The 117,683-nt window shown below is 41.1% G+C and overlaps 2 protein-coding genes across 4 annotated transcripts; one reads left to right on the forward strand and one right to left on the reverse strand.

The window, feature by feature from the left end:
* Positions 1-1,637: 1,637 nt before the first annotated feature.
* Positions 1,638-53,234, forward strand: aars2 (alanyl-tRNA synthetase 2, mitochondrial (putative); the record flags this gene model as incomplete). Its single annotated transcript, XM_051919248.1, is given in 28 exon segments — positions 1,638-1,724; positions 1,726-1,800; positions 6,908-6,973; positions 6,975-7,097; positions 9,344-9,397; positions 9,399-9,487; positions 10,219-10,241; positions 10,244-10,407; positions 11,625-11,771; positions 13,794-13,866; positions 13,869-13,938; positions 14,910-15,018; positions 15,789-15,827; positions 17,127-17,151; positions 17,154-17,237; positions 19,197-19,324; positions 19,677-19,821; positions 21,070-21,239; positions 21,606-21,719; positions 24,764-24,904; positions 34,648-34,785; positions 37,563-37,666; positions 37,843-37,951; positions 42,667-42,789; positions 47,088-47,198; positions 49,451-49,534; positions 50,245-50,355; positions 52,925-53,234. Coding segments are annotated over 28 exon segments (2,877 nt in total), but the record flags the coding sequence as incomplete, so codon positions are not given.
* A 148-nt stretch (positions 53,235-53,382) lies between these two features.
* LOC114666248 (uncharacterized) lies at positions 53,383-112,612 on the reverse strand. 3 transcript variants are annotated; one of them, XM_051919211.1, is made up of 14 exons: positions 112,170-112,612; positions 98,652-98,740; positions 96,544-96,728; positions 95,744-95,994; positions 91,658-91,813; positions 90,716-90,809; positions 87,816-87,955; positions 84,464-84,624; positions 82,955-83,000; positions 80,100-80,236; positions 76,079-77,247; positions 72,193-72,332; positions 71,126-71,293; positions 65,496-65,560 (listed from the first exon to the last, which is right to left on the reverse strand). In XM_051919211.1, the coding sequence occupies exons 1-7, from the start codon at positions 112,186-112,188 to the stop codon at positions 87,868-87,870; spliced, it is 882 nt and encodes a 293-aa protein (XP_051775171.1). In that variant the 5' UTR covers positions 112,189-112,612; the 3' UTR covers positions 65,496-65,560; positions 71,126-71,293; positions 72,193-72,332; positions 76,079-77,247; positions 80,100-80,236; positions 82,955-83,000; positions 84,464-84,624; positions 87,816-87,867. The 3 variants fall into 3 exon arrangements, with proteins under 3 accessions (XP_051775170.1, XP_051775169.1, XP_051775171.1); XM_051919210.1 differs by lacking the exons at positions 87,816-87,955; positions 90,716-90,809; positions 91,658-91,813; ... (2 more) ...; positions 98,652-98,740; positions 112,170-112,612 and adding exons at positions 53,383-53,815; positions 53,992-54,134; positions 55,976-56,142; positions 59,653-59,842; positions 63,587-64,508 and having other exon boundaries at positions 65,501-65,560; positions 84,464-84,620; XM_051919209.1 differs by lacking the exons at positions 87,816-87,955; positions 90,716-90,809; positions 91,658-91,813; ... (2 more) ...; positions 98,652-98,740; positions 112,170-112,612 and adding exons at positions 53,882-54,134; positions 55,976-56,142; positions 59,653-59,842; positions 63,587-64,508 and having other exon boundaries at positions 65,501-65,560; positions 76,079-76,217; positions 77,124-77,247; positions 84,464-84,620.
* Between the last annotated feature and the right edge of the window lie 5,071 nt (positions 112,613-117,683).

Consider the following 117,683-nt stretch of genomic DNA (forward strand, 5'->3'; position numbering starts at 1 on the left):
TGCCTGCACTCTCTTTTTCACCTCTCTTCCACAATCCCCATTACTCTGTACTGTTGATCCCAAGTATTTAAACTCATCCACCTTCGCCAACTCTACTCCCTGCATCCTCACCATTCCACTGACCTCCCTATCATTTAGACATGTATTCTGTCTTGTTCCTACTGACCTTCATTCCTCTCCTCTCTAGAGCATATCTCCACCTCTCCTGGATCTCCTCAACCTGCTCCCTACTATCGCTACAGATCACAATGTCATCAGCAAACATCATAGTCCACAGGGACTCCTGTCTAATCTCATCTGTCAACCTGGTCCATCACCATTGCAAATAAGAAAGGGGCCGATCCCTGATGTAATCCCACCTCCACCTGAATGCATCCGTCACTTCCTACCGCAGACCTCACCACTGTCACACTTCCCTCGTACATATCCTGTACAACTCTTATGTACTTCTCTGCCACTCCCGACTTCCTAATACAATACCACAGCTGCTCTCGAGGCACCCTGTCATATGCTTCTCCAGGTCACCAAGACGCAATGCAACTCCTTCTGGCCTTCTCTAAACTTCTCCATCAACATCCTCAGAGCAAACATTGCATCTGTGGTGCTCTTTCTTGGCATGAAACCACACTGCTGCTCACTAATCATCACCTCACTTCTTAACCTAGCTTCCACTACTCTTTCCCATAACTTCATGCTGTGGCTCATCAATTTTATTCCCCTGTAGTTACTGCAGTCCTGCACATCCCCTTATTCTTAAATATCGATACCAGTAGCACTTCTTTCTCCACTCATTAAGCATCCTCTCACTTTCCAAGATTCCATTAAATAATCTGGTTAAAAACTCCAATGCCATCTCTCCTAAACATCTCCATGCTTCCATAGGTATGTCATCTGGACCAACGGCCTTTCCATTTTTTATCCTCTTCATAGCTGTCCTTACTCCTCCTTGCTAATCCGCTGCACTTCCTGATTCGCTATCTGCACATCATCCAACCTCTTCTCTCTCTCGTTCTCTTCATTCATCAGCCTCTCAAAGTACTCTTTCCATCTGCTCAACACACTCTCCTCGCTTGTGAGTACGTTTCCATCTTTATCCTTTATCACCCTAACATGCTGCACATCTTTCCCAGCTCGGTCCCTCTGTCTAGCCAATTGGTACAGGTCCTTTCTCCCTCCTTAGTCTCCAACTTTTCTTGTCCAGCCCTGTATGCATGTGACAATTTTGAATCGCCTGGCGATAATAACATTTATAGGCTGTTTTCTAGAATTTCATTCTGTTTTCGTCTAAAAACTTTTCTTGACCAGGTACATTTAAGAGCTGCGTCTTTAGTCAAGAAAATATTTCGGCAGAGAGGAGCAAACTGAGCGTGGGGTAAATGTCAATCGTTGTCGATTCAGCCAATTAGATATTACATTTTTGTTGTCTGCGTTTGATTGATAGTTATTCCGCCCCTAGATCCGCCCATAGCCCTTTTATCTCCAGTTCTGTCAACCATAAAAAGCCCTCTCTATTTCAGGCTGACGTCAGTGTCGCCAGTAAACATGGCGCAGTACATGAGACGAGGCACAAGTGCTGCACAAGCTTTTGAAACGGAGAAATGTGCACACTGTTTTTGAATTCGGGACAAATGTGATTTTTCTTCGGGAACAGGGATGCCGAGTTCACTTCGAAGAAAGTGCGCGATATGTTTACTGATTTTTTTAAAGACAAATACGGACATAACAGTTGTCCCATCCTCACCTGTGAAGCCAAGGGGAGACCCCCACTTTGCTTTGTTGTTAATGCGGGGCATGAACCAGGTAAGACTGGGGTATTATCTGACAATGCCTGTTTTTTTTTAATTGTAATTTTTACCGTGATTCCACGCACACAGGATATAGCGTGGAGTAAATGGTGACGTATTAGCTGTCCAGCTCAAGGTGGCCGGTGTCGGGATTCACTAGCTACACTGTTTAAACCTCAACAAGTCGCATGTCCTGCTAGGGCTGCAATCGAGAAAGTACGGCGACAGTCTTCAGACTAGATCTGCAATATTCTTTAAACGCATGCATGGTGTCACAATTATGCATACTGACAGTGACCAGGGCAAAATTCCCTTGCCCTGATATTTTGTGAAGGGGACTAATGATTACAATCTACCGCAAGTGTCATGGACTGGCTTTAGGTCAGCATTTATAACAACTGCTGTGTTAGGTGCAGGGGTAATGAGTAGTGTTTTACACAATGCATGCGAGCCTGCCGATTTATTAAAAGAAGGCACTAACGTCTGTATTGACGTAGTGATCGATCCACATCAGCTGAAAGAATAATAGTTTGGAATAATACATAAACTTTGCTAATTAACCTAGGGATCAGAATCAGTATAACTTTTACTCACCAGTACTTAATGTACATGAATCTAAGTTGAATTTAACTTGATAGCCCTGGGGCTGCTTATAACAGAAGAAAACATTACATAAATAACCCATGTTAAATTACATGCAGTTACAGTATAAACAGCTGCAGAATAGTGAAATTATAAAGGGGATGTGCAAATGATACACACACACACTTTCATGTGCGTGTGTGTGTGTGTAGTCTGGATTCACTACTTGCACACGTAAAGTTATGTGAATAAGCCTCATAGAAACTGTTGACATTTTTAAAGTATTTGAACAGGCAAACAGTAGATCTTCATGCACACAGTGCCTACAGATTTTGGAATAGATTTACAAGAAGAATTTGCATTTTCAATAATTTATTCAACAAAAAATTTCAATAGATGTATAATGGTCTGCTGTGAAAAAGGTTAAGTCCACCCTTGGCCTCAGAAGCTGGTTATTGCCCCCTTTAGCAGAAACGAATTGTATATGTTTTGCATTACTGAGTTGCCATCCTCTGACATTGAGGTGGTGAAATTTTTGGCCACTCCTCCATGCAAAAATTCTTTCAGTTTTAAGGTGTTTGTGGGTTCTCTTGAATGTGCTGCCCGCTTCAAATACCCCGACAACATTTCAATGGGATTCAAATAAGAGCTTTGACTAGGCCAGTCCATACCCCTCCATGTCTTCTTTTGAGCTGTTCCTGGATGATTTTGCTAGTTTGCTTTGGATCTTTATCAGGTGAAAAGGGCTGTTTCTAGTATCTTTTGGACAGATAGCCTCACATTCTCTTCAAGCACACTTTGATATGATGCAAAATTCATACTTGACCTGATAGCTGCCCAGACCCTGATGTAGAAGTTCAAACCCCATATCATAACATTTCCACCACCCTGTTTTACACAGTTGGTATGAGGTTCTTCTCCTGAAATGCTTTCTTCAGTTTGCACCAAGCATGTCTACTGTTACTGTCACCAAACAACTCAATCTTTGCTTCATCTGTCCAGATCACATTGTCCTGGTCTTTGCCCAGATGTTCAATGGCAAACTGAGAAAAGCGCTATATAAATGCAAAGAATTATTATTATTATTTGTTTAATGGTGTTTTTGGACAGCAAAGACGTTTTCCCTGGCACACCTGCCATGCAGGTCAAATGTATGTGATCTCTTTCTGATTGTAGATGCATGCATTTTGACACCTAGCTGTTGCAAGAATTACATGCAGAATCTTTAGTGCAGTTTGGGGATTCTTGGACACTTCTTTGAGTATCAAACAATCAGTTCTTGGCTGAATTTGCTGGAACATCTGGTTCTAATTTGATGGATTTAAAGTGGCAATAAATGTAGGGGTGGACTTTGTCCACATGACAAATTTGCATTTTTGTTAATTTAGATTATGAGAATGAATACACCATGTCATTTTCATGTGTCATTTGTTCACATATATCACTGTTACCTGTTTGCATGAAGATCTAATGTTTACTTCTTTAACTACATTGAAAAAGTTAACAGTTTCAATCGGGTGTAACCTACTTTTTCACAGGACCTTTACATGTGCATATGCATTGTATACACACACACGCTCACACCCTTCTATTTTAAGAACACTCACATAAGCAAAGAAGACAAGCTAAATTACTGGTTTGCACAAGCAATGGCTCTGGAAAAGAAACTGTTCGGTGTCTTATTAGTTTTGGTTTTAAGTGACCTAAAGAATTGAGATCTTTTTGGAACAACTGATGGTCAAGGTGGAGTCTGAGTCAGCGGTATTTCATTTGACATGCTTTATGACACTAGATGTGTAGAGGGTCTGCAACAGTTGGAAGTGCACAGCCAATGTTTTCTCAGCAGACCTCTTAAGCACGCTCACATTTATTTTTGGAGTGGACTGTTTGCTGAAGCAGACCAGGCAATAGAAGAAGATGTGATTACACTTTGAACTAATGACTAGGGTGAGGTGGGTTGTATTTTGCTTCTTTAGTTAGCATAGAAAATACATCTGCTGGTGAGCTTTCTTAGTGATTAAGTGGTATTAATTTTGCAGTTTAGTGTATTTGTGATAGGTGTGCCCAAAATTTTGAAGCATTCCTCCATATTCACTCTAGAATCATTCATTACTAGAGGGAGAGACTGTAGCTGCTGTTTGCGTACGTCAAAAGCAATTTCCACTGTTTTTCGGCATATTGAGTGCCATGTTATTTGTAACACACCAAGATAAATGAAGTTAATGGTGCATCCTATCATCTATTGATTTTCCTGTGCTCCTTCTGTCCAGGACCCTAGACATGATGTTTGTAGCAGCCATTGTTCACTTTCTTAACACTTTTTTCTTAGCCACTGAAACATTGTTATCTGCTTCTTACTCTAACCCTCAGCTTTATGAATTTAAAATTCTTATATTTTAATAAACTTAAATCTTTGCTGAAATTAATACATTTTTGCAAGCTAACAGAAGGTAAATGTAACATCAGATTTCCTTAAAAAAGTTTAGTTCCATGCCATATATTGGAGTGGCATTAGGGGAAAATGTTTAGTGCTGCTGCTTCAAAGCTGTACTGTGTCCTGTGTAACAATCCTGGTTCAGTTACTGAGTGGGGAGTTTTCATAGCATCCTAGCATTTACATATATATATAGTATATATATATATATATAGGGGATGCAAAAGTGCATACACTTGACTAGCCTCAATAAGGCAAAACATGTGTTGTGCACTGTTTATATTGTCTGGCAGATACTGTAATACATATGATCTGCTTCTTGCAACTGAGAGGACATGGCGGTATGTTTGCTGACTGGTTGACCATCCACAAGGGTTACCTGTAAGATAATCACCTAAATAATCAGATTGCAATTCAGAACTAAGAATGTAATTATATAAAATGTGTGTTGAATGTGCATAGCAAAGGACTGGTACCCTTTTCTGGTTGTATCCCTGTCTTTTACCTAATGCTGCTGAGAGAGGATATAACCCTTCAACTGAATTAAAAATATTTAATAATGGCTGGATACATACAATTGTATAAAATCTATATGGTTAACTGTCTATAATTTACTTATCTGTAATGGTTCATCAGATGTTTCCACAAGAAATACTCAATGATAAAGTTAAAAAAAAGAATCTTGTTAGCAATTACTCATTGAGCTATATAGCTTTCAAAAGCATGAATAGTTTACTATCATTACAGTACAGTAGAACTAATAAGTATCAGTTTTAACTGATGTGGAAGACACAAGAAAAAACTATAAACAGATATAAGCATGGACCCTGCCATTTTAATTAAAAATTAATGTGTTAAATTATGTAGTATAAAACAAAATGTTGTAAAATAAGTGCAAAGCTCTAATAATAGACGTTTCACTGTATATACCAAAAATCATTTGATGGATCACCTCCCATCCTTGAGGACCCTACTGTGTGCTAAGAGACTTTACAATTGGATGAACAGATGGATCAGAAGTCTGTTTATTTTAATGTTCTCTATGGGATGAATGTAGCAGCCTCCCTGCCACAGTTCTGTCCTCAACTGTTTTTAAAAAAATGGGAACATTTTATTTTGATGGCGGATGTATTATTGAGCCAATTGTGTCCATTTTATTATTGTATTTTGGTATTTTTGAGCAAAAACAGGGTTAATTTTTGGGGGTGAGGGAGATGGAATTGTTCTTGATTTTTGTGTGTGAGTGTTGTCGTCCCTGCGATGGACTAGCACCCTGTCCAGGTATTGTTCCTGCCTTGTACCTGCTGCATACTGGGAAGGGCTTCAGCTTCCCTTCGACCCTGCTCAGAGTAAGTCGGTTTGAAGATTCATGGATGGATGTTTTTACATTACAAAAATTCGCTTATGAAGGGGTTTTAAGTAGTAATCTTTCTAAAGCAGGGAGAAGCCTGTAATAGTAAAGCAAAAATATAATTAGAACCACTTTTCATTCTGTGAAAGTTGATGTATTCACAGTGACTGCAATGCTGTTTTTCTCTTTATAGTTGTCAAATTTAAAAAAAATGGGCTTAAGAAGTGTCACCTGAGTTTAAATTTGTGTGCAATATTAATTTTAAAATATGTCGAAGCATAGAAATTACTTGGATAATTTATGTTCATATAATACAATGCACTGACATTTTTATTTTTGAGTTTATCAAATTAAACAGAAATCAATAAATATTTTGCTTAAATGTCAACTGAGTTGCTTAAATTTGTATTCAAATATTAGTTTAAATTATATTGAAGTACAGAAATTACTTGGATAGTTTATGTTCATGTAATACAAATGAACCATATTTAGGCAATTTACATGACTCTTAGTAAAAGCTGCTGACCAGTATCTAGTTGTGGATTTGATCATGACGTCTTATTATTCCAGATTCTGTCAAGATTCTTTGGTTTGCTTAATCTATGGAGTCAATTGCAGCAATGTCCCTGCCTGGAATTTTATTGACAAACTATAGTAAAAGCAACCATAATAGTAATGCTAATAGTAAAGTGAAACACTGAACTATTGATAGATGTTAAATGACTGTTTTTTCTCCTTTTTTCTTTCTTTTGAAAGTTCAAGCCTGTTTTCTTGGGAACTGTTGACCCTAGGAGTGAAATGGCCCATTACAGACGAGTAGTCATTAGGTCAAAAGTGTGTCCGAGCAGGAGGGAAACACAATGACCTGGAAGATGTTGGGAAAGATGTCTACCATCATACATTCTTTGAAATGCTTGGAAACTGGTCCTTTGGAGATTACTTTAAGGTGAGCAGCTGGAGTATTTTTTAATGTACTGGACTAGCTAGATATTCTGTTCCTGCCACATTGTTACTTGAAGTATGCTGTATGTTTTAAATGTAAAATGTTTGAAAAATCCATTCCTTTGCTGGATCAAAATATATACTTCCAGTAGATCAGAAAAAAAAATGGTTATACTATATTCAGTATTTGGATAATGGTACAATTGTTATTAGTATGATTGTCTATGCAAGCATACTAGTATTGAAATTAAACAATTGATATAAGCTTTTAGGGTAGATTTATATAATTAAATTGACGGTATTTACAAAAAAAAACAAACAACTGTTTTAGGAATTGCAGCACTTGTTATATGTAGTTCCCCCTATTTTAAGGAAGCAAAAATGATTGGGCCAACTGGCCATTTAGCTGTTTGTTGGTTAGGTGTGTGTTATTGTATCATCAAGTCTGGTTAAAAGGCCTACTGGTGATTGTAAGTGTGGTATTTTCATTTGGAATTTGTGCTGTTGTCTCTTAACTTTAGATGTGTCAATGCCATTAAAGCAGGCTATTACGAGGCTGAAAATCAGAAAAAAACAATACATAACATAGGAAGAACTTTAGGGTTTGACAAAAATCAAGTATTTAGTACATTGTTAAAAAGAAAGATCATACTGATATGCTTAGGAATACAAATCACCTGGTAGACCAGGACTACTACAATGGGTGACAGAAAAATCATTTAAATTGTGAATTGCGTCAGCCAGATCAAAAACACTCTCTAGGATGTAGTCGTGGCTGTGTCTAAGATGACCATGAAGAGAAGATAACCATGTGCACAAATTCAGATTGTTTACCACAAGATACAAACTACTGGTAAGACTTAAGAACATAAATGCCAGGTACTAGTTGTAGAACAGAGTCAAATGGACAGGCGAGTTGTAGATTCACCCGTATCAGAGTGATGGAAAGAGAAAGATGTGGAGAAAGAAATGTACAGCACATGATTTTAGGAATACCACCTCCTCTGCAAAACATGATGGAGGTAGCGCTATGACTTAGACATGTACTGTATGGCTATCACTGGAACTTTTTCCCTTGTATGTATTAATGAAGTGACTTCTGATAAAAGAAACAGTATGAAAGTGTGAGGTGCACAGAAACATATTACTTACTCATATTCAACTGAATGTGTCAATACCCCGCTGGATAGCATTTACACTGCAGCAGGACTATGACCCAAAGTATACTGTTAAAGCAAGTAAAGAGTTATTTAAGGCCAAAAAGTAGAATGTTCTGAAATGGCCAAGTCAGCCACCTGACCTAAATGTTATTGTGCATGAATTTCTCTTGCTGAGGACAACAGTAAAGGCAATAAGCCCCCCCCCCCAAAAAAACAGGGGGAACAGGAAGAGTGGCTGTTAAATATTGTTAAATAGTTTACTTTGGATTTTTCAGTGTGCACATAAACAGGAAACCTAAAACCTCACAGGAGTGAATTATTGACTATGAAGATCCACCTCTCTCTGTCATTTGTTGGGTTATGAGTTCTGTCTTCTATTCAAAAAGTCCAATCCATTAGACTTTTAGTGTACTGTTTATGCCTGACACAAATTATTCAGCAAGTAACTGTTTAACAATATCTTTAGCAAAAAAGCATTCATTTTGAGCAAGCAAATGAATAACCCGGACAGTGTATATTTTACACTTGAGTAACGTTTTTTTTTCTTTTAAAATGGATGTTTTCACATCGTTTACTGTTGTACAGTGCTGGTCATGTATTGACTTCTGTTATGTAATAAACTTCATTTTCTCCATCCTGCATGAAGACATGAAATTAAAACTTTTTTTCTCTGCAATCACTGCAAAGTACATAGGATAAGGTAACATATATCATTTTTTGGGTGGAGTATTCCTTTAATTTATCTTGTTATGTTTTGATACCTTAAAATAAGGACTTGCATATAAGGAATTCCTATACCACTCACTCATATTATACCCCTGATTTAAAGCTGCAAGTCTACACTAAAAACTTCAATTCCTGTGTGTCATTTCAATACCAGTATTGCCAGGGTAAAGAGCCACACTAATAAGAATTGTGTCAATGCCCAAATGCATATGTCTGCATTGTACATGCATGAATCAATTTTCATGACGAAGTACTATTTTCTAAGCAGTTGGAAGTCTAAGGACAAATAACAAAATATGTAACAAGTCCCATGCAGTTGTGGTTTGGAATGAGAGTTTATGACTTTGTGGTTTAATATTTTAAGGAGAAATCCTGTCTGATGGCTTGGGAGTTGCTGACCAGTGTCTATGGAATCCCAGAAGGATCGTCTTTATATAACATACTTTGGTGGGGACTCTGTGTTAGGACTAAAGGTCGGATGACGAAACGCTCGGGAAATTTGGCTTCAGTTTTGGGGTAAATATTGCATTAAACTTTAGGGTTAAGTATTAATGCAGTTTAAAAGTTATTTGTAGGTACTGAATGTAAAAATGACTTTAGTTTGGTATGGGGAAAGTACTAGTACATAGATTATTTATACTTTGGTTTGTTTTTAAAATACTGCAGTACTTTAAATTAAATCAAATAAATGTGATTTTATTATTAATATAGTTTTGTAGTATCCAGTTATTTTCAAGTGTTAATATTTTTAATTGCATGCAAAAAAGAAGTTCACTACTATTCCTATTTATTATGGGGGTATATCCTACTTAAGGAAATTTGCAAATCAATAGGATCAACAAGTCTTTCCAAAGACCCTCAGTTACCACTTAAAAAAGCAGAGTTTGAATTTTTTTTAATTGGCGATTTTATATTTAAATATGGTAATATATTTACTACAAATTGTGTCTTGGTTTCATTGTTTTATGTGTTTAATTTTAATAGTTAACAGCTTTACTGTCTTGGTTCAAAATTTAGATTGCTTGTCTGTGTTGCCAGTTATTTTTAATTCATCTAGTTAGTAAACCTCAGACCAAGTTGGTCAGTGGATCATATTGATGGTGAGGGTTATTAGTATTGTTCTTTCTCGTGATTGTAGGATTAGACATTTTTCTTCATGCTTGAATCCCAAAGTAGCTGGATTCATAATGCATTTCTCGTTCTCTAACTAATAAAGTTTTTGTTTTTTTTTTGGTATAGGGTGAAGTCAGACCATATTCTTCCATTGGATCAAAAGATAATTTCTGGGAAATGGGGGAGGTCAGGTCCTTGTGGCCATGCACTGAAATCCACTATGACCATATGGAAGTCGGAATGCTGGAATGTTTTGTAAACAGAGACAATCCGGATGTAGTAGAAGATCTGGACATAGTCTTCATGCAGTATAAATAGGTACTCTAAGATTTCATGTAAATATTTTTTCTAGCTACTGCCTAACATTGCTCTTCAGTGGTGGCTGAAGACATGGAGGAATAAAAATGCTTGCATACACCAATTATGAATCATGCAAAATTAAGCTAACAAATGATGAAAAAAAATAAAACAATTGGAGAGTATAAACCATTTACAGTTTGAATAACTCTACCGTCTTATTCAAAGGTCAGTGTGAAGCAAGTGAGCAATGCCAGTTGTTATCCTTTTTTCATTTCTAAGGTTGTTTAAGACGTGTTTCTCAACCACTGAGTCGTGACCAACTTCTGGGTTGCGTACTGACAATAGTGGGGTCCCAATTAGACACCTAAGCAATCGACACAGTTGCACAATATTTTTAAATGCGGAAGTTTCATGAAAGAGGAACTTGCTCTTTCATGTCACGCTTGGTTTCACCAAGGTGAAGACCTCCACCCCCTCTGCCTCCCATTTTAAACATTCAGGCTCATTTTAACAAGGTGTAAAGCAATGCTAGAATGTGTCATCAATAAACTTAAAGAGATGAAACTGGGTTGTGAGTCAATAAATGTTGAGAAACACTGGTCTAAGACCTAACCGATGTTTATCTTCATGTAACCATCACTAATATGAACCTTGCCATTTTCCTTGACTAGATTGGCTGCTATTTGATATATCACCAAAGGCTCCCAGTATTTACTTTGTTAGTCTCAACTCCATTCACCACCCTCTAGTGTTCTAAAACCATGTTTTAGAAATTTAGTCTACAAATGGTAAAGCTATTGTCATTTAAATTTCTTTGTTCTTCATAAAATAAGTTTGGATTGCGTACTTGTTTTACTAAGCTATCTTCAGGCCATTATTAATTTCTGAGAATTTTTTTAAGAATATGGTTATTTGTAGAGTTGTTGCTAATTCTTTTTAAGTTGAAATGTATGATGTAAAGACACCTCATTTGTATTTCTTAAAAAGCAATGGTTATACTCCTGCTGTTTCAATAGTCCCATATATTATAAAGAGTGGTTATTTATATTTATCCTTACAAATAAAATCTGAACTGAGAAGTATGGTCATTGTATATACAGAAAGTATATTTCTAAGGATTTTCCAATAAAATGAAGTTATTTTTATTGTATTGATGTGACTAAACACTTTTGAATTGAAAATTAATTCTGTAAGTTTTAAGTGTATCATTTTTTTTTCTTCATTATTTTCACAGAGAACTGGATGGAAGTTTACGTGTTCTACCTCGGCACAATGTTGATACTGGAATGGGTTTGGAACGACTGGTGACAATTCTACAGGGGAAGCGCTCTAATTATGATACAGACCTCTTCACTCCCATTCTAAGTGCAATTCATGAGGTGAAGTCATCAGCCACCGATGTTAGCATTGTGTAAAATAATAGATAAAATTTATGAATTTTTAAAAAATATATTATATAAATCCTTATAATGCAGAATACTATGAGCTGCTAAACACTCACAGGTGGAATGTGCTAGGTGACCTAATAATATAATATATACTGTGATTACTTGAGTTATGATATGAGAATATTGTGATTTTTTTTTGTATGTGTTTTAAAATATGTAAGTATTGCGTAGTTAGTGCTTATAGTATATTACATATGTATGTGTATAAGTGTAAAGTTGAAATGCTTACATCCTATTACCCAAAAATATCAACAGTCTATTAGTATGTAATATGAAAAATCCTTCACTAAGAGTACTTTTTTGAAAAATCTTTATTAATTTGGTTGTTGTAGTTTAAGAGATTGTGTGAACATATACAAATATATGTTTAAAGGTCTTGGGGCCATATAAATGCTAATTGCTATCTGGTAGATGTAGACTATTAAAATGTTATTTTGGCAACATTTAGTAAACTTTCGTGCATTAGGAAAATATGTCAGTTAACCACACACAAAACTTGTGTGTTTTTTATTTTAAGAACATTAGTTTCCTTTTCTCTGCTTGTGGAGTTCTGTTGCAGGCCACACTGAGATGACATTTGGCCAGTCATGATGGGATAAACAAAGCTCCTGTGTGCCCCTCATGAACACTGTATCTAAAGGTGGCAAGCTATTTAATTAGCAGTTTCTTGCTTCTTCCTCTTTGATTACATCAAGTTATGCTTTCTAATTTACCGCAAACCAGCTTTCCAACTCTACTCTTGGGAGCTGTTGGAGAGACGGTCCTTAGTTTCAAGTTTGTCCAAGTACTCGATTTTAATATAACAGGGCTTGCAAATTATATGCTTTAAGTTCAGCTCTTTCTTTGCAGTAACATTTCATAATTAAACATTAACTGTTCCCTTTAAAATGTGGACAAAGCTTTTACAGTAGTAATTGCTGCAGTAATGCGAACATTTGTTGAATACTATCTGTTTGAATGTAAAATGAATGCGTTTTGTTAATCCGGTTCAGATAAATGCAATGCTTTTATTATTTCCATAGATACTGCACTCCAAATATTAGCATTGCTGCCTTGATTCTTTTACTAACACATGGCACAAAAAAATGTAAAAAAAAAATAATGTAAAAAACAAAGGTTCTTGTCCTCATTGTATTAACACCAGTACTGTATAACAATGAAAATATTACAATACTCTATCCATTCACACCGCCACTACCGCTACTTGCCCTTTTGTAATTTAGCTTTAATATTTATTTCTATAATTTTTTTTAAGCAGTCAATTTTCATTCTATGTTGGTTATCACAGATTCAATATACTATGTATACACACATATTTGTTGTGATTAGTACAATTTTAACTTTTTTATTATTTTTAAGTATAGGGGATAATTAAGGGTCTAAACATTTTTAATTATTTAAAAAGAAAAGCTACTGAATCTCCATATTGTGACACCTTTTGATGAAAATCTTTTATTTTCAGCAGGGGTTCTTTTGTTGCTAGAATGTATTTCTTTTAAACCCATAGATTTTAAGTTTATTGGCTTTTATTTTACAGATGGTACTAAAATTGAATGAAGACTATGAACAAATGCTATTCTTTTAGATACTACTTAAGGTGACAAAAATTGATCTTATGTAGGATGTCTTGTTTAGCCCATCTAATCACTTGAAAGCAGAAAAATGTACTTAATAAAATGTATTTGGTCATCAAGAAAGATGGTCAGTATTTCAGTGCTTATTATATGATTACATTTCAAACATTCAGCAATGATATTTTTTTTTAATCTGAGTTGTTATTCTTACCCTTTTTGAGTGTTAATGAACATTCTTTTTTGCGTGTCAAGTATTCTCTTTATACACGTTACCCAAAATGTTTAAGGTGTCTAACAGAATACCCAGTTCTAGGAATGTACATATTCTTTGTGATTGCATGTTTTCTGCTTCTTAAATATGTTATTGTGCTTGTTGTAGTTTAGTAAGGTCCAACCTTACAGAGGACTGGTTGGAGGAGCTGATTTGGAAAACGTGGATATGGCTTATCGAGTTCTGCTGATCATGTTCGTACTCTAGCAGTTTGTATTGCAGATGGAATCTATCCAGGAATGTCTGGCGCAGAGTGAGTAAAGTCATGTCATAACGGACTTACAACAAGTTGATTGAAATCAGTGTCATAAATTCAGAGAATATTGGTGAAAAATCACATCTCTTTTCACTCACTCTTGACAAATATTTTATGTAAACCACATATGCTTTTTAAAACCATCATACATTTTGACTACACTAAGCATATGCATGTATTACAATTAATATTGTTTTTTTTTTTTTCTCTTCTCTTTTGCTTGGCATATGCTATGGAAAAAAATAGTACTACAATTTTTCTAACCTTTAAAAAATTTTTTTTGAGGTTATTTGAAGCTATTTTAATTATTTTAGTTTCTTTGTCATCTTTAAGTAGTGGATCTTCTCGTTTCTAGCTGCTATCCTGAGATATCTTAACTTTTTTTTTGACTTGGATTGCCTTGATGGCATATGGGTGTGGGATCTGTAGATCTGTTGGAATAATGATAGCCTGAAGTCTGTTTTCTCTGGCTTAGGATTGATGTCCTTGCAACCTTCAATTAGACTGAAGAAGGTTACAAAATTTGATATGGAGAATGAAGTTTGTTTGTAGTTAAGATTAAGTGCTCATAAATGTAGTTAAAATACTTAATTTAAGGAGAGACTCTCCATTATTCTAATGTAGGGCTCTCCTTGGCAAGTGGATCAGTGAAACCTCATAATCATTCACCCTTTTTCCTGATACACCTTTATTTTTACTGGTTGGATTTAAACTATTTGGTGATAAAACTTTAAAAATAGAAATTTAAAAATACCACTGAAATTTATTCTTATGCTTTAATCAAAGTATAAACCTGGTGCTAATGAACATTTTACTGTGTAGTTAAGACTGTCACAGATCATCTCAGAAGAAAACACAGTAATGGTTAAATGTTACCCTTGTAAACAACCAACTGACAATTCAGTTATAGTGCATATGTAATTGGCTTAAAGGATTGTGTGAGACGCTAAGCTGTTCTTTCTTTACAGATTGGTTCTGCGCCGGATTCTTCGTAGAGCTGTACGCTTTTCAATGGAGGTACTTAAAGCTCCTCAGGGAACACTTGCTGCATTGATTCCAACTGTGGCAGAAGTATTGGTAAATCAGATGTTACTATTATTTTTTTATTTTATTTTTTAAAGTACTGCTCCAGATTGACTTTTGATGAATGTGTATTTTTTATATCTGTGTGCTAGATTTTAAGATACAGGAGAAAATGTTAAACTATTTATGTTCAAATTATTTAAAATCTTAGTTTAAGATTTGTTGTTATACACACTATGCTTTCTCTTAGCATTATTCTTTTGGTTAGTTATGAACTTGTCAAATGTTAGGCATCTATTAAGTTACGTGTTTGACCATATATAATGATGTATCATGTGTCAACTATATACTGCTAAGTAATATTTTGTTATTTCCTAAATTATGTTCATTGATATGCTGTTAACAGTAATATAAACTTAACACATAACCTTCTTAAACCAGCTAAATCCAAATCAGGGTCACAGGGAACACAGAGCTTATCCTGAAGCACTGGGCTCAAGGCAGGAAAAAAGAAGTGCACAAGGTGGCAGGGACACACTTACACACAAACCCACACAAACACACTCACACAGGGCCAATTTGGAATTGCCTTATTACCTGAAATTCATGACTTTTTGGATATGGGAGGAAAGCAGGCGTAGCAGGAGGAAATACTACACAAACATGGGGAGAACATGTAAACACCCCGTGAAAATGTCTGGGAACAGAAATCTGAACCCAGGATGCTGTGCCCTTATTCTGCCCTAATATAAACATATTATATTTATACATACATCTTCTGTTTTTCCCCATACTAATCTGTACATTTGTTTCTTATTTGTCAGGGAGATGCTTATCCAGAATTGACTCAGGAAACCAGTAGGGTAAAATTTCTTTCATAAAATTTTTCATTAGAATTAACTTGGCTTACAATGTGAAGTGTTTTAATATTGTTTATAGTTTAAAAATGATTACAATGAGCTTTTGAAATGAAAGTGGTATTGTAGTTTTTTTTAACACAGTTTATCAGTTATTAATTTTGTATTACAGATTATGTTATGCTGTTTGTTCAGATTTTTCTTGTAGTATTTGCATTTTTTGCATTTTATTCAGATTTATTTTATTCTGTTGCATAGCTTTGTAGATAAAGCATTTATTTTTTAGCGTTATGTGCAAATATTATTTACCAGTAACGGCGCACTGCACAATAACGTGCAGTGAATACACTTTCTTTGAGCATTCCTAGTTTTCATCCTCTTTCTCTTTACATTTAGCATTTGTTTGCTCAGAGGTTGATGCGCTTGCTGATTCCTGAGCAGCTCTAATTTTCTCCACCCTAGCGACCCGCTTCTTCTCTTCTTTCATCTGCATCTTTTCGCGTTAAAACTGATTGTCAGTGTTTGTGTTGCAATTAGTTGGTATGTTTTTTTACATTTTTCACTTAAGCTGGCACTTAAGTGTTCAATCTGCCTCAAAAATGATTTAAGATATGAAGAGGTAGGGAAAGTGATGGCGAAGGTGGTAGAGATAAGAACGGCGTCCATATACATGCGCCACACAGCCACCCTGCTGGCCGCTGCTGAGAGCTGATTCTACAATCAAATAAAATAAAAATAAAAGAGGGATAACCTTGGAGGTCAATCATCACCCTGAAAGCGGATAGTAGATGTCACGTGGTATATGTGTGCCAAATTTCAGGTCAATTGGTCAAACAGTTAGTGAGCTACAGGTGATTTAAAATCCTGGACAGAGAAATGAACAGCCACAGTAGCGTATTATATAAAAAGATATCCAATGTTGTATATGCCCTGTTGTTCATTGTGAATTTCTGTGAAGTGTTTTAAGCATGGGAAAGGTGCTATATAAATATGAATAAAATGCAGAGTTATTATTATTAAAATGAAATGAGATTGCATTTTTTGTCTTGGGATTTGCATGTACCGTAATTTAAATATATTTTGAAAGTCTTTTCTGTTTTCCTATATTCATTGGTTTCTTTCATTGTTGGTTTTGCTTTTGAAACACAAAAATGTTTGGCTATTGTAGATAATGAATGAATGTTGATGCTCTGTATGATTTGTCCATTCTCTCAGGCTACTTCATGCTCTTACTGTGTAACTACTATATTGGGGTTAATAGTATGTTGTTATTGCCATGCTTGAAGTATTATGTATGTCTTTCAGATTATGGATCTTATCAATGATAATGAAGAGCATTTGTATCATCTCTCCACCAAGGTCGGCGTATTATAGATAGAACACTACAAAGGATGGACAAGTCTTGTAAATTTCCAGGTATTGCAGTTTAGATTGATACTTAGAGACAACCTGATTTCTCTATCATTATTGCAATGTATTACCAATAGTTAGTATTATTAGGTTATATTAAACAAGTAGAATCACAAATAATATTCTTTGGATTGGCTTTTATTATGGAATAAGAGATTAAAAACAAAAACTTTTGATTTGATTTCTGTTTTTAATCACTGCTGCTCTCTAGATTCATATGGAGAAATTAATGAACTCTTTGGAATTGCACAGTTTACTGCACTAGTTTGTAATAAAAATGTGATGTGATCTTCAACTAAATCACATTAATAGGCCTATACAAGTATTTCACCAGACAATGTTAACTGTTAGTAAGTTGGAATGTGAAAGGCCTCAGTTATGAGCCTAAAATAAAAAAGTGCTCTCACATCACAGTTCCATGAGACTAGACATAGTACTTCTACAAGAGACACATCCAAGAAACAAGGATCATTTTCAGATAAAACAGACTCTATTGTACAAGTAATTATTTCAAGCTTTAACAATAAGATAAGAGAAGTGGTAATTATGAACTACTGAGCAAGCCCATTTCTATATACTGTGACAACAGATGATCCTGAAGGGTACTATGCTATGGTAATGGGAAATTAAATGAAAGTAGAATAAGTCTAGTCAACATTTATGCACCAAACTCAGATTGTAAAGAATTTATGATCAAAGTTCTAGCGGCAGTTGCGTCTCTGCGAAACACGTGTTATTTTAGTTAATATGAGATTGTATAACACAGTGGGATTCTTTTAATTACTAATCAGTTACATCTTTTGGGTGAGGCTGGGTGTTTTAGTGTGGTTTATGATAGCAGTTAATTGTTTCTGTCATATATGGGATTGATTATAATTCTGATTGAATAGACTTTCTTTTTTAAATTTTCTTCCAGTATGTTATGTTTGATTGCTATTTTATAACACTTTTGTTATAATACATATTTCTGGAACAAATTAAATTAAAATAAATATAGGGAAAAAAGGAAAATTTTGTGAAACTCTAGACCTAATGAGTCAGGTGTTATAATCATTGAGAGTAGATTGGAGATGCCCTGCCATATAAAAGGACACACAGTTTGGCTACTGACAGGATATGCTCTTTTCAAGAAAGATCTGTTTGAACCTGAAGGCCATCAAAATAAGTATCAGAGGAACTTTAAAAGAGGAATTGTAGAAATGCATAAAGTTAGAAAAGTAAACTAAGCATTTCTAAAAGCCCTGTTTTAAATTAATGGAAATTCAGTTGTGCTTCTACTCTCCACATGAGTTGGCATTAGGCAGAGATCACAGCAAGAGAACAGTGTGCTTGCTCAAGGAGATCAAAAAGAACCCTAGGACAAGTGCAAAAAAATGCTGAAATGTCTTGGACCTGCCAAAGCCTCTGTTCAGTTGTCCACAATAAAAAAAACACTGAACAAGAACGGTGCTCATGGAAGCACAGCATAGAAGAAACCACTGCAGAATGCTTTAACTTCGATATTGATTAACAATTACAATGTCAGAGGCTGGGTTGTTTGAGACTACGTGATTAACAGATTATCAGATGATTATATTGACACATCATCCCAGTTTACATTCAAAACTGGGTACTCTTACACCTGTGTCCAATGGATAAGAGAAGTCAAACAACCTTTTACAACATCAGTCATTAGTTTTATTAATTACTCTTTCATGCATTCATGTTGACTGAACACTAAGCATTTATAATTCAAAACGCAAGTATTAGCAGTATATTTTCAATTTAATTTGAAGATTAGGATTCACATGAAAGCACAGAACATAGAATTTTCCATCCTTGTTTTTCTTTCTAATTATAAGTTGATATAAAAGATTATTTATTGCGGTGAAATGTGAAAACAATTAACTACATGATTTAATCCAAACAGAACCAAATGTTAAAAACAAACAAATAAAATAAGCCAGCCTTACAATCTCTTTGCAGCTGATGTGGCCTGGTCCTTGCACAGGAATCTTGGCTTTCCTCTTGATCTAATTGGATTAATGTTATCAGAAAAATCCATTGCTTTAGATACTGATGCACTGGAAAAACTGTCTTCAGAAAGTGCCAAGGTATGATCACTTCACATTCCATTCATCTTAGTTTAAAATAGAGGTTTATAAAAAGTGTACAGAAAAGAAGCAGAGTTAAAAGTATAATTTTTAACAATCAAAAGCAGAAATATGCACAGATTTTTTTTTGTTTCCCAGTGTGTATATATATTATTGAACTTGCTTTTATCCTGAAGTGTGATATATTTATTCTTTGAAAGAAAATAACTCTCTGAAAGTTCAATGCCAGTATCTATATACCTATACAGATATTCTTACCATGGAAACTCAAGCCTGGCTAAAAATGAGATGTTATGAAGTGTTATAATGTTATAAGAGAGTCTTCACCTTTAGATTTTAATTTTGTTTGCAGCAAAATGCACAGTCTCATCTGTCAGAGACAGAAACTTGTTATCAGCTAGATCTACATACTCTGGCCGAGTTGAAAAGAAGAGGTGTTCCAGCTACTGATGATTCTCCAAAATACCAGTACAGTCTTGAAGGAGCAGATAAATATGGTAATTTAAGATTTCTTCCACTTTGATTGCATTTTTGAATCTCAAAAGAAAGATCTCAACAGCTTTTACTTCACAGTGCAGCAACAGGCTTAATTGCTATTATTTGGATTTACTTAGGTTGGCTGGTTGCTTCTCTAGTCCTCTTCCTGCACCATCTGTGATGCTGTGAACTCTATGTGGTGTGTAACTAATTCTTCCCAATGTCTTCAGCTACTTCCTTTCTTCTTTAGGCCAGTTCCGTTCCCCATCTACCTCTGTCACCAGTAACTTTTTCAGCCAGTCATCATCCACCTTTTTATGTTTTTAAAACCTGCCTCAATATACTAATCAACACCAGTCAATTGTCTCAACTGAGCATTCATTTTGTACTCAGTGAAAATTGTTCACAACCATTTAATTATTCTTACCGCATCCTGTTCTTGTTGTCCAAACTTCATCTGCTTTGTTTTACTATTATGCTCTTTACAGCTTCTCCCACTTCTTAAATTAACTTTCCTCTTAGTACTTTAAGGTCTTGTTTAGTAATCTGTATGAGGTAAAACTGCAAGTATTGCTTCCATTCTTATTTCCTCCTTACTGCTACCACTGAGTGTGCATCTCTCCTACACATTCAGCAAGTGACATGCACTTCACAAAGTTCCTACTTTATGCAAAGCTGCTACATTGATGATAACTGAGTTTGACATACATCAGCAATTAGTACCACTTTCATACACTTTTAAAAATAGATATCCTTGCTTCCTGTTCTAGCACATTCTTTATTAACCTGTTCCCAGAATCCAGGCAGAGATGAGGGCTCTTTGTACCATATTTTTATTCCATCCACCACCCAATCATATTTTTTCATTCTCATATATCAACATTGCTGCATGTATTAACCATTTTTTATATTTAACTTTCTCATTGCAGTTCTCTTTGCTTCTGGTGCAATACATCTCATTGCTTTACTCTCAATCTCTTCCACCATTTGCCTTGCACCAGAGATTCTATATGGTGTTCCTTTGCAGGGCAGGTCAAAATGTTGTATGTCATCAGAAGCTATTATCATCACTTTATTTTAATGAATTGTTTCTTGTATAAAAGTGCAATTAAACTTTTTCAGGGTGCTGTTAAACCTGTTGATGATAGTTGTAAGCATTTCTGGTCTAGCATACCTTGCTCCTAGCTGGTTTATGAGTTACTTCTGTATAGGCTAGTCTTTATGCTTTTTCAACACAACTGTTGCCAATACGATTTTTTTTTTGGTAGTGTTCCACTCCTGCCAAGGCCAAGTACTAGGTTTGTATGCAGAGAACTCTTTAGTGGAAAAAGTGAGTGAGGGTCAAAGATGTGGCATAATTTTGGATCGAACCTGTTTCTATGCAGAACAGGGAGGACAAACACATGACCGAGGCTATTTTCTTCGAGGAGAGCAGCAGGTATTGTATCTTTAATATATGCTTTATAAACTGAAATAGCCTTTAAGTACCATTTTAATGAATTTTATTTAAGCAGGTCGTTTTACTTTATGTCTAAGATAACATACAACAACAACAAATAATAGTAAATGTTTTATGATATGTGTTGTGCATGCGTGATGGAAAACACTGTTAGATTTTTCTTGGAAATTACATATGGGAATAGTGGTTAATCCCTATAGGTAATTTTCCAGAAGACAAATACATCTGCAGTATTGAATACCTGCTGAATTATTTTATCATCTTGTTTATTACTTGAGTTCTGCTGAGTCAAATCAGATAGTGTTGTTTCAAGTTGGCTCATCATTCCTCTATTTCTATTTGCAGGATGTCTTATTTCCAGTCGAAAATGTCCAGAGTTGTGGTGGGTATGTGGTTCATGAAGTAATAGTTCCAGAGACTTTATGCCTAGGTGACAGTGTTCATCTTTTTCTGGATGAGGTAAAAAGATCTGCACCATCATTTGAGTGTCTCTTGTTCCTGCTTATTTATTTAAAGTTTACATGGATGATCATAAGTTTTAAATTGTGTGCTGCCTTTAAAGCATGTTCTGTTGAATTAATCTGAAAACTGTACACGTTTTGAACTGGATGGGATGCATGTATTCATGAACATTTACCATAAGGCACTAGATGCACAACACATTAACACAGCAGCAACTGCATAAAGCATGCTCCAATGCGTTTTAGATCCCTTGCTTGGTCTTGCCCATGCTGGCTATTTGCTCCAAGATTTCCTTCTTAAACTTTGTCCTAGTCACTTTAGTGTGCAAGGTGCTGAACTGTAAATCGTAAAGTTGCCAGATAAAATCCCCATCACTAGTTCCATGCTTGACCCTAAGGTAATTGCTGATCCTTCCTGACATATAAATAATTATATTTTGCATTTGTAAAGAGCCTTGAGCTTTGTTCACTATAGAAGGATACCATGTGAAACATGTTTACCTGATTCTAATATCTGCCTATGTTAGTCTTCTTTTTAAACTTCATCTAAAACCTATTTAAATATACTTTCTTGATTTTAAAGTTTGTATTATAATAAGTAAATTACAAATGACTAAGGCATCGAGTATCACATTTTATTTAAAGCGGATTGGATTTCTATTAGAGTAGAGAAAGGAAACATTGAATATAAAAAAAAGAGTCCAAAAAGGTTAGCAGTGTGCTGAAAGAACTGTTAAGAATAATACATTTATTAAAGCCCATTTGCTCCTGAAGTGAATTTAATTAGTTATTTTTTTTATGCAGAGAGAAAGAGAGAAGGAGGTTTAAATAAAATAGGACACCCTTTACCCGTTGTGTTATAATGGATGTGTTAAGACTGTTCCGGTTGAGTCAGAAAAAATGTTATGATAGCTTACACTTTACTAGCACAATAGATTGTTTATTAAACAGTAATGTTCCAGAGCAATGGACGTTCCCAAAGCCACATGACTCAACAGAGCAGGTGCCTGATAACATCACTCTTGCATAAGATGGATGGATGGATGGATGGATGGATGGATGGATAGATAGATAGATAGATAGATAGATAGATAGATAGATAGATAGATAGATAGATAGATAGATAGATAGATACTTTATTAATCCCAAGGGGAAATTCACATACTCCAGAAGCACCTTACTGATACAAAAAACAATATTAAATGAAAGATTGATAATAATGCAGGTAAAAACAGACAATAACTTTATATATTGTTAACATTTACCCCCCAGGTGGAATTGAAGAGTCGCATAGTTTGGCGGAGGAACGATCTTCTCAGTCTGTCAGTGGAGCAGGACAGTGACAGCAGTCTGTCGCTGAAGCTGCTCCTCTGTCTAGAGATGACACTGTTTAGTGGATGCAGTGGATTCTCCATAATTGATAGGAGCTTGCTGAGCGCCCGTCGCTCTTCCACAGATGTCAAACTGTCTAGCTCCATGCCAACAATAGAGCCTGCCTTCCTCACCAGTTTGTCCAGCCGTGAGGTGTCTTTCTTCTTAATGCTTCCTCCCCAGCACACCACCGCGTGGAAGAGGGCGCTCGCCACAACTGTCTGATAGAACATCTGCAGCATCTTATTGCAGATGTTGAAGGACGCCAGCCTTCTAAGGAAGTATAACCGGCTCTGTCCTTTCTTACACAGAGCATCAGTATTGGCAGTCCAGTCTAATTTATCATCCAGCTGCACTCCCAGGTATTTATAGGTCTGCACCATCTGCACACAGTCACCTCTGATGATCACGGGGTCCATGAGGGGTCTGGGCCTCATAAAATCCACCACCAGCTCCTTGGTTTTGCTGGTGTTCAGGTGTAGGTGGTTTGAGTCGCACCATTTAACAAAGTCATTGATTAGGTCCCTATACTCCTCCTCCTGCCCACTCTGATGCAGCCCACGATAGCATAATACACTTTGAGAGAAATGTTCTCAAGGTATAATTTTTCACAAACGGCGGAAGAGCATTTTCTTATTGTGGGCAACCTTCCATTCATTACCTAATAATCTTATTAAAATAAGTAGTAAAGGATAAAGATTATATTTGAGGCATAGTTTTTCAAATCATGTAAGAAAAAGTGTATTCCATATGTTAAATATTTTGCACTTTAGGGCTGGCATAAATATCATTGTCTTGTAAGGTAGCAATCAGCAGTAAGATTAAATCTTTAAAGTGTCTCCTGCATTAGTGCCTTGTTCCGAGAATCTGCCAGATTGCCTTTATGGCAGTGCCACATTGAATGCAAAGGTATTCTTTAGTGATATAAACACTGTAGCATACTTTAGTGAGGACCTTTGGACATACTGTAGAACGCAAAGTAAGGTGTAAGCATAGTCAGGATTTGCCTGACTCAGTTGGCTGGAAAAAACTAGATGGGGCTGAGAATGTGTAAGTCAAAAGCAAAGGAAATGCCATTATAAATGCAAAAAATGACTACATGATCAGGTGTCTAAGTAAATACACCATTTGCTTAAATACTCGGATGTCATCAATGGAAACTTGAGCATATCTGTATTTAGGAAAATAATTTAAGGGTAAAGTCACAGACAGGCAAGTCAGTATCACAGTACTGTATTGCTATGCAATATGTCAATTCCCAAAGAAGGGTTTGAATAGTTCTTTGCAATTTAGTAAGTGCTGCTTTTACTTTATTATTTTACATATTCATATACTATTTAGCTGTTATTCAAAATATACCCACTGTCAAATCCTTTTGTTTTTTTTACAGCACTCTGTCCCTTAGCTTTTTCTATTTTAAAAGTCCTCTTTTGCTCATCCTCTATTCAGATTGAAATTTTTCAGTGGGGCTGGGGTTCAACCTAACTTATGTCATATTGGATTTAGCCCTCCATGCCACCCTACTGTTAATTTAAATATATTGTAGGTATCATTTTTAATAATTATTAAAAATATAAAGTGATAGGACTTTTTTTATTTTCTTCTCACTGACTTAGCAAGTTGGCTAGCTTCTCCACTCAGTAAATAATCATGTTTCACTTGTATTTACAGCCTCGGCGTTTAGGCTGTATGGTGAACCACACATCAACTCACGTACTGAATTTTGCTCTGCGCCGCGTTCTGGGAGATGACGTTGAGCAGAGGGGCTCCCATGTCACAGAAGAGCATCTGCGCTTTGACTTCAGCACCAAGGTAATTATATACCTCTGTTGCTGAGTGGCTGGTGTTATTGAATAATGGCAGGCAGTTCTTATAATCTGAATATGACAGTTTTTTTTATACCCATTTCAACTTACCAGTTAATTTCCTTTCTGTTGCTGTTAATGATTGCAGCTGCTAACATGATGGGAGTATAACTAGTGTTAAATAATAACTTACTGCACTATTGTTCCATAATTGATTAGTTACATAATAATACATTAGCATTTTTGTTTATTCATTTTACACATTTGTCTATGATACTCCATCCACTCATCCATTTTTATGTGCCACTAGGTTTTTTTTTTTAATGAATCTTAATTTTTTTAGCACCCTTCATAACATACACCCACATGGGACTATTTCAATGCCGAACATTTTTGAACATTATGAAGTTGTAAGAAACACTTTTAAGTGCACATAAGTAAAGGCTTATTGGTTAGGAAATTGGAGTAGGTGAGAATCTGCAGTTTTGTATACAAGACTAGATAAGAGAGGCATTACTAAAAAAGGATTTCAAATCAAAAGTGGAATAAGCTTTTAATTCAAAACTTTATTTGAAACCGAATTTAGCAAATTTGTATTTCCTTCCATTAATTGAGACTGACATTTTTACCCTGTATCATCTGAGGTTTCAACTGTCAGTAATGAGGTTTAACATGACCGTCGGTCATTTTCATGGTGCAGCCTTTTGAACTTAAAATGTCCTGTTTTAACGCTCATGTGTATCCAGGTTTTATTCTGTTTGCTCAATTAAGTGATGTGTACATAGAACATTGTCAATTCATGGTGAAAACTGTAATTTGAGATTAGCTGTTATAAAGTTTGATTATCTTAACATAATTAATGTGCTGTATTTTCACTTTGGATAGAAGGAATTGCAGAATAATTTCACTATGCACCTTCCCCATAAAAAGCTGTCATATAGTTTCTGTTGTGAGACTTGCCCAGACACCACCAGTCGGAAACCACATCTTTATAAAAAGCACACTTTTATTTTGCACAAATAAACTCGGGTTTTACAGTCCCGAACACCACACACAATGCACACAGCTAATATCACCACAATAAGGCTTCTCTTTCTCAGTCCTTGGCCGCCTATCTCCTCCTGGGAGTTTTGTCCTGCTCCCACTCCCGACTCAGGCTCCCCAACTGTATGAAGGCGGCCCCTTTTATTCCCGCCTGGATGTGTTCCAGGTGGCTGATTACATCCTTCCGGCAGCACTTGCTGGTCTGGCGGAAGTGCTGCCCTTTGTACCGGAAGCACTCCGGGCATCCCTGGCAGGTTCCTCCGCCATCTTGCCAGGTATGGCGGAAGTAACTACTGTATTTCCGGGTTCCTTGAGGTTTAAGGCGCCCCCTGGCGGTGGCCACGGGTCCCAACGGGTTAACCACTTTTCCCTCTTCTCCCGTGGTCCTCTCTTAATCCAGGGCGGTTGCCCTCACGTGGCCCAGAAGCTATACATACCATCTTCCGGTCCTTCCAGGCATCCCAGTCAGGTAAGGACCCCAGCAATCTGCCACACTGCCCCATCGCCAGTGAAGAACCGTCCTTCGTAACGGCCAGTCCCGCGAGGGAATACTTTAGCCAAAGCGGGCATAATTGGTTGCCTTCCAGGGCCTGGTCCTATAAAAAATAAAATAGACACGGGGCGGAGTCGTTGCCCTGACGCCACTGTCTGCCGTTTTTCTCTCTGTAATAGGGCCAACACTCCCCCCTTTGACCAGCACCCTGGTCGCCGAAACCTCGGCTCCTGCTCAAGCACTTTATCCTCCCGGCTGACTTTGGAGCTTCCCTCTGCCCCTGCAGAGGGCGGCCTGTCACTCTACATGAGCTCACGGGCTCACGTCTCATATTGTAGCAAGAACCGGCTTTCCTCATCTGATTCTTCCTTTTCCTCTGGGGCATTCTGATTGTTTGGGTTTCCCTATGGGAAAGGAAAAGACCCCTCGCCCTTTGTGCCCCTGTGGAACGATGCGAGACTGATGCTGGCTCTGGCAGTAGGGCGCTAGGACCCATGGCACTCGTCAGCCGGCATCTTGGCTCCACCCCATCCAGGCGATCAGCTCTTCGTGTTGCTACCACTGTCGGAGACGCGGCTACTCGTTCACCGGAACTGCACGATACCGGGAAACATTCGCACGCTTCTCCTTTTTGTCTTTACGGTACCGGTTTTACTCACCTGTACCGCTATGATCCTCTGGCCAAAGATTCCAGCGTCGCGCCTCTCTGCCTTGTGACATAACGTCTGATGTGGCGCGACCGCCTTCCCCTTCAGCTCGTCCACACCGACACGAAGGTCGTGTTCAACCTGCTTGACCATCTGCATTAATCGAAGCATCCTCCCCGATTGGTCTTGGTCTGCAGGCAGAAATACAGCATCAGCCAGTGGAGGACTTACCTTAAAATTGGTCCTACTGACTGGCTGTGCATTCTGGAGCTTCTTTCTGGGATTTGCCGGACCCTCCCCTTGCTCAAGATGGACGTTCGCCAGTCCCGTCGCCAACCAGTCACCGACGGGAACACGGCACACACCGTCCAATCCCTTGCCTGTCACGGGGAGTGACTTCCGGTCTTTCACCATCTCCTCCATGCTTCTGAGGAGTCTGTGAGATTTGCTGTCGCCATTCTGCCTCGGCTTCGGAAGACGTGGCGGATTCTCCCTCTCTTCAAGCGACGCCGTCCCAGCTTCGCGGTCAGGATAGGCATACTCCAACCAGTGACGCGGTTCCAGGTAGGCTCCTCCGGCCGCATCAGTGGTTGTGCCTACCACAGTCTTTCTGGCGATGACGAATGCTGGAGAACCCACTTCTCTTCTGCCTTGGCTGGCAATCCTCACCTCCCTCGGGTGGAAGACAGCATTCTAGAGAATCTCCAACGGCCTTATGGCGATCCGCGGAACATGCACGGTACGTGTGTGGACCGCCTCCCTGCGGTATGTGCGTGTGGCCGACTGAGGTCCCGGGCAGCTCACAAAAATTTTATTTGTAGGGTCTCCCGCTTTGTAACAGGCGAAAGGCCCCACGTTAGGCGCCATTGTGAGACTTGCCCGGACACCACCAGTCGGAAACCATATCTTTATAAAAAGCACACTTTTATTTTGCACAGATAAACTCAGGTTTTACAGTCCCGAACACCACACACAATGCACACAGCTAATATCACCACAATAAGGCTTCTCTTTCTCAGTCCTTGACCGCCTATCTCCTCCTGGGAGCTTTGTCCTGCTTCCACTCCCGACTCCGGCTCCCCGACCATATGAAGGCGGCCGCTTTTATTCCCGCCCGGATGTGCTCCAGGTGGCTGATTACATCCTTCTGGCAGCACTTCCTGGGCCCACACTGGGCGTCCCTGGCAGGTTCCTCCGCCATCTTGCCAGGTGTGGCGGGAGTAACTATTTCCGGGTTCCTTGAGGTTTAAGGTGGCCACGGGTCCCAACGGGTTAACCACTTTTCCCTCTTCTCCCGTGGTCCTCTCTTAATCCAGGGCAGTTACCCTCTCGTGGCCCGGAAGCTGTACATGCCCTCTTCTGGTCCTTCCAGGCATCCCGGCCAGGTAAGGACCCCAGTAATCTGCCACACTGTGTATTTGTTTAATTTCCTATTAAATGTGGGAACAATACATGCTTTACAAATGATAAGAAAAAGTATAAAGTAATTATCCTTTTGTACTGCCAAATCATGTAATTTGCAAGAAATATCTTGAGTGCTGTTTCCTTTTTAAGTATTTTGACATTTGCTTGCGTTTAAAGTCTCACTTTGATAAAGTCACATGGACAATAATTCTAAGCATTTACTCCGGTGAGATGAAACAGTCAATTGTTTGAACAGTCGCCCTCCATAAAGCTGTTTTGGCTATGTAAACAAATAATTCAGACATAAAGTAAAATAATAACAAAAGACAAATATACATAAAATCCATGTTTATTTTTGATGTTTGCTAATTTATATGATTTTAATGATTTGCATTTTACCACTTAATGTGATTGATTCTGCCATGTTAGATGAGCCTAAGTATTCAGGCAAATTAAATTAGTAAACTGAAGTAGTATGCAAGTTGTTTTTCTTCCCCAATTATTTGCATCTATTAACCGCATCAAGCCTCTTGATATCACCAACATTTTAGGTGTATTGCTAGGCATTTTGCAGCAGCTATTATCAGTTGCTGTTTGTTTTAGGCGATTTCATGGCTTAAAGCTTGCTTTTGGCATGTGAAATGCATGCTTGTTAAGATTTAAACTGAGAGAATTTCCTGGTCAGACGTTTCCAGTTTTTCAACTGGTGAACTGAATTTGGTTCTGGCAGTTTTTTTTTGGGGGGGGGGGGGGTTGGGGGTCATAGTCTTTCAGAATTATGAAGTGCCAGCCAGTGATAGATAGATAGATAGATACTTTATTAATCCAAGGGGAAATTCACAATCTGACATATCTGTGAATTGCTTCAGTGGTTGCACCTCCTATAATGATGAATAACTCAGTTTCAGATGTGGCCATCCATGCCCAAACATATAACCCTACAGCCAGCCTGTGTTTCCTAACAATTAATATGCTTTGGATTGTTTTCCATTACTTTTCCTTTTTCCACATTTTCACCTGCCGATTCACTTGAAAGATAATTTATCTCTTTCTTGTCTGTGAATCTCACTATTCCAGAAGTTTGTTCACCTCTGTGTGTGTTAGTGCTATTTTTAATGCTAGTAGTTGTAGTAGTGCTAGTAGTATAGCTGTCATAATTCCACTGTCAATTGTTGCAATGCTTATTCTGAAACAAAGACATAGAACACAGAATGTGGTAGTATTCAACATGTGTGTGCAGAAATCTTTTATAAAAAAATCTGTAGCTTAATGTGTACTTATATTGTGACCACACAGGGGTGCAATAGAGCCCCAGACACAGTAACTCACCAGATGTTGAATGAATAAAATACAGTAATCCCTCCTCCATCGCGGGGGTTGCGTTCCAGAGCCACCCGCGAAATAAGAAAATCCGCGAAGTAGAAACCATATGTTTATATGGTTATTTTTATATTGTCATGCTTGGGTCACAGATTTGCGCAGAAACACAGGAGGTTGTAGAGAGACAGGAACGTTATTCAAACACTGCAAACAAACATTTGTCTCTTTTTCAAAAGTTTAAACTGTGCTCCATGACAAGACAGAGATGACAGTTCTGTCTCACAATTAAAAGAATGCAAACATATCTTCCTCTTCAAAGGAGTGCGTGTCAGGAGCACAGAATGTCACATAGATAGAGAAAACAATCTCTAACAAACAAATCAATAGGGCTGTTTGGCTTTTAAGTATGCGAAGCACCGCGGCACAAAGCTGTTGAAGGCGGCAGCTCACACCCCCTCCGTCAGGAGCAGGGAGAGAGAGAGAGAGAGAGAGATAGAGAGAGAGAGACAGAGTTTGTTTTTCAGTCAAAAATCAATACGTGCCCTTCGAGCTTTTAAGTATGCGAAGCACCGTGAAGCATGTCGTTTCAGGAAGCAGCTGCACAAAAGATAGCAACGTGAAGATAATCTTTCAGCATTTTTAGACGAGCGTCCGTATCGTCTAGGTGTGCGAACAGCCCCCCTGCTCAATCCCCATACGTCAGGATCAAAGAAAGTCAGCGCAAGAGAGAGAGAAAAGTAAGCAATCTAGCTTCTCAGCCATCTGCCAATAGCGTCCCTTGTATGAAATCAACTGGGCAAACCAACTGAGGAAGCATGTACCAGAAATTAAAAGACCCATTGTCCGCAGAAACCCACGAACCAGCAAAAAATCCGCGATATATATTTAAATATGCTTACATATAAAATCCGCGATGGAGTGAAGCCGCGAAAGGCGAAGCGCGATATAGCGAGGGATCACTGTAAAGGATTTTTATTCCATCAAAGCAAGTTCCACAATCACCTCTCCAGTAATAAGGCACAAGTAAACAGTAAATCACAATTATTCTTCCTCCTTCTTTCCTCCACTGAGTGTCGCCTGCTGTCTTCGACTCAGGCTCGTCCATGTGTGGAAACAGTCTTCCTTTTTATGCCAGACCCAGGAATGTGTCTGGTGCCATGCCATGTCTTCTGGAGAGCATTTCCGTGCCATAACAAAAGTAGGGAGGTTCTCCCTCAACAACTCCGTCTCTCAATCCCCAGGGAGCCTGATAGGGCTGCCCTTCTGGACTACATCTCCCAAGCACCCCTGCGGGTGTCCCAACTGGGTTCCCATAGGAGGACCACTGCCACCTAGCATATGGGGGATGGAACCACTCCCAATTCTCAGCTTCTGCTGGTTCATCAAACATATTAGTCTGGCTGGCTGTAAATTATTTCCTCATCCAGTCGGCCATCCCATCTACCCTTCCGTTTTGGCCTCCCGCCTTGGTGATAACATATCCTTCTTCTCCTACAATATATTTTTCATGTAAGATTTTGAATTGCTTGGATACAAATGCAGCTATGTAATAAATACAAGATTTTTGAGTTCATTGTTTCACTGTATAGGACATTGATTATCAATAAAATATATTATTTTACCTTTTCAAAATGGTATTTCTCCTTTTTCAATAAATGATAGGAATGACTTTTAATTACTGTAATAAAACTTGGTCTAATAGATTCAACCTAGCTTAATAGCTTTTTGAATTTAAATATGGACAATTCAAAGACATATAGGCAAATGTATATAAAGCTTTGAAAAAGTATTTGGCCCTTCCTAATATCTTCTGTTTTTGCATATTTTACACAGTGAATGGCCTCGGTCTTTTAGATAAAATGCAATTTCACAGAAAGAGAAATGAATGAATACAGAATACAGTTTTTAAATGATTACTTTCTTTATTGAACACCCTTATCATTCTTATGAAAAAGTAATTGCTTCGAGTTTTATTATTTGATTGTAGCACCTTTAGCAGGAGTAATCCTAACCAAACTCTTCCTATAATTTGATATCAGTCTTTTACTTCAATATTGTGTTTTAACCCACTGTTGTTTTCAGAACTGTTTTAATTCAGACATGTTTGTAGGTTTGTGAGAGTGAACTGCTCCTTTATAGGTCCTGCCACAGCATATCTATTGGGTTCTTGTCAGGACATTGATATGGCCATTGCAAACTTTAGTTTTGTTTCTTCTAAGGCATTCAGTTGCAGACTTGAGATTTTTTGTCCAATTAAACTTCAACTTCAGGTCCGGACAGATGACTTTATTCTTCTACTTAAGAATAATCTGGTAAAGTGTAGAACTCATGGTTCCTTCAATAATGGCAAGTCCTTCCAGGTCCTGAGATGGAACAACATCCCCACAACATCACACTTCCATTCCTCAGGCTGTATTATCTTTACAGCATTCAGAGTGGGACTTGTGTCATCCACAGAGGAGTTCTTTTGATTTTTGTGTCCATAGAACATCAATCCAAAGGGCTTCAGGTTATCAGGTGTTTTTTTTTTTTTTTTTAAATGAGAGACAGATATTGATGTTATTCTTGGATATTGCAGCATTCTGCCTTACTACTCTCCCATGAATCCTATATTTACTCTGTCTCATTCTTGTTGTGAAGTCATGAACACTGACTCTAGCTGAGGCTAGAGAGGTCTACATTCTCGTGGATGTTCTTTTGGAACCAGCAAGCCCGCGATTCTTGAAAGAATCGCAAATCCAAGAATGGCAATCACTTTCTGTTCCCTCCGATACTTGGAGGGATGAAATATCATGGAGGGTGGGTGCGTCCTGGGAAAGTTCATTTAATTAAATAAACATATTTGTACTAAAGCGGTTTCTTTTTGGAGCTGTGACTCAGTTGTAGGCACCTTTGTTTATTGATTTTAGCCATGCAGTCTCGTTTTTGTTTTTGTATGGCTGTGTCGTCAGCGAGAAGTCATTTGCTGACGGCGGCAGATTCGCGTGCTGAAGTGGCCATGGCGGCGGATCCGGGCATGGAGGGCTACATTACTAAACGAACGTGGTATATGTGGTGGTGTGGGCGGTCGCGTTCGGGCGGCTGTACAACCTGCCGTGCACGCTTTACCTCAGGTTTAGTTTACAGGTCGTAGCCATGGTAAAGTTTTCATTTAATTAAATAAACATATTTGTACTAAAGCGGTGTCTTTGTGTGGGCACCTTTGTTCATTCGTTTTATCCATACAGGTTCGTTTACAGGTCGTAGCCATACGGGGTTGTGTTTGTATTTAGTTGAGCTCTTTCATTGTGGAGCCGTGACGTCTTTGCTTCTGGTGTGTCTGAAGCATGTCGTAGGAGCCTCCGTGTATTGTGTTTATCTATGCGGTCTCGTCTTTGTTGTTCTGTGGCTGTGTCGTTAGGTAGAAGTCGTTTACTGTTAGGAAGCATACTCCAACCTATACACACTGACTGGTGGCAAAGTGGATTATTCGTTTTGGATCTGTGCCTCTCTTGCATGTAGTGTTTCAGAAACGCGTTGTAGGTGCCTTTGAGCTCTGTGTTGTTGGAGCCGTGACTCCTTTGCGTCCGCTGTTTCAGAGGCGCGTTGTAGGCGCCTTTGTTCATTTTGTTTATCCATACGGGCTCGTTTTTGTATTTCCGTTACTTGAGGTGTTTCGTTTTGGAGCCATGATTTCTTCGCTTGTGGTGTTTGTGAAGCGCATGGTAGGTGCCTCCATATATTGTTTGTATCCATGCGGTCTCGTTTTTGTTTCTCTGTTACTGAATTACCGTTATGTGATTCAAACATGCCACACAGACTGCTGGCACATACATACTACTGACTCTGGGAGGCCGCTGCGTTTGACTGTGGGTTGTGGTGTTTGGGCGCCACCTACTGACTCTGGGAAGCCGTTGCGTTTGACTCTGGGGCGCCGCAGCGCACTGCACATGCGTATCAGTGCATCCGTGCATAAATTAAAACTTTGGTTTAGTAATATAGATCCTATGTCATGAATCATCACCGTGGCCTTGGGATAATGTTGGCAGGCCTTTTTACTACTGGGCCAAATAATCTCCATCTGGAAATAATGGTTTTCACTCTGGTATGGTTGGCGATCCTAAATTGTCCCTAGTGTGTGCTGTGTGTGTGGGTGTGTCCTGCAGTGGGCTGGCACCCTGCCCAGGATTTGTTCCTGCCTTGCGCCCTGTGCTGACTGGGAATCGGCTCCAGCAGACCCCCATGACCCTGTGTTAGGATATAGCGGGTTGGAAGATGACTGACTCTGGTATGGTGGAGTCCCCGAGCCTTAGAAGTGGCATTGTAATCCTTTTCACATTTCACTTTTTTTCCTCATCTGTTCTGGAATTTCTTTTGATCAAAGCATAGTGTTCTACAAGACACCTTGTGCTGACTACTTGACTGTCATGGTTAGGGTCAATATTTGGTGAGGTTTAGAATCAGTAGGTCTGGCTGTGTTTATTTTTGGTAGGCTACTTGAGGGAGTAGTTAAGGGGGGTAATTACCTCTCCATATAGGCAGTACAGGTGTTGGGAAAATAGTTTGTATCTAAGTTAGCACTTTGGGATTGCTAAAATATAAAGTGCAATATAAATAAAATTTATTATTATTATTATAAGTATGTATGTATGTATGTGCTGTATACGTGTGTGTGTGTGTGTGTATTGCCACCTTTTATTAATCTGAACTGTCAACCCTGTGTGTATCTCACAACTTGTTAGGAAACCAAACTTAAAACTTATATTATGCTTTTTACTTTGGTGAACAGTAACAACAATAATTCTGAACCAAACCTGAACAATACATTATATAAAATCTGAATCTCTTTTTATGTGTATTCAGGCCGTACTGACTATTGAAGAGTTGCAAAAAATAGAGCAAGAGGTGGAAGCCCTTCTTCTACAAAATGACCCTGTATATACTCTGGAAGTACCCTTGTCAAGAGCAAAAACAATACAGAGACTGAGAACTGTGGATGAGGTAATCTGTAAGTAATTAACGATGTGCTATAGTGGTGTGATTGGTAAACTGAAAAATATACTGCTTGTTCAGATAATAACCAGAGGTTTTTACTTTTGTATTGCCTTGTTTGATATAGAACAGAGGAATAGTCTGCAGCATCACCTTTCTGTCATGACAACAGACCTGAATGTCATTTTCTTTATCTTGTAGCGTTCATTTAGTCATTAAAATTAATAAAAACTGATCATAATCTTATTATGTGACTTTTTTACTCAGTTTTTCAATGTAGTTTATTCCAGAACAAGTTATTTCTGCACTGTTAATTTTGTTATTGCCTTGTTTTGTCTAACATGTATGGGAAAGCACAGCGTACTGACAGGGAATGATGTACAGTAACATTGTGGAAGGTGTAGTCTTAGCTGTGCTTTTTTCTGATTTTTATTTACTGAATATTTTAATTTATTTTGAGCAACAGGAAGATTGATGCCTGGAAATGTTTGCTTTTCACAAAAAATTAAAATGTGAATTATCTTCCTCACATAAAAATGCATGTTTCTAATAGAGGGTATTATGGGTATTAGTTTGAAAACAGCAGGCAGATGTAAATGCAGAGTCCATTTCACTTTCAGAACTTGAACGCTGGAGCCAGCACCCCTGATTCTCTGGGCAAATATTTTATTTTTTATTTCATGAGATTATCTTTTTTTCTGCCAGGATTTCTTGAAAGACCTAAAGAGTTAATGTATATTGCTCAAAAAAATTAAAGGAACACTTTTTAATCAGAGTGTAGCATCAAGTCAGTGAAACTTCTGGGCTATTGATCTGGTCAGTTAAGTAGCAGAGGGGCTTGTTAATCAGTTTCAGCTGCTTTGGTGTTAATGAAATTAACAACAGGTGCACTAGAGGGGCAACAATGAGATGACCCTCAAAACAGGAATGGTTTAACAGATGACGGCCACTGACATTTTTCCCTTCTCATCTTTTCTGACTGTTTTTTCACTAGTTTTGTATTTGGCTATGGTCAGTGTCACTGCTGGTAGCATGAGATGATACCTGGACCCTGCAGAGGTTGCACAGGTAGTCCAACTTCTCCAGGATGGCACATCAATACGTGCCATTGCCGGAAGGTTTGCTGTGTCTTCCAGCACAGTCTCAAGGGCATGTTACTCTAGGAGAGCTGGACAGGGCCGTAGAAGTTCCTTCACCCATCAGCAGGACCAGTATCTGCTCCTTTGGGCAAGGAGGAACAGGATTAGCACTGCCAGAGCCCTGCAAAATGACCTCCAGCAGGCCACTGGTGTGAATGTCTCTGACCAAACAATCAGAAACAGACTTCATGAGGGTGGCCTGAAGGCCCGACGTCCTTTAGTGGGCCCTGTGCTCACTGCCTAGCACCATGGAGCTTGATTGACATTTGTCGTTGAATACCAGAATTGGCAGGTCAATCACTGGCGCCCTGTGCTTTTCATAGATGAGAGCAGGTTCACCCTGAGGACGTGTGACAGATGTGAAAGGGTCTAGAGAGGCCATGGAGAACGTTAATGCTGCCTGTAACATTGTTCAGCATGACCGGTTTGGTGGGGGGATCAGTGATGGTCTGGGGAGGCATATCCATGGAGGGACGCACAGACCTCTACAGGCTAGACAATGGCACCTTGACTGCCATTAGGTATCGGGATGAAATCCTTGGGCCCATTGTCAGACCCTATGCTGGTGCAGTGGGTCCTGGGTTCCTCCTGGTGCACGACAATGCCCAGCCTCATGAGGCGAGAGTATGTAGGCAGATCCTGGAGGATGAAGGAATTGATACCATTGACTGGCCACCACTCTCACTCGCCTGACCTTAGTCCAGTAGAACACCGGGACATTATGTTTCAGTCCATCCAACACCACCAGGTTGCATCTCGGACTGTCCAGTAGCTCAGTGATGCCCTGGTCCAGATCTGGGAGGAGATCCCCCAGGACACCATCCGTCGTCTCATTATGAGTATGAACCAACGTTTGTCATACATGCATACAAGCATGTGGGGGCCATACAAACTACTGAATACGATTTGGAGTGAACAGTTTTGCCATGGCCCTCACAGCTTTCCAACCTAAACATCATTGACAGTCTGTGGATGGATCTCAGCAGAGCAGTGCATGCAGGACGGCCCAAGAATCTTGCAGAATTAGAAGCCTTTTGCAAAGACGAATGGGCAAAAATACCCCAAGTAAGAACTGAAAGACTCTTAGCTGGCTACAACAAGGGTTTAAAATCTGTGTTACTTGCTAAAGGGGGTCTAAGTACTGGCCATGTCGGGGGCCCAAACATTTGCTTCAGGCCTTTTTCATTTTTTGGAATTTTGTACCTGTGAATAATGGAAAAAAAATGTAACCTTGCATAAACAATTAAAGAAATGTGTCATCTTTAACTTTATGCTGTTTTGTGAGCAGAAGATGTGATCAGTTCATCTTCTGCTCACTTAACTATTCACAGTAACTGATGTTTTAAGCAAGGGGGCCCAAACCTTTGCATGCCACTGTACAACCTTTAAAAAAATCATAAAATATTATTAACCTAGTAAAAAATTTTTTTTAAACTTGGAATGTTAATGGTTATTTTTGGTGCAGATTATGTAGTTTATTAACGTGAAAGTGCAATGTTTTCCTTTTGTAATGACTTTGCCACATTTTATAGTACCTTTATTTGCAAAATTTCTTTGAAGTAGGTTGAAATTAAAAATGTAAAAACAAAAAAATTAAAAGGTATTAAAAAAAAATACTAAAAAAAACTACCTTTGTTTTACTTATAGGTTTATCCTGATCCAGTACAGGTGGTGTCAATTGGAATTCCAGTTGAAAATTTGTTAAGCTCCATGGCTGAAAATCCATCTTCTGTCGAACTTTGTTGTGGAACGTAAGATTACCATTTTGGTTTATCACTTTTAAACTTGAGCTTACCAGTCATGCTTGTTTTATCATGAATTTCAGTGGGAGTTTGAGGAATTCTCTTTTAGACAAATCATGCTGATAGTAGTGGCAAATATTTCATGTTGTAAAGGCAAAGTGTTTTTTTTTTCCTGTCTTTTCCAGCCATTTACTGCGGACTGGTGTCATTAAAGATTTTGTAATTGTTTCTGACCGTCAGCTTGTGAAAGGAATAAATAGGATTGTTGCAGTGACTGGCGACCAAGCCAAAGAGGTCAGAATGCAATTGTTTATACTGTCTTTATACAGAGATATTCATGAGTCAATGGTCATGTAAAATGCAATGTGGTTGAAGGTTAAGGAATTAGACTCAGATGGCTGCATTTCCAAATTGAACATGGAATGCACAATAAAATCCGGAGCTTGTCTGCTAATTGTTCAGTGTCAAAACTATAGAAGTATGTATTCTTTTACCTTGAGATGCAAGTCTGTTTGGTAAGTTGTTAGCTATGAAAAGAAAACTGTGTGAATCATTGATTTATATTGTTTCTTGTATATATTAGCAGCAATTTGTGAAAAGCAGGTATTGTATAGGATGCCCAGGAAATCTATAGAATGCGTGATGTTTTTAAGCAAAGCGTGAAATGTCTGTGTTGCATTAATATGCTATTTACTTTCCATAGGCATTGTATATAACACGTTGGCATTATACAGAACGACAAATACTATTTAGGCAAAGTGTGAAAAGTGAGTCATGAAAAGACCTTTATTGAAAAGACGTATATAAAAATGAAAAATCCATCCATCCATTATCCAACCTGCTATATCCTAACTACAGGGTCACGGGGGTCTGCTGGAGCCAATCCCAGCCAACACAGGGCGCAAGGCAGGAAACAAACCCCGGGCAGGGCGCCATCCCACCGCAGAAAATGAAAAATGAAATACAAAATAAAGTACAGGACTTTACTACTTGTTGCAACAAGGAAGGGTTTTTCACACAAGAGCATTTCCTATTTTGACCCTTATTCTTGCACATACACCTAACAAAACCTTGACCGCTTGTGGACTGAGTGATAGCAGCTAATCAAAGAGGTATTTCATGATCAGGAATGTCTTCAACTGTGAGTAAGTCCTTTGGACATAGTGAATTGTGATCTGGCATAGAGTTGGTTCAAAATTCCTTGAGTAGTTCCAAGTCGGTAAAAACCATCTTCTGTCACCCTCATAACAACTGCCAACAGATTGTGCAAGTCACCCTGTCCCTTGTCGACGTCTGGAATAAGAACTCACACAGTGGTCCCCAAAGACACGGGAGGAATTTTTTTTTGTCACATGTTGGTCACTAGCAGAAGTATTTTATACTTTGCTGGCTTACCTTTTGGCATTGCAAAGAATGCCTAGGAATTGTTTGAAATTTTAATCCTTTCATATTTTGATGTCCCTTTTTCGGCAGTCTATAGATTTCCTGGGGCATTCTACACAATGCCTAATTTCACACATTGACGGTAACATATACATTTGATCATTTTTAAAAAAATTTTCTTGAAAGGCAGTCTTATATTGCAAACATATGTGTTCAGTTCCTATGGAACAAATTAACCAGTTTTAGTGAGTCTTGTGTATTCTTCTTCCTCTTCATCTTTTCTCACTTTGATCAACCTTCTCGAAACAGCTCAGTCAGACCCCTTTCCTTCAGATCTGCTTTTACTTTATCCATCCACTTCCACTTAAGGAGTGCTACAATGTAAGCCAAAATGATTTTATTCACATTCTGTCTTAAACTAATAATTCTTGTTAGAATACAAACATTTTATCAGACAGAAGTCAGTCATTGTCCAACCCGCTATATCCTAACACAGGGTCGGGGGGGGGGTCTGCTTTAGCCAATCCCAGCCAGCACAGGGCGCAAAGCAGGATCAAATCCTGGACAGGGCACCAGCCCACCGCAGGGCACACACACACACACACACTAGGGACAATTTAGGATCGGCAATGCACCTGACCTGCATGTCTTTGGACTGTGGGAGGAAACCTGGAGCACCCGGAGGAAACCCACGCAGACACGGGGAGAACATGCAAACTCCACGCAGGGAGGACCCGGGAAGCGAACCCAGGTCTCCTTACTGCGAGGCAGCAGCGCTACCACTACGCCACCATGCCGCCCTCAAACAGAAGTGCTCCCTTCAATTTAAACGGTGTTTAGTGGTGTATACAGCTTCTCTTTTATGCGGCTCGAACATTACTGTGATGGATATAATTCAAAATATGTTTCCGACTCCGCCAAGCCTTAGTGATTACACAAGGGAAAAATGAAAGATTTGCCAAGTTATACTCTTTTTAATGTTGAAAATTAAGTAATGTTAGAGATCAGCTTTAGACTTTAAGAAGCGAGTCTGCTTTAATGAGTCTTGTGTATGGGAAATATTATTCATTGGTAAATTACAAAAAAAGTAATTGCTTTATTCTTGAGAAAGTCAGAGGCTGTGCGCAGCCAAACACATGATTAGAGTTATTCATAGTCTTATTGGTCAGCTGTAGAAGTGGTATGTAGGCAGCTCTAACATTATGTTCTGCTTAGCTGACAGTTGTGGATCAGATTTTATGATGTATGGACTTATTTGTTATTGCTTTCAACACACAGACAGATGACAACCTTTAACTAGCATTAATCAAATTACATAAATACATTTTTGTAATTTGTTGCTTATTATGTAGTTAACTAGTATCATAGTTTTTCCCAGTATATTTTTTGCAGACCCAAAAATGACAGTTCTCTAAAGGCCCCATCTGTGCCTCATTATTATACCACGTCCTTATCCACTTCTGATTTGCAGGCTATGGTGGAGAGTTAGCCTCTACATTGAAGAATAAGTTTGGTCATTTTAAAGATGAAGTGTTTTAAAACAATTCTGGTCTACTTACACTTGCAGCAGGCACTAGTTTGGTAAACTAAGCTGTATTTACTGTTTTTATAACAATCCTAGTTTATCATTGCTTACCAATGCAACCAGATGGGCACTAGTCTAAAAGTGGAAAAGCAAAGCTTTCAGGTTCAAGAATACAACAGTTTTCCAACAGTGCCCACCTGACTACCTGTCCATTAAAAGCACAACACAGGCATTGCATTGCAGGTCCACTGCATGTTATACTCACACGGTGTCTTACACTTACTCATCCTGTGACAATTTAAAAGTTAACAATTAACCTATTTACACATCATAGCAAGAAAATCAGGCAGGTGATAGTTTGACTTGCAGTATTGTCAGATAAACTGAGTTAATTTTACTATTATTACTATTAATATTACTACAGTATTATTATATTTCAATTAATAACCTAGGAAAATGTCAATTTTCAATTTTTCAATTTCAATTTCAATTCTTTATTGTCATGTGTACAAGTACCATGTACAATGAAATGCTTGCTTGCATGTGCCCCTGCAGACAGTGAACACAGACAAATAAAAAAAACACACACAACACAATAAGTAAATAAATAAAACCAGAATCCTAGGAATAAATAGAGACAGTGGCAGAAGTATATGTGCAGGTAGCAGTGGAGGTGACACAAGGTTACTGATTGTTCACGAGTCTGATTGCAGTTGGGTAGAAACTGTTCCTGAACCTGGAGGATCACGTCCGAATGGACTTTAGTCGCTTCCCAGATGGGAGGAGGGTGATAAGTGACAGTGCAGGGTGGCTGGGGTCCCGCCTGATACGGTTCACTTTCCTGAGACAGCGTGTAGTGTGGATGTCATGGATCGCAGGGAGCTGTGTGCCCGTGATCTGCTGTGCTGCGTTCACCACACGCTGCAAAGCTCTGCAGTCCTGAAATGAGCAGTTGCTGTACCAGGATGTGATGCATCCTGTCAGGACGGATTCCACAGTACACCTGTAGAATCTGCACACGGCTGTGGGGGACATCTGGGCGTTACTCAGTCTCCTGAGGAAGTAGAGACGTTGTTAGGCTTTCTTGACTACTGCCGCAGTGTGACTTGACCATTTAAGGTCATCAGTGAGGGTGACTCCGAGGAACCTAAAGCTGCTGACCTGCTCCACAGCCTCACCTCCGATGTAGATGGGGCTGTGCTTTGTTGCCTGTTTGCGGAAATCCACAATCATCTCCTTAGTTTTGCTAACGTTGAGGGTGAGGTTGTTGTCCTGACACCATTCTGACAGGAGTCTGACCTCCTCCCTGTAGGCCATCTCATCGTCCTTGCTGATCAGACCTATTACAGTGGTATCGTCAGCAAATTTGAGGATGGTGTTAGAGCTGTACTTAGCTACACAGTCATGGGTGTAGAGAGAGTAAAGCAGGGGGCTCAGCACACTGCCCTGCGGGGTGCCAGTCTTGATGATGTTGATGGAGGAGGTTTTTCCACCAATATGCTCTTGCTGAGGTCTGCCGGTGAGGAAGTCCAGTACCCAGTTACACAGTGAAGAGCTAAGTCCCAGATCCAGAAGTTTAGTGATGAGCTGGGATGGAATGACGGTGTTATATGCAGAGTTGTAGTCCACAAACAGCAGCCTGGCACAACAGTTCTTGTTCTCCAGATGAGACAGGGTGGTGTGAAGTGTACTGGAGATGGCATCCTCAGTGGACCTGTTGCAATGGTAGGCAAACTGGAGGGGGTAAATGTAAAGCAGTTCTGTAACCATTCAATTTTAACAACCCACCTGGCATTAAGCACTCAAATAATACTAAAAGAAGAAGATGTGATTAAGTTTAGAACTTCAAAAATGAGAATAAGAAAAGAAAGGTCATTGTGCAATCAACCAGAAATGTGATATTCTACAAATGAGAAATACTAATATTTATAAATTACCCAGAGTAAACAATCTTTCCGTATCATTCTTTGGAAATACCATATACAGAATAGACAGTAGTCACAGAGTCTTCACATTAGATGTGAAATGTTAATGAACAGCAATATTTACCTTTAAGTTGGGTAAACATTTTTCTTGCCTGAACTTTTTTTTTTTGTTACAGGCTCGTGAAACCGGTCACAAACTTGCACAAGATGTAGACTCCTTGCTGTTCCGACTGCAGTCCGGGATTGCAACACTTGTGGATGCCCAGCAACTGTCAAAAGAAGTGGGCCTTCTGACAGATGTAAGTAAGAAGCACAAGACGGAAGTGTGAATGAGAGCAGTCTACTAATTTTCATTATAGTTCTTAAGCACAATTGATTCAAAGCAATGGATATATCAGGGACATATGATATTTGCTTTATTATTATTTATTTGCATGCTGTCTTATACAGTATGTTTATTTTAAACTTACTTAAAAACTTTCAGTTCAAAATTCTATAAATGAGTGGCATGGTGGCACAACGTTTACTGATTCTGTCTTACAATGCAGGACTGCAATTTTAAGTTCCTCTGTTTACCTTCTGTGAATATAAGTTAACTCAATGAGTCATATGGACACATTTTAAGATGTTAAATTGACAATTGTAAAATGGGTGGGGATGACTGTGCCTCTGTTAGAGGAACATCCCTTCTGTAAGGCTTGGTAAATACCTGCAGTTTTGTTTTATTAGGTACAAGAAAACCATTTTGAAAACACCCAGCCAAATGTAAACTGAGGAAGTTTTGAAAAAGTCAGATAAAGGTAGAGAGAATTATGCCCAGCTAATACCGCAAAATATGAGATTACCAGTAACGGCACACTGCATAATAACATGCAGTTAATACACTTGACTTGAGGTTTCATAGTTTTCATCCTCTTTCTCTGTATGTTTAACATTCGTTTGCTCAGAGGTTGATGCGCTTGCTGCTTCCTGAGCAGCTCTTCGTTTCTCTACCTAGCAGCCCACTTCTTCTCTTCTTTCGTCGGCATCTTTTCGCGTTAAAATTGATTAAGTCAGTGTTTGTGTTTCAATTACTTAGTACGTTTTCTTTAATTTTTCGCTGGCACTTAAGCCTTCAATCTGCCTCAAGAATGATTTAAGATATGAAGAGGTAGGGGAAGTGACGGTGAAGGTAGTAGGGAATGAAAACGGCGCCCGTACACATGTGCCGCACGGCCACCCTGCTGTCCGCTGCTGAGAGTTGATTCTACAATAAAATAAAATAAAAAGAGGAATAACCTTGGAGGTCAATCATCACCCCAAAAGCAGACAGTAGACGTCACGTAGTATATGTGTACCAAATTTCAGGTCAATAGTTCAAACTGTTTGCGAGCTACAGATGATTTAAAATCCTGGACAGACAAATGGACAGCCACGGTAGCATATCTCTCTATTATAAAAAAAAACATCTTGGAAGGCTTGGAAGGAGACGATATGTGATCTTCTCGGAAGACAATTTGATGTCCCGTGAGAGACACTTTAACGTCATGCGAGACAAGGCAGTGAGACAAAAGCTGCTGTACAGGCTTTTAAATGATCGATGCGCAGCGCGACAAGCAGAACACGCAGCTTGGCAGCAGCAGAAAGACAGCAGCTGCTGATCAGACCCTTGACAACGTGAGCGGCAGAGACGTGAAGTGGGAGTAGCGTAGCATGGGAGGGGGTGGGCAAGGGAAGCAATCAAGGGGCAAAGTTATATCTAAAGATGTGTTAAATACCTCTTTATACAAGCAGCAAAGCTGTGCATTTTTATTAATTATTACGGTGATCTTATTTATTCCAGTGGTGGGTTTCCAAACAGCATGGGTTAGACAGACTTTCCCAGGTAGCACTCATACAAACTCACCTATTTCAGCCCATTTTGTAATTCCTACTTAGTCTAACCTGTATATCTTTTGGATGTGAGAGAAACCTGAATAGGCAAAGAAAACAAAGCAGACACAAGGTGAACATTTAATCTAAACAGACAATGGCCTAGGCAAGGTGTCATTGCATTAGTGTTGAGCTGTGAAGCAGTAGCACTAACAAGCAGGGCCACCATACTGCAGTGGTCCATCTAGAAATAGTTCCAGGATTTCACGTTGTATTTGTCTCTCTTTAAAAATGAAAAAAAAAACAGCTAGTGTCATACTTTAATAGGTTTCATTATGTTTAGCTGTACATACACCTAAGAGCTTTCATGCAGATACTCTGCATTTTACTGGTCTTGCTTTTCTAGGTGATACACTTCTTGAACATGAATGAGCTGAATACCAGTTTCTAGAAAATGTGTGTGTTGATGTTCTCCACTTGCAGTTAAGCAATGAATTGTACCCATATCTTTCTGTAAAACTTGTGTATGGCTGATGGCACTCCCAACAACATTTGATGGCAAAAAAGGTGTGGCAGGTGACACACACTTAACCAGTGACATTCAAAATACACCTTATGTGTGGCAGCAAGCTAACAGAATTGAAGCTGTTTTTTTTTTTTATCGTAATTATCTGTCCATAGTTTCAGTTTTTTTTCAGCTTACTCAATCCGGGTGGTTCCCCATGTGGTGGGTGAGGCAATACGCTGTAATCAGCACATGCGCCCAACCTGTCCTCCTGTCCTTAGTCAATCTTTTTCACATTACACTATTTTTTTGATGAGTAACCTTTTTTAAATTATGAAAAGAATTAATACAGTGGACCCTGGCTTTTATTTTGAAATGAGTACAACAAGAACATGGAGATACAGTTGGAAACTTGTTAAGGGTAAATTTCACACAAACATTAGAGTTTTTCTTCATATAGAGAAGCATAGACCCTTGGAATGGATTACCAAGTAGAGTGATGGAGAGTAGAATTTTAGGGACTTTCAAAACTCAACTGAATGTTATTTCGGAGAAATTAGGTTGATAGGATTGACGAGTTTTGTTAGGCAGATAGAGAACTGTGAAAATATAGTGGGCACTGAGCGTTTTGCTGAATGGTCACAATCCCAGTGGTTGGGGTACTTGAAAACTGTCATGTAACTAATAAGGTCCATTAATCTAATTAATCAAATTCTAAGGGCAATAGAATTTCCTAGGAAGAGGAGAAGTTTCCTCATACAGTATATATTTTCTTCAGTACATTTTGCTATCATGTCTTCAAAAATAAGTCTATTATTATTGAACTTATAAAGTGTCCGGATCCTTTTTAGGATGTTTGTGTCCCAAAACTTTTTTTATATTTTAAACAGTCTAGCATAAAAGGAGGCACATGTGTCTGTGACATAATACATGAAGCTTGCTATGTAGAAGGTACAGAGATCACCATATAGCCTTGAGTGAAACCCATAACCTTTCCATATTCCATTTTTAGGAACATATGACACAAAAGAATCGTGCAGTGCAATTAAAATGTCTTGGGACAGTAAAAGTGTCTGTTTAAAATGACTGCAGAGACAACTGTGCCAGTTGTTCATTAGAAACCTGTGCTGTTCATTAGAAACCTGTGCTTTAGAAATGTAGTAAATTATAACCTTCTAAATAATTACAACCTCCATCTGTACAGCCTTAATGCAGAAATCGGTGAATGGAACTAATCACCCAGATTAATTAGTTAAGCTTTAGGCCATATTCACCTGTGCTTGAAGATATTTAGAGGCACTTGTTTGTCTTGTTTTACCATTTTCAGCTTTACGGCTGATTATTATTGTAACAATTACTGCTTTATGCAGTGACACACTGACAAGACTGTAGGAACTGTAACTGTGCCAGATGAGATTTGCACACACGTGATACTCTTCTTATTGATTGTGCACTTTCTTTGCATCCTCGTCTTTATAAATGTTTAGAGTATGTGGTGCTGTGCCACTTCATAATATTCCTCTGTCTGTTTTTTCTGAACCCACTAAACCAAATTATAGTGTCCTAACAGCATAGTGCACAAAGCATGAACCAACGCTGGAAAGGGTGCCAGTCCCCATTATAATTCATCCATTCATTTTCTAAAATTCTAAACCAATCCAGGATCTTGGAGTTAAGATTTTAATATTATTATTACTTGCCAACAACTTTATCCAAGTCAAGTTAAAACATTTGTGATATGATTGGTTACCTTTCTTTTGTTTTTCCAGTAGTGGGATTTAAATCCACGACCTCAAGGTTTGAAGTCCAGAGCACCACGCCACACTGCCTGATATTCTTTTAGATGCAAACTACTGTCTTGTCATCAGCTGTAGAAGCCTTTCATTTGTAGCTTGCATCTATACAAGAATGGCTTTTCTTTGGTAGAACCAAATTTCAAAGATTTGTGGTCTCCTAATGTGTTTTTGTGAGTGTCCATGCTTCTGTTTCATATATTCTTGAGAACAAAATGATAATCACTAAATTAACTAAAACTTGGTTGCTTTTGCGATGAATCAGTTTGTACATTTTGTGTTACCTTATCAGAAATGAAAAAAAAAGAATATTTGCTCAGTTAGTAACTGCGGAAAATCTCGGGCAGAAAATCTGGAAAACTGGAAGAAAACGTTGAGATGCTCTGATGTATACATACGCACTTTGTTGAAAAATCAACAATATAAAATATATTCCTTTTTATTTTAGGTGTTGGAGAACACTGCTATACCTCAGTGGCAGAAAAGAGAGCTACAGAAAAAACTGAAAGCATTGCAGCGAACAACAAATACAGCTGTCAGAAAACAAGAGAACAAAGAGGTTTGTCTGAATGTGTGTAGTTTCTTGCTGTCACTTCAGTATTTGTGGCAGACTGATTTATGAATCAATTTCAAAACAAGGTGAGTAGTTGTGTCAGTTGTTGTGACGGCTTAGATTAAAAAGTCTTACGCCACCCAAGTAAATTACTTTGATAGATAGATAGATAGCTCACATACTCCAGTAGCAGCATACTGATACAAAAACAATATTAAATTAAAGAGTGATAAAAATGCAGTTATAACAGACAATAACTTTGTATAATGTTAACGTTTACCCCCCCCCCCCCCCCGGGTGGAATTGAAGAGTCGCATAGTGTGGTGGAGGAACGATCTCCTCAGTCTGTCAGTGGAGCAGGACGGTGACAGCAGTCTTTCTCTGAAGCTGCTCCTCTGTCTGGAGATGATCCTGTTCAGTGGATGCTGTGGATTCTCCATGATTGACAGGAGCCTGCTGAGCGCCCGTCCCTCTGCCACGGATGTCAATCTGTCCAGCTCCTTGCCTACAATAGAGCCTGTTGTCATATGGGATGTGGAATTTATTTTCTTGTGAAAACGCTATATAACAAGAGAATAAACAAAAGTAAACATTTTTTGCCATAAAAAGCAACAAGAATGTTGGTGTTTTTAAAACAAGTCAGTGCTTTATGTGGCCTCACTAAGAATGCAGAATTGAATTAAGTCACCTTGGCACACTGCTGAGTATTTTTTTGTTTTTTATGATAAATTCTTACAGGAATTCACCAAACTCTTGTTCTGATTTTGGCTACTTTGTATTATTTTTCGTGTCCAAGTGATCCCACACAGCTTCAGTTATGTTCAGGCTCTGAGGTGAGCAGCCTTATACGGTTAGCGTTCCATCTGCAGACGTCTGCTCCAACTGTGTTTTTGGGGTTCTACTGCTAAAAGATGAAGTTACTGCTAGTAGATTATCTTCTTGAAGGTGTAGCATGTTGAATTAACTAAGTTATACTTCTCAGTAGTTAACATTCTATGCATTTTGTCCAGATCCCCTACAACACTGACAGAAATGCAGCTTCAGACCATGACACAGCTGCCATCTTGCTTCACAAAAAGCTCTGGACAGGCGCCATTGCACTTTCCTTCCAACTTACTGGTGTAATTGTGAAATTTTCAAATTTAATAAATAGAAAGATTACATCCTGCCTGAAGATGGGACCTGAGTTGCCTCGAAAGCTTACATATTGTAATCTTTTTAGTTAGCCAATAAAAGGTGTAATTTTTCTTGACCTCTCACTACATTCATAATGGCGAACACGGTACAACACCCTAATACTACAAAGTACATTTTATTTATATAGTGCCTTTCTTTAGTGCCATTACCCCCTAGGAATCTCTGCCACTGGCTGTTGCTGCATGCTTTATAGTCTTTTCTTTTGCTTATTGACTTTTTTACAAGAATAACTTATTAGCTATAAATTGTCCTACAAGATCTTTTTAATAGTATTTTGCATGGTTTGTGGCAGAGTAGTCTACTGGATGCTGAGCAATTGTTTCACTGAATTTCCTTGGGTCTCTTCAGGAAGTACCATTTTAGTGCTGTTCATCAGATTTTTAGGCCTTCCACTGCATTTTGTAGGTTCAGCTTGTTCAGTTTCTTCAGATTTCTTTATGACAGCTTGAACACCAAATCTTGGAATTCCAGTTTGTTGAGTAGTTGCTCAATGACTATAGCTGTGCAAGTACATAAGTATGATTTCATTTCTGTCGAAGCTTAGTCATCTCATAACCTCACCTTGCGGCCCACTGGTTTTTGTGGTTACCATCCAAGACACGTATTTATTAAATTGCATCACTGGCACTGCTGGTTCTGCTAATCTTCGCCTTGTTAATCTGAGTCAGGTGTACAGTTGGTGAACTTTACCAAATGCACAGAAGGGTGGGGAGTCTCAAAGATTTAGGAAGCAAACGTGGCAGTCTAGTCATCACATGATAGCAATGCGTTTTTGGAAAATGCATGAAATTGTTAATTTATGTTTAATGTTACCCAGCTCATTGCATTCACAAGCAAATAAACACTTCCTGGCCAGAAACCTAGTTTTAAAAATATTATTTAGGTTGCATAAGAGTTACGAACAGTGCTGTAGTTCTGCTTTTCATGTTATTTTCCTCAAGTTCCTTTTTTATGTACTGTACAATATAAAAAAAAAAAATCTCCAGTTTCTGCTTTGAAGCCTTATCACCCCCAGGTTACTGTTATAGAAATGTCATTTTTGTATTGCATTTTGTTATCAGGCTACAAAAAAAGTACAAGAATTGCTGACAAGACATGCCAGTGACTCGCTGGTTGTGGATTCAGTGACCGTGGATTCTATCTCTGTAAGTGTTTTTTTCTTTTTTTTGCTAAGCGGCAGGGCAAGCTGCATCTTCACCATTTCTGTTTGGTTACCTCTTGTAAAGATACAGACTTGTGTTTGTTCTTTTCATGTCTGAAGATTAGCAATCATCCTTGATGAAAGGTCTACTCCAGTCGGTGAAGGCAGTTTCACTTCACAGAGTGGCTGCATGTCACCGTTTTTTGTGAGCCTCGACTGTTCCCGAGTTGTGTTTGCTTTGCACAGACAGCGGCCTTTTGTTTACTTGGGAATGCGCTTGTGTGGCATTGAACTTCTCTGACAATTTGCCTTTGTGATTACTGTCATGGTGGTTAAAAAGCTACCAAAAATCCCACCTACAGCCACTAAGTGGCGCATTATGGAACTGGAACAACTCTCATTGGCTTTGAATGTGGCATATTTGTGAAACGATGAAGTTTGAGTAAGCTTTTTATTCAGTTAATGCTGCTGCCTCACATCTCTAGAGAGTCACATTTGCTTTAATTGAAATTTACGCTCATCTTCTTTAAATCAGGGAAGGTAAACCTAATCGTGCACTGAAAGGACATATGAATGTAGTTATTGTCTTTTACCTTTAATGCTTTAAAATTGCTTTAAAAAAGAAAAGTACTGTACAGTGGCTGTTTGTTTTTAAACTCCAGTTAACTGTAAATTGTTTAAAAATAATATACATGTTTTCTTTGTTCTCCACAGATATTGATGAAAATGGTAAATATACTGTGTGACCACTTCCCAGATGCCTTTGTTATGCTTCTAAGCCTGCAGGATTCAGGCAGTATTTTGTGTGCCTGTCAAGTACCAAAGGTATCAAAGTGGTCATTTCTTGGTGGTCTGCCTGATGTAGTATGGTGACAGTAATTACTAGTTAACACAGCTTCATTTATAAAGGTGATATGCTAGGAAAAATAACTAAAAATAGCCATTACACTACCCTTAAATGTCAGGAATCCTAAATTAGTAGATAGATGTTCTTCCTGTGACCCCTGCAATGACAAAAGCTGCTTTTAAAAAACAGAGTGATAAACACAGTGCATAAATGTTGTGTTTTGTGTGACTTTAAGTGTAAACTGTCTACTCTGATTTACACAGATTTAAGTTCTGTTTTTCTTTTGCAGTGATGTCTACTTGACTTTTTAGATTAATGTTTTGTTCTTATTAATGGAGAGAAAGCAGGCTCAGAAAATTGATCGGCTGATGGCCATTAGGGGTAGGAATTGCTGGGGACAACCCGGTACAATTTTATCACAGCGATTGTTTCCTGATAAGATGTTACTGCAGTTTGTTTTTAATGTTTTGAAATGTACAGATTATTATCATTTAATATCAGCAACATATTGCAATTTATTATTCCACCAATGAAAGTTAGAAGTGAAATCATATCACTATAAGCATGATGTTACATTACATCTTATAAAATAAACTATCCACTCAAATAATACCACTTTTGTGCTTTCAGTAACGTAAATGGATTTCTGGTATCTTGTAAATCTCCACAGTAAGATTCGAAATCTGAATGTTTTGAATTATGGTACTTAACACTCACTAACTTCAGTTCTGGGCGATTTCAGCTTCACGTTTCAAATTTATTGTCGTGCACATAGCACAATTAAATTCTTACTTGCGTGGCTCCCACACTAGTGCCTGTAGTACTGTGCCAACAACAGAAAACGAATACAACACAATTCAGCAATTAAACCTCAGATATGCTGGATTTACAGCAGGGTTAGTGTCAGCGTGCATCTGCAAAGGAAAGAAAGTTAAAGGGTATTCAGGTTGAAATAATCGTTAACCTTTTTCCTGTATTCATCATATATTTAGTGTGTATATATTGGAAATGAATATAAGAACAGGCATAAGGAATGCTCTTGCAGTTTTAGTTTGAATGCCTATTGAGTAATCCTATGATTTAAGCATTAAAATCTATCCCAGAATCTAACAGTGTGAGTTCTAGTGGTCCAGTACTGTTAACCAAACCGAGGAGAGCGGAGGGAAGGTTGGGATCTTTAATAAATCTGTTTGTCTTCTTAGCCGACTTGACCTCCCACTTGAGTGCACTGCAGTCCTGAGTTGAGTGGGCCCTATAACTGGCAATAATGCAGCTCTTAACAACAACAACAACATTTATTTCTATAGCACATTTTCATACAAATGATGTAGTTCAAAGTGCTTTACAAGATGAAAAAAGAAAAATATACAAATAAGATTAGGTAACAAAGTACAAAGTATGGTCAGATGGCCAGGGAGGACAAAAGCTGAAGGGGTTCTGAGGCCTCCACCCCACCCAGAAATGATATATTTTTATATGTTACTTACCCCAAGGTAGTTTGTAGTGGTGGCCAAGATAAATGTTTAATCGTGCTTTTGTGGAGAAATGAAATTTTGAAGATTCAGTTTGAACGTGACACTGCGGTGACTAAAAACAAACTGCAAAAGTGAGCATAAGTCCAATGATTTCTTTCTAGGTACGTGCACAATGTCAAACGCTGTGAAGAACGTTCATTGGAAAAAGAAAAAATCTCGCGTAATTCATGTTGCATAATGCACACGTCTGTTACTTAGTTGTATTGTCAAACTGTATGAGTGTGTACTTTTTTTTGCTATCATATAATTGACCGTTACCTCCTGAAAACTCTGCATTGAATGTCAATAGGAAAGACGTCTGTTGAACAATTCAGTGTGTTTGAATTGAAGATCTGCCTCTACCCCCCTCATTCATTGGTCAAGAATTCTGCCTCCAATTCAAACGCACAGTATTCTGGGAAGTTTTTAAGCAAGTAAAATCCAGGAACCAAGTTTGATACCCCTATGCTAGCGTTCTATCACTCCAACCTCATTTCTGAGTTACTTTATTATTTACGAAAGGTGATTACCTACTTTTCTGCTTTTGCACATTCACATTCCTTTACTGAACAAATACTAAATGATGTGCAAACATGTGCTTCCTAATTAGACAAAAAATCAGAGTCTTTGCTGCATTTTGAAAAATTCTTATGTCCAACCAGTAGTTTATTTATTTTGATTCGGTTTGAGGAACCTGTGTGATAAATTGTAAGCAAAAGTGTGGAACGTCTGCCTTTGCTCACATTTGGACTTTTCACACACTCATGTTCATCAGACTTGATCAACCTCCTCATCAGATGCATTGACTTCAACACAGGTTCAATTTGCCACCTGGGTGGGCACTTTAACTTGATCAGCACCTCAACCGAAGTACAGGTATTGTGACTTTCGGGTTAAAATGAGAGGGGGTCCACATTGTGACTCTGCCCAATCACTTTTTTTGCTAAGCAGTTTATCACGGTGGAAACAAATGTATGATCTAGAAAGAAACCTTGCATATTTCCCAAACTAACTTTGCTGTATTTCTTGGCAGAATGCAGCTAGCACCCTTTCTGCGGCTGACTGGGCTTTGGCGGTCTGCAGGACAATGAATGGCAGCGCTGGAGGTTCGGAGATTGTTGCAAAAGGAACGGCTTATAGTAAGAATCTGGAAGCGGTGCAGAAATGGGCACTAGAATATGCCAACACCAAACTGCAAAACTGAATATAAATCCAATGATTTCTTTATAGCTGGGTGAAAGACTTACTTGAAAATGTATACAGTATATAACTGGCGGGATCCAGTTCCTTTTTTAAGTTGTATTCATGATATAAAAAATAATAAAAGGCAGTTTATTTTAGAGATGTTTCTCGTGATTATTAGCACGGTATGACGCAGCAACTCCTTTTAGACGTGGTTTTGAGGTTTGTGTTTTTAGCTCCACATGTGACTTGGAGTGGCACCAGGCAATTGTGCAGGACCACGTAAAGCATATTTTGTTGTCTAGAATGTGTCATGGAGGCGTCATTTCCTGGAAAAAAGACGTAAAGCTCATTTTAATGACTGCTGGCCTGTAGCATACCATAAAATGAGAAACCAGTTTACATGAAGCACTTTCTCTACATTTAGTTACACTCAGTTTGTCATAGATGAGCAGCTTGTAGCAAAAGATGAAAGGGGTTGTTGTTAGGGATGCCTTACCCCAGAGTTTGTTCAGTTTTGCTTTACCCCTTTTAGAAAATAGGAATGGGAATAAAGTGGCCATTGTGGTCCTGATGAAAGCAGCAGTTGTGATCTTTTTTGAAATGATTGTAAGTGACACAATTCAGAGCAGAGCCTCTTAGTCAAGTCGTGGAATGCTGCACTGTCTCTCAGTTTTCTGTCTTCCCAGCCATTGAATAAGAAGCAACTCCTGTCTTCTGATTGAAACCTGGAAACAGAAAACTGAGAAAAAAAAAAGAATCTTAAAATTCATTGGGCAAGGTCTTCCGTTGTTTAAACCAAAAGTATTGTGCAGGACAAAACAATGGCTTTACATTTTGTATATTTATTGTTCAATACTTTTGTAAACATATTTCTCATATTAGTGGAGAAACACTATGATTGCTGTATTTTAATACCTGATTTATCAAATCGTGGTTAGTTAAATGTCTAAGGATGATGTTTGTGTTTTTGACCCGATTGGTGGAAACATCACTAATGTATCTTCAGTTGGTGATGGGCTGCTAAAGTCACTGGACATGCTGAGGTCTCTGGTTTGTCTCTACAAAGGGAAGGGAAAAAAAAAGTGTGAGATATTCTGTACAAAGGACAAAACAGGATCAGACGCAGTCTTACATAAACCTTGGGGGTCATCTGTCCAGAGCTCGCTCCAGCGGCCTCAGGTAACCCCTTTTTTATCAAGGATCAGACAATCCTGCAGGGGATTTGATAGACGCCTCCTGCTGCCCGCAGTTACAGGGGAATATCATCTAATCTTTTACTGTGCATTCCCCACAGCCCTTCCGTTATACTGTATTTATATCCCTTGAATGATTCAAGGGGACTTTCTTGCCTATGTGTCCATCTGGCATCACTTCTGGAGCAGGTTAAAGACCCCTGCTGAGATGTGCTCCAACACCTGATGATACAGGCCCTGACAGATCCACTTACACACATGCACACAGAGTGCTGTGAAAAAGTATTTGCCCCCTTCTTGAATTTCTCTGTTCCAGTCCATCTCAGTCTGTGACTATCAATGACCGGGGTTCAAGGAGGAGTATGTCAGCTGTGAGCAACCCATGCATTTTATATACAGTATATATATATATATAATATATATAATGTACTGTATACAGTGTGTGTGTGTGTGTATATATATATATATAATTTATTTTTTTTGTTCTTTATTTCGCCTTATACAATTTCTTGTATTAGGAATGTGTTAGTTTTCACATACCCCTTGGGGTCAGAGCGCAGGGTCAGCCATTGTACAGCGCCCCTGAAGCAATTATAGGTTAAGGGTCTTGCTCAAGGACCCAGCAGAGTAGGATCTCTTTTGGCAGTGATGGGGATTCGAACCGGCAACCTTCGGGATACCAGCACAGATCCTTAGCTTCAGATGTATATCTATCTGATACGGCCAAAACAGAAAATCGGCCAAAGCGGGAAGTGGCCTGCCAAATTGGGAAATGGCTAATGTCCGATCATTTCCTTGATTTCAGGATTTGGCCAGCCAGTTTGCGAAATGGCACGGGGCGATCGGCCAAAGTCGGAAGAAAAAAGTCATGAGAAGCGATTTGTTGCGCACTTAGTAGTGCAGTTGCATCAAGTGTAGCCTTGGCGGCTCTTGTTCAGAAAGCAGACACCACTTGGTTGTTTCACAATAATTAAGATTAGGTATATAAGTAGGTTTCACATTTCTGTTATCATTTTATCCCTAAAATAGTGACTTAATATCAGGGACCAATTTTATTGACCTTAAGATTAGTGTTTGGGCGAGGGGAAGGCCGTCTCAAGTGACGTCCGCTTTCTGAACAAGACCCGCCTTGAGCAGTTTCTCGTGCAGAATGGAAAACTCACTTCTGAATTTGCATCTGAAAGTTTTTAAGCATCTTCACACTTTGAGCGGACAGTCTTACATCAGCGCATCGGATTTTGTCCAGGGAGTTCTCGCCACTTCGTGAAATGGCCGGCCAAAGTAACATATATGCTGGTAATTTCTAGTAATTTGAACTTTGGCCACACCTCGCAGCCAAAATGCGAAACGGCCGGCCAATTCGGGAACTGGCTGAACTTCGGGTTTTGGCTGTAACATTATAATTATATATATATATATATAAAAGAACCTGCAAAATGTGATGGGACACAATAGTCAAAAAATTACAATTTGCAGCCCAACCAGCCATATGTCAAGCAGAACTGTAAGCATCCCATCAAAGTGTCCCTCCACCTCCATTGCACCCTCCTAGGAAGAATGCACTACTGAAGTTCAGGATGACAATTAAACTTGACTGCCTAGTTTAGGATTCATTCTGGAAAAGGGAAACTGCATCACCTTCCCATTTTCAAGCATCTATTTCAAAATGTGCCCATCCAAAAAACATTACATTATTAGACTTGTACCTTAATTCTTATCCCTTGACTGATAGAGAAATTGTATGTGACCCCAGCCTTGCCCTGTTTGTCTTCTCTTGCTTGGCAGATCAGCGGCAGGTGAAAGGTCTTCTGAGGTTGCCCACTGTTCAGGTGCAGGGCCATTCTCTTCTTCAGCAATTGCTGGATTCTTTGTTCTGAAATTGATTGAAATATCATGCACTTGACGCCATCATTGACGGTTACTGATTCAACAACAGATAGCGCTTGCCTCAAAAGTCTGTTCAGAGAATGCTAACTAAATTAACAAGATTAAACAGGTTAGTAAATAAATGAATGGGTGGATTTTTGGTTATACTGTGAGAAATGCTGGGCGCTTTCTGTTTGACAAGCATCTGAAAGATTGGCAGAGCAGTTAATAATGATGATGTTTTTGTTAAACGACTTTGTTGTTTTCTCAAAGACCTTGTACGGTGTGTTTAAAACTTGTGCAACAAACAAGAAAACAAACTATATGACAATCATCTCAAACTGATGTGAAATTAACTTGAGCTCACACGTCATGGCCCACCTTCCAGTTGCCTGCCTCAGGCTCTACAAGGTTCAGTACAGACAGTGGTCACCATAAATCGTGTTTCTCAAGATCTATGTCACGCTCTCTCAAGGCAAGACTGGGATACCGTTCATTTTGAATGAGCCTCTGCAATAACTCAGATGGCATGTTGCTCCCACCTCACAGTCCCCGTTTTGAATCCTTGACCCGGGCAGTGCCTCTGTAGAATTTGCAGGCTCTCCTTTTGTCTCTCTGGCTTTTCTTCCTACACCTAAAAGAACTGCATGCTCATTAGGTTTAGTGGCAAATGTTAACTGGCCCTGCTTGAGTGTGTGTGTGTGCGAGTGTGTGTACACGAGAGGGTCCTGCAAGACTTTGAAACACATTGTCCGCAAACAACTCCCCACTTTTCTCTCAGCCATGAATCTACTAGATCTGCTTCAATCTGGATTTTGCAAGGCTCACTTTACCGAGACTGCACTGCTTTCAGGTCCAAATGCTCTTAGATCTGCTTGAGCTGCTTCTCCTTAGGGGGATTTGTCACACTGCGGCACACATCAAATATCCAGGCTTGTTAAAATTTAACTATTGAGAAGACTCTGATCTGAGCTGCATGAAATGGGTTCAAAGATGAAATGACGGACAGATAAGCAAATATAAAGGCCTGTTAATCACCCTGCGTATTGACAATGTATCAATTCACCCCTACCAATGTTCATACAGTATGATAATAAAATCCTGTTAACGTTTGCTGATTGGGATTAATAAAGTATCTATCTATCTAAGGTAGAGAAAAGCCAAGCAAAATGACACCTTTTATTGGCTAACTAGAAAGATTACAATATGCAAGCTTTCGAGGCAACTCAGGCCCCTTCTTCAGGCAAGATGTAATCAAATTACATCTTGCCTGAAGAAGGGGCCTGAGTTGCCTCGAAAGCTTGCATATTGTAATCTTTCTAGTTAGCCAATAAAAGGTGTCATTTTGCTTGGCTTTTCTCTACATTCATAATGGCTAACACGGTACAACACCCTAGTACTATATCTATCTAAGGGAAATTCATGTACTCCAGCAGCAGCATACTGATAAAAAACAATATTAAATTAAACAGTGATAAAAATACAAGTATAACGTTTACCCCCCGCCGCCGGGTGGAATTGAAGAGTCGCATAGTGTGGGGGAGGAACGATCTCCTCAGTCTGTCAGTGGAGCAGGACGGTGACAGCAGTCTGTTGCTGATGCTGCTCCTCTGTCTGGAGATGATACTGTTCAGTGGATGCAGTGGATTCTTCATGATTGACAGGAGCCTGCTCAGTGCCAAACTGTCCAGCTCCATACCTACAATAGAGCCTGCCTTCCTAATAATGTGCACATATGGCGGCCAAAAGGACAAGTAGCCAATATGGGCAACGTATAGAAGGCGAGTCAAACTTAATTAGCAGTAGACTAGAAGAACTAAATAAATAAATTAAAAAATGTGCGGTGCTGGTGCACTTATTGCTCAAGTAACATTTCTGCTTCATTTTAGTTGTCGTGCTTGTTAAGATTTTGAACTCTTATTGTTTATTTTAGTCTGTATTCTCATTTTTAATTTGCTCCTTATTAGCAATAACAAGCAAATGACAAAAAGAAACCAGCATTTCTCCATTTAGCTTGTTTCCATCTACACCTGTGTGTATTTATCGCGCACTATTTGGTTTAATTAAATACTTGGGAGGAAAGTGAAGGGAAAAAAGTGAATGACTGAGAATTACTCATCCGTTTTAGACTTCAAATCATTTGGATGATATATCCTTAGAAAGGAAAAAAAAAATCTAAGATATGAGAATGACCTGACAGGGTAGAGTTAAAGTACTAACAAAACCATGAAATTAAAATATTGGCGAGGACTGTTTTCTAATTAAGCAACTGGGTTGGAACAAAAACCTGCGGCCCTCCAGGAATGACTTTGCCCACCCCAGAGCCAGAGAGTGTCTCTTAAGTTAGACTGCTGCAATCTGATGAGGAGGAGAGTTAAGCCTGACAGGATTCTGCTGCCATCTAGTGGATAAAAGAACAATAGGCTGCAAACAAGCCCTGAATATTTCTATGCACTGTACTACTCTATGGTAACTCATCAATATTCATGAGTGGGGTGGAGCATTCAACCAAAGCACACAACTGTAAAGTCAGTTTTAGAACAAGCTGAAACTGAAGCATTAGTTGAATTGAGCGACAGTGATGATAATGTGAATTGGTCGCCAGATGTTGACACGGATAGTGAAACTGAGGCATATAGCACTGCACGACTGAAGTCACGTAAAGCTGCAGCAGAGTGTAGTACCTATGTGGCAAAAAAGGGAAAATGATTGCGATCAAGTGGAAGGACAAAAAAGGTGTTAGCCCCCTAAGAATGTTCACAATGCAGCAACAATCAATATTTGTGTCAGAGGAAATGTGGAAGTCACTAAGCCATGCGCTGTGGTAGCCTACAATAACACAAGAGGTGGGTCAATCATGAAGATCAGGCACTGACCTTTTATCGAACAGGAAAAAAAATAAGAAAAGTGCCCAAAGAAACACGCATCTACTGTCGTGATTTCAACCTCAGGGTGTGCGTTGCTAGCTGTTTCAAAACATGTCACACAAAGGACGTGTACGGAGTCAGCATCAGTACAGCAGTGGACACTAGACTGTCCCCTTTCCTGCTGTACTTATGTTGACGCTTTTGTATTTACATGTTTCTGTTACACGTAATAACATTTTTTCTTGTTGAATAAAATTCAATGTTTTTGGCTTGTTTTTCTGGGAGTAAACCTAACACTAAAGAGGCTACAAGTGTAACAATGCGATCTTAACCTGTCACAAGATAATGAGAGGACTGGACAGAGTGCCACTCCATCACAGAGACCTCTCAGACACACACACACACGTCTTTAGTGATTTGGTAGAAAAGCCCACACAGATAGAGGGAGAACATGCAGACTCCACACAGATAATGACCAGGCACAGGATTTGACGTTGGACCCACTATGCCATTCAAGTAGGACTACTTTACCCCCCAAAATGCAGGGCAGTCTATTGTGTAAAAGAGAGGCCTCCAATAACTGAGCTATTTTCATTTCTGTTTCAGTTATCAGGCTCCTGGAATTCAATCTGCCGTTATCAACATTTTACCGGGTGGCTTAGAGGAACTCCTGGCTGATAATTTTTCCCAGACCCGTAGAAATTTGATCCAGTGTGGAAGCAGCAGGACTGAAATGTGGTTTTGTGCGTCGTCAAATACGCTAGGACTTGTTTGCAGGCCACTCAGGTACTGCTGTGCTTCTTGCAAGGTTTTTGCATAAATGTCCTCATTTATCGCAATCTGTGAAGAATAAAGAGAAACTGAGATTAACCTCCCTCCACTCTGCAGAGCTGGGACGCTGACCCCTGCATACGGCATGGCGGCACAGTGGTTAGCGCTTGGTGTAAATCTTGTGCCATCACTGTTTGTGTGGCATTCGCCTTCCACTCCCATTAGACAGACCCGCTAAGTAAACTGGGGTGGCACAATGGCATAGTGCTTATCACTGTCGTCACATGAAACCAGCATCCTGGACTGGAATCCTACGCCCGCTCATCGGCTGGCTGCTTGCCCATGTCTTTGTGGTGTTTTTTTGTAACATCCCCAAAGATGTACACATTCACTTCATTGGGTATTCCTAATTAGCCCTGTATGGGTGGGCATTGTGATGGGGTGGCATCCTGTCCAGAGCTGTCCCCCACCTTGTGCCCAATGCTGCCAGGATAGGCTGTGGCCCACTGTGGCTCTCAGTTGGATGCCATTGGGCTGAGATTCTTACATAAATTTATGGGTCTGCTCTACCATGGACTGGCATCTGGGCTCTCAGTGCTGTTTAATAATAATAAAAATACATTTTAGTTTTAAATTTGTTTTAAAGTGACCCAAGGCCACTGTACAACAATACACATAAAATCAAACAGTCCAATATAAAATCATAATTAATGAGGACAACAAAAGGCAATATTAAAAAGATTTAAAAACAGAAGATAAGGCACATGCGCTGAGATACAAAGGCAGGCCACTCCATAGCTGCGGCCCTGATACACTAAAAGCCCTGTCGCCCATAGCGTGCAATGGCTAATAGCAAGGAGTCAGAAGAACAAAGTGAACGTGATGGAGGGTCGAGACAAGTTAAAGAAGACATGTAAGGTGGGTCTAGACCATGAAGAGCCTTAAAAACTAAAAGCAGAGGTTTCTATTGAATATGGAAGGGAACAGGGAGCCAATGCAATTTTAGAAGTGTAGGAGTGATCTGCTCCCAGGGTTTTAAGTAGGTAACCACTCTAGCTGCTGAATTCTGTACATATTGTAATTTATTTAAACACGAAGCAGGGATACCAAACAGCACTGCAGTGCAGTAGTCAAGTCGCAAGGTGACAAAAGCATGAAGAAGCATCTCAGTTGCAGTATCAGAGAGCAATGGTTGTAGCCTTGCAATTTGCTTAAGGTTTATAAAGGCAACCTTGGTAATATTATTAATATGAGGCTCAAAGGAGAGTGTAGGATCAAAGATAGCACTGAGATTTTTAACCTGTGCAGACAAGGATGTAATAATGCCAGTGATTTTTACTGAAGAATTGTCTATTTTCTTTAAAGTGCCTGGAGATGCAATACCGTATATACTCGCGTATAAGTCAGGTCTTGAAAAGCGAAAAATCGATCATAAAATCAGACCCCGACTTATACGACCATTCAAAAATACGACATTTTTTTTTCATCTTTTTGCCTCCTCCAATCATGTACCAGTTTCTCAGATGCATCAAATTTTGTTGCAGCAACACAGTTCCCATTTTCTTTCGCTATTTCAACGACGTTTAATTTAAAACCAGCTTCATATTTTCTTCTGATTGAATGCTCCATCGTAGATGAGGGATGCTCTTACGATAAAGGTGTATGAGGGTGTGAGATACAAAAGACATAAAACAGTGCACACGTCGCTGCGGAATAGTTTGGGTATTACCGTGTGGTCACGTAGAGAGAGAGAGAGGTTAGGAGCACACGCTGATACAGCGCATTACTGCACCCACATACAAATAAATGGACGTGTACTCCGTGGTTACTCTCTCAGGTGGGCGTTAGCATATCATAATCCAGGGGTGGGCAGATTCAGTCCTGGAGGGCCGCAGTGGTTTCAGGTTTTTGTTCCAACCCAGTTGCTTAATTAAAAACCAATCCTTGTCAATTATTTAATTGCATGGTTTGCTAGTGCTTTAACTCTGCCATGTCAGGTCATTCTCATATCCTAGATTTATTTTCCTTTCTAAGGATATCATCCAAATGATCTGAAGTCTAAAACAGATAAGTAATTCTCAGTGCTTCACTTTTTTCTCTTCACTTTCCTTCCAAGTATTTAATTACAGTAAACCAAATAGTGCATGATAAATACACACAAGTGTAAATGGTAACAAGCTAAATGGAGAAATGCTGGTCTCTTTTGTCATTTGCATGGTATTGCTAATTAGGAGCAATTAAAAACCAAGAATATGGCTGTTTAAAACTAAAATAAGCAATAAGGGTTCAAAATCTTAACGAGCGAGACAACTAAAGTGAAGCTGAAGTGTTACTTGAGCAATAAGGGTTTCTTATTAAGCAATTGGGTTGGAGCAAAAACCTGCAGCCACTGCGGCCCTCCAGGACTGAATCTGCCCACCCTGTCATAATCTTTTGGACCAATAGTGTGAGTTTTCCGCATTCGACTTATAGGACCGACATTATAAAATAACGGAAATTATATGATAAAATCAAGTCCCGACTTATCCGTGGGAGAACTTAAACGCGAGTATATATGGTAATTAAAGCCTCATTTTTTTCATTGTTTAATCTGAGAAAGTTTTCACACAGCCAGTATTTGATGTCGGCCAAACAGGCAGCCAGTGCTGGAGAAGAAGTCATGTTTTTGTAAGCCCTGTGTGTAGATAAACCTGTGTATCATCGGAGTAACAGTGAAACCATAGACCAATCCGTCTATTAATGGCACCGAGAGGAAGCATATAAATGACTAAAAGCAGAGGGCCAAGAATTGATCCCCGAGGGACACCCTGGTGCAAGTAAGATGGGTCAGACCTAAGCCTACTGACAGCAACAAAGTGCTGATGGTCCTTAAGATACAATTTAAGCCATGCAAGAGCTCTTCCAGCAATATTTAACTCATTCTCAAGTCGAAACAAAAGAATGAGACTCTGAGCAAAGAGGGCTTACAAATTTGCAAAACGTTTTTTAAATAGAAAATGGCATCGGAAAGAAGAAAACAAGCTCATCCAGAAATGTAGAAGCAGTAAGAAATTAATGAAAACAAATCAAAGCAAAGCTGCGAGGACAAAAGAGCTAAATGAGATGCTAGCTGTACGACACAAGACAGCGCAGGCTAAAAAGGACATCAGGAAAGCTAAAAGGCAATTTGAGAGAAATAGAGCAGAAAAGTCAAAAGACGACCTGAAAAGGATTCTTTTAATATTTTAGTAGTATAAGAGCAGTTGGGGAGGAGGAGAAGAAGAATATTAGAGTGAACGAATTAACTATAGACAGTGAAATATCAAATACTCAAAGCTTTGTGTGTTGTGGCCTGCCACCAGGGTAACACAGTGTAGTAACAGCGATTATCATGGAGGTAACTCAGCGGTTCAGAAATTGTAGAGGAAAAAATTCAGCGTTGATTATGTAAGATGAAATCTAAAAGGTCTCCAGGACCGAATAACATTTGCTCTCGAGTGCCGGTGGAAATTAGGGACCACAAACACTTGACGCATATTTTTTAGAAAGTTGCTGCGTGCAGGAGAGATTCTTAATGACTGGAGGACAGCAAATAATATTCCATTGCATCAAAAGGGGAGTCGGGCAGATCCAGCGATCCTAGCATGGATTAAATTAATGGAAGCAGTCATTAGGGAGTGTGAAAACCAAAATGGCGGATGAAATTATTAACCTTCAAAAAATCAGAACTGGATTCCGTAACTCAAAAAAAAACTAACGAGTGTCAGAATACAAGAATCGATGTATCAAAAAAGCACCCGGTTCTACCACCAGCATGTCAGCCATCCATTTTACCTGTAATGACGGATATAACTGGGATGTCAGGAAGCAGTCAAGCAGGATGTGGACTTTCTTCTTCAGCAGGCCCTCATCAGGGTTTTCATGATGCGCTCGCTTGAACTTTTGCACTTCCAAGTAGAAAAGAAGGTTATTCTCCAGCAAAGGGCATCCCTCCGAGGGGCCGTGGGTCTGTAAATATCGATAGAAGTGAAGGACCTTTGTGGTCGGCCAACCCTCGGAAGCCGAATCCAAAGCCTGGACCAGAGACATCATGTTGTCTTGTGTGGGCTGTGCATACCTTCCTGCAGCCCCCCTAGCTTTGTTACTTTTGACACATTTCACGATGACTTTGGAGGCAAGTTTCAAGACTAGGGGTTCCACTAACGACAGATTCTGAGAGGTCAGCTGTGAGGGGTCGAGTTCAGACTGTCTCAGCTCCGCTAACAGGCTGCACCAAAATGATCTGACAGAGTCTTTTAAAAGGGAGCCCAGGAATCCTTGGATGTGGTCCACCGTGGCTGCCTTTACACATCCGCTCTGAACCTCTTCCAGAACTTGCTTTCGCAGATGTTTTGGTAAAGAACCTGCCTGTTCCTGGCCTTCATCGCACACTCTTTCCTTCAGCAGTCTCTTCATCACATTCAGGTATGTCCTGTCACGCCCCCCTCTGGGTAACGTTACGAGTTCCTGCCACAGCTCGAGGGTCTTTCGCACTTCAGCCGACTCGGTTTCTTCAACGATCCGCTTGTAGGCATTGAAAATCGACTTGATCTCATGAAGCTCAGAAAGGCTGGGGGGATCACGTGAGTGTCCATCCGGGGGACCTCTGCTTGGGTGTTGGGCCTGCAGCTCAAAATGAACTCTTTTTGCATTTGTCCTCTTCTTGTCCAAGCCCATGCTCTTCCAAGGTTTACATCTTAATCTTGGCAGTGCTTCACTAGAAAGAGTGACGCAAGAGAGCTGCTGCTTACAACTACAGTATATACAGTATAAAATCAAATATATTTATAGGCACAATTATGAATGCTATACTGTTTTCGCACTAAAATTCAATTATTTATTGTTGCTATAATATTTTGAGGACATTGTACATGACTAACAGGTGACTCAGTTGCTACCACTGCACCCTCGCAGCACCAAAGTCTTCAGTTCAATGGCCGTTCACTGACTACGCTGAACATTCTCCACACCTTTGTGTTGGGTTTCACTCCTGCTTTCCTGCCATTTTCCAAAGAAGCACACATTAGTTTAGTTGGTGACGCAGGGTGAGTGTTCCCAGTAATGGACTGACACCCTACCCAGGTGTGACCCCATGATGTCAACATAGGCTTTGGCTTACAGCGTCCCTAAACTAGATAAATGGGCTTGGAAATGGCTGCCTTTAACACTCAGCAGCTCCCATTTCAGGTCCACCTATCCAGTACTGGATCAGGACTTGTGTTGCTACCAGAATAGTGAGACATTTTGAGGCATGCATTCAACAAAGGTACTGGAAACATTCCTTTGGGTGTGTCACCCACGCTGACCTGATGTCATCCCACACTTCCCACATACTCTCATGCATGAATTCTGCCTGCATCTGACAGTCATTTAGTAATCGCCTTAATAAAATGAAAAGCATCTGTGTGTCTGCCTGTGTGTCCGTCCGGTTGTATGTCTCTGTCATTCCAAAAGATGATGCATCACAAACATCTGTAGTAATGAAACGCATTACATTTATCATTTTAACAGATGGCGCATCCCAAACATTAACTCTGCTTTTACAAATCTCAAACCCAATGGTGTGTAACGGAGACATATGCATTGCACTGCAAACGTTAACACTGAGGTCTACATTGGCTACTTAGGTTACAACATATCTTAGTTGGGTGTTACAGCTAATAAACTTTAATTAAAGGATAGGTTCATTATTGAAAATAATGTACTTACTTTGGATTTGCTGCACTTGGAGACTTAGGGGATTGAAAGGCAGATGATGGAATGCAGTGTCTTAAAAGAGAAAATAAAAAATCCAAAGTCATTTTAGATGTACCCAGGAAATCACAAAACACTAGCTGTGAGCTTTGCAGAGTCCCAACAAACGGATAGGAATGAACACTGGCTGGTGAGGTTTCTTTTCAGGTGAGGAAGACAGACGTTTTGCAGTATGGTACTTGTGCTCACTAACCCACAATAACAAAGTGAACACCTGTTGTCAGAAAAATGAGCAAATGTATTAAAAACCAAAAACTGAAATCTCTCATTTTTAAAAGTATTCAGACCCCTCACTGTGGCGCTCCTCGTTGTGCTCGGTTGCATCCTGTTTGCTTTAACTCTCCATGAGACATGTCCAGAACTTGACTGGAGTTACCTGTGCAAATGGTATTGATGGGACATCATGTAGATAAGCGCACACTGGTGTGTAGAACATCCCACGCACACTGCATGTGAGGGCAAACACCAAGCCATGAGGTTCGAGAACTCTCTGCAGATGTCTGTGATCAAATTATGGTGAGACACAGATCAGGGCAAGGACATGAAACCATTCCTAAAGCTCTGGGTGTTCCCAGGAGCACAGTGGCCTCAATAATTGTGGAATGGAAGAAGTTTGGAGCCACCTGGACTCTTCCTAAAGATGGCTATTTGGTTAGACTCAGTAACCAGGGGCCTCATGTATAAATGGTGCGTACACACAAAAATGTTGCGTACTTCCATTTCCACTCTCAAATTGCGACGTATAAAACCTAAATTTGGCGTAAGGCCACACACATTTTCACGCTAGCTCAAACCCTGGCCATACACAAGTTCTCTACTTGGTTTTGCAAACTGGCGGCACCCAGCGTCAAAGCAGTGCTTTTGTTCCTTGGTGGTTTCCCTTTCTTTTTTAGATCCACATCCCTGATGCGGCTTTATCATATACACTGAAATTAACCGCATATTGTTTATTAGTTTAAGGCATCTGATTGTAATTAACCTGTAACAATATAATGGTCCACAGAATGGTCAAACTCTTCCAAATACCATAGCTGCTTTAGCGATGTTACTCTCACTGCGCCACTCAGACTATTTATCCCACTGTATCTGAGTGTGCAATCTGATTGTAAAGAGAATTATCGGTATACAGCATCAAGCACACGCTGCCTCAGCCATGCACACAGTCTATTGAACTGCTCTCAAACGGCAAACATGTCAAAGCCTTTCCTGTACGGACCTCGTGGTTCAGAAACAGTTTCATCCCAAGAACTATAAACACACTCAGTCAGTCCATCAAGTGCTCCTTGTAGAACTGTTTGTACTTATAAGTACAATCACCTCACTGTAAACTTGTGATGCAGTTATAATATTGCACAACCTGCGCCACTTTATAAAGCACGTATTTACATATGATAACAATATCATTTATAGTATGAAATGCAGCAAAATGTTTATTACATTATACAGATAAAATGTTAACATCATTTTAATAATGTACAGTGGAACCTCGGTTCACGAACGTCTCAGAACACATACAAATCGGTTTACGACCAAAAAGTTCGCCAAACTTTTGCCTCTGTTCACGACCACACACTTAGTATACGAACAAGCCAGTTTCCCTTTCGGTTTGTGCGTGCTGATGATTTCCGCACGTGTTCAGTCTCTCCCTGTACTGTACATTGTTGCATCACGCAGAGGGACTCTCCCTCAAAACTGTAACCTCCTCTCAACCCAGCTTCCTCCACAGCTCCCGTCAAAAATGCCAGTTTTAATAAATCTATATATATAAAATTCTTTTCGCGTTTGAAATGGAAATGACGTATGACCACCGCGATATGGAAATTACGTAAAAGTGGTAAACACAAACACACCGATCTATCCCATACAAGTGCGCCCCGCGTCGCCCTCTGCCAGCCTTCCTCTCTGGACTCCAGCGCTGACCCGTCTGCCGCCAGGTGTGTTCTCACAGAGAAAACTGCCACATTGTAACTTTTTTTTTAATGCGCAGTACTTGATAGTAGAAGAGATGAACAAAACAGCTTTTTGTCTTTCTACTTTTTAACTGCGCCGAGCTGTAAACAATGTGAAGACGAGACCGCCTTCAGCGGCAAGGGGTCTTAAGAACAAAGTGGACGTTGGGAGGCACGGAATGTCGGGCTTTTCCTCCTGGCCAACAGCTTTGCAGTTTCGGGCATCATCCTCTCTTCTCGCACTGCTTGTCACACTTCAAGTGCCCTGTCGGCTCCTGGGATAGTGGAAATCTTTGCGAATAAGTGTAATCAGCGCTATTGAACCGGGACTCTCTTGGTAAACTGTCCCTTAAGATGAATTCGGGTCAATAAAAACCTGCAACATTCAAGGTTGCTTTTGTGATGAATTCTTTTAATAAGATGGAGGGTTTACATCTAAAAAGATTTACCAACCTCTTCATGTTAAGTATTGGACTTGGGAATTGTTTGGACCTTCTGCCCATTAAGCACGGAAAGGCAGTGTCCACATTTCTCAGAATAATTTTTTTCTTAAATCACAGGCACATAGTGTAAGGTTGTCAAGTAGGTACTTTGCCCGAAACCACTACAGTAGTACTCAATGTATCTTTACTTCTTAAATGTTAATGTTTGACTGTTTAATAATTTATATGCTTCTTATATCTTCTTAAAATTCTTTTATCAAAATGTTTTACTATTTAATAATTAATATTTCTATAATTTCTATGTTATTGTGAATGCTCTTTATTTGTTCAAAAATAACATTAGTAATTAACAAACTTATTTTATAAATACTACATTTTAGTTTTTTTTCCCCTTACACTCAGTGAGCGAAGCCACTGGATAATCAGCTAGTAATATAATAAATAAAGCTGATGCAGGATAGTGAGAGAGAGAGAGAGAGAGAGATAGAGAGCCTGCGCGTGCAGCTGAGCAGGGAGCCTGGGTGTTTGTCAGTGTTATTCAGTGTTTTTACATTAGTTTACTATTACACTGTGCATTCTATGGTATAATTAACTATTTTTGTGCTTAAAAATCTTTAAAGAAAATATATTTACATACAGTTCATACGGTCTGGAACGGATTAATTGTATTTACATACAATCCTATGGGGGAAATTACTTCGGGTCACGACCAAATCGGGTTACGACCAGAGTTTTGGAACGAATTATGGTCGTGAACCGAGGCTCCACTGTATATAATTAATAAATAAACATGTGAGGACACGGTGTCGCAGTGCTAGCAAGGAGCTGGCGCCCGTTCACGGATTGTTCCTGCCTCACGCTGTATTCTTGCTGGGACTGGCACGACACTGGAAGGATAGATGGATGGAATAATTAAACACATACTATGAAGATATTTCAATGTTCCTTAAAAGTTTTGAAGAATCTGCGTTCTAGGCTTACAGATGGCTTAACGTCTATTACAGAGCTGATTGTGTGGCGATTGGTTACTTGAAGAGAGAAAAGAAAGGACAGGAATTGGAGGTTAATATGTTTGAAAGAGACAGTACTGCTGCAATAAAATTATTTCATCGAAGGTCGCACACGGCGCAGCAAGCATCTTGCATGAGGCAGTCTATGGACAGAGCGGCAGCTCATCGCTAGTACTGTGCCACCGTGTTCACATGTTTAATAACATGCTGTAAATCCTATCATCATGAAAATGATATCACGTATACTTCTCAGTATTTTAATTATTCAAAGAGCTGTAATATCACGAATGTAGTGGATTCTGTGTCCTGTTGGAGGAAGAGAAAGTCTGTTTAAGAAGCACGTAGTGATTCCCACACATAGAAGAACACATAGAATACAAAGCATTTACCGTGCTACTATAGTTACGATGGTATTTGAGAACTAGTAAATTAAATGATTTTAAAGATGAAGTTTATGATGTTCTACTTTAATGACAAAATAAACTATGTGATAAAGTGGAAATTTCGAGATTAAAGTTGACATTTCGTGCATTTTTTTCCCACTGTGTGCCTATTTCTTTTTTCTCTGTACCCTAATAAGCTTCCATATGACACTCAGACGGTGGGCTACGACTCGACTTTTCACGGCGACTTTGATATCTGCCAACTTCTTTTTTATTTCGGGCACTGTGCGACTTTGTGAACTTGAGCTTTCAAGTTTCTCTGACAGGCTATGTCACTCGATCAACTTCCTTTTGTTGATTATATCACTGTTTAAACCAACAAATAGTACGTTTTCACTTGGTATTCGCTGAAATCCTTCTATTTTCCTCCGTGCTTTTGCCATTGTCTTTTCACAGAAGGCTGAGCTTAAGGGCTATTTAAATTGTTTTGCATATTCAAAGAGGCGTAATTCTGGGAGAGTTGGGGCGGGACAGCAGGCGCGTGCACATATGTTACTTTTCACGCTGACTGGGATTTATGTAGCGGAAGAAGGTGGAAGTTGGTGTATGCATCTGGATTTTTTTTTGTGTATGCACATTTCCGCTTTTGTCCTCACGCCATGTTTTAGTGTGAATTCTACGCACAGTGTTATGCATGAGGCCCCAGGTCAGAAGGGCTTTGATCAGGGGAGATTACCAAGAACCCAGTGGTCGATCTAACAGAGCTTCAGAAGTCTTCTGCTGAGATGGGAGAACCTCCATCAATCAGGCGTCCATGGTAGAGTGATAAGATGGACGCCACTCTTGAGTAAAAGGCATATGACAGTTGGAGAGCTTGGGGAACAAAGATTCCCAGGTCTGTTGAGATAAAAGTTGAGCTGTTTGGGCAGAAACATCAAGCACTATGTCTGGTGAGACCAGTTACTGCTCATCACCTGCTCCATACCATCCCTATGGTGAAGCAGTGTGTTGGCAGCATCACGCTATGGGGGTGCAGGGACAGGAGGACTGGTCAGACGTGAATGAAGGATGAATGCTGCCAAATACAGAGAGGTCCTTGAAGCAGACCTGCATTCCACCTTAGAGTGGGCCAATCATTCACCCTTCAGCATGACAATGACCTGAAGCCTACAGCCAAGGTAACACTGGAGTAGCTTCAGGACCAGGGCATCAAACTTCACAACTTAAACCACTTTAAAGATGTATGGAGATACCTGAAGATGGCAGAACACAGACACTTCCCATCCAATCAAATTAGAACTTGAGAGGAGCTGTCAGGAAGAATGAGGTGAACTGCCCAATCCAGGTGTGCAAAGCTTGTAGAGACTTCCCAAAAGACGTGAAGCTGGGATCGTTGCCAAAGTACAAAATTAGGGACTAAATACTTACATGAATGAAAAGTTTCAGTGTTGGATTTTTAATTAAATCTGCGAACCTTTTTGAAAACATGTCACACCAATAGGTACATGAAAAGAGACCTGACATTTACTCGTGTCACAATAATGCTTCATAAACCTATAATCATGGCTCTAGGGAGTGGTGATTAGCACACACTAGTCAGAATTTCACTGACTGTCACAATAATGACCCCATAAATCAAGAAATGCCCCTGCTTTAAAAACTAAGCCTAAAATGAGACAAGCTGTCACTGAGTCCCAGGGTCTTTACTTGACGACTATCACATTGCAGCGCCCCCTCTCGACACCCTGAGCACAAGGCCAGGTCTGTTTGCACAGAGAATAAATGGCAGACTTACTCAACAAAGGACACGATGTCTGAGTGAAGATAGCTGATCCAGGCCTCCCTGAGGGTCTCCAAGGCGTAGCGAGCGCAGGGTTCAGTAAAGTCACCTCCACAAACCCTCGGCCTGACGTGAGCGTCTGGTGAACGGCATGGACATATGAAGGACTCTCAGTGTAAATCCCTTAAAGAAGGAGAGAGGATCAGCAGACGCTTGTCAGTGGCACTCCGAGGTGTCAGTGGAGCCCACTTCTGAATAATTCAGCGGTCAGACTGATTGCTGGTCTCTGCCAAACCTGATATTTAAGGTCAAACCCTGGCGATTTTAACAGATTAGATGAAGGTGTCATCTGGGAGCTCAGGTGATACCAAAACAGATTCAGTTGTTTTTCATTTATATATTGTATTGTTTGCCTTCTAGAGGGTAATAACACTTTTGTGAAATGGTGACAAGTAAGAGAAACTGAACTTCTTGAAGAGTATAAATAATGAGCAGCTCACAGGGCAAAGTAGCATCATTTGGAGAAGTGCTGCTGCTCCATGGCTCCAGGGTCCTGTGTTAGAATCCCACACCTGAATGTTCTCCATGGGCCTGTGGATTTCTCACATTCCCAAAGACATGCAGGTCAGGTTAATTGGTGGCACTAAATTGGCCCCCGAGTGTTGGAGGTGCTCATGAATGGGCTCTACAATAGATTGGCACAAGTCCCAGAGCTGCTAGGTAAACTCTAGTCCCTCGCAACCCAAAAATGGATTTAAGAACCAGACCCTCTCCCCTGTTCTGGGCTAACCTAACCTAACAAGAGGACTTCCTTGACCGGTGTCATGTCTCTGTGTCATGCTGGAGGTCAGATGCTGGAGATGACCGCACTGAAGAGCGCCCTCATGCTGATTGGCAGAACTCATAACTTTGACCGTCTTCCTTTGCTATGTCTGCTCCCTGTGCATCCTGACTCCCTCTTAAGTTTGAAATAAGGTGTAACACTTCAGGCATTCAACAGACCTAAGTCTGAAGTCTTTTAAGCCCCTCTGAACCCAATAAAGTCACCGTCACATAATAAAAATAAGCAATGCCAAACTCACCAATGCTGCAGGGTGCTGTGGCTGACAGGTACTTGCCAAAGAGCCTCCATGCAGTGGCCAATGGTAGCAGTTTGACCTCACCGAGGCTGAGCAGCTCCTGCCACAGCAGAAGACAGTGGACCGCTTGCGGCTCATCAAACCTGCGGACAGACAGATATACCAAGGGGATCAGCTTTGAGCTGCATGAGGGGCCTCTCTGGCTGACATTTGATCAACATTTACTCTTAAAAATGTTTTGCAGATCTTTAGGACACCAAGAGCCCCATTGGTCTTGTTTACCATCATATCGGTTCTATATCTGTACAGAGCGAGCACTGGCACATACAGATGGCAGGCCTCACACACCTTACAGTCAACACCTTAGCTCTCAGGAAACTGATCATCATTGGATTACGTGGGTGCAGTCAGTGAGTGGAGTGGTGTACCACCCAGGGTTTTTCTACTGCTATGTCCTTGGTCTCTTAGGGTCCATTCACACTCGAGCATTGTCAGTTACCTGCATTTGTTTGGGATCGTCTAAGCATTTTCAATGGCATATTGCAAGCATTCTGTAAGCGTTTTTCACAGTTTTTTCAAGCGTTTTCCAGCATCTTCAAAGAAGCATAACGCAAGGAAAATATGACTGGCATCTTTTTCTGACACCTTTTCGTGGGTTGTCAGTTGTTCTACTTTAGTGTTGTCGCAAGGGGGGGTGTAGAGCAGTGTTTCTCAACTACAGGGTTGCACCTCACCAGGGATGGAGGTGGGGTCATGAGTTACCAATGTGTTTATAATGGAAGTGGGGTCCTGGTGGCTCGCAAAGAGGGTCAAGGCTCATGACAATCACAATTGATTAAGCAAAGGGGACCCCCCCCCCCCCACCACCACTCTCATTATCACCAAGAGGCAAAGCTCCAATGATCATGCTAAATTCACCAAGGGGGGTACACCCTGCCTCCAGTACAACTATCACACTTGATTCTCTAAGGCACAGGTGTCGAACTCTGGTCCTGGAGGGCCGCAGTGGCTGCAGGTTTTCATTCTAACCATCTTCATTAGTGACCAGTTTTTTCTGCTAATTAACTGCCTTAATTTTAATTAACTTGACTCCGGCCCCTTTGTTTCTTCCTTAATTAGCAAAACAATAATGAGACACAAAACGAGCTGCCCACACGACCAGCTATCCCACAATATCTGAAAATAAAGAAAGGTGAAAGTCTCACTATGGCTGATCTCTCAGATCACCAAAACATTTTGATGGTGTTCTTAGAAAAAACAGAAAATCAACAATTTTGGAAATGTCTGCTGTGGCTGAATGAGAGCACCAAAAAGCCATGGAATTAAAGATCGAGTTTAATTAACAGCAAGAATCGGCTTCTCATTAAGAAACTGAAGTGAAATTGGTTGGAGTTTGAAGACCCAACTTAGCTGGTCATCTGTTGGCTCGTTTCACATCTCATTTCTGCTTGGCTGTTATATGATGAAGAAATGAATCAAGTCAGAGCACGGAATCCTGAAAAACAGGGCTATTAAAAACAAACAAAGGGCAAATGAATTAATTAGCAGTGAAAACTGGTCACTGATTAGGAAAAGGGTTAGAATGAAAACCTGCAGCCACTGCGGCCCTCCGGCCCGGAGCTCAACACCCCTGCTCTAAGGGGTCAGAAAAACTGGGCCATGACCCCACAAAGGTTGAGAAACACTGGACTAGGCTCTATATGAGGACCCTCAGGCAGCATCCTGAAAAATTCCAGGATTACACCCGGGTGGGTGTCGATAAGCATATAACAAACAGGGGTCTGCGACAGTGTCTTTATGATATGTATGGAAGCTTATTGTCATCACTGAAATAAAAAGATTGTGTCATTTTGTGAAAATATTGCTTGCTGCTGTCAGTGCCACGTCACGCGTCTGTGTGCTCCAGTCGTTTAGTGACAGCCAGTGAGGAACACGTCAAGCACGTACATAGCATGTAATCAACTGAAGAGAATCGCTCAGGCATTATATTCATATTATTTAATCCTGCAGGTGCTGAGGGGTACATTTAATCCCCAGTTTGAGGTCACAAGCAGCCAGTGGTTATCACAGCAGCATTAAGTGGAAGGCAAGAAGCAAACATGGTGGATGGAACGCAGCTCTTTTGCACAGCCCAGCAGAAAAGAGTGTGCTGCATGCAATCCGCTAAGAGAAGCCTATAAATAAAAAATGAGTTCTGTTAATTCAGTTTTAATAGACATACAGTAATCCCTCGCTATATCGCGCTTCGCCTTTCGCGGCTTCACTCCATCGCGGATTTTATATGTAAGCATCTTTAAATATATATCGCAGATTTTTCGCTGCTTCACGGGTTTCTGTGGACAATGGGTCTTTTAATTTCTGGTACATGCTTCCTCAGTTGGTTTGCCCAGTTGATTTCATACAAAGGGACGCTATTGGCAGATGGCTGAGAAGCTACCCAGCTTACTTCTCTCTCTCTTTCTCTTGCGCTGACTTTCTCTGATCCTGACGTAGGGGGTGTGAGCAGGGGGGCTGTTCGCACACCTAGATGATACGGACGCTCGTCTAAAAATGCTGAAAGATTATCTTCACGTTGCTACCTTTTGTGCAGCTGCTTCCTGAAACGACATGCTGCACGGTGCTTCGCATACTTAAAAGCTCGAAGGGCACGTATTGATTTTTGCTTGAAAAACAAACTGTCTCTCTCTCTCCCTGCTCCTGACAGAGGGGGTGTGAGCTGCCCCCTTCAACAGCTTTGTGCCGCGGTGCTTCCCATACTTAAAAGCCAAACAGCCCTATTGATTTGTTTGCTTTTCTCTATCTCTGTGACATGATCTGCTCCTGACACGCACTCCTTTGAAGAGGAAGATATGTTTGCATTCTTTTAATTGTGAGACGGAACTGTCATCTCTGTCTTGTCATGGAGCACAGTTTAAACTTTTGAAAAAGAGACAAATGTTTGTTTGCAGTGTTTGAATAACGTTCCTGTCTCTCTACAACCTCCTGTGTTTCTGCGCAAATCTGTGACCCAAGCATGACAATATAAAAATAACCATATAAACATATGGTTTCTACTTCGCAGATTTTCTTATTTCACGGGTGGCTCTGGAACGCAACCCCTGCGATGGAGGAGGGATTACTGTATTTTGCAATCTGATGGCACTGCAGATACTGTTCACACCCGTGGTGTCAGGTTGGATATGAAAACGAAGAACACGAAGGACTAAACATATTTTCTTAATTGAGAATCATTGACGGTGTTAAAACTGATAATGCTGCGCAGTTAAGCACACTCACTGGTACCAATCAGGCCATAAATACACAGGGGGAGTACGCAAACCCCATGCAGATCCGGGTGCTGTGAGGCAGGAGTGACAGCTCTGCGTTACCACTCAGCCTAGATTGATACATCTGTACTAAACTTACTAAACTTTCACCTGATTAAAACTCAATGTTCACAGAGGACTTTTGTTCAGCTCCCCTCACTTGATTACAAGCTATGCGCACACTTAACCTTTCCCTTAGTTGCCGTCACTAGACAACTGCAGCATGCGCCTTCACGATGACACAGATTGTTTATTTTTTTATCCAAGTTTCAATGACCGGCTTCATGTCTGGCAGTGCCTTCCTGCAAAATGACTTCAAAAATGTTCTTTTTGTGTTTTATGAGAGTTACCATTCATTTCAACGGAACAAGCATTTCACTAAAACTCCCTGACTGCTCCTGACAAGAATTTTCTAAACTGCTTGCTATTAAAACTCTTACATATGAACTCATACTGTAAGTGCATCTAGTCTACCATGAAAACGTCCTAATAATGTTTAAGTATAATGGGGGCCCATATATGTCCCTGGATACAGAACAGGTACGGCTAATTAGAATACAGACTTGTAAACAGCCAAATGCTACCTTGACAAGTAGTATAGGAATGTGCCGCCAGCCTCCTTATCGCACTGAATTCCAGTCAACAGCTTGTCTGTCACGAGGTGGAAAGAAAGAATGACGTCCCAGGAGAAAATGACTTGCATGTTCTTTTTGAAGTCGGTTCCTGGGATGAAACAGAAAATATTAAATTTAGAACCAATGACGTGTGTTGATGAGGACTTGCATTAACACTCTTGTAAGGAATGAGGGCATCGTTCTTGTTAGAGGTCTTAATATCAGGCCGGTTCTCTATAAGCTCTTGGTGTAAACTGGGAATGGACAATGAGAAGCAGGCGGGAAGCTTCAAGCGTTTGGACACACATGTGAAGTGTGCTGTCATTTACAGTTAAATATGTTCAATTACAAAGCTGGGCTGTGATCCCAACAACTCAAGATCAGAGCAGAGGAAGCCTGAGGCACGCCAGATGACCAGTGGCCCAGCAAATGCAAACACTGCGTCTTTTCCACTTTTATATTCCTTACAAAGTGTGTGGCCACACAAGGTGCTGCTCAGAAAGGCAGTTAACACAGATGGCACTTGGTCTGTGTGCCTTCCAGCACCATTACACTCCTCAATAATTAACAGCCTCAATGTCACATCCATGTTCTACCTGTCACACCAGTGGTCATCCGGCTCACCTCCTAACCTTTAACTCACAAATCTCTGATCATTAAACCATGAAACATCTCCCAGTGACATCTTCCAACATGTGCTGCTTCCCGATGGCTGCCAGACGGAGCACATTCCTCATTTTCAGGGTCACCATTCAAATGAATGGATACCCTCCACTGCCATGGATTTGCTCCAGGCTGTCTACTGCAGATGTTGTTCCTCAGAGCACACAGCCAAGCAATCCACGGTTGAGGTTTTCTCAACACTGACCCATGAGGCATGGCAACGTTAAACAAGGTAGTCATGTCATGTAGAGTGACACTGTGGCATCGCCTCCTGCCACAAGCCACCTGTGATATAAAATGGTGCCTTAATTATCCTGTTGGAAGCTCTTCACCCTGCTGCTGACTGCCAGACCTTGCATGTATTTGAGATATCTTCAGGACCCTCCTCTGGTCTCTCTGACAACTGGCCTGACAGGAACAGGTGGGCAGTAATCGGTGGAGAGACCCTCAGGCTTTGTCTGGAAGAAGGCCTTGCCCTGCAAAGAAACCAAAAACCATCAGTAGTCATGACAGACTCATGCAGACATCACTCATTTTATGGACCTGCTTCAGCACATCCCAGCATTCAAGGAGGACACTAAGGACATTTGGGGACTGTTTTGTTCAAGTTCACATTTATTGTTCTGTACACTGAGATTTTTACTTTCATGTCTCTCACCGAAAGTGACAATAGGACAAGAACAACAACGGACAACAAATCCAACTCCAATGATTTGCATTAAAATCTCATGCAGTTGTCCGTATGAGTGGCTATTTTGTAGCATTATGACCTCATACAGTAAAAACCTCCTTTAATTCTATTTTTGGGGCCCTGCATAACATCTCATGGTGCCTGTCCTGGTTGGAGTTTCCTGCTCAGGCTCCTCTTTATATGCCATTCGGACACAAGGCCTGCAATCAGAGACCCCAGAAGGCTAACAAGGAAACACATCCACACGTAAATGGAGACTCGCCGATCCCCCTCATCAGAACTCTAAAGCTGCTTGTCCACACTTTCACATGCATCTGATCTTGCGAGGAGCCCAAGCACTCCGTATTTATTTATGTCAAAAGTGTGCAACGTACCTCGTCATACTCCTCGACCCACAAGCATTGGTGCAACTGATGGCCATGGCGTGACCTTTACACACCTGCAATAAATACCTAAAAGCACCAGAACAAACCCCACAATAAATCTACACCTAAGGACATAAAATAAGAACTTTTAAAAACAAATGCAAGTAAAACCAACAATGATCATTTATAAGTCCATTATTATCCAAAAAACGTCCTTCCAGACTTGGGTATGCGGGTTGTTCAGAAAGCCTGGCACCAGTTCCTCTTGCCGTTTCATTCATCACTGCCTGCTGGCTCATCCCACCGCTGCCACCAAATATGATGGTCCAGAGTTCCAGTGAGTATGGCAGCTGCAGTCAGCCCTGACCGTCACAATCTAAAATCTGCTGGGCACCTGCCAACGCTTCTGTTTAGCTTTGGTTGTTTTAATCAATATAAGAAAGTGTTAACATGGTGGGCTTTTTGTTACGGATCAGTTCTCTGTCTTGGGTCACGGTAGGGTTAAGGTTGGGTTTGCAGTGTTAATATTTAACAAATATTTACTGGTTTGATTGTATTTTTGACGTGACTGATTTCTCTTTTTTTTATTATAGTAATGAAAGCGGCACGGTGGCACAGTCGTAGCACTGCTGCCTCACAGTTAGGAGACCTGGGTTTGCTTCCCGGGTTCTCCCTGCATGGAGTTTGCATGTTCTCCCCGTGTCTGCGTGAGTTTCCTCCCACAGTCCAAAGACATGCAGGTTAGGTGCATTGGCGATCCTAAATTGTCCCTGGTGTGTGCTTGGGTGTGTGGGTGTGTGTGTGTCTGCCCTGTGCTGGCTGGGATTGGCTCCAGCAGACCCCCGTGACCCTGTGTTAGGATATAGCGGGTTGGACAATGACTAACTGATGATGTTTGATTGTTGCATTATAGTGTAACTCTGGTGCAATGCATATATTAGAAAGAAAATAAAATTCCTTTAAAAACTAATTGAGATCTGTGTGCCCGTAACATTTGGTGACCCCTTCACCACCGTCTAGTGCTTTACAGTCCTGAGCTGAGCAGGTGCATCTCGCATAGCTAGAGATGATGAGCTCTGTGGAAACCAGCAGGCATTGGAGAGCTCAGCTGAGACTCAGGCGCATTGCTCAGACACATCAGAAGAGACGTTGAAGAGATGAGAGGAGATGACGTCTGGTGAAGAGACGTTGACGGACCTTCCTCACTAATGGTGACGTGCGCCATCAGAAATGTGCCTAAAATGTTGTAAGCTGCGGACCCTGTGCACAGCATCATCCCATTGGATCAGATAGTGATAAGATGGCAGCCCACTTCCTGAACTCTCTGGATCCCACTAGACCAGCAACCTTTCAGCAGTGTCATGCCAAACGTGTTACAATGTTGTTCCGCATCCCGACATTATTCTACTAAGTTTGTTATATATAGTATCAAAATTAATCCGTATAGATTATTATATGATATACTTTTGAAGCCCATTATAACTGGATCTTATATTATTGGTCATTCAATATTTTAAAATACATAGGATCATATGTGAAAAGAATTTTTTGTCAAATTTTTTTCTAACTACATTGGGTGGCTTTATTTTTGGTTCCAATTATTTGACTAAAATAAGTAGTTTGTTTCTTAAAGCCAGAAATGGCCCTTTTTATAGTTTTTTAAACGTGGATTGATGTTTAGTTTGATAATGTCTTTGTACACTTGATGTATGACACATGGCACTTTCACAGCATAACGCACACATTTTAACGTACCACGGCCCGCACAGCACACATGCTTTCCCGTTACATGTGAGTCGCATACGCAAAACATAGGTGGGGGACGGGGAGCGCGAATGCGTGCGCTGTAATTAAAATATAATTTTTTACTATATTTCAATTCAATCAGAGTGCCATTGAAAATCGTTCCGCGTGCCACACTTGCACTAGACTAAAGAACAGCATCTTATGCATTTTTCTCCTGCCCAGTACAGTTTCCTCCACAGAAGTGATGTCACCTGGGTCCCAAGTAAGATGCCCACAACACCTCAAAGTGTACAGGTAGAGTCTGGGCAAAGGGATTGGTCAGATCAAAAGGATTCGTGTCACCCAGCCTCAGAACTTGATTTGGGAATGAGAAAGAATTGAAATATTTGCCACAGCACAGACGTTATCTGACATGGAATGCTGGTGTCTTGGAGGGCTGAATTTCACCTGCCTGTGTGCCCATGAGACTGCAGGCCCCTACAACCCAACCGTGGCATAGAGCTGCAGGTGTGTTGATTGCATCTACCTGCCAAGTCCGACTCTCTTCTTGTGGACCAGGAACCGTGTAACCCAGTAGAAGCGCAGGCGCCTCAGGACATCATACTGCACTTGGCGAAACACACCGGCCATCACTTCACCCCCTTGGGCATGCCATATCTGCTCCTGTTAAAACACAAACATCAGGCTTAGTGGTGCAGGCTACATGGGTGGAGATGGTTTGTGCCCATCCATCTGTCCATTTTCTAAACATGTGTATTGCATTAAAGGTAGAGACTGTCCTGACGGTATAACAATCAACGTGTGGCAGGTATGACAGTCACACTGCACTGCCAGCTAGGGAGATGAGTGATGTTCAGAAAGGCGAGCCAGCATCAACTACCTCCTCGGGTCCTCTGTCCATGTTTTGTCATCCACACAAATAACCCTAATAATAGCAAGGCACACTTACTGCATGTCTGCCTACAACAGAATCATATTGGGCGCTAATGGTAAACCCTTTATGCATGGATGCCCACCCTTCTGTACAAGTTATCAAATATTTTCCCTCAACACACAGACAGTGATAAGAAAAATGTAAAGAAAAATAGGATGAGTAGCCTCTGCTATGTTTACCTCCGGAAAAACGAGCCAAAAACATTTTCAGCAAGAAAAAATGTAATTATGTGTAACAGAAATATGTAAATACCAAAACATCAACAGCTGGAAAGGTGTGTCTAGTGTCAAATGCTGTACTAGTGTTGATTTTGTGATATGTTTTTGAAACAGTCACCAACGCACAATCCGATGTCACAATCAGGACAGTAGAAGCGCGTTTCGTTGCACATTTTTTTCTGTTGCTTACACATGAGATGGTAGAATGTCAGTACCTGATCCACACAATCGACGCACCCCTTGTGTTATTGTAGGCCACATTTCCCCTGACACAATCATTGACACATTGTGGCCAGTGCTTAGCTGCCACTGGATCGCAATTTTTGCCATTTTGTCACACAGCTACTGTCGCCCCTCTGTGAAGCTTCACGCGACTGAATTCACAGGACACATCACAGCGGTTTGGTCGTATAGCGCCGTATCATGCATCAGTTTCACTATCCGTGTCAAAGACTGATGACCCATTCACATTGTCACCACAGTCTCTCAATTTGAGCAAGGGTTCAGTTTCACTTCATTCCAGATTTGCCTTGTAGCAGTAGAGGCCCCTATCGACCTCTTGAACCCTCAGGTACCACTCCAAACACCGGGTAAAAGTACAATTATTATTTATTTTATAATAATAACGTGCACAAAGCACCCTCCACTCTACACTACTCATATAACACAATAATCAATCTCTAATCACCAATCCTCCTCTCCCAGACGCGTTGCCACCCTTCCACCCAGCTCAGCTCACTCATCTGGGGTTTCCCCAGAGTCCTTTATAGTCCCTGACCCAGAAGTGGTTCCAGCCCTGCAATCCATAAATCCTCATCACTTCCAGGTCAGATTAAAAGTCCTTTTCTTCAACCCGGAAGCACGTCGTTTCTTCCGGTCATGTGATCAGGATGCACTTCCGGGTTATAGGGCACGCAGCACTCTGTAAGCCTCCCTACAGCGGCTCCTGGTGGTCCCCATGGTATCCAGCAGGGTTGTTTATAAAAACTACAATGTCCATAAGGCCCTGCTGGAATTCGGGGAACTTCCATGCTGCCGGGAGGGCACCATCTGGCGGCCTGGAGGTGGGGACCGGAATATTTGGCCGGCCATCCCTCACAGCCTCTACGGCTCTTTGTTTGCCACTTGGGGACAGATATAAACATACAGGAACAACATTTTACCACAAAAATATATAAACAAGCCAATGATTTATTGCTATCACAAACACTCAGAAGCATCTTCTCAACACCTCGTATACTGTATTCGATCAAATGAAGCCCCCTGTTGGCTGGCAACTCGTTAAATATAAGCTGCCAATCTTCAGCCTCATCCACCCCTACTCACCGATCAAGATGGATGCAGCTACACCCACAACTGAGAAAATCCTCACTGCAGCAGGATGTGGAATGGGCTGTGCCTAAATGTGGGCGGGGTTAAATACTTAACTCCACCTGTGATTCATAAACATCACGCATTTAGGTCCTGCTGAGCTCCACACTAGACAGGAAACATATAATCTGCACGCAAATGATGAAAGTCATATGTTTATGCCACTTGGTTTACTCGACAGTCATCATTATTTGAGTTATAACCACTGTGTAATTGGGCTTATGTAGCCTGACAACTGGCACTACCAGTGTGTAGAATGGGGCGTGGGCTGTAGAAATGGGAGGAGTTTTATCTTTAACGTGACTCATGTTTAGCCATGCCCCATTCTGAAAGCTTTAGTGAGGGGTACACTTAAACCCTCACACGTGGCTGTGCGGAGCTCATGTATGCTGACACCTACTCAACGGTAAGTTAAACTTCACTCACTTTATTTGGCTTTAACAATTCTTAGGGTCCCCTTTACGTAAGTTCTGTTGATTAATGACGCCTGCTTTTCTTCTCTTGGAGCTCCGCACCTTTTCCTGTCCACAATGGTCAATGGAGTTGGCGTAGACCTTACCACGCTCCATGCATGCGCTCGGACACAAGCCGTCGAGATGGTGACACGCGTTCATGCAAGCTCTTCGTCTCACTTTAAACATTTAAAAGGTAAGTGCCTATCTACTTAACGGTCTTCTCTAATAATTAAGCTGCAATCTCCAAGTATCTTCATTTTACTAAATGGACCCCTAGTTGAGTTCGTTTATTTGAGTTTTTATGCTCTCTTGTTCACAACTCTACAGGGTGGCCTGGCCAAAGGCTTCTCAACTAATTGCTGCAAGTAGTAAATCTACACTCGGACGAATGAGCGCTGCTTACCTGGTGTTCTCGTCCAATGCTCCATCTGCACTTTTTTTGGCTGTCACTGTTATGTATGAATAAATAGATAAATAACAAAATAATTATTACATACACATTCACTGTCAAACATGTTTAACACAATGCAGGGCCACTCTAGCCCAGCACCCCTCCCAGCAGCCCCCTTCATCTCTTCATTAACAGTGATGATAACATGAAGGGGGTTGATCAGGGTGAACTTATAGGCAGCTCCCAAACCGGTGATGAAGCATCTGAGATGTGTGCTCGGGCTCTTTGCTGTCTGAGTATCACTGAGTCGATTTATTAAATGTTTCCCGTTATCCAGAGGCACAGCGATCAAGTAGTCCTTGCCCAAGAAACTTCTAGCACTGACAGAACAGGCAAGGCAGGCAATTGCCTGAGGACCCGAACTGGGGGCATCCATCTACATACGTAGTTACTGAGAAGGTCCTTGCTGCAGGATATGGGGTGGGGGTGACCATGGGTGTAGTAACCATGCAAATGAGGATAACGTTATATGGGTGGGCCTGAAATCCTAACCCCGCCCTTGTATGTCAACACCTCACTGAGCTCTGTCCCCGCCCCTCTGACATCTGGCCCTGCCCCATCCAGCATTCTGCAGTAAGGGCTACTTGCAATGTCAAATCTACGGGAACTCCCCTTGAAGCATTGACGCACTGCATGTTGGGAAATCCCCAGTAAGGGGGCTCCAATCTCCGCTGTGAGTGTCAGTATTTGTGATAAATGTAACTTTTTTTTTTTTAGTAATGTAAAATGTAATCAGAGCCAATTTCACAAATCACAAAGAGAATTTACATGTCTGGAAGCAAAAATTGGACTGACTTGGCTTGTTTAGACAGTTTGGCCATTTCTGATTCGGCTTCAGTCTCTCCAGACCCCACTGTAGTCAGCAAAGTGGGTAACAGTGGGACGGGGGGGTCTAAGAAGTCCTGACTGTTCTTATCACTGCTACTTCTGGTGAGAGAAGCGTCCATCTTTAAAGTTCTTAAAATGTTACATGAGATCAACCACATGCCAGGAGTGTTGGCAGAGCGCGGTGTTCAAAGGGTCTTTGGAGGGCATGGCGACTGCATTTGCTGGAGTAAAATTTACGGTAAAACCTTTACAAGCCAATTTTTTGTTTTTTAAATTTCTATTTTGTGCTGCTTTTATTTTTTTTTAAATTACAATGTGCCATTTATTTTTGCCCTTATATTTATTTGCATTTTGTTTACTTTTTCATTTTTTTTTAGATTTTAAAAATTTACATAATTCTATTAATGTTTTTCAATTTTCTATATAATGGTTTATTGATTGCATTGTTTTATTTAATCTGTTTTTAACAAAATTGAAATAAAGGATTTGTGTTTATTAAATCCCCCCTGTTGATTTTATTCATTGACACTTTGCACTAAAATAATACATTTTGCCATGTTCCTATTTCGGAGATGGAGGACCCCGTCTGGGTGCCCCCCCCCCCAGAGTCCCTAAAATCATCCCTGCCTTTACCTGAGAAGCTGGCCTGGGCTGCACTGGACATCGAGAAAGCGGCCGTTTCTGTCAGTATTTGCCATCCACTCGTTGATCAGCTCACAGTCCAGCCAGAAATTGTAGAGATGGATTCCAGCAGTGCCCTCCAAGAATTTATGGAACTCATCCATTCCTGCTTTCTGGGCTCAAACAAATAGCAGAGTCACCTGATAATCTGACTGCGTTCACCATCAGTAAAGGGGCGCCGATTATAAAAGAAAAGCAAACCGTTATGACGTAGGAATGTACAGTGGTGTGAAAAAGTAAGTACATCCCATGAAACGTTTTTTCTTTTTAACTTATGTGAACATATCAAGATTTCATAGATATCTAAAAAATATCTTTAGATAAAGGTGACATAATGAAAAAAGAATAAAAGCTTTACAACAATTTACGAGGGTTGCCTGGGTTCCGCGCGGAATCACTCGAAATAAGTAGCCAAGGATTTTTTTTTCTATTTTTCTCATGTACTTCGATCCTTTTTAAACTTTTTCCAAGTATTCACCGCCAACATCAATGCACTTTTGGGCTCTTCTGACCGACGCCGCAAAACACTCGCCAAAGGCTGTCTTTGGGAGGTTGTCCAGCTGTTCTTTGACAGCTGCAATCAGTTCCTCTCGAGTTTCGAAGTTGTGGCCTCGCAGGGGTTCTGTCACCTTCGGGAAGAGCCAAAAATCACATGGTACACGATCAGGCGAGTAGGGTGGCGGGTTCAAAACGTTGACACCACTGTCTTCAATGACATGCTTCGTCGCATTAGCCGTGTGGGCTGGCGCATTGTCATGATGCAAAAAGTGCCTTCACAAGTTCTTGGACCGGCCTCTAGCCATCGCAGAAAAAACGTCAGGCAGGCATTGAGTGGTGTACCACTCAGAGGTCACAGTTTAGATCTCCATCAGCGGAATTGACGCGACAATGCCATCGATGTTGAAAAAGATGGCAAACATGGTGCGTTTCACCGAGCGGATTAAACCATCAGAAAAGTCGTAAAAAATCATCACTCGCACGGAGTCAGGAGCTTCGCCGCTAGCGCCGGCTGCACACTCTCAGTTCGTTTGCTTCTCGTGTTCATTCTTAAGGAAGAGAGGGAGCAAAACATCTGAACAAAAACATGCAACCACTTGAATAATCCCTCTACACAGCAGAACAGGTTTCGACAGGCTGACACTCGACAAACATCTGTAGATAATGCAAGTCCACCCTTAGCTATAGCACCTGCTGTTGCCCCCCTCAGTTGGGTTTCCTAAACTTGTCTAACAGGCTCTGGCTTCGACTGGGAGAAGGTCTTCCCCACTCCTCCATTGCGACTTCCTTCAGATGGGTGTTGTTTGAGGGGGTCCCTGCATGTACAACCCCTTTAACGGCATTTCGTTGGGATTCAGATCCAGGCTTCGAGTTGCCAATTCCAGAACCCTCCATGTCTTTCTTTTCAGCCATTCCTTGATGGATTTTCTGGTATGTTCAGGTCATTGCTGTGTTTCAAGGTCCACTGTTGGTTCAGCTTCAGTCTTCTGACAATCAGGCTCATGTTATCCTCAAGCACCTTCTGGTACAATGAAGAATTCCAAGTGGACTGTACGATGGTGAGCTGCCCAGGCCTTGATGCAACAACCAAACCAGAACATTTCCACCATTCGGCTTTACAGTTGGTATCAGGTTCTTGTGGTCAAATGCTGTATGTGGTTTTCACCAAACATGTCTTCTGGTACTGTGGCAAAATAATTCTATCTTTGTCTTGTCTATTCTGAACACATTATTCCAGAAGTCCTGGTCTTTGTCTCGGTGTTCATGGGCAAACATTAACCTTGCCCTGATGTTCTTTCTGCACAGTAAAGGCTTTCTCCTGGCACACATCTCACATAGATCTCATTGGTGGTGCCTCCTTCTAATGGCAGACTCATACAGTTTGACATCAGCAGTGGCAAAGGCTACCTGTAGGTCCAGTGATGACATTCTGGGGGTCTTCTGGGGTTCTTCCTGCAGCATCTTGAGTTCTGCCCATGGGATAAACTTGCTGGGACAGGCTGGTCTGGACAAGATGGCAGCTGTTTGAAGTCTCCACTTGAAGATGATCTAACAGGCAGAAGAGTAGTTGATTTCCAATTGATTGGAGATCTTTAAAAAGTCCCTTCCCAAACTCACAGGCATCTACAACCATCTTTCTGAAAGCCTCAGAGAGCTGTTTTGACCAGGACATGGTGACAACATGCATTTGAACAACAAAGAGCAAACCAAACTAAATGTCTGAGGTTTACATAAGACAGACGAGACCCCCCTGTCATGATGTTCTAGTCACTGGCACCTGATCTGGAGAACCAGATTCTATTTTGAGGTAGTAATTTTTTCCAAATGTGAAAGTTGCATTTATGTGCATTTAAATTATACAATGGACCAGAAAATTAAATGTAAATGTAGCCCAAGGTTTATTAATATCACTTTTATCTATAGAGACTGTTAACATGGTATGTCTATGTACTTTATAATAATAAAAAAAAACATTTCATGGGGTGCACTTACTTTTTCACACAGCTGAAACACTGACCCTGGTAGTTCTCCCCGAGGTGCTTATGGAAGCAGTTCTAAACCATATAACACACACGTGGCTTACAAGCTCCTTCTGGCCACATGTCACATGAACCTCGAGATTGGTATGAGGGGCAAAGGCTCATCTGGGGAAAGGAAGACGACAAAAAAGGCAGAAGATGAGTCTAGGAGGAGACTCGCTCAAAGGACTATTCTGGTAGGCAAGTGGGCCCAAAACATTCCATAGGAAGACGCAGTGAGGCTTTAGGCTTGTTGCGCTTTGTCAATTATCTTGTACCCTTTGTCTCCATTTACTTGTCAGTCAGTCATTTTCCAACCTGCTTAGTCCTGAACAGGGTCGCGGGGGTCTGGCATAGTCTATCACAGCTAGCACAGGGTGCAAGGCAGGAACAAACCCCGGACAGGGCACCACTCTATCGCAGGGCGAACACACACACACACGTCCACCCCAACAACTCACTAGGGCCAATTTAGTATCGCCAATTCACCTAACCGGCATATCTTTTTGGCTATGGGAGCAAACTGGAGGAAATCCATGCAGACACGGGTAGAACATGTGAACTCCACACAGGAAAGACCCAGGAGATCAACCCTGATCTCCTTACTGTAAAGCGGCAGCACTTTCACTGCACCACTGTGGCGTAACCATTTAGTTGTCCCCTTCTGGATTCATCCATCATGCTTGTTGTATAAACCTTCGTTTTGAGGCCGTTGGCCTCTTTGGGGTTGTCTTGGTTCAAGGATGGCACAAGTGTGCCCCTTATTACCTGAGCATGTTACTACTCACAGATCCAAGGCACGTCTCTTTAAGCTGTTGTAGCCCCTGACTGGTTGTGTATTCAACTGACTCCTTGGTCTCCATGTCCTTTTTCCTCAGAGGCAGTAAAATGGCTGCTTTGCAGGAACACAGTGATGCTGTTCAGGATCCTGCAAGAGATTTAAGAAGATTTCAGACAAAGGCCTTTGCTCACTTTACCCGCCTCCACTCTTTCACCTGCTGAGTTTTTCAGGCATAACTTTGCTTGGTCATTCAGAGTATCCCACGGCTGAACACCTAGACAGGTGCAGGAATTCACAAAATGTTTTTTGAGGGAACAGAAAACGAGAATGGGTGGCACTGTTAGAGAACAGGCTCATGAGAAGAAGCAGGAGCTCAAAATCCTCAAAGGCATTCATTAAGCAGATCCGGCAGAATTCTTTCAGCTTAAGGGTGAATCACAAACTTGAGGACATCAGTGGGAATTCATGGAGAGCTGTTGGAATCTGAACAAACTACCGACACATGGAGTTGAAGCTGAGAACCTTTAAGAAGAATCTCAATGAGTGACTGGGGCAGCTTAATTATTAGCTAAACAAATGAGCTGGATGGTATGAGTGGTTTCTTCTCGTTTGTCAAATTTCTTAAGTTCTTATGAATTGGGCAGATGACGAATGAACAGGATCCAGGCCTCATAAACATGCAGAACTTCTTTTTTGTAAAGCATACAAGTGGGCTTTAAGGGTGCCAGGAACAGATCAGATTCAACTTCCAACAGAAGGCTAAAACAGGGTTTTATTCAATAAGGGCGCGCACAAAAAGCCGAGCTTCAGAAGGGCGACCTCAATTGGGCGCAGCGAATAAAGGCAAACGCAACAAAATTATTACAGAAAATTTATTAGATAAAGGCAATGATTGAATGTATAAAAAGGTGAAAGCAAGAATATTAAAACATCCGCCCAATTGAGGTCGCCCTTTTGAAGCTCACCTTTTTGTGCGCGCCCTTATTGAAGGATGCCCTAAAACAGAATGGAAATTGTACACCCAAGTAAAAAATTGGACAAATGAGATTTTCTTCACTGGTTCTTGAATATCTGTGGACAGAGAATCACTCACGTTAAACCTGAGGTAAACAAATTCGATAGCAGAGGTTCATTATACCTGGGATTCCCATGTAATATACGATCGGGAGTCCTGCTCTCCGTAAATGACAAACATAAGAGGACATGTGAGGTGTGATTAGTCGAAGGAGGTCATGCTTAAGCTGAATAGTGCACTAGTGAGGCCTCACCTGGAGTACTGCTCCGTTTGTAGTTTTGGCCTCCTGTAGTGACGAACAAAAATGATTTGTGCAGAACTGAATTTGCAGCAAATCTCATTCAGTAGTGAAAAGAATTTCAGGACCAAACGGTGCTTCACTGCCAGCAAAACTCGTACCTTGGACACCAGAAGAAAGCTGTGTAGCCTGAAAGTGTTTTCATGCATTAATTCTGCATGCACCTTCCATTCATTTTGTATTGAAATAAAAACTACTAGTGAAAAAAAAAAGAAATTATTGGGTTCTCACATGAAGGTGTTCTATTGAGCCGTCAGCTAAGTGTTGTAATTGTTCTGGTAGTAGATAGTATGATGCCGACTTTGCCGACTGTGATGACAATCTCACCAGTTGCAATCCTATTAATCCATCGAAAAACATGAAAGAAATTCAAGGCTGAGCGGTGCATGAAGTGTGTGTGTCCTCTACCAGGACAGGGTGGCCGCTAGATAACGGATGCCACGTTTTGTGTAAGGAGTTTACATGTGAAGAAAGCACAGTAATGTGCACATTGGTGTATTTTTGGTGTGATGTCCGGTAGAAGGTATGTCATATCATTTTAAAAATGCGCTGCACTCCTCCATAGTGACATGAATGAGAGGATTAAATCAAACTGATCTGCCTGGTGTGTGACAGATTACAAGCTGTAGGAAAGAACACGAGTAAACTAAGAAGTGTAAAGAATTATTAAAAGAGCGATAGTCCTTGTTTTCGACTCCATTAAAGCTCATTTTAGTGGGTTTGTATTTTGCAATTGTGAAAAGGTTTTATGAAACTGTAAATCTGTAGTTTAGTCTCCAGGCCACAGAACGGACAGCAGCACCACAGGAAGTCCAGAGGAGAACGAGCAGACTGATTGGGGGGACTGAGAGGTGTAACTTACTGTGATGACGCCTGTCAGGGGTCCATGGCCAGGATTAAAAAAAAAAAGTGTGATCAAGCTTCGGGTGGGCGTAGGTGCCCATGGAATTATTGGGGAAATTGGCTGGACTTGCATTCACGTGCAGACGTGTGCGGTTCAGCCAGTTTCCTCATTAGCTCACTGGGGATAAAGGGAGCCTGAGTTGAGAGAGATGGGAAAAGACAGAGACTGAATGGGAAAAAAAGATGGATGAAGAAACGAAAAAGAGATTGGAAGATTAAAAGGAAAAGAAACTGCAGCCAATCTGGACATCACACTTATGAAGAGAGACTGAAGGATCTGAACCTTTTCAGATTAACCAAATGGAGATTATGAAGTGACATAATTGAAGTGTTTGAAATTATAAAGGAATTAGTCCACTGGATCGAGATGGTGACTTTAAAATGAGTTCATCAAGAACATGGGGACACAGTTGGAAACTTCATAAGGGTAAATTTCACACAAACATTAGGAAGTTTTTCTTCAGACCAAGACTGTAGGACTTTAGGGTCCCCCAAATCTTGACTTGATGTTGGTTTAGAGGAGTTAAGTGGATTGGACTGGCCAGCTGGTTGGGCTGAATGGCCTGTTCTCATCACAACTGTCCTAATGTTTAAGGTCTAGGACTACAGCTGGAAGATATGGAGGTTTTCAAAGACGTTCCAAGATAGCAGAGCCAGTGAAGAGTTTACCGATGAGCCCCTAACATCTTACTTCAGTCCGTCAGGCTTGTCCTCCGCTGCACTCCTTGCTTCACTCCACGGCCTTTTCACATTTCTCACAGAGTTCTTGTCGTCTAGCGTCTTCACTAGGGAGCACAAAAAAAAAAAGACAGTTTATTTCTGAACTTTGCTACTTTTCACATAACTTATTCTTAATTTTTCTTATTGTTTTTCATTTCCTCACATCTATGATTTACATAAGCAGGTAAGGAACATAGATGGATGTTTTTTTCCTTTTCATTTCAAGTGTAAAATTTTATTGTGATACATCAAGCCCTGGTGACAAATCCAATTAGAAGAAAAACCTTTTTGGGATGTTGTTAGTGATGATGGTTCTGTTTGGTATTCATTATTCATCTTTTGTACATTATTTTGTTCTTCTTGGTATGCAAATTGTTGTTTTTGGGGTCACAGAATTCAATTCTGGTCTTGTTTTCTTGCCAGAACGTTGTTCTAAAGATTGTTATATAATTTCTGTGTTATTTCCAATGCTCACTTGGTTTCATGTGCTCTGCGTTGCTCAGTAATTGACCCAGAAGTGCTCAGCTGATTATGTCTGAGGTCACAGATGTAAAGTCCATGACAGTAGCAGTATTGGCAGGAGCCGATTCAGGTATGGACGACATGGGTGTCCGCCCTGGGAGGCATCCAGCTAGGGGGTGGTACAGGGCACCCACATCCAAAAAATACAGAATTATGATTTCAGCCTGATCCGGCCAGTCCATCAGGGGTCCCATTGATGAAAGTTAAGGAGTGCATGTGCTGTGAAGTCTGCACTATATACACAGAGGGGTGCCAATTACGGACACCAAGGGGGACTGACAATCTGCATGGACACCGAGGGGTGCTGTCAACCCTAGGGCTCCGCATGGGCTTCAACCTTAGAGTCATGGAAGATGATCGCGCGGTCAACAACCTGAATATTTCAACTCACCTGACGCCGTTCCAAATTCAGAGCTGGAAATCAGACTGGGAGGTAAAGAGGTGACACCATCAGTGAGGGGAGTCGTCTGCAGGCTCTGTGAACTGGCCAGGGACATCAGCTCCCTGCTGCCCACCGTCCACACACCAGACGCTTTGTGACACCGACCTGCAATGACACCACATGAGCAGTAAGCTCTGGAGAAACACGTGCTGGAGGCTAACGGGGAGCAGGCTGGCATCCTTTGTGTGGCTATGCACACGTTTGTGGATTTTCAGTAATTTCTGAATCATTTGGCTTTCTAAACAAGTCAAGAAGAGCTTTATTGTCATCTCAACCATACACATTAAAGCACAAAGACAGACAAAAATAACGTCCTCCATGACCAAAGGTGCAACGTACAACACAACAGGACAACAGCACAATCAGACAGCACTGCAGACAGATCACAAGAGGATGAATGGACGGGGGAATCAATAATATAATATCTGTACATATAACTGCACATACAGTGCATCCGGAAAGTATTTACAGCGCGTCACTTTTTCCACATTTTGTTATGTTACAGCCTTATTCCAAAATGGATTAAATTCATTTTTTTCCTCAGAATTCTACACACAACACCCCATAATGACAACGTGGAAAAAGTTTACTTGAGGTTTTTGCAAATTAATTAAAAATAAAAAAAACTGAGAAATCCCGTGTACATAAGTATTCACAGCCTTTGCTCATTACTTTGTTGATGCACCTTTGGCAGCAATTACAGCCTCAAGTCTTGTTGAATATGATGCCACAAAGCTTGGCACACCTATCCTTGGCCAGTTTTGTCCATTCCTCTTTGCAGCACCTCTCAAGCTCCATCAGGTTGGATGGGAAGCGTTGGTGCACAGCCATTTTAAGATCTCTCCAGAGATGATCAATCAGATTCAAGTCTGGGCTCTGGCTGGGCCACTCAAGGGACATTCACAGAGTTGTCCTGAAGCCACTCCTTTGATATCTTGGCTATGTGCTTAGGGTCGTTGTCCTGCTGAAAGATGAACCGTCGCCCCAGTCTGAGGTCAAGAGCGCTCTGGAGCAGGTTTTCATCCAGGATGTCTCTGTACAGTGCTGCAGTCATCTTTCCCTTTATCCTGACTAGTCTCCTAGTCCCTGCCGCTGAAAAACATCCCCACAGCATGATGCTGCCACCACCATGCTTCACTGTAGGGATGGTGCCAGGTTTCTTCCAAACGTGATGCCTGGCATTCACACCAAAGAGTTCAATCTTTGTCTCATCAGACCATGGGCTGCCATGTGCCTTTTACTAAGGAGTTGCTTCCGTCTGGCCACTCTACCATACAGGCCTGATTGGTGGATTGCTGCAGAGATGGTTGTTCTTCTGGAAGGTTCTCCTCTCTCCACAGAGGACCTCTGGAGCTCTGACAGAGTGACCATTGGGTTCTTGGTCACCACCTCCCTGACTAAGGCTCTTCTCACCCGATCGCTCAGTTTAGATGGCCGGCCAGCTCTAGGAAGAGTCCTGGTGGTTTCAAACTTCTTCCACTTACGGATGATGGAGGCCACTGTGCTCATTGGGACCTTCAAAGTAGCAGAAATTTTTCTGTAACCTTCCCCAGATTTGTGCCTCGAGACAATCCTGTCTCGGAGGTCTACAGACAATTTCCTTTGACTTCATGCTTGGTTTGTGCTCTGACATGAACTGTCACCTGTGGGACCTTATATAGACAGGTGTGTGCCTTTCCAAATCATGTCCAATCAACTGAATTTACCACAGGTGGACTCCAATTAAGCTGCAGAAACATCTCAAGGATGATCAGGGGAAACAGGATGCACCTGAGCTCAATTTTGAGCTTCATGGCAAAGGCTGTGAATACTTATGTACATGTGCTTTCTCAATTTTTTTATTTTTAATATATTTGCAAAAACCTCAAGTAAACCTTTTTCACGTTGTCATTATGGGGTGTTGTGTGTAGAATTCTGAGGAAAAAAATGAATTTAATCCATTTTGGAATAAGGCTGTAACATAACAAAATGTGGAAACAGTGATGCGCTGTGAATACTTTCCGGATGCACTGTATATACTAAATATGCAATACCTATACCTAAATATGAAAACATATCTAGCAAAAAGGACTTTGTAACAAATGCAGACTATGGACTAAGGACTATAAGAAACGGCAGGTGAGTAGTGCAAACGTGTATTATATGTGCAATTCTTTAGTGCAATTACACTGTGCAAATATGAACAATTGTGCAGAATTTATCTTTGTGCTCCATGTTTCTCAGACTTCACAGGCCGCTGCCTTATAAACCCTCAGATAAACATGACAGTGCGCTCTGCCATCCTCTTAAAAACCAGCAGAGGATTTACACACCTGCTGTACTATAACTGGACCTATTTACTCAGCTTATGTCAATGATTAACCCGCTTCTCCATCGCACAGACCGAGTTATAAAGCCTTGAGAGAAACTGATCACATCAAAATCACAAGTGAAGAATCTAGACTGCCTAAAACATCTCATCTCATCTTATCATCCGGGGAATGTTCTTTCAAGTTACACTTCAGTTGCTCCGTCTCCACACTCTCAGCAAGTCCACATATGCATGAGTTGACATTACAGATTAGGAGGAAAACCCAGCAATGGGGTCAAGAGGAGGGCAGCAATTTCAAAAATGTTCTCTCCCTGCTGATTTATGAAGTTCAGTGTTGCTTTCACTAACACAAAATGGCCTACGGGAACATTCTTTTGCATCAAGAAACTACAGCAAGTCTGAATCCTTTCCATGAATCAGTGCAAGGGGCCGCACTGGCTTTCTCGGCCTTAAGAAATACGCCTGAACACAGTTATGCATGTTGATGGTACAAAAACACCAAAGGCTGTGTGGTAAAGTGGAACGGCTGTGACTTCAGCAGTTCAGCTGCATAACAAGATGGCATACGGCGTGCAAAAACTGCTGTGGTGACTTGATGGGATTTTGGCAGTCTTCATCTGTAGCAAGACAGTTAGAAACGAACATCACAGCACAAGGATCTTGGTAATCAGAAATAAATATTAGTTCATGGAATCTGTTGTTCATAGATGATGTTAATTCATAGACAATAATTATAACAATTTGATCACCATGCCATAGTGTAATGTCACATTACTCCATTTTGAATTACCGCATCTGTAAAACCGTTCTCTGAGATAAAACTCTGAGATGTGTGACTGGTCTAACTACAGCCCGCCGTACCTACGACACAGGTCAGGTAATGCTCACATCGTCAGTCATGAAGCCAGATAACCTTCCCATAATCCTAATCCTAACCATAGTATAACAGGACATGCAATGGGTGTTTCATGATTGACGCTGTGGGCGTTTCGTGATGTTGGGGCCTCACGTGACTGACCTCACTGCTGGAACAGGTGAACGTTTAGCAACCTCGCATGTGCTACTGAGCTGAACAGCCTGTTCTCATCCTTATCGTTCTAATGTTACTATCCTGGTAAATGTAACACATGTGCCAGACCGCGACTATTCTTCAAATAAAAAACGTTTTCCTGTTATATTAAGTTCAGCAGCGGCCCTTCCCCAAGTCTCGTTCCTTTTTTTCGCTTCTGAAGTCTTTAGGCTATTTGTTAAACAGCACAGAGCGTGCGTCTACTAAAAACAAGCCATTTGAGCGGCTCCGCGTTACAAAAGTGCAAACATCCAGTTTGTCTCTCTGCTGCAGAATTACGAAGCAAAGTTGAAAAAGATGAACTTTTGTCAGCAGATGTGGAGTGTGATATTTACCAACAACAGAGGGAGAACTTTAAGTTGTTATCTTATTGAAAGGTTTTACTTTTTGGGTTTGCTCCTAGCTGAATTCGGCTAACATGTCAGACCATCCTTAGAGATGCGCAAAACAGAAGAGTTTCATTTTGCAGTTTTGTCTGAAATTTCTCCTAAATTTTGTTTCATGTATGATTTCACTAAAATTGATTTTTATTTTTGGGGTGAACCTCCCTAAGTTTCATCTTTCCTGCCCTCCAGTGCCCCCCATCCCATGTTTCATGGTTTTAGGTGCAACAGAACATCACAGGGGATTTAAAAGAAATCAAGAGGCACATTACCAAAAGTGTCAGGCAGGCTGCGAGTCTGGGAGAAAGTCTCGCCGTTGAGATGGGAATCAGAGAGCCGAACCTCCGGCTGACTGCTCTCTCTGCTCAGTGTGTCGTTCGACTTGCGGCTGGAGAGACTCAGGGCAGTGGTGCCGTTAGACTGGCGGCTGTAACCCCGGAGTCCTTGGGGGCTCGGTGGGCGTAAGTGATCCAGGGGACGAAGCAGTAGCTTTGCCAGCTTGTACTCCACAAAGAGGCGGCTTCTATTGAGAAAGAAAAAGTCAGGCTTGAGAAAAGTGTCAAGATGGATTATTACATCTTGATAGAAATTGCCAAGACCTTTCCAAACCACACAAACATAAAGAAACAAACAGACTACACATGAGGAGCACTCAAAATAGGACGTGAACGATTGTTTAGTAGCTGAGGTGGCATCCATTTATCCTGCAATGCAATGAGTTGATTAAAAATATTTAAAGCTGTCATTCGGTATGTTAATAGAGAAAGACAGCAGCCAAAATATGCTTTTGTTGAGGGGTCTATGAACTAATAAAAAGAATGCACCGCCCAAAAATGATTGTTTGTTTGTTTGTTTTTTTTTTGTATCTGTGACTGACCCCGTATTGTTTGTTATGGCAGAGGCATATTTTCTATGAAATCCATGAGGTGTAAAATGAATTAAAGCTGACTGTAGCATAGTGCAAGTGGCTGTTTATTGCAAAATTATTTAAGTAGAACACCAAAGACCCAGGTATAAAAAAAAAAACATCAAACACAACCATGGGAAAGATCAAGAAAGTTCTGTAAGATACCTCAAAAACCCACGCAAGCGCTCAGCCTGCAGCCACTCCAGGACCTTCTCCCTTTCTGAATCTGTAGCTCCATATGATGGAGATGGAGTGCCCTGCTCAGCCGGAACTGAGAGTTCAGGTAGAAGTCCATCCAACTCGTGCAGCAGACCGGTTAGCCGCTCATAATGCAGGCGTATTGGAAACACCTGGTGAAGAGAAACTTGTGTGAGTTTAAAATTCGCAAATAAAAGAACAGGGCCACCCAGTGGTATAGTGGCTGGTGCTACAGACTTAACTCTTCACTGGCAAACGTGTATTTGCTGTCATGGTGGATTGTGCACATTTCTCCTCCAGTTTTTCTCCGAGTACTTTGGTGTCCTTCTACATCCCAATATGTGTGCGCCAGACATGAGTTGTTGGCTTTAAATTGGCTCCAGTCAGGGTGGGTGTGCTCATGAATGTGCCCTGTGATAGACCAGCAGCCCACGTTGGGATGACTTCTGCCTTCCACCAAATGCCACCAGAATAAGCTGGATAATTCCAATAACAAATTGTGTGAAACAAAGAATTGGTTCTAATAAAAATGCATTGTCACTGTATTGTACTGTGATGGACAAGAGAATAATCTGTAACAGTGCTCTTGTTCGTCGATCATAATTTAGTTTGAACTTGAAAGAATCATAAAAGAAGTGAACGAGAATCATAAATGAGACAGACGGTACTTGCACATGCACTTTAGACATCTTCTTGCGTAATGAGAGACGCAGAGGATATCGCACATGCGCGACAGCATTCCCGCTGAGCTCCACTCGATCATTTAGTTTGTGTTTTCAAATTGATTTAAGCGACATGTTGAAAAGAGTTGCTCAAAAAAGATGGAGGAATCTGTGAATCTCCCATCACTACTGTCTACCTATCTATTTCTTAAACTATTATATAGTGCCTTTTCATCTATCTATCTATGGCGACCAAGATTTTAATGCTGATGACGTTGTTATATGTCCTCCCCTGGGTGCCCGTCACTGTCTACAGACTGCCTTTGAAGCCTATAAAAGATGGGGGTAAGCCACCGTTTCTTGCAATTCACTGCGAATGCGCTCGTGGTGTGGTGAGTTCTCGCATGTGTTTTCTGTGCTTTGTTAATTATTGGATTTTTTTTTGACTTCACATTCTTGGATTTGTGATTGTGACTTGTTTGTTTTAGATTGTCTTTGCTTTTTCTGGCAGTTCCATTTGCCTCTTATGCTCCATGGAGCTGTTTTTTGTTACAGAGTATTTTTTATTTGTAAAGATATGCATTGCCTTTTTTTGCCTCTATCCAGATTTTGATGGGTTTGCCCCATCTAGTGGGCATTTTAAGAATTTTTTTCTATATATCTATTATGCATATAGTGCCTTTCACATCTATCTATCTATCATATAGTGTCTTTCATCTATTATTCTTCTGTTATTATTTTATAATGTCAGTTGTATAAGTCGAATGCAGAAAACTCCCGCTATTGGCCCAAGAGATTAGGATATGCTAACGCCCACCTGAGAAAGTAACCACGGAGCACACGGCCTTTTTATTTCTATGTAGTGTGCCTACATGACCACACAGTAATACCTGAACTATTCCAAAGCGACGTTTGCACTGTTTTGTGTTGTTTGTCTCTCACACCCTCATACACCTTTATCGTAAGAGCGTCCCTTATCTATGATGGAGCGTTCAATCAGAAGAAAACATGAAACTGGTTTTAAATTAAAAGTCCTTGAAGTGGTGAAAGAAATTGGTAACTGCGCTGCTGCAACAAAATTTGATGTGTCTGAGAAGCTGATGCGAGATTGGAGAAAGCAAGACGCCTTTTTGAACGGGCGTATAAGTCGGGTTTTGATTTTATGATTGATTTTTCAGGTTTCAAGACCCGACTCATAAGCAAGTATATATGGTATTCCTCAAAACTACAGTCAGCAAAGTGCACTCATCCCAAGATTGCGTCCTACCTTGTTGTCCATATGGCGCATATTATGAGAACAGCATCTTAAATTGCAGATTTATTTATAATTCAGTCTGTTGTCACTTAGATGGAGCAGCATGGTGGTCTTGTATTTAGTGCTGCTGCATCTACATATTTTACAGCAAATCTTACCGGCAGAGCCAAAAAGGTGTTAAAATACTGCAGGAACAAGTCGTCGTAAGTCAGTAGGTCTTCCAAACTGTCTTCTAATGAGTCATCAGCTGTAAACACAATAAAGAGAGCGTTTTTGATTTATTAGAATACCCCCACGCAGCCATTGTTGTGGACCAGGAGTCCCAAAGCACATAAATCCCAATAAACTCCAAAAATGCCCACTAGAGGAGGATATCACTGTCAAACCCCAGACATTAATAAGAGCAAACACAGAAACATAAAATAAAAGATTCATTTTTCTATAATACGTGAATCTCCAATGAACACAGAAAAGGCCCAAAGGAGTTGCCTAAACCAATAAGGCAATCCAAGCAAACAAAACATCAAAACAGAATCCCAAGTCAAAAACAGAGCAGAACGTCAAAAAATATGTCCAGTAATTCACAAAAAGCGTAGCAAAAACACAGAAACTCACCAAAGGCTCCCTAGCGCATTCGAAATGAGCCACCAGGAACTGTGGGAGACCCCCCTGGATTTACAGGGTGGAGTTTAGTGTTTGGCGATGATTGGCAGGTGGCTCCGCCTCTTGGGGGGACCACCCACAAAACACACGGAACATAACCAAGGCAGAGTACACAATGCAGATAATAGACAAAATGAACAGTAATATAAATAAATGATTCAAAAATGAACAAACAGGACATAAAAGAAGGGATTGAAGCCCACCTGGTGGGGGGCACCCATCTTGCCCATACGCTGTCAGTTGCTGTGTCTCGCTCAGTGCTGCAGGGATTGGCACAGGCTCCTTGCATCCTGAACTGGATTAGCAGTTTAGACATGAATGGATCGGCAGATGCAAGAATACTCCTGTAGTCGATATGTGGCTGAAAGCCCACCTGCTCTCAACAGTTTTATCTTCTCAGCCCACATCATTGCAACTGTGTGACTGTAATGACACCACAGCATATGAGAATGTGACCTGCCAGCATCTAAAGCCCTTTGCCACTAAGGAGCTCCTTGGTCACCACACTTACCACAGCCACGGATCCAACACCAAATTACACACCGTGCACCACCGTCTGCATGGAGGGCATGCCCACCAAGGTTAGAACTTCCTAAAAGCACTGCCTAACAATATCCCGACATTCACCATGGCCAAGTTGCTAAATGGCCTGTTTGAACCGCTCTGAGTGAATTCGCTGAGCTTTACGGGCCTGAGGTGTCCACACTCCATGCTTTCAGAGACGTTATCATGGCCATCAAGGAGAAGTTCAGGATCCCTCAGCTGGCAGGATTTGAACCCGTGACACAGGGACATTCTTAGCTGCAGAACCACAAAGGGTAAAATTGGAACATATGAGACAAGCCAGGAGATGATGGCGAGAAACATGAAGGGGATTATTAGGATTATATAAGCAAAGCACAAGCGGCCATGCAGGTCAAATAACCCTCACAATAGGCATCCTGTTTACCCAAAGGTAAGGCAATAGAACAGATGTGTCCTTCAGTGACTCGGCCCTTCTCACTCCGCACGCCGGCCTGCTTCAACTTGCCCGGCTGTTTTCTCAGATACTCCCTTTAAGAAATTAAATCTGACATCGCTTACAGCACAGCTTCATGCTTGGGCCTAACGTGGCAATGAAACTCCTGATACTTTTGTCGTTTCCAGGATGACCGGCCTGGAGATCCTGAAAGAGAACAAGAACGAGATGACATCTTAACAGTGGAGGAAGTCGTGTGGCCAGAGCGAGAAGTTTAAACATTCACCACAACAGCACAATGGCGACCGTTTGCCTTACTCCTTAACTGTGAAGGCGTGTCGAAGGTTTACAAGTCAATACAAAGTTGTTCACTTTGAGGCCCACTCCTTTAGGCGTCACCTCCCACCACATCCTCCATGGGGTGTCTGCCACTCACTGAAGAAAGCAGAACATTTACAGGTGACGTCCATGTCCTGTCTGTGCCAGCGAACACGGCAGTGAATTTATCGTTAAGGAACCAGGAGATGAAACAGAGATTCGTAGGCCAGGGAGAAAACTGGAAATGGAAACTAAAAATTATGGTCAGAAAGCAAAGTGGAGGCTCAAAAGCCAGAACAAGAAACACGAGCAACAGAATTTGGGCGAACAACAATGGTGGCTATGATTTGCATTTTTTCTTTAATTTTTTTTTTTTCTTTTCTGAAAATATACTCCCCCTGGTTAGAGTTTGTGGAATTTCACGATTTTAAATTACACTTTAGGTTGCATCCATAAAGTGTTGTCAGAAAGGTGAATTATTTTACGGCCTTTTCTGTGACGCCATCTTGTTTATCACAGACAGCACCATTTTTCTGGGGTGGTTGTTGCTGCAGAACTGTGTAGCTGGTGGCATCACGAGGTCATGGGTATAAAGGACATGAAGAACACTTCCTATACATCAGAGTTTAAGAAGTGAAAACTAACAGATCCTTGTGTTGTGCTTGAGATGGTTTATCTGGCCAACAAATCCTTGCCAACATATTTTTGGAGTTTTGATTTTTGCTTGATGACTGTGTTAGGAAGAACATATGATGCCTGACAAACAAGAGGAGACCCTTCAGTCCATCAAGTCCGTTTATTCAGCTAATAGCTAAGTTGCCCCCATTATCTCATTCAGATTCTTGTTAAGGGTCGCTGAGGTTTCTGCTTCAACTTCATGTCTCGGTAGTTTGTTTCTGATTCTCTTTGCACAATGAAGACCTTCCAGGTTTCAGTCCTAAATGCACTTCTTCTTAATTTCTATCGGTGTCCTCAAGTGCTTGATTCAACACTTCATCAATGACTTTAAGGATTTTGAAGGCCTGGATTAGGTCCCCACTCAGTCTCCTCTGCATACGACTAAGCTGGTCTAATTCTCAACGACCGTCAGAGTAGGACATGTCATCAAGTCCTGGGATGCTCCCGGTTGTTCTCCTATGTGTGGCTTCATGTGCTGCTATGTCCTTTGCATAATGTGGTGACCAGAACTGCACACTTATTTGATGATTATGAATCCTGATGGCTTCCTGGCTGATGTTTATTCTTCTGGTCCCTTACTAATTTTTTTCTGGCAGAACATCTGAAGGAAGTGTCCCAGTACTAAGCCAGCGGACATATGAATGACATCATATGTCACAACTTCCATGACAACCCCCTGACAAGAAATGATCACATCTTAGCAATGTGACCAGAAAATGGAGTCACAGAGACTGAAGTTCTTTTTTACAAAGTTACAATTGATGCAAAATTTAAAAAACAAATGGGCGCCAAAGCCCCAGGTTACACTTCTGCTGTCTGATCAAAGAATGGAAAAGCAGAACAAAAAATGAAAGAGCGCAGCTGATCGTAACACCATGTTTGGACCGGCAGAGTGGGTTGCCTCACAGTTTAGGACTCCGTTAAGTGCGTCAAAGACTTAAAAGACGGGATGAGTGATAAGAGAAAAAAAGAAAAACGTTGTTAACTGGTGGGAATGGCAGACCACCACAATGGGTCTCTTACATCACACTTTACAACGCCATCTGATTTACGTCTTGCACATTGGCGTAGGCTACGTGAACTATTCCAATTATCGACGCCCTTGCTGTGTTTCTTGATCTTCGATTTTGTTTGATGTCCTGGCCTTTCTCTACATGCCTACCACTTTGGCTCATTTTTATAGTTGCGATCTTCTGATTCCATCTCAATTTAAAGTGCGGCCCTCCCACTGTGCTGTCGCCTAATGCACACTCGACTTATTTGGGCTAACATTTCTGTTTCCCCTTCAGATTGTCACAGATCCAGAATGACTGCTAAGCCCCTAGAAGTGATATTTGGAGTCACACAAGACGGGACGGCATGACAGAAGGAAAAACACTGCAGTGTTGTAGTATTCTGTGCTACGCTGCTCACGGGAAGACTCATCTCTCTTAACGAGTCTTCACCTGGATCTCACCTGGGAAAAGTGATGTCAGATATGATCTTAAATTGGAAAAAAATCAAATAATAGAATTATTTTAAAATTCAGTCATCTTATTGTCAAAGTGCTCAGTGGGTCTTTGCTCAACTTTTTCTGTTTTAATATTCAGTACCCGCCATTGCCCGTCTTTTGGTGATCAGCATGGCTAAGCCCACGATGTGCCAAGAACACGCACTCTTAGACAAAAGCTGGAATCCTGTGACACAATGGAAATGTCCTCCGATACGTCTTACATACCTGTGGTGTTAGCGGAGATTTCACTTTGGCAGGTACAAAACTTTGTGTGCGTCCTGATGACGAAATCCTCACCTCAGCCCCAGTGCACTCCTGCTGCCTGATGGGAATTGGAGTCCCTGTGTCGCCGCTGGTTTTTGGGTTGCCCCGCTTCCCTTTATGACCCCTCCCTCTTCCTGATGTGTTTGTATTTTAAGTTGGACCAACAGCAAAGCACATGCACAATTTTGTGAAAAATCGGTTCAGCCATTTTTGTGTAATTAGCGAACTAACAAACAGAAACAGCTTAAGATTTAATTTATTTAGATGAGGACTCACGTTGGGCCTTTTTTGTCTCAAAGCTCTCTGATGTGGATGGGTGATGGAGGTGGTGTGGTTTCTTTTTTACTTGGATTTCATTTTTTGTGTGGTGTTGTGCTCATGTGACCACCAGGGGGCACCACACGATACCAGACAAGACTCGACCGCAGACCATTCCAAGTTCAGTTAAATCAATAATTTATTAACAATGGGATCTATTCAGGCTTTAATCCACCAAAAATCATTAGAGTACACCAGTCTCTTCCGTCTCCTTCCCATCCTCCTCCTCCTCCTCGAGCGTTGTCTACCATCCTCCCAATTCTTGATCCCTTATACAGTCAGATGACTCCCTTTTATGTTGAACTTGGGAGTACCTCCAAGATCAAGACATTAACCTATGGAAGCCCTTCTGGGCCACACAGAAGCCACAATCTCCTTTTCTATGGCGCCCTCTGGCGTGACTCGAGGACCCCTACAGGGTCACGCCCTCCAGAATCCAATTCCGAGGCAACACTGCAGGCGTCAGAGTTGGGAGCCACCAGAGGAACAACTGCCACCTCTTGAGCTGGGAGATAAATTGTCCATAAATAGACATTCTCCCCCAGTCCTTCCATTACTCGTCCCAGATACCAACTGGGGTTCAACTTGACTGGGCTGCATTTCCATTGCAGTGGTCCTTCCATTACATAGACCCAGCTGGGTAAGGAATCTTCCTCAACTCCCGTCAGGATGCCAGACCAGAGTTGATTAGATTTTCTTCTGAACGCTTTGAAATCATGTCAATTTTTTCTTTGCTGTCTCCTGGCTCAGAGGTACAAGAAAACCCCCACCTGTGATGTGCCATTTGACCCGTCTTGATGTCTGGTTATGCAAGACGTTGAGCTTTTTGAAGTTTCAATCTGTTTCTCTAGACCTGAAAAAAATCCTGTTTTTAGGCCATTTTTGGACCTTATCTTGTACAGGAAATTACACCCTAATGGTAAAAATTCTGTCTTCAGCCAGAATGATCAGAAGGAAGGTGTGCAGGTCACATCAACTGACCCCAGGGTTTCACGCCTAATGGGATATGAGGGGTCAAAGTTAACCCAAATCAAAATTGAAAAAATGCGAATCGGTAATGTAGGCGTGTGAAGTGTCAGTTTATGCTCTTTTGATGTTGCTGGTCACAGATATGGAGGCTTGATTGTTTACTGGTGGTCCTAGCCCCCTAAGAGCCACTCGCAGAAGGTTAAAAATGACAAATTTCAAACATAAGCATGTGGGGTATCATTTCAGATTATTACAAGGTCACTGATTATGAATACGAGGTTATTTTTGATTTCTGATCTTTGGCTAGGGGTCTTGCCCCCTATGGACCTCCATCAGAGGGTGAAAAAGGACACATTTTACATTTAGACTTAAAACATTTAAACTGAAGCGCACACTTGTTGTAACTTGTTTATGATATACTTCTACCTTCTGAAGAAAATCCTTACATTTGTTACGAATACCCCGAATTAGGGGGGCTTTGCAACATAATGTCTGTACCACTCATATGAGTTTCCTTTTGGTTGAATTGTGTGTTACTGTGCACTTTCTCCTCTTAAATAGAATTAAATTTAAAAAAAAAGACTTGACTTCAACTGGTGTGTGCAGACTTTAGTGGAGACCCCTTGTGCACACCCAGAAGTGACAGACCCAGGGCAGAGTGGGAGAAGCGGTGGCTGCTGCTGTCATTCCCTCTTTTCCTGATTAAGTAATGTGATCAGAATAAACAAACAGTGGCTTTAATGTTTAATCACCAACAAGCAGTTTCCAACAATAACACACCTTTAAACCAAGCCGACCTGCAGCTGCCTCACAAGACAAATATTGAACCACCGTGCGCACATTCATCACCGCGCCCCGCTGAGATTGTTCTGCTCTGTGCTGTCAGGGCGGGTCCCGAGCTACTCAAACACTCAGCCCTGCCTGCCGGTGCTCCTTGGACACTCGGCTACAAACACCAGACGTGTCACATGACTACAAGGCTGGGTTGGTGGGGCTGGATGGCACCCTTGGGGGGGGAGGGGGGGGTGGTGATTTCAGGAGCGTGCAGTACAACTCCTCAGGGTCCTGACCTTGGGCCTAATTCTTTCTTCATTATATATGCTACCGTTAGCTCATATTATTAACTCTTTTAAGGATATTTGTCATCATTTTTCTGCTGAGGACATCCAGCTATTAAGATGCCAACAACTATGCAAGTTTGCTTTTCTTGTTGATTGTCTGACGGAGATCAATAAATGGCTTTAAACCAACAACTTAAAGCTAAACTCTCAGAAAACAGAGCTTCTCATTTTTGCTCCTCCTGACACGTCAATAAGCCTAAAGCTGTCGTCACTTTCTAGCCTCTCTCAGGTCTCTCTACACAACTCGGCTGTTGTTTTTGATTAATCCTTGAATTTCAATCCCCGTGTGACGTCCCCGAGTCGCTCCTGCTTTTTTCATTTGAGAATCTTATCCAAGTTAAGGACTGTCGTTTCTAAGGCCGAGATGGAAACACTCATTCACGCTTTTATCTCATCACACATTGATTTCTTGTAACTCTCTTTATGCCTGTCTAAGCAAATCTGGTTTAACTCGCCTTCAGACCATTCTAACTCGCTGCCATAAGCGGACTCATATCACTCCTATCTTATTCTCTTTGCATTGGCTTCTTGTAGAATTCCGGATACAAGACAGAATTCTTCTACTCACTTCTAGAGCCCTGCATGGTCCTCGACAGGCCCGAGGAGAGGAGGGTGCAGCCGGTACATCGCTCCGGGGCCTATGAAGCTCAAGGGGGGCCCATGAAGCCCAACGCGTCCCATAATTTTTATTATAATTTGAACATTTATTTATTTATTTCATTCATTTAATTTTGATTGTATTTTTTTTACATTTTGCAAGTCTGTTTAGTTTCAAAATTAAAAAGGCACGTGGGTCACAGGGTACAAAGAACGGCGCGAGAACTTTCACGTAGAAGATTGCAAAGCGTTGAGTGAGCGCAAAGCAATAGAAGGCCGTGACAATGATAAAATACTTTTGACTCAAATATGTAATGGAGATGAGTTATCTGCCAGCTGTTCATCAACCAAATTTTGGAGAGAACCAACTGAGCCCATTGGAGCTGCTGAATTGCTTGAAAAAGTACAAACTGGAAGAGCTGTTTCCAAATATATGGGTCGGACTGCGTATTCTGTTGACAATTACTGCCTCTGCAGAGCGCTCATTCAGCAAGCTAAAGCTGGTAAAAACTTTTCTAAGATCCATTATGTCACAAGCGTGACCAGTAGATCTGGCAGGACTCTGTGTTGAGTCTGATCTAGTAAAACTGATTAATTTTAATTATGTAATTCAGAGTTTCACCAGGTAAGCACCTTTCTTCAGCAGACAATAAATGCTATTATAAATGTCTTTTACTATTATAAATATATTACTTTATTATTACATTTATACCTATACTGTGCAGTGCATCTGGAAAGTATTCACAGCGCATCACTTTCTCCACATTTTGTTATGTTACAGCCTTATTCCAAAATGGATTAAATTCATTTTTTTCCTCAGAATTCTACACACAACACCCCATAATGACAACGTGAAAAAAGTTTACTTGAGGTTTTTGCAAATTTATTAAAAATAAAACAACTGAGAAATCCCATGTCCATAAGTATTCACAGCCTTTGCTCAATACTTTGTCGATGCACCTTTGGCAGCAATTCCAGCCTCAAGTCTTTTTGAATATGATGCCACAAGCTTGGCACACCTATCCTTGGCCAGTTTCGCCCATTCCTCTTTGCAGCACCTCTCAAGCTCCATCAGGTTGGATGGGAAGCGTCGGTACACAGCCATTTTAAGATCACTCCAGAGATGTTCAATCGGATTCAAGTCTGGGCTCTGGCTGGGCCACTCAAGGACATTCACAGAGTTGTCCTGAAGCCACTCCTTTGATATCTTGGCTGTGTCCTTAGGGTCGTTGTCCTGCTGAAAGATGAACCGTCGCCCCAGGCTGAGGTCAAGAGCGCTCTGGAGCAGGTTTTCATCCAGGATGTCTCTGTACATTGCTGAAGTCATCTTTCCCTTTATCCTGACTAGTCTCCCAGTCCCTGCCGCTGAAAAACATCCCCACAGCATGATGCTGCCACCACCATGCTTCACTGTAGGGATGGTATTGGCCTGGTGATGAGCGGTGCCTGGTTTCCTCCAAACGTGACGCCTGGCATTCACACCAAAGTGTTCAATCTTTGTCTCATCAGACCAGAGAATTTTCTTTCTCATGGTCTGAGAGTCCTTCAGGTGCCTTTTGGCAAACTCCAGGTGGGCTGCCATGTGCCTTTTACTAAGGAGTGGCTTCCGTCTGGCCACTCTACCATACAGGCCTGATTGGTGGATTGCTGCAGAGATGGTTGTCCTTCTGGAAGGTTCTCCTCTCTCCACAGAGGACCTCTGGAGCTTTGACAGAGTGACCATTGGGTTCTTGGTCATCTCCCTGACTAAGGCCCTTCTCCCCCGATCGCTCAGTTTAGATGGCCGGCCAGCTCTAGGAAGAGTCCTGGTGGTTTCGAACTTCTTCCACTTATGGATGATGGAGGCCACAGTGCTCATTGGGACCTTCAAAGCAGCAGAAATTTTTCTGTAACCTTCCCCAGATTTGTGCCTTGAGACAATCCTGTCTCAGAGGTCTACAGACAATTCCTTTGACTTCATGCTTGGTTTGTGCTCTGACATGAACTGTCAACTGTGGGACCTTATCTAGACAGGTGTGTGCCTTTCCAAATCATGTCCAATCAACTGAATTTACCACAGGAGGACTCCAATGAAGCTGCAGAAACATCTCAAGGATTATCAGCGGAAATAGGATGCACCTGAGCTCAGTTTTGAGCTTCATGGCAAAGGCTGTGAATATTTATGTACATGTGCTTTCTCAATGTTTTTATTTTTAATAAATTTGCAAAAACTTTTTTCATGTTGTCATTATGGGGTGTTGTGTGTAGAATTCTGAGGACAAAATGAATTTAATCCAATTTGGAATAAGGCTGTAACATAACAAAATGTGGAAAAAGTGATGTGCTGTGAATACTTTCCGGATGCACTATACTTATCTAAATGTATCAATGTAATCTATGATTGTTAGAAATAAATAATAATACACACACATACATGTGTGTAGAACATTGTATAAGGGCCCACACACCTTCTTTGCACCGGGGCCCTGATTTTCTCTCGGCAGCCCTGGTCCTCGATACACTGTGGATCTCCTGCCCCAGTACACCACTAGCCGAGCCCTGACATCGAGCCAACAGGGCCTTCTTTCTGAGCCCCTCTCCTGGCTGAAGACGCGTAGGGATCGAGTGTTTCAATCTGTGACTCCCTTCAGACATTACGTTTAACCTTATGTTCACTTTGTAGTATTTAACTATTATATACAGTACATACTGGCCACGCTACCTGTTGAAGACAGGTAATGGAGTAATTTAATAATATTTGCTATCTCTAGGCCTCTCAGCGCCTTTCCTCTGTTTCCGTGTGTCTGAACCTCTCTTCACTTGCACTCTGTCTCTCGATTTCATTCCCGTAAAGCCTGCTTCTCAGACTCTCTCGTTATTATCGAGACGGCTTTCTCACCCCCTGCCCACTTTTATATTGCCATCTTTAACGGTGACTCTCCACATGCCTCCCATGTCATTTCTCCTATCTGTGTGTCTCACTCTCGCACTTCCTCTTCTGTTGCATCGCCAAAGTCAAACTGACCAATCAGATTGCTCACAGGGACTGGACACACAGGTACTTACTTAGTGTTTTATTATATAGTAGATATTTCATGTTACTTTCTGAATGATATCTGCCTAACACACCTTCAAAGTGGACGTCAGATGACCGCTGAAAAGTCAGAATCATCTGATCCATTAAAAGTAAATGAGAGCCTTGCACTTCAACAGTAAGATCTTCTTTTGGCATCCTAAGTTAGGAGCTGGCGCTGATACAGCGCATTGCCGCACCCACTGCATGACAAACCAGATCCATGCGGTGTGTGGGTGCAGCCATGCGACAGATGGGTGACACCTCAGCACCACACAAGTTCAGATGGAGTGGAACAGTGTGAGGTTTTTAATGGTAGCTGGAGTGTCAATTCTGCCCCCAAGTTTTTCCCTGCAGGCTGGAGGGCCTACACGGAGGGCTGGATGCATATTAACGTCATACCCACGACGGAGCAATTGCAGGTTAAAGGCCTTGCTCAAGGGCCCAACGGAGTACAGTCACTTTTGCCGTTTACGGGATTCGAACCGGCAACCTTGCGATTGCCAGTGCAGATCTCTAGCCTCACCGCCACCACGTCCTAAGTGATTGGTAGTCCTCTTTTCTTTCTGTTAAGAGAGAAATTAAAGGAATTGTTTGTATATAAAATTTGGAGGATCATGGCTGAGAACAAATATGTGAACAAAGTAAAAAACAAGAAGGAAGAAAAAGGCAGTCGAGTTTAAAAGGAGCGCAGAAGACACGGCCAGTGGGCAAACGGCCGACCTCGGGTGGGAATTTTAAGGATCTGGGAAATCCTCAGCAGAAAGGCTGGAGTGGCCGCTCTGAGGCTAAACATCTGTGCCAGCAGTCGGAAGGTTGGCAGTTTGAATCCCGTAAATGCCAGGAGTGACTCTGCTCGGCTGGGCCCTTAACCTGCAATTGCTTCGACCTGAGAATGACGTTAATCCAATGCCCTCCAACTTACAGGGAAACCTTGGGGGTTGATGGTAGTATTGGCACTCCAGCCACCATAAACAAACCTCACATTATCTAAGTGTGGTGCTGCACTCGGGTCCCAATCCAGGCGGTTCATTGTGTGGTAGGTGTGATGACGCGCTGTCAGCGCCTGCTCTCAACCTGAAGTGGATGGGAAAAACATGCAACACAACATGGCGGAAAAACTGCAGTTCAAGGAGTGCATCGGAGTGTCCATGTCTTGCAGTAAGTTACAGACAAAGTGTAGCATTTGGACAAAACTGTATGGGGGGCAGCTTAAATTTAAATAATATAGCAGGATTTGTATTACCAAGCTGAAAATAAACACAACCTCTGATGAAACAAAATGACACCCACTCTTAGACAAAATCTCTAACGCAGCAAGACGATGAAACTGTTATCCAAATTAGCCAAGAAAAACAACGCTGTACCTGCGGCCTTTGAGGAGAGCCTACTTTGGCCAAATACAAAACTTTGTGAGAGGCCTCCCATCAACCCCAGCACACCCCTACTGCATGATGCTCTGACACTGTTATTGATTTACAAACCCCCCCGCCGTTTCAATGCAACCCCTCTTCTTGATATGCCATACTGTGTATATTTTCAGTCAGGCCAATGGCAGCACTCATGCAAAATTCCATGACTATCAGTTCAGCCATTTTTGTGTAATCGGTGAACACACACACATATTATAATTTTATTCAGATAGATTTCAAATACAACAAAAGCACGGACAGAAAAATAAAAAAAATTATACCCAAAAGGCAAACATCATATCAAACAAATTTAGTCTGTAAACCAGAAGACGAAATCAAAAACCAAAGCCAAAGGAGACCAGCAGCAACAGGGTCTACAGAGACTACAGCACAAGTCAAAGTGTCACTGCTGTGCCAAACTCTTCACTTAAACACACGCAGATGCTTGATGGCCTTATGGTCTAACACAGGGGTAGGCAACGTCGGTCCTGGAGTGCCACAGTATGTGCAGGTTTTTGTTCCAACCCAGTTCCTTAACGAGAACTCAATTATTGCTGATGAAGCACATATTGCTTAAGTGACATTTTAATGCTTCATTTTAGTGGTCTCGCTTGTTAAGATTCTCCAACCTTAATTGCTTATTTCAATCTTAAACTGCTGCATTCAGTGTTTTAATGGCTCCTTATTAGCAATAAGATGTAAAAGACAAAGCAGCCAGCAGTTCTCCAGCTAGCTTTTTTCCAATTACATCTGTGTGTGTTCATCATGCACTGTTTGATTTAATAAAACACTTAATAGAAAAATGTGACAGACTGAAAATGATCTGTTTTAGGCTTCAAATCATTTGGATGATATCCTTGGAAAGGAAAAAAATCTACGATATAAAAGCCTTACATTGCACAGACTAACAAGCCATAAAATTAAATAAGGTCTGAGATTGGCAAGGATTGGTTTCTAATTAAGCAATTGGGTTGGAATGAAAACCTGTAGCCACTGCGGCTCACCAGGACCGACATTGCCTACCCCTGTTTTACATCTTATTGCTAATAAGGAGCAATTAAAACACTGAATGCAGCAGTTTAAGATTGAAATAAGCAATTAAGGTTGGAGAACCTTAACAAGCGAGACCACTAAAATGAAGCATTAAAATGTCACTTAAGCAATATGTGCTTCATCAGCAATAATTGAGTTCTCGTTAAGGAACTGGGTTGGAACAAAAACCTGCACATACTGCGGCTCACCAGGACCGACGTTGCCTACCCCTGGTCTAACATCTCAGACATGACTGGGGTGGCTAACAGGCAACTGGAAAATTTGGGGAAAAATCATCCTGTCTCCCCACTGAAAGCGCTTTCACCCTGTGCTCCTCCTTCAATGTCTGCCCAGATCATTGAATACTGAACCATGTCGGCCCCCCCATCCACCAATGGCATCAGAAGGAGATGATTTTAAAGTGGAATGTTAGGCCTCAGCAGTTGTAGGCCCCTCATGGCTCAGCCGAACAGTTTTGGCAGAATACAAAGATCTCATGAATAACGCGGGTCTCGTTCACTTCAGATATCTACCTACACCTTAACTGCACCAGGGTGGCAGGACTCAGGGATGCAGGTTTGCTATTGTAATCGTCAGCTTGTTACCGAGTTTTCCAAACTTCTTAAATCAGATGAGTGTCAGCATCTAAAATGAGGTACAATGCTATCAGAGAGCTCTACAAGAGCTGCTTTGAGGTGCCAAACTCGTATAAACGTTCATCTTTTTTTACAAGTATTGGCTAATCGAGGAGGCACAGGACATTCTGGCCCTCTGCCAGCTGTAACCTTCTTTTCACACTCACCCATTTTTTGCGACTTCATATCATTCTGGCTGAAGGATGGCGTTGTGAGAGAAGATTTCAAAGTCACCAAGGCTTTACTTCATCATTGTCTTCAGCTAACTCTGTCAAAATCCAGCGTCCAGTTCAAATGAGCTGTTTATATACACCAGGAGGAGGAGGAGGAGGAAGAGGAGGCTGGGCTCGATGAAAGCTGCCATTCGAAATGTAAACACACATCACAACGGAACAATAAAGATGTCCGTTCTGACAGGAGGACATACATTACAGTAATAAAAATTGTTAATATTCCACACTTCCTGCAGAAGGACTCAATCTCTCACCCCACTCATCATTACCACACCTCCATGTTTGTTTGAATAAACTCCTTCTCGATGTTGTGACAATCAATCACATTTACATCGAGTCTTAGGACTTGTGCTGCTAATCACCATGACTCGCGCAAACCGGAGTTGCCTTCACTTCACACTTCCTGGCCGGTCTCCAACAAAAAAGGTGGTGCCATCTTGACATACTTAATAAAAGAAAATATAATTATTAGATAGAAGGGAGCAACTTGTGTGTTAAACGGTGGCACCAGATTGACACGTTCAGTAAGAGATCATTTAAGAAAGCGATGCATTTGCCAGATTCTTTTAGTAGAGCTGAACTACAAGACCTCAGTACATGACAGTTGCACATATTCTGAGGTGAGTTAAGGGTCTTACCACGGCGGGCACCATCTCAAGGCACTTTACTCTGCCTCTCAGTCTTTACCCCTTTGGTTTTGTTTGTCACAGTCTGTTGATTTCCTGGCTTTGACCTTTCATTCAAACTTGGCCAGGAATCTCCGCTTACTTTTCATCCCCTGATTCCAATTAATAATCAACTGCTGCCCTCTGTAGTCTGCACAACAACCACTAGGGCACATGCAAATCTGTGACCAATATTCTAGACCAAGGTGGCACGGTGGCACAGTGGTAGTGCTGCTGCCTCGCAGTTAGGAGACCTGGGTTCACTTCCCGGGTCCTCCCTGCGTGGAGTTTGCATGTTCTCCCCGTGTCTCCCACAGTCCAAAGACATGCAGGTTAGGTGCGTTGGTGATCCTAAATTGTCCCATGTGTGTGCCCTGTGGTGGGTTGGTGCCCTGCCCGGGGTTTGTTTACTGCGCCCAGTGTTGGCTGGGATTGGCTCCAGCAGAGCCCTGTGTTAGGATATAGCGGGTTGGATAATGACTGATATTCTAGACCAGGGGTGGGCGATGTCGGTCCTGGAGAGCTGCAGTGGCTGCAGGTTTTTGTTCCAGCCCAGTTTCTTGCTGATGACGCACTTAATGCTTAAGTGACATTTTGATGCTTCATTTTAGTGGTCTCGCTTGTTAAGGTTCTCCAACCTTAATTGCTTATTTCAATCTTAAACTGCTGCATTCAGTGTTTTAATTGCTCCTTATTAGCAATAAGATGTAAAAGACAAAGCAGCCAGCAGTTCTCCAGCTAGCTTTTTTCCATTTACATCTGTAAATCATCATCTCTTGTTCATCATGCACGGTTTGATTTAATAAAAACACTTAATAGAAAAATGTGACAGACTGAAAATGATCTGTTTTAGGCTTCATATCATTTGGATGATATCCTTGGAAAGGAAAAAAATCTACGATATAAGAGCCTTACATTGCACAGACTAACAAACTACAAAACTTAATCAGGTCTGAGATTGGCAAGGGTTGGTTTCTAATTAAGCAGTTGGGTTGGAATGAAAACCTGCAGCCACTGCGGCTCACCAGGACCGACATTGCCCACCCTTGCTCTAGACAATCAGAAGTTTCTGGAATTTAACACAGGTCCAATTTCAGACTTCAACAGGAAGTATTCACACATCTTTGCATGACATCTTACTTGTCAAAAAGGAAAGTCAGCTCTCCAAGCTTCATTTGGAACTTTAGGACAAATACGACCCCTAGTGGTGGATCTGAATTTTAACGCTAAGTTATCTACAGCAGTGGATCCCAAACTTGGTCCTGGGGACCCATTGTGGCTGCTGGTTTTTATTCCAACCAACTTCCGTTTTCCATTGGACTCTTAGCCTAATTAAGTGAGTTGTTATTTCCCAGTTTCTGTGTTTGGGAGTGAATGTAGAAATTACAAACTAAGTTTGGTAGATTTTTATTAAAACGTAATAAGCAGTTATATGGGAATAAGTAGTTTTTTTTTTTTTAGTTGTTAACAGTATTTTCAACCTGATTTTCATTGTTTTTTCAGGTGTTCTGGTTATTTAATTGATTATTTACTAATTAGCGAGTCTGACACTGAAGTCGTTGCTGCGTTCATCGTCCTGGGTGTCTGCTGTGCCGGAGTCACAATTAGGGTTAAATGAAGGGAGCAAACTACACAGGAAAAGGGGAAACTAACAGGAAAACAACAAAAGAGAGTTAAAGCATTTATAGCTTTAGAAAAAACAGAAATATTTCTAAATGTCTTATAAATGTAAAAACCACTCTGTTGTGCTTTTCTGAATGCAGAATAAGAGAAGAGTAAAAAAGACCAGCTAATTAAATGAGATCAGTTGTTATTGATAATTATCATCGATTGTGAAGTTGGTTGGAACAAAAACCGGCAGCCACAGGGGGTCTCCAGGACCGAGTTCGGGAAGCACTGCTCCACAGTACGGACAGACCTAAACACGTCTCAGTTTGGGTACCCTTTGTTTTAGTGAAGCCCCCAATAGGGTACTGACAGCTCACAAAACAAATCCTTCATGACCATAAAAACAGACTTCACACACACACACACACATTACCACAATAAGAGCTCTAAATGAATCGATTTTCAGTCCAACATATTTTCTAAACAATCTGAAATTCCCAAACCAACAAATACTTTTCCTGACTCTCCCACCCATCTCTCTGACTACAAACGTATTTGATTGGATGACTTTATGGATTCCTGGCACTACATCTGTAGCTGGTCAGTCTACATGGCGGCTCCATGAAGCTCAAACAGGCTATGTGGGCCACCAGGTGCCTGTCAGCGGACACTGATGGGTCGGCTCTAGCACTGGCTCCTTGTGTGGTACCAAGGAGGACATTACGGGGGCTGACGCTGAAGTAGTTGCAGCCTTTCCTTTCTGCATTCAGTGTCACCCACTACGGTTGTCAGCTCTTGTCATTATTAGGATACAATTAAAGGAGCAAATCACACCAAAAACAAATTAACAGGAGTACATCAAAAGAGAGGTGAGCATTTAAAGCAACAGCAAAAATACAAATATTCCTAAATGTCTTATAAAACTTGTACTGCTCTGCTTTTATAAAGAAGGAAAAAAAGAGCAGTTAATTAAATGAGAACAGTTAGAGGTAGAAGGGCTCATTGACTGGAACAAAAACCTGGCCTGAGAATCCCTGAATTTGATAGACCCCTCGCCTTGGTCACTCACGGCCTCTCTCCTCAAACTCTCACACACAATTCAATTCGGTCAATTTTTGTACGGGTGCGGGCACAGAGTGCTGTGATAAGTTCTCAGGTACTATCAGCTCAATGGTTTCAGAATTTAGATAGATAGATAGATAGATAGATAGATAGATAGATAGATAGATAGATAGATAGATAGATAGATAGATAGATAGATAGATAGATAGATAGATAGATAGATAGATAGATAGATAGATAGATAGATAGATAGATAGATAGATAGATAGATAGATAGATAGATAGATAGATAGATAGATAGATAGATAGATAGATAGATAGATAGATAGATAGATAGATAGATAGATAGATAGATAGATAGATAGATACTTTATTAATCCCAAGGGGAAATTCACATACTCCAGCAGCAGCATACTGATAAAAAACAATATTAAATTAAAGAGTGATAACAATGCAGGTATAATGGACAATAACTTTGTATAATTGTAACGTTTACCCCCCCGGGTGGAATTGAAGAGTCGCGTAGTGTGGGGGAGGAACGATCTCCTCAGTCTGTCAGTGGAGCAGGACGGTGACAGCAGTCTGTCTCTGGAGCTGCTCCTCTGTCTGGAGATGATCCTGTTTAGTGGATGCAGTGGATTCTCCATTATTGACAGGAGTCTGCTCAGCACCCATCGCTCTGCCACGGATGTCACTATCCAGCTCCGTGCCTACAATAGAGCCTGCCTTCCTCACCAGTTTGTCCAGGCATGAGGTGTCCCTCTTCTTTATGCTGCCTCCCCAGCACACCACTGCGTAGAAGAGGGCGCTCGCCACAACCGTCTGATAGAACATCTGCAGCATCTTACTGCAGATGTTGAAGGACGCCAGCCTTCTAAGGAAGTATAGTCGGCTCTGTCCTCTCTTGCACAGAGCATCAGTATTGGCAGTCCAGTCTAATTTATCATCCAGCTGCACTCCCAGGTATTTATAGGTCTGCACCATCTGCACACAGTCACCTCTGATGATCACGGGGTCCGTGAGGGGCCTGGGCCTCCTAAAATCCACCACCAGCTCCTTGGTTTTGCTGGTGTTCAGGTGTAGGTGGTTTGAGTCGCACCATTTAACAAAGCCCTTGATTAGGTTCCTATACTCCTCCTCCTGCCCACTTCTGAATTTGGGAAACACAGTGGGATACCATCTTTAAAATGTGCAGTTTTACTCAAAGAGCTCTATTCATGTTCATAGATTTTATCAAACCTCCTTGTAAGCGCCACCCGTGTTCGTTTAAGATGAAGTGAATTTGTTTGAGAGTAGTGCCCTCCAGTTTACTCCTTGGGAATTGCTACTAAAACATTTCTGTCCTCCCAGCCCAAATATTTATATCTGTGGACACCTTCAATCTTTCCCTTAATTTATATCAAGCTTTATATTTTGTGTCAGGGCATTACTTAGTCTTCACTGAAAAGTGCCACAGCAGGTGAACCACCCACCTAGAGGTGCCCATTGCACAAATTGTTACAAAATCGAGTAATATCACTGCAGCCCCCACATTTAAAGGAGCACTAAAGAGAGCAGTCAACCTCATAGGAGTTGGGTCACACATTAGCAATCACTTCCCCACCTCACCACCTCTCTTTCTGTGCACGCCTGACTGACATCCATGAAGTGGACACGGTGGAGCGAGGAGACTGCACTAACGACATGGACAGGACACTACCGTTTGTTACTTGCATTCTCATTCTACAATTCTGATGTGAGAAGACTTGGGTCTCACCACAAAGGACGCCCTGGACCTTGTTGAATGGAGGAAAATGATCTGGGGGACAACCCACCAACTTGTGTAAATCTGGAACAGGACAGTTAAGCCGATGACGATTTCTCATCCTACAAGTCCCTGCTGATATAAAATGGAAGGAAGTGTAGGGTGGGGCTCATAAGGATTTTACCCAAAATCCACTGGTGTTACTACCCTCGTATTTTTATTTATTAACAATGAAAGCTAACTGTTCCTGGTGGGATGGTCACCAGAGGTGATTCATTTTGTTCAGCACCTCCCTGCCATTCATTTTTTTTCTTCTGGTTACATTTCATTTAATTAAAAAAAGGACAAAAATAGGTTTGATCAAAACTT

This window comes from Erpetoichthys calabaricus, chromosome 15 (assembly GCF_900747795.2).
Source record: "Erpetoichthys calabaricus chromosome 15, fErpCal1.3, whole genome shotgun sequence".
Lineage (NCBI taxonomy): Eukaryota > Metazoa > Chordata > Cladistia > Polypteriformes > Polypteridae > Erpetoichthys > Erpetoichthys calabaricus.

Coding starts and splice junctions, on each gene's coding strand:
- LOC114666248 (XM_051919210.1), bottom strand. CDS start 64,468: ATGGGCTTGGACAAGAAGAGGACAAATGCAAAAAGAGTTCATTTTGAG. Junction 56,143..59,652: donor GAGTTCCTCTAAGCCACCCG/GTAAAATGTTGA, acceptor AATCAATTTCAG/AACAAAGAATCCAGCAATTG. Junction 54,135..55,975: donor GTCAAGGGATAAGAATTAAG/GTACAAGTCTAA, acceptor TTCCCTTTGTAG/AGACAAACCAGAGACCTCAG.